Here is a 141238-nt window from a genome sequence, read left to right on the forward strand (position 1 = left end):
CTGGATGGATTCCAGGTCTCTGACTCCAGCGTCAAAAGGAGCTTTCCCCACAAAACCAGGGATTCCCCTGGTCAGTCCCCGGGCTAGAGGGCCAGAGTTGCCGACTGAATATTTATCAAGTGTTGGTCGTGTCTGGGATCTTACACTTCGATGAGCAGACTGTGGCGGTACCAACCTCTCCTTCCACCCAGCCAGGAAGAAGGCAGGACGGGAAGCCTGGAGGGTGAAGCCCTCACACTTAAGCTTCACAACAACAGAAGTGGTCCCTTGGAGGCCGCTCGACGAGCGCCACCTCTTCCCTCGGGCGGGGGAGGCACGGAGGGGCCCCAGCTCCTCCGAGGTCCCGACGCCCGTGGCAGCTTTGGTGCGAGGGTTCGGGTCGTGCGCCTCAGCAAACAGTAACTGCTTAGTAGTCCAGAGGAGAGTGCACAGCTGGGAACCCCAGGGGGCGCCCTCGCCGCGCCCACACCCGCACCCCTGGCCCCCAACCCCGGGACAGGGGCGGCGGCGGCGGCGAGCTGCGCCCCTCCGCCGGCGGCCCCTCCCTTCCCGCCCCCGGAAGTGACGCGCGGCGGCTCCGGCGTCGGGAGGGGGGGCCCGACGCAACCTGGGGGGTTTGAGAGTGGCGGCGGCCGCGGAGCGAGTGGCAGGCCCGGCCGCGGCGAGGAACGCCCCGAGCGCGCGCGCCCGGCGGGTAGCGGCCCCGACGACCCGCGGCGCCGCCGCCGCCGCGTGCGGGGGCGGGAGGGCGGGGCGCTAGGAGCCGCAGCGGGTGCGGCGGCGGCGGGAGATGCGGGCGGCTGCGGGCACCCGGCGGGCTCGGCTCGGCCGCCGCCGCCTTCTCTGGCTGCGCCGCTGGGGTCGCAGCGGCTGCCGCGCCGTCCTCGAATTCCCAGCGTGAGGACGTGGAGGGCGGAGAGGAGCATCGTGTTCGAGGCGGAGACCTGGAGAGAGCCCCGCGCGCGGCCTCGGTGAGCTGCGAGCCCCGCGCGCCCCGTCCACCCCGCGCCCCGTCGGGGTCTCACGGCCGCCACCCACAACGGCGGGGAGCGCGGGCGGGGACTCGGGGCACAACAGGAAGTGAGCGCGCGGGGGCGGGCGCGGGGGCTGCGGCCGCGCGCTCCCCTGGGGACCCGCCCCGCCCCGTCCCGCCTTGTCTGGCGGCCCCAGCCCCGAGGCGCGCAGGTGGACGCGGGAGCGCCCCGCTCCCCTCTCTTCGCCTCTTGTTTGGTCCCGCGAGGCCCCTGGGTCAAAAGGGGGTTGGGAGGTTTTTCTGGGTTTTTCGTTTAGTTTTGTATTTTGCCGGGGTGGCGGGGCTGCCGGGAGGGGAGCATTTCTGACTTTCTGTAGTGACAGGAAGTTGGAAAGTGAAAGTACAGTTTACCCAGGCCGAGTGAGGTTGCGGCTCTTCCCCCGGACTTTGATCTCCTCCGGGGCACACGGTCATCCGTGTCTCTTCCTCCCCCCCCCCCCCCGCCCCAGACTCGCTATTCATCCGGTGTCAAGTTTCATTTCTTTTTGTACTTCTCTCCAGCAAGCACCCTCCCCCCCTCCTTTACTTTCTGCTTAATGTACAGCTGCAGCGAGGCTGGTGGCTTCTTCATTCCTGGGAAGACCAATTGGAAACATCTTTTGGTGGCTGAATATTAACTGGCTTTGGCAGGAAATAAGGGGCATTGTTGACTGAAGTAGTCAAAAAATACACAGTTGGCTTTTTTCCAGGTTTTTGCTTTTTGAAGTTTAGGGTTTTAAAATTAAGATTCCGGAGTTTTACTCCTTATGGGAACGATTCACGCATGTCTGGTTGGTGGATCAGATCCTCCCTTCCCTTTTGCCGTCTCCTACTCACCACCCCACTGCGGAAAACCTGGTGCTTCGATACTCAAAACTGTCAGTGATGTTTTCGTTAAAATGTAGTGTGATTCAGTTTTACCCCCTCGGGAACTCTTTCCTCTTTGATTTTATTTAAACATTAAAACTGCGTAAATGGAATCCATTTAGGGAAGTGTTGTTTTTAAGTTTTATTGTAACAGCACACTTTCAATATTTCTGTTAGGATACTGTGTGGTTAGATACACTAGGTTACTTTTTGACAGCGAGGATGGTTTTAATTCAAAACTAGTCTTGATACATATCATAATTTGTTTTTGTTTTATTTAAGCAGCACTCTGAATTTGGAGGCTGGAATTTATTTTTTCGGGTCTAAATACTGTTTCTGAAAAATGGACTATGGGTCACCACAGCAACTGGACTATGTGTATTATAAACATGTTTAGGGTGGAAAAGGTTTTATTTAATAGACTTCCTTTCTCTAATGAGTTACTTCAGCATGTTCCCTCTTTCATTTTAGCACAGGGATTAATCCACTATCTTTGAAGCATTAAGGTAGAATCAATTATGTTTTCCACATTTAACCCCTCAAAAGTCAGATTCCTTCATTTGGATCAATTAAGTGTTTCCCTCCCTCCTTATAATGGTACTGAAAAACTTTTAAAACAGTAATTTTTGGGAAAAACTGTAATTGTAGAATCATTGAGATTTTTGTGAGACGTAAAACGAGAGTTTGGATTTTTTTGACTGATAGGTAACAAGAATAAAAGTAGTGATTTTTTTGGCTCTTTATTTTACCTTTGTAATTTTAAATAACTGTCTTTTGTAACTTTTTCCCTCTTAGTTCTCTTTTATGGTTGAGGAAATTATTGAATTTCATATTAATAGCACATTTTTGGGAACTAGAATGAAGAGGTTCAACTTTATATGTCCAGTTGTTCACCACCTGTTCAAAGAATAAACTGATACCAAAACTGAATGAGTAAAATATTCCTTTAAAGTGCCCACTGAGCATGTTTGTTTTATGTCTTCGTTATTTTTTTGCAGAAGAATTTTTTTTCCCCAGTATTTCAGTCCAAAACCACAGTGCCCTTTTTCTTTCACAACAACTTTCTATCCCAGAGGCCCTGTAAAGTGCTAGAGAAGCTTCAGTGTTTTCCGCAGAATTATGTTCTGCCCTGAAGTATCCACCAGCTCCACCAGCTTTTCGCCCAGTACAAGCTCTCCTCTAATAACCAAAGGGGGAGGTGCATGTTAAACCAACACCCCCTTGGGAACACCTCTCATTTGCTCAGGATGGCACGTGTATGCTCATTGTGGAGATGTCGGTGGTTCTGTCTTTTTGCATGTATGGCTTAGCTGTTATAAACCTGTAGGGCTCAAGCATTATCTACATGATAGACATTAAGACTCTAGGATTTGGTTTGGGGAATTTTTCCAAAAATAAATGGAATTATAGGTACCAACTTTGTAATAGTCCTGAGATTCCGGTTCTCTGCCTGTCTTTCTTCTTTCCTCCTCCCTCTCCTCCTTCCAGCATCATCATCATCACCGTCATTGTCATCATCTTTCTCACACATATACACTCTCCTATAAGCAGTCTTTTTTTTGGGGGGGTAGGTTTATTTGCTTATTCATAAAAATCATTTATCTATTTAATTTCTTTCTTCCAGAACCCAGGACCTCATGTGTGCTACACACACACTCTACCACTGAGCTGTACCCTCTCCCCTCCTATAAGCATTCTTGATATGAGGATGATATCTGAAAATGCAGAGACCGAATTCTTTGGTTAAGCTGAAATTTACTAGGGAGTAGCAGATTTATTAGACTATCAAATAAGTGTTTAAATGGAAAACATCTGTAGTTAAAAAGTAACTTGCCATGGGTAGGGATCATCAGAAGAAAAGCCTCTTTGGTAAATTCAGGAAATGGCAGGGCATCTTCCACCTCCCCACCCAGTACTTGGTGGATATAATAAACAAACCACCATTTAACTTTTAACAGCTCAGGTGAGGCTATAGGAAACTATGATTTCCAGTGGGCATGGTTATTTAGCGTTAAAGTAACACTTCATATTTGTAGATTATTGTCACAGTATCTAATAATGTAATACTTCTTTACAACCCACTGGTGATCTGAATGCTTTTACCATCTGGGGAAGTGGTTTCCCTAATGAACAGAGTACATGACTGTGATGAAAGAGACTTGGATTCATGGCCTCAGTTTCTCCATTAACTCTCATTATGGGAGGCATCTCCCCCTTTTTCTTCTTTATTATTTTCCCATCTCTATTTCTGGATGACAGTATCTCTGTACAACCAGCTTCACAGTGATAACTGGAGGACATTCTGAGTGTCTCAGAAAAGTTATAGAAATGCAGATGCTTTCCAGTACTGTTCCTTGTCTCAGCCCATTTTGGAAGCAGGCATAGTTGATCTTTAAGGATCCCATCCTCTCTGAGTTAAATATGGTTAGAGTTAGGTTTCTCAGCCCTAACTTTTGTATTGTTTGTACTGTTTCTTTTGATATCTTTATTGAGATATAATTCACATACCATAAAATTCACCTACTCAAAGCGTTCATCAGTTCAGTGGTTTTAGTATATTCACAGAGTTGTATACCACTGCCACAATCTAAATTTAGAATATTTTCATCACCCCCTTAGCAGTCACTCCCCATTCTTCTCCCCGCCTACCCTTCCCGAACCCCTGTTCCCAGCCCTAAGCAACCACTGATCTACGTTCTTTGCCTATTCTGGACCTTTCATACAAATGGAATCATACAACGTGTGGTCTTTTGTGGCTGGCTTCTTCCACTTAGCATAATTTCAAGATTCATCCATTAAAGGAGCCCACATCAGTACTTCATTCCTTTTTCTGGCTAATACTCCACTCTGTGGTTATACTACATTTTGCTTGTCCACAGTTGATGGCATTAAGGTGGTTTCTACTTTTTGGATGCTATGAATACCATCGTGAGCATACCACAAGAGCACACTTGTACAAGTGTCTGTGTCGACATACAGTTTCATTTCTCTAGGGCATATACCTAAGAATGGAATTACCGGGTCATTTGGTAACTCTGTTTAGTATTTGAGGAACTGTCAAACTGTTCTCCAAAGTGGCCACACCATTTTACATTCCCACCAGCAGCATATGAGGGTTTCACTTTCTCCACATTCTCGCCAACACATGTCATCTGTCTTTTTGATTATATCCATCCTAGTGGGTGTGAAGTGGTATCTTATGTGGTTTTGATTTTCATCTACCTAACAACTAATGATGTTGAGCATCTTTTCATGTGCTTATTGGCCATTTATATATCTTTTTGGAGAGATGTCTTTTCAAGTCCTTTGTCAATTTTCAATTTTTTCCTAGTCATAAGAATTCTTTACATAGTTTTGATAAGTCCCTTATTATTTGAAAATAATTTCTCCCATTCCAAGGATTATCTTCTCACGTGGTGGTATTATTTGTAGCACGAAAGTTTTAAATTTTGGTGTAGTCCAGTTTACCTGTTTTATAGTATTTTAATGGTTTTGGTTTGTCTTCAAGTCCTGTCCTGATCCATTGGGATCTAATTTGTAGATAAAGGAAGGTTTTTTGATTTTTTGTGTGTAAAGTTCCATTATAGACCTCTTAGGATGTCCTTGTATGTATTTGGCCGGAGTTTCTGTTCTACAGAACTATTCCTTATAAACAAGGTGTTTTGAAGTTTTTGTGAGGAAAATAACTGAGAACATTTCCTTGCTGCTTGCTCCATTGTCTAAACCAATGGTTATTAACTGAGATGATTTGTGCCCCAGGAGAACATTTGGCAACGTCTAGAGACATTTTGATTGTCAAATTGAGCAGGATGTGCTACTGGCATCTAATGGGTAGAGGCCAGAGGTGTGGTTAAAACTGCATACAGTGCACAAGGACAGCCTCTAGGAACAAAGAATTATCTGGCCCAAAATATCAATAGTGCTGAAGTTAAGAAACTCTGGCCTAAACAGGAAGATCCTAAAACTTGAACTGTTGGAAGATTTCTCAGTTCAGGTCTTGATAATCCCATAAAGGTTGCTATTCAAGCAAAAGGAAGGTCTACACAAATGGAATCCCTGTGGACAAAATGGTGACAGAATTGTAAAGTAGAGAACATTTTGCTGAATTTTCAGTGCTGCCAATTTATATGTAAATTCCGCTTATGATAATGGAAACCATGTGGAGGAGAAATACCAGCGGAGCAAAAGTAGATTGTTCCCTATACCTCCAGCCACCCTGAGACACACACATACATGTCCTGGCACAGAAACCAACTGGACTAACTTAGACAGATGCTGAGATGGTGGTCTTCTCAGGGAATGTGACAATGAGTTTTTAAGATAAAATTTAATAACAGTGATACTCTATTGATTGGCATTCATCAGTCTGCTCCTGTCATTTATGCAACTAGCTTTATCTCCCAGCAAGATTTTTTTCTTTTTTTGAAAAAAAATTTTACTTATCACTGTATTACTTAATTGTTTTTTATTGGAGAGGGGAGGTAACTAGGTTTATTTGTTTTTAGGAGGCACTGGGGATTGAACCCAGGACCTCTTGCATGCTAAGCATGTACTCTACCACTGAGCTATACCTCCCCTCAAGGTTTTTCTTAAGTGGCTTGTCATGCTTCAGTTTGGACTCTGGATCTAGATTGCCTGGGTTTCAATCTCAGCTCCACCGTTTACTTTTGTGACTTTGGACAGGTTACTTAACTCTTATGGATCAGTTTTTTCCCACAAGTAATGAGGCTGCAGTAGTATCTGTCTTAGAGAATGGTTGGGGGGACGAAATAAAGTAATACAGTTAGAGGACTTAAAACAGTGCCTGACATACAGTGTTATGTAAGTGTTGGCTGTTAATTGTGTATCTTATCTGATGCCTCTTTCAGCTCATTGCTATGGACAGTGCTATCACCCTGTGGCAGTTCCTCCTTCAGCTCCTGAAGGAGCCGCAGAACGATCACATGATCTGCTGGACCTCTAATAATGGGGAGTTCAAGCTTTTGCAGGCGGAAGAGGTGGCTCGTCTCTGGGGGATTCGAAAGAACAAGCCTAATATGAATTATGACAAACTCAGCCGCGCCCTCAGATACTATTATGTAAAGGTAATACACGTCCACTTCAAAGCAAGAATTTTTCCTTCTCTTCTGTTGATGTTAGCCGTACTAATGTCCTGGTTTATTTATTTATTAAAAGAAATTTTTTAAATTGAGGTATAATTGACATACAAGATTATATTTGTTTCCTGTATACAGTATAATGGTGCAATATTTGTATATATTTGTATACATTGTGAAATGATCACTGTTCTGGTTTATTTAATCCAATTTATTTTCTACCTTCAGCAGTTTGGAATTAGAATGAAAGATGTAAATGTTCTAGCTGTATTTCTGTAAATTCTTATTCAGTACCCCACTCCTACTGCATTTATTTCATTCCTAATTGTAATTGTCTTCAAAGAAGAAATGAGGATAGAGGTGGAATAAGGAAAAGGAAATTTGAGATTCTTAAGTATAAATAAATACTCTTGTTTCTGTCAATTTACTTTAAAAATTGTCTCATCTGGGGCATGGGTAATAGCTCAGTGGTAGAGCATATGCTTAGCATGCATGAGGTCCTGGGTTCAATCCTCTGTACCTCCATTAAAAAAAAAAAGTGAAAAAAATTTGTCACATAATTCTTTGTTTTTTAGCTTTACTTAATTTTTACTTTTTAGTTTAACCCAGAACACAAATTAAAACCTTAAAGAATAACTGTTAATACGTAGATTTGATTTCTTAGTTAAAATTTATTTTTTAAATTTCTTATTATTTTGAATACATTCTTGGGCCCTGAGGTAAAATAAATGGCTCAAATGGATAGAATTAGAATGAGAAGCTGGGATCGTAATTTCTTTCATCTGTAAGTGGTTGATACTATCAGCTTTCCTGTATGGAGATACGAGATAAGAAACAACTGGGGTTTCTGAAGGAAGTAGGGACCTTAGCAGAACTAATGTTCTAAATTCCTTTTGACTTACTCAGGATGTGAATGGCTTGTACCTTTGCAATTATTTGAGATTGCAGTTCAGCAATTTTTGACTTCACACAGATATTTGGTTGACAGTGTTTAGCAATTAAAATCTCTCAGCTTTTATGTAATGTATCAGTTCCATTGTTAATAAGACATTTAAATGTTTTAACTTTGACTCCATTATCGTAGGAACTGTGTTTGATATGACTAGATAAATTTGGATGCTTTTGAAGCTTTCAAGTGAACTACCTATCAAATAGAGAACCCCATTAGGTCAGCTTTTTCCTGAGCCGTTGTGGGGGGGTAAGTTTATAAGAAAGTGTAAGAATGCCTATTTTATTTATTTACAGAATATCATTAAAAAAGTGAATGGTCAGAAGTTTGTGTACAAGTTTGTCTCATACCCAGAGATTCTGAACATGGATCCAATGACAGTGGGCAGGGTTGAGGGAGACTGTGAAGCTTTAAGCATCAGCGAAGTCAGCAGCAGCAGTTCCAAAGATATGGAGAGTGTGGGGAAAGAGAAGCCTCCCCAGCCTGGTGCCAAGACCTCTAGCCGCAATGACTACATACACTCCGGCTTGTATTCTTCATTTACCCTCAACTCTTTGAACTCCTCCAACAGGAAGCTTTTCAAATCTATAAAGGTTGAGAATCCGGCTGAGAAATTGGCAGAGAAAAAATCTCAGGAGCCAGCACCATCTGTTATCAAATTTGTAACAACACCTTCCAAAAAGCCACCAGTTGAACCTCTTGCTGCCGCCATTTCAACTGGCCCAAGTATTTCTCCATCTTCAGAAGAAACTATCCAAGTGTTAGAAACCTTGGCTTCCCCCAAACTGCCTTCGCTGGAAGTCCCAGCTCCTGCATCCAGTGTAACTACGGCCTTTACCACCACCCCTCCTATTTCGTCCGTATCCCCTTTGCAGGAACCTCCTAGAACACCTTCACCACCGCTGAGTTCCAACCCAGACATGGACACAGACATGAAGTCAGTGGCTTCTCAGCCAATGGAACTTCCAGAGAACTTGTCACTGGAGCCTAAAGACCAGGATTCAGCTTTGCCAGAAAAGGACAAAACAAATAATTCATCAAGGTCCAAGAAACCCAAAGGGCTAGAGCTGGCCCCGACCCTCGTGATCACAGGCAGTGATCCAAGCCCACTGGGGATATTGAGCCCTTCTCTCCCTACAGCTTCTCTCACGCCAGCACTTTTTTCACAGGTAACACTCTTTCTTTTCAGTGTCACCATTGTTTGCTCTTACTCACCTTTTAAAACAAGTCCAGAATTTATTAACCTCAAGTTCTCATTCACTCTGTAGCTTTGTCTTAGGGAGGTTATGTATGGTTCCGTGAAGGTAACCCAATTCCTCACCTCATTAGGATTGTCAAAATAAAAGGTTTGGAATGTTGTGTTAAAAAATTCATTGTTCTACAAGTAAACAAATGTTTAGGTTTTTTCCACTTTCTCTTAAAGAGAATACTTTTTTTTTCTCTCCTTTTTGGTCTTATACCAAACAGCAGTAATCTCAAGTTAGAAAACAGACCCTGAGGACCTTAAGAAAAATGGTGTGATGTTGAGTACCAAATTTGTACAGTTACATGAGATATTTCTTAACTTGCTCATCTCATGTAACATTTAAATAGATTACTCCCAGACCTTCTTGTTATTAAAGCGAAACTGTGTATGACTCAGTTACCCATTATTTCTCTGCACCTGAATTCAGATTGGTTTTTCTGTTTAAAAAAGATCCTACAAAAACAGGTTAGAAAATATTTTGATCTTTATCTTTCCTGGGTTGTTAAAGTAAATTCTGAGGTTTTTTTTCATCATGGTAAAATTTCAGACTTGGAAATATTTGGAGTGGAGAATAAGACAATATTTGGGTTCAGGGTTATTTGTGTATCATTACGAGGGTAAAACACAATCCTGATAAGCCATTTAGTTCTATTTTTGTTCTGTGTATTGCAGACGCCCATCTTACTGACCCCGAGCCCCTTGCTCTCCAGTATCCACTTTTGGAGTACTCTCAGCCCTGTTGCTCCCCTAAGTCCAGCCAGACTGCAAGGTGCTAACACACTTTTTCAGGTAAATTGCATAAAAGTTTGTTGTCTTTTGTAACTGGGGCGTGGTAAATGAAGGAAGAGGTGAAAGGGCGGTATCCACTCTTCCGTTTAATCTCGGTAAAACTTCCACTTAATGAGTGTTCTTTAGATTTACTTTTGAATTTCTCACTGTTAACTTTCCGGCCAGCAAACAACTCACATAAATATTCACAGTAAAGTTTCCTTTGCATTATTTACTGTTTCATGCATTTGAATTAGACCAAGAATTGTTCAATACTGCAGTAGATTTTGAGCCCACCCAATTATTTTTTGTCATTTTAAATGCTAGAAATCCTCTTTTCTAGGGAAAAAAGCATATTTCTGTGTACGTATGTATTTTAGGGGGGGAACTCTGCACACAGGTTTCCCCTTTTAACTGAGGAGTGATGAAAAATAGAGAAAACTCTTGAGAAAAGTATTTCAAATACTCCCTTTTCCCCCTCACTCAGAATTGATACTCGTCAACATTTTAAATATATATATATTATACTATCTCTTAACCAGGATCTTAGGAAAGGCCTCACAGCTTTAAACCACCATTTTGCCCAAATCTAGACTTTATAACTTGCAGACTTTCTTGTAGTTGGTTCATTCACTTATTTGAGGGTGACTCCCTGGGAAATTTTCTTAGATTTTGTAATTTAACTTCTCATTTATTCTTTTGGAAATGAAGTGGTAAGGGGGGAAAAAAAGAACATTAAAAATCTTTTTACTTTGGCAGTTTTTTTCTTCTTTGCAAAAAGTTCTCAATTATTCATTTGAGAAAATGTTGAGAATTTTCCATATTTCATTTTTACATTTTTCTTTGCCTCTCACGGACAGATAATTGAGTTAAGAGAGAGATCTGTGACCTTCAGCAAAGTCACAGTGCTCGAGTAGCTTCAGCCTGACGTCCCCATAGAGACGTGGTCTCAGAATGCATGTTGGGAGCCCTTTTCCCTGATGAGCACCCTACATCTAAACATCTAGTTATACATCTAGTTACACACAGAGTGAGGAGACGGGCATCTCCTTCTGGACCTCTTATTGGCAGTCTGTGATTTGCTTTATAGCCGAATTATGCTCTGTAGTGCATGCTGTCATTCACTGGACTTTCTAAAACCTTCCTTTGAAGTTAAGTGTAAACCTGTGTTCCTTAGGATCTGAGAGAAGGTATAGGTTTGTTCTTTCTGTTCCATCAAGGTAGGCTGGAGAGTGTGTTAATATGTAACATATAAGACAAACAACTTTTTTCTTTCAAGTTTTTGTGTCATCATATTCTCCCATGATAAACAATGACTGCCTTTGTCCTGTGAGTCACTGCAGGTGGCTGTCACGTTCTGCCTCAGGGAATATAATAGTGAAATTTGGGGTTGTGTAATAGGATGATAATGTGTGTCATTTTCTTTCTCAGTTTCCTTCTGTGCTGAACAGTCATGGGCCGTTCACTCTTTCTGGCCTGGATGGACCCTCCACCCCTGGCCCATTTTCCCCAGACCTACAGAAAACATGACCTATGTGCTGTGGAGTGAGAGAACCAAGGAATAAGGAGACAGAGAGACTTTCACCGTGATCACATTCAGAGTGAGCGGTTGATAACTTCCACAGTGCTGATGATAGACTGTGGTGATTTTTGCCATTCTCCATTAAAACGCTTTTTTAGGATTCTCTTTGAAGAGGACTCAAGTCAGACTGTGTGTAAAAATGCCTTAATTGGAGTCCAAACTCCATTTCCCTCTTTTTCTTTCTTTTTTTAAAAATGTTTTGGATTTTGTGTTACATTTTTGGTGGGGTTTAGCAGCTAGCTATGCTTTGCAAGAGCAACTAAGAACAAAGTTACTCCTTCTGCCTTATTGGGACCCTTTACCCAGGAAAAAATTATGTTTTGAGTATATTATTTAAAGCAATGTAAGTTAAATGAAATTGGCCACATGCTTTGTTGAATGCTAAGAATGAGTTGTGCGTAAGTAGTGGAGGAAGAAGAGTCATTCCTATTCACACAAAGTAAAATTGGAGCAGGACTGTTGGGGAGGTTCTGTTTGGCTGTCAGCTGTAACACATGTAAGCACCTCCACAAAAAGGCGTCTTACTTACATTTATTCAGGCTGGGTCTCCTAGCCGTATGTGTGATGTTGTCTGAACCTGTCAGCAGAGCATGGAGCTGGTTTATTCCCACATAGGAAGACCTTTAAGCCTGAAGCTTAAGACAGTGTTTGGAACAATCAGTGAGAATAGGGGACCCCGTCTCTGGCACAGGAATGTCATCTGCTCTCTGGGTAGAGTGAGCACACACCTGTGGAATACAGCTTGCTACATGATGGGTTTTGAGGGGATGAACCTGGGTTTTGAAATTTTGAGGCATCTCTGAATCAAAGATTCAATTGAATAAAATAACTTGAAACAAGTGGGGCTTTTCCCAGTTATAAGGTACCCAGTGTGAAGGACCCTTTCTTCTGTTCATTTTATCCCGTTTTCTACTTTGTGTTTATCTTTTAAATTCAAGGTTGTTAGAGGTTGTGGTAGTTTTAACGATATAATTAGGAAGATGAAAAGCAAAGTGAAGCCTCCAAGTCTGTGGTGAGGTGAAGATACGCTTTTTTGAAAAAAAATTTGTTTTTAATTGGGAGCAGAATCCATTTGGAAACGCTCATACATAGGGATTGGATTATTTATTTTTGTAGTGAAAAACAGGCCTTCATCTCTACCAAATTTATAAAGTATTACCATAGGGTAATCAGTGCCAGGTCCAGGCAGATTTGTTGATCCCCCAAACTGAATTAATACCAACATCACAGTGGTGTCTTTTGAAAAATGAGGCTTTAAAATCCAGGATTAGATGGTATGCCGCACCACCAACCACTCTGCCCATTGAGCTAGTCTTTTAACCCTAGAAATAGTTCCTATAATTGAATCACCTGAACTAAATGGAAAGCGGGAGTGAGGATTTGAGGGCTTAACATGACACTGCTATAAACCAGCATCGTCCAGATGTATAATGTTCACTTTAGTTTGTTTATATACAGTGTAGAGGAACTCTAGTGTAAGACGTCAGTGCTAGTTGGTTAGTAGCAGAGGGACGGGATTCAGGGAGCTGCCTTTATATTTGTAGCGTTGGAGACCTGTTACTGGTTCATTTGTGGCCACCAGCGGAAGAGTTCTGTTCCTGAGATGTGCAATAGTGGTGTTGCCGGGGAGTGTCCAGTGGTGATGGGGAGCAGACGTCCGGGGTGTTGTCCCCGACATGGAATCATTTCGTTTGCATGCCTGTTTGAAATTAGACTGCTCGGCAGCACTTTGCAATAGTTTTATTAGGTTACTTAACATTTTGTACATTAAATAAGTAAATATTGATGGCTTAATGTAGAGATATTTTAAATTTTGAAAGCACAAAAGAGTATCTTTTTGAATCAAAGGAGAAAAGCCATTGGTTGGTTTTCACAGATGATATCTTTGATAATTAACCGTGTCAGCACAGGGGTGCCCGGGAAGCCAAGGGCACCTTGAAGACTCAGTCAAAGCAAGTTCCTAGGAACTAGTTTTAGTGAGTCCTCTGCCTCTGAGCCTCTCCCGGAAGTCTCTGAGAGGCCTGGGCCTTAGGGGGTAGATGGTCATCTGCTTATTACTCTTTGAGATCAGCTGTTCTGGGGAAGCTGGTGTGTGTGTTTGTGTGCGTGTGCTTGTGTGTTCGCTTTTTAAATGAAATGAAGCTACAGCCTTAGCGCAAGTATTTGAGGCAGATCATTCTATTTGTAAACTACCTCCTTCCTGGGAAAGTCTCTGTATTTTTTTGCGCATCCGCAGAGTTCTTAGCATTAAAAGGTGACATACCAACTTAAGATCAGCCTTCACTGGAGAGACTTACATTTGGTAGCTGTAGCTGGTGTCCATCACTAGTCACTTTGCCAGGATGAATGCTGGTGGGCAAAAGTGGCCCAAGTGAAGACGGGAGCATGTTGAATGAGTTTTTGAGACTAACACGGTGATCAACTTAGCTTTCCATTTGCCCTGGCCCTTACCTAGTCAGTCGGATGCTGGGCAACGTTTAGCAACCAGGCCCTCCTTAGGGGTAAAAAAGACCCTTAAATTGTAGCATTTGCTGATTTTCCATGATGTAAGTTATCCCCCCTGTGGCGGATTCTAAGTGGCCACCTTGGGGTTGAGAAGGGATGTACCGCTGGCTCAGAGCCACACGCTCAGCCAGCGAGCTGCTGCGTTCATTCCACGCTGAGGGCATTTTCACGTACTTTCTAAAATCACTGTTTTCTTTTTGGTTTGTCACACTTCTTTTGTGATGTAATACTCCTCGTGGCATATTTTGTGTGTTCAAAGGTGAAACTTCTATTGATTTGAAAAAATTTATACATAATGGAAGAATCTAGAAACCCTCAAAAGGTCAACCTTAAGCTTCTTAAGAGTTCAAATATAGGTTTACTTTTTTTACATTTTGGTGGTTAAAATACAGATACAGTGATTTTTCTTTAGATTTTGATGGGGAAAATAAGCCCAAGAGCCCAGATAGTAAAAGGGTACTAGACTGTTTTTCACACTGGATTTTTTCTTTTTTTACACTCAAAGAATTCCTTGAAGATTACATACTATATTAGAGATCAAAAAAGGCAAAACTGACTGTTGTATCTCTTTACATGGCATGGTTTCTGGCTTTCTCCCTACGATGTGTCACTTAAGACTTGGAGAGGACACCAAGTTAGAGGCTTGGGGTTCTGGAGCTGTCACTGCAGGCTGCTGATATGACCCCTTCAGTTCCATTCACACCTGGCACTGTGTCATGTCATCTGATGACACTGCTTCACCCTGGTCTCATCATTTGTGTTGTGATTCTAAAGTTCCCAAAGACAGTTTTGTATATTTCTAGTGAATTTATGCACATTAGAAACACTCAGTGGCATTTCAGAAAAGCAGTCTCTAACCTTTTGGAACACACACCTTAATCAGTAACAGGTTTTGAACACAGATTCCCCATTGCAAATTCATACACATATACATCAAGTTATATACTGCTGGACTGAAGTAGTATGTATGTTACAAGACACAAATACACAAAAACAGAAGTTAAGGAGGGCATAAAAATAAATCTTGAGTGGAAATTCTAGTATTTTCTTCCTGCACCCAGTAGACTGTCTTCTGCACCCCCCCCCCCCCCCCCGTGGCATGTACTCGACTTTGAAGACCCCTGAGTACTGTTTCTCAGTCTAATCTTGGGGGGGAAAATGTGGATGCCTTATTGTGATACATGGGAAAACCCTTTATGTATTTGATCTGATTTTTATGTAAAATCTCTAGAAGATACTAGGAATTTTTCAGAAGAGCTTGTCATCCTCTCTCCCAAGCTTCACATTAATTCTTTTTCATAAGTTGCCGAACAGCCCATTACCAGATGCTTTCCAGAGCTTCACACGTATTACTTTTGACAGCCCATGTCTCTTTCCTTTTCATCTTAGGTATCACTTTATAATTTACTTTTATTTTGTTAAGTGCTCACAAGCTTCTTTGGGCCTTTTTCATGTTTTATTTTACCAACAGTTTCAGAATCACTTCAAGTTGCTTTATGCTTAAATTGCCTAACAACCTCCGTTTTCTTGCTGCATTAGTGTTTTTGATTTTTTAAAAATTGGTGCCATTCTTGGCATCTGAAGATATACTTTCTTGATGGGTCTGTTCTGTCCGTCACTTCACTTGGTGTATATATTTTATGTACCCATGCTAGAAACCTAGAGCTGTGCTGAGGCGCCATCGCTAGGTGTGTAAATAAACACGGCAGCAAGTGCTAGGTCTTTGTGCAGAAGCCTGGCGCTCCGGAGGAAGGGCCACACCAGCAGGAGAGTTCGACTCCTCACCGGCACGCGCTCTGTGACCCGAGGGCGGGACAGACATGGAATGGGAGAAGCTGATTGGTCAGCTCGTAGTAGTGACGTGGAGGTCAGCCGTAACTGTCTTGAGCAGGTACTCTGACCAGAGAATTAGTTTGATGGAAAATGTTTTTTGTTAATTATTGTCTTGGTTTGGGGTCAACAAATAAATGTCTTGTTACTGTTTTTAGTGCTGCTGGCGTTGCCTGAAACAAGGTGCCCTGTTAGTCCCCTGTGTCATCAGAACCGTGCTTACTGAAGTTGAAGTTTTCATCTTAGAATCTGAATTCTTGTGGGTGGTGGTGTATTAAGCAAGAAAAGAGGGCGGTTTGATTTCATTTCTCGTACTCGGTGGAACCTGTTAGGATAAAAGTCCTGTTTTTACCTGTGAACAGGGCAGATCTGAAAGGTGAGTTGTTGATGTAGTATGAATGTTCCATTTGAAGCTGCCAGTTTCTTCACGCTACTTTTCTGTGGGAAAAATTGTGATAGATTGACAGCCTGCCAGGACATAGCAATTTCTAGGGCGCTGCCATCCACACTTAGCCATTGTGAAAATGGAAATGAGAGTGGTTTGTGTGAGAGGGAAAGTGTTGGCTCTGAGCTTTCTACAGAAACCAGGAAATGCAAGCTGTTGTTAGCATCATTTTAAATGAAACCTCTAACAAGAAAATTTGTGAGGGATACAATCAAACACAGTAAGTCTCTTGAATGCTAATCTTTTGAGTATAATGCACATCAGCAAGTTTTATGAGGTTGACATTTTTATTTTAAAATATTTAATTAGGAAACGAGAGCATTTCTTTCCAAGGCATTCTGATGTTTTGGCTGAGTGCATATGTGTGTGTGTGTTGTGTGTGTGTATATACTGATGTATTGACTGAATATACGTTTGTGTGTATAAATAAATCTATTTTTCGGAGGGATCATATATTCATCCTAGTCTAGGATGGTTCCTAGGCTATTTTATACTAAAACTTAAGGGAAAAATTTGGCTGCACTTTGCAGTTGCCACTTTTTAAAAATTAATGCCTTGCACATTTCAGTTTTTTTAAAATACTTAGAATCATAAGCCTTAAAGACTAATTGCTTGTCAACATTTTAGAAATACCGTACAGTGCTATGTGTGACATACGCTAAGCAAAGTCATCTTAAACTGTTCTCTTATGTTCATGTATTATTGAGCAAATAAGGATGTTCTTTTTTTAAATTTCTACATTTATTTTTGTGTAAAATCCTTGTTATGTTGGGTTCTAAGTTTCTCAGAGAGGAGCTGTATACTAGAAGTCGTGTTTCTAAAATACAGATCTGACCATGACTCATACGGTGGGGGAGGAATTCTGGCATCGTAGCCTAATCTGTCCTCATGAACTGTACATAGTAAGCATTAGCAGAAACCTCAGAGTATCTTGGGTTGAATGTTCTTCCAACTTTGCCTTGGTTCCCATCTCATAAGGGCCCGTTCTGGTTCTGAACCCCTCCAAGGATTATAAGCCACGCGAGGACAGGCCTGGGATCTTCTGGACGGGATGAGGGTGGGGAGGTGCCCTGTGGCTTAAGTTCCAGCCAGTGGAATCACTCAAAGTTGCCTAGAGTTTAGGGGTGGGAATGCCATGTACTGGTATGAAATCACTTGGCACTTTTGGGGGCACCATTATTAGCACTGTTTTATTTTTAATAACTGGAAGCGCTTAATGATTATTTTGTTAAATTTCAGCTTAAGGATATTGAGGGTCAGGGAAGTAAGGTTTATTTCTTGTTTATATTTTCTGGAACTTAAGACCTGTTTGGAGAAGGGATAAACGATAAATGACCCAATGAGCCATTCTAGGCTCTGTAAGGTATGCTCTTTTGGCTAGGATGTTCTAAAATAATTTACAAGCTTTTAATACTGTGCTTTGTAGAAATGTATGAGTTTTAATGATTTGTCGTTGGTGGGTCATACTCAGCTTTGTGAGCTCGCCAATTTTAAGTTTCTTTCCTATTTAATCATTGTTGCTAATTGTCTGTCATGCAGGGGACACAGTCCCTTCTAAGACATTTCATACTTTTAATTTTTGATGGCAGTATTACCAGTGGGCTTTATATGTACATTACATTCATTGTTTATGTGATAAAGTAGCATATTGTATGAAGTTCCCCGTTCTGTATTAGTGAAATTAACTGAGGTGCATATATATAAAGATAGAAATGAATACAATTAATGTTTGATTACTCAGGCCTGTTTATTTGGGTTGGCCATTCGATCTTTTCCCATCACAATCATAAGTGTTTCTTCACTTTTACCTTCTAGCAGTTTCATTTATCTTTGTGGGCAGGGGAGATTAAATATGAAACTCAATCCAGTCATTTTGCTGCTGGTTGGCTTTGGTTTGAGGCAAATACAATTTTTGACTAAAATTGGTTTTTCTTTTTAGAATTATGCCCTTTTCACCAGATAATCAAGTTGGCTTTTTTTTTTTTTTCTTTTAAAGTGTATAATGTTGTGTTTTGCAGAACAAACTAATAATTTTCTAAGAGCCCTACTGGATCTTCAAGTGGTGGACATCACTTGAAAATTAAATAATGTTAAATTTTTGATTTTCACTGAACCAGTCTGTGAGTCAGGAGGAAAGCATCTGTCTGCTGTGGCGTTGACACAGAGTTGCGTTCTTCTACGTCCGTGTCTGCAGTTTGGGCTCTGTGGTAATAAGAACTCGTCGGGGTGCTTTCCTCAAACCTCTGTCCATTCAGCTGAGGAGACAGTTACTTCATTGTTTATTTTCCCCCTTGTTTATCTTTTTTTAATTTTACTTTGAAATCTATCTCATAATATCTAATACCCACTACTTTGATATAAATAGAATACATATGATGCCATTGCACACTTACCCAAAAGACTGCATTACTGTTAAAGTGTCATTGATAACTTGTCTTGATTAATTTCAATGTAATTTACATTAGGGAGACCTTCAGAGTATTAAAATCACTTTTTTTTTCCCTAAAAATCAACTCAAATGATGGTAACTGCTAACATTAATACCATGTTAATTGATGCAACTGGAGAGAAACTGCCACATCTTCTAGCTAAGCAGTCTGACTTCACCTGTTGGGAAATGAAGGGATGTTGTTTTAGGGAGGTTAGGATGGCTGGAGCCAGAGCCTTGAACTATCCATGTGCCCGGCAAAGAAGCTTTACAGAGCTTGGGGTGGTGAGCAAGAGCATGCGCTAGCACTTTGAGGGCTTTATAATATGCTGCTTTTAAGAGGAAAAAGTGTAGTTGATAACTCAGTGCATCTCCAGACACAGGAAGGGGTTGCTCTGAATAGCCAATCAGGTGATCTTTTTTTTTCCTCTCGCTTCAAGTTTTATGCAAAAATTACTGTTAAATTCTGTAATGATGATACAAAGATGATACATTTAAAAAATTATTTTATGTAAGAACTGACAGAGGAATCTGCTTTGTATAATGGCAAGCTGGCTTTAAGAAAGCACTGTATCAAATTTACTAAAGTCCAAGATTATATCGATGTGTTAATAGATGTATGTGCAACTAGATATGGACAACAATTGTATTTTTTTAAATAAATATTTTTAACAAAATGACTTTCTGAATTGATTATTTCCTTCTTGCACATTGATTGAGGTAGTTTCTGTGTATTTTATTTTCATCTATGCTAAATGTGGGTAAGGTAAATTCAGCTTTCCCAAGGGTTATCATTAAAACCTGGCCTTCAGCTATCTGATGTGCGTCTACATTAAAATATTTAAAGCCTGTGTTGAGATAGGTAGTGAAAAGGGGAAATGTAAAAATGATTGTTAATATAAAAAGGAATTAAAAGATTATTGACTTGCTAGAAAAGTTATTTGCCATGTGAAATCTTTTTTATTTTAGTTTTTAAAATGTGTTTACGCTTTTAAAAAGTATTTAAAATTTTAATCAGATTCTTTTGTTTTAGCCCTTTGTAAGTAGCAGGCTTTGCTTATTTCTGCTTTAGGCACTGTTCCTTCATGTAGTTGTGGAGATTAGAAACTGGAGACTTCAGTTCATTTAGCAAATGAAATTAGGCCCGTTTAGAACTGGGTTGATAATATATACGTGGGGGCAAGTCGGGGTAAGAGGTAGCAGAATCGCATCAGAGGTCTGTTTCATACTCCACGTGAGAAGAAGTTGAGTAACAAATTGTCTCTGGGGACAAGAGTTCACTAGCCCTGGTGAGATGTCCTTCAGATGGTGGGCAGTGGGTGGTACACTTGTGAGGACTGCTGGGTTCTAGACCCAGGTTCTCAAAACGCACTGCCTGGAACAGTAGTCCCACAAGGGCAAGTAAGTTTGGGAAACTGGGTCTTCACCCCTTGAGAGTCAAGATGCATATTAGACCTATTAAAAGCTTGAAGAAGTCTTAGTGAAAAAGCCTGTTTAATTCACAATTTTCTAACCTTTCTGACTGTTGACACATCCTCTTTTGAGAGGCATGATGTCGATTTTGCAATTACTTTCTGTGTTTCATAAATGCATCTAATGATAAACCCTAATATTGAGTAATTTTCCAGGGTTGGCATTATTAGGTAGGAGATAATCATTAACAGTTGTTAGCTTTCACATTGATTGTCACTACAAAGCACTGCGCTTACTGGAATAAACCCTGGAACTGAAAGGCGTCCGTGAAGGTGACTTCATTTGGAACATTCTAAAATACGAGGACATTATATAATGAAAAATGAAACGATAGTTTCTAACCTCTGTGCAAGTTAGGTGGCAAGCATTGGCGTCAAGGAGGTTGCTGGGACATCGGAGTTGATTTTATGACTCGCATGTGTTTTGCAGGCACCACCATTCAAACACTCTCTAGTCAAGGTCCCCTTCCATCCTGCCAAATACAACGGCTGAGGTTCAGTCCACGGGGGACCTTGTGGCAGCACTGATTACTTCCTCCTACTTAAGATACGCCTCACATGCCTTCCAGGAAACCACATTCTCTCCTGAACTTCCTCCTGCTTCTCTGGTTGCTTCTCTTATTTGCTCTGCTGGATCCTGTTCTTTTTCTCCGACCTCTGGGTGTTGCAGCATCCCAGGGCTGCATCTCCCATCTCTCTCCACACTCACTCCCTAGACGATCTCATTCAATCCCGTGGCGTTAAACACTCTTTATACATTAAGTGACCACAGCATTTCCATCTCCAGGCTTGACTTTTCTTTGAAGCTCCGGATTTTATATCTGTCAGCTGCCTTGACATCCAAGATAGCATCGCAAAGTGAACGTGTCCGGAAAAAACTCGAGCGCCCCCATCACCTTCCAGTGGCCTTTTCATGTACCCACTACACAACTCAGATGCCTGGGTTTGTTCTTGATTCCCATTTTTCCCTCTCACCCCACACCTAATCTGTCAGCAAACGCTGTCCGTTTGACTTTCAAAATACACTTTAATCTGATCACTTTCACTACTTCCGGTGCTACCAGCGTTGTCCAAGCCACCATCATCCCTTAATGGTTTATTGCAATTATACCCTTCAGGTGTCCCTGATTTCATCCTTGCCCCACAGTCTATTCTTCAAACAACCAGAGTATTACTTTCGAACATGTGAATCAGATCATGTCCCTTGCATGCCCACAATGCCCCCAATAACCTCACATAACTTAAAAAAAAATTAAAAATCCACATTTCTACCATGGCTTAATGAGCTGGTCCCCAACTACCGCTCCAGTCTATTTCCTGCCGCTCTCCGCCTTCCTTCCTGCACTGAGCCGCCCTGGCCTGCTCGCTCGCTGTTCCCCAGAGGCTACAAGCATGTTCAGTCTAGGGCCTTTGCGCTGGTTGTGTCCCCTCCTGCTGGATAGGATCTTCCCCAGGTCCTCGGATGCTTGCTCCTGCCTCTCTTTTAGGTTTCTGCACAAATGGTACCTCTTTAGAAAGGCCTCCTGGAGTATCTCTTGACATTTCCTCTTCACATCCCTCTTCCCTGCTGTATGTTTCTTTGTGGCACTCAATCATCACTCACCCTGTGTAACAGTTATCTCTGTTAACTTTGTGAGGCAGGCACTTCTGTCTCATCTCTGCTGTATCGCACCTAGATCAGTGCCTTAAACTGAGCAGGTGATAGAGAAATCTTTTAAATGAATAAATGGATTCTCTAAAAGACCTCTACGTCACTGTGTCTTCCTTCGTGAATCTGGTGTACTGACGGGTTAAATTGCCACATCCAAGTAGCAGAGGGAAATCTGGGAACAGGGCAATTCCACAGGACTCTGAAATGTCGCAACCCTTCAAAGGAGGAGATCAGGAAAAAAGCCCTATTTGCTCTGTAACTGATTTTGAAGTGTGGCATAAAAACCTAGCTGCTTTCCCTTATTCTGATTATACATAAGAGGAAATAGTGGCTCGCAGTCCTGTCTCTGAGAGTTTTGTTTCTTCTAAAATATGTCATGTGAACCTACAGTATGAGGGACACCTGCTTTGGGGGAATATTTGGTCATTTGTTTCTTATGTAAAAGGAACAACTGTCCTTCATAATGGACAACACACTTACTAAATTTAAAATATTTTATTTTAGGAAAGGTACTCTTAGATTTGTTTCAATCTTGTTTTCTATATTCACAAATAAATCATGATCACCTTAGATACAGCCATGGATTCTTCTTGCTAAATCTGTATAAAAAGGATGTTGTCTTGAAAAATCACCAGAAAAATATAGCTGCTTGCTTTTTCCCCGGATCAGTCACTCACTATGGTTAGAGTGCACATTTAAGTTTGGCTGCGATCTAATACTTTTAAGTATTTACAGACACAGTTAAAACTATACCCCTAGACCACCAGCTTTCAAAAGAATTTGGATCTGTCTGATTTACAATAAATACGTACCAAACATATGAACGATTTCTCAGCTGCTAGCGAGGAGGTTTTAAAAATAAAAATTGCTAACAGTTATTAAGCAAATTTCTATGTCAGGCATATAAGAACTGCTTTACACAAATTCACTTAATTTTTTCAGAATTCCTTTGAGGTAGGGTAAGGTTATTTTAGAAATGTCACTTCACAGATAAAGGAAAGCAAGGCTGGAAGAGGTTCTGTGATCTGCCCAGGGCCACGCAGCTAAAGGGGAGGCCAGTGCCTGAACCAGGTCTCTCTCTGTAGCCAGACCCTCCTCGCTGCCCCACGCTGATGGCAGATGGAGCTGGCTTACATGACAATGCCTACGGTTCCAGGATAACGCTTTCAGTGTGGGGCATGTGAACCACATCACTTGGCCAGGTTCCTGAGAACCACGACCCACTTACTTTGTACATTTATACATGGACATTTGTATTTACACAAAGTTCAGGTAAACTAATACATGAACAGCGACTGTAATAAGCCATTGCGCTACTTATAGAAGTCCCAGCACTCTTAGCCCTCCGAGTCCAGTTTGCATTCTCTCTCTGTATGACTACAGGGTTTCATCAGGACAGGAGTGAGTGCTCCTGGACAGACACCCCCTTCAGCATACCACACAGCTTGAACTGTTCAGCGGCCCAGCTTTTTGTTAAAGAAAAGAACGTTGACATGGTGGAAAGAATTTTTTCCTCCCCCTAGAGGAGATGTAAAGTTTAAGTTAGATATTTTTGAGAAATTCATGCTGTTTCTATACCTTTTGTAAGCTATTCAATGTCAATGAGAAAAGCAGAGCCATCTACCCCATTCTCCCAGGCAACTTCTGGACCAGTCAGCATTGGTTATTAGCAGTGGTATGCTGGTAAATGTTGATCAAATGGATCTCGAGAGGGAAAATAAAGCCATGCTTTACACCACAGAAATTGGCAAGAGCTATAAACAGTCCCACCATGGCTGATCTCAAGCCACTCACGTGTTACCAATGAAAGTGGAGTTAGAAATACACAGAAGCACATCTTTATGTAGTATTTCTACCCTGCGGGTACAATAAATAACCTCAATAACACAGGTAGAAAAAAATTAGGAAGTGATGAGCTTTGAGTAGTTATAGTTAAATTACATTAAAAGCAAAGGTAGTAAGTTTATATAATTTAATTTTAAATAATGGCTGCATTTTAACGACCAGCTCTCAAAATGAAAACTCAACTGACTTCTATAAGCTGGCATGCGCGAGCCCAGCATACCACTGAGTTAGTGTCCCAAAGAGTCAACTTTTCCTTTTGCTGCTTTAGGTTATAGATGAACTACGACAGCAGCCACAGGGGTCGGAGGGGCTTCGGAGTATTAATAAGTAAAAGCACGTAAATCCTTTGAGCATGCCAGGGAATCGCTTGGGGTTTGTTTTGATTGATTTTTAAAAAATCTATCTACATAAAGCAATGATCATCATTGTGTCTAATTTCAACTTGTTTGTTCAAACTTCCAGTTAAGAGTGATCTTCAAACCCAGGCTGTGGTCCACGGAGGAGGCGGCCGATGGAGTGAAGCAGCTGTCTTCATCCTTCCCACAGGGTCTCCTGGCCCGCTCTCACCCAAAGTCTGAGCCAGGGAAGAGGAAGGTGACCTGAATACCCAGGTAAACTTCCAATGATCTGCCCAGGGTGGACTCAGTTACCAGAATTCAATTTAATTTCTTCCACCCAACCAAGGATTAGTGAAGGTTGGAACCGAGGCGTCGAGAGGTTGCCTCCATTGCCGCCCCAGCGCTCCCCTGCCCTTTGGCCGGACGTCTTCGCCTGTCTCACTCACCCAGTTTTACCTCTGGTAGCACTCAAGACTCTCCATCCCAAGTGCTTTGTCCTGGGTCGGAACTGCAACAGAAAAAAACAAAAAACAAAAAACAAAAAAAAACAGGTGTTTCAGCAACTCAGGTTAGTCACGGCCCTCACTCATTCTGAGCGCTTACCCAGGCTTTTTGTTTCTCTGCCATTTGGTGGCTCACGTTGGGGGAAAGGTCAGACCTGCGAAATCTGGCAAACTGCTGGGGGAGGCAGTCTGTTGAGACTAGTGTCCAGGGCTTGGGGAATATCTATTTCTTTTTGTCCCCTGTGAACAGGGAACTCATTATTATTCATTGGATGTTCAGCAAATCTCTCTGGATGGATGGCCTGACTGCCAAGTGCGGGGCTGGACAACACCTGGACCTGCTGCCTTGGACGCGAGGCTGGAGCGGGTGCTGACTGGGGGATCCCTGCACTGGTGCTTAAAGGGAGCATGTGTCCCTACAGCGAGAGAGGGCTGTGGATGCCTGTTCCTTTAGCCTTTCTGTGACCAGTATTTTGCCTTCTGCAAAGAGGATGAGGGTTCTGCCTGGGCACCTTTTCTTAAGAGCTACGTGCACAGCTGGTGCAGTTGCTGGGGCTCTGAGAGCTGTGGGCAGAAAGGCAGGTCAGGGCTCAGGGTCACGAGAACAGCCCTGGGACTCCCCCTGCCTCGGGTCTCCAGGAGCGGGACTGTTATTAGGAGATGTCCCTTCCAGGAAGGAGCTTTTCTTTGCTACTTGGCCTGAAGGATTTCTTTTTGAAAAAGAGATTTGGACTCGAGTCAAATCCCCAACTGCAAAGAGATGGCCAGTTAGGCTGCTGGGCCAAGTTCCAGCTAAGGAGGCAGGCTCTGCCTTTCAGGTCTCTGTACAGGCTGGAAAGGCATTCTTGGCCCCCGGTCCCACGGCAGGGTGGGATGTAGGAAGCCAGTTCACAGTGCGTGCCCCTCTCTGAATGGAGAAACCATGAGTCAGCCTGTCCCGTTCCCTCCTGCCCTGAGAGTGGAGCTCAGACAATTGCAGGACAAAGCAGGAAGAGGGGAAAAGGAAGCTGTAGAAAAATAAACATTTCCTTGCATTTTACTTGGAACAGAACATCGTTGGGGGCGTGCTAAGATCCAGAGCATCTCCCACATGCCCCCCCTACCCCCGCTCTGTTTTCCTCCTCTTGTGTAGAAACAGATTCTTTCCTTACCTGATGAGAGTCCAGAGTGCATCCTGTGGAAAAACAGGAGCAAGATATAGAAGGTGAAAGCCAGGCACCCAAAGATCACGCCGCAGACCAGGAAACTATAGCTGCCCCGAGCCTGGAAAACCTGCCAAGGGGGGAACACAGAGATACAGATCAGCAAAACCGCCCACGAAGATGTATGGGAGGCAGCGGCCTTCTCAGGCCTCGATGGGTTTTTCAGTCGAGTTGAGGCCCGTCACACCAATTGATAGAAACACAGGTAGGATGGACATCTTGGCCTCGTTTCAAGTTACGTTTCTGAAGGTGGCAGAAATCCTGCAGTAAGGGGGGGTGGGGTGGACCCAGTGACCCCTGTGGTCCCTTTAGCTCTGTGCCCTGGAACCTTCTAAAAATCTCCATGTCTTCCTTAAAACTCCAATCATATTAGGAGATTCTATACCCTCAAGGCCTGACCAGAACTGTCATGGAAGGTTGAAAACACGTGCCAAAGTAGCACATGGAATTTCCATGGACCCATCACCAACTTCAGAAACGAACACCGGTTTCCTCTGCCCCCTCCACCTCCCCCCTGCGCTGGGTTGCACCGAAGCAAGCCCCAGACATCACGTCATCTCAGCGCAGAGGGCACCATAAGGTGCAGCTCTTCCCCCTTGTCCAGCAGAGCGAAAGGAAAGGGGAGGAGAATCAAGGAATGGTTAGAGGGATCTTGGAGACTTGAAAAAACCTAGGATGGAATGTCATCTCTGTTGGTTATCAGAAGTGTGACCAAAGGCAAGTCGCTTAATTTCTCCGAGTTGCAACATCGTCCTTTGTAAAAAGGAGAACAGCAGTGTTTACATTCTAGTCTTCTGTCAAAAGCAGATGTATTTTTTCCTTCCTGGTGAACAGATGAAATGGGGGTATGTTTGAAGAGAACTGGGCAAGTCGGCCCTTGATCAGGGCCGGAGGTGGGCAGGAAAGCTGGGCCCTTTGTAGGGTGGCCAGAGGCGAGGAGAGGTGGGGCAGGGAGCGGTAGGTGGAGAGGGCTGGAAAGGAACTCTGCCTGCAGCCCAAGCCCAGCCCAGGCTCTGAGAGCTAAACGTTCCCGCGGGGCCTCTGGCCCTGCTCCCAGACAGGGCTTGTGTTTGCTTTGGATGGTACCACGTATCCTTTGCATCTCCAGGTCCCACATTTGGAGGCTCAGCTTTCAATGCTGACTCGGAAACGGAAACAGGTGACAGAGAGTGGAGCCCCGCTTGCTGTGTGGGAGGCTCAGGGAAGGGGGAGCGTGGGTTCAGAAGGGGGCTGGCCACGTCATCTCACCTGCCTGGAGGAGCACACCCCGACGACTCCCCCATCCCGCGTTGCCCCACGTACCGAACCGACTAGCATCTGGAGGACCATCTCGCCGATGCCTGCCCCGGTCACCAGCACCGTGGTCGCACAGCCTGACCAAAAGAGAAGGATTTGGCTTAGCAAAAGCCAGCTAAGGAGACAGAAGACTGCTGGCACAATCCAGGTTGTTTCGGGGAAGCCTCTGGAAAAACAGTGTGACTGCCTAAGAGGACTGTTTTGGATTCCTACGATTTCTTAGCCTTGAGCCCTTAACTTGGCTTTGGGAATTCTCAGGTCCTACTGTCACTATAATTCCTTCCTTATTCTGAAACCGTCCATTCCTCATGATTGTCTTCAGGGTAAATTCTGGCTTAGCCTGGCATTCAGGGACCTTCCCAATCTGACTGCCAACTACCTTTCCAGGAAGACTTCCTGATCTCCTCAGGCCAGCCCTCTGCTAAGCAGGCCAGTGTCCACACTGCCCTGGCACTGCACCGACCAGACACACCTCTGGTTAATCCCACGACATGGTATAGACCTTCAGAGCCAGACTTGGGTTCCAAGCTCACTGTCACCTACTAGTCAGGTGACTTTGGGCAAATCCTTTCCCTTCTCTCCAGGCCTTGGTTTCCTTCTGTAAAGCGCGCGTGACAACACCTCCTTCGCAGGGTTGCTGTGTAGACAACTCGGACGTGACACAAGCGAGTGCGTGGCATAGCGCTGACACACAGAAAACCCTCGAAACCAGGCCAGTTCTCTGTTTAAACCCTTCAACGCCGCTGTCAGGATCAAGTCCAAACACTTTAATGTAGTTTGCAGGGCCCTTTATAATGTGTCCGCATTGACAGCTCTACCTCCAGGAGAAGCTCTCTTCTGCCTCCTGACCCTGCACACGCTCTCCCCGCCAGCTTCTGACACACGCCTTCACTCCCTCCTGAACATTCCTCTTCCTCCTCCTCTTTGGCAAACTCCTGTTCATCTTGTAACAAGTCCAGGTTCAGATTTCCTTCATAATCCTCTCCCGCTCCTGCCGTCCCTGAACCTGGGTTTCTTGCTGCTCCTCTGTGCTCCCGCAGCCCTCCCCACCCCCTACTCTCACATCTCCACATCCGTGTCCCCAGATCTGTTTACCAGGCAGCCTTCCCTACAAGGCTGTAAGCCTAGGAGAGAGGACCTGGCCTTGACTTTCAGTTCAGTGGCACAGACCACTGCTGATTATTAGCACAGTGGCCAACGTATGGTCGTCACCTAGCTTTTTTTTTTTTTAATTTTTTTGAGGGGAAGTAATTAGGTTTATTTATTTATTTAATGGCGGCGGCACCGGGTATCGAATCCAGGCTCTCATGCATGCTAGGCACGCACTTTACCACTGAGCTGTAACCTCCCCACTTTTAATCAAACACAGATCATCACTGTCTACTCTGAGCTTCAAGTTCCTCGTTTATCTCACTTAAACGTTTCTACCTGTCTCTGTGTCTTTGCTCTCAGGCTGTTCACTGCCCCCGCCCCACCCTTTCCTGGAATGCCTTTCATTTTTCTTTCTGACTTTCCAAATCCTGGGCCAGCTCAAGTCTCATCTCTTCCATGAAACCCTCTCTAGATTCAACACTGGTCAGTGGCACCCCCTGTCTATTCCACTCATGCCTTCAAAAGCCTCTCAGTCCCTCTGGGCATCGGTACGGTGCTAAACACCGATGGAACCCAGATGAGTAATTAGAGTTACCATAGATACTAAGCACCTGTGAGCCAGGAATGCTGCCAAATCAAGAGCTTCACATTTTCTCAAATGCACAAAACAATCCTAATAGGAAGGTATTTGCATCCCAATTTTGCAGATAAGAAAACTGAGGCTCAGAAAGGGGAAAGGAATTGAACTGCACAAGGTCACAAAGCCAGAAGGTGTGGAGGCAGGACTGACATTCGGGTCTGCTGGTAACCTCCAAGCCCGTGCTCTCGCCCTTGTCCCTTGCTGGTGCCCACAGGGAGCATGCTGTCAAGGAGAGAATGCAGATAACATGGGTACAAAAGCCTGGAGGTGGGACAAACACAAGAGGCCAGTACAAAGGAGGGCGGCACACCCTCCCAGTGGGATCAGAGAAACTTCCCAGAGCGGGGAGGGACTTGAGGAGAAGACAAAAGGGTGGGAAGGGGTAAAGAGGGCATTCCAGGCAGAGGGGTCACTATGTGCCAAAGTGTGGGAATACAGAATAGTTTTCATGCCAGCAGGGAAGAACAAGTAATTCAACATGGCTAGAGTGTGGGCTCCGAGGGGAAGCAGAGAGTGAGAAGGAGGGAGAGAGAGTGAGAGCTCCACAGGGAGATATGAAGGCTGTGATCAGCTCTGGGTTTTAAAGCAAGCCCTCTGCAGCAGTGCAGAGGACGGCCCCGTAAGTGGTCCTCACCCTGGCTACACGTCAGAATCACCCAGCAGCTCAGGACCAGTTACATCAGACTTTATGCTGATGATGCCCACGCAGTGGGCTTTGTTACAAGGGCCCCAGGTGATTTAAATGTGGAACCAGCCTTGAGAACCGCTGACGGAGGCAAATCCAAAGGCGAGGAGGCAAGCCAGGACCTGCCAAGGCAGGGATGGAGATGATTAGAAATTACGAAAAGCTGGGCACAATTAACTATTCCAAGCAGGTAAGTGGAGATAAAGGCCTGAACTAGTGCAGGGATGCTGAGAAGAGAGGAGGACGGATTTGAGTGATCATTTGCAGGAGAGACAACCAACGTAACATTATTATTATTAAACTCTAACACTTGTTGATCACTTAAAACCCTGTGTGACATGTGATACCAACATCATTTCATTACTTTATTTTACTTGTTTGAGGGTTGGGGATTATCTTTATATTCCAAGGACTCCAGGTCTCAGGATCAACTCAGCGGATAATTGCTCTGATCTGGCCTTGCCCCAACCTCAACCCCACCAAACACCAATTTCCCCCATTCCTGCTCTAAAGAAATCACTCATCTTTAATGCTGGTTTTCCAACACCCTAGGGAGTCTCTGGTTACTCCTAAGAGTAACATTACATGTTCATAATTAACTTTTTTTATTTAACAAAAAGATATTTACTGTACAGACTTGGAAGACTACAGAAAAGGAAGATGCATTGACCGAATTAGAGGTTTCTGACATTAAGGAAGCTATGTCACAACCCCAGATCAGGTGTGGAATCTTTGTTCTAATCTGTTTCGAACAGTGTTCACAAGAACAACAAAGCAAGGAGGTTCTTTTAGTGATAAATTACGAAACTCCTTTCCAATGCCTCAACGTTTCCCCTGCAACTTTGCTTTTCTGTGAACTTGGACATTCCAGCACGTGCATGTTACACAAAATGCCAGCTGTGGGTCAGGAGCCACTACTATGGGGAGAAAGAAAATGGGAAAGAGATGCTTACTGTGTTTTCTCCGTGGTCTGAAGTCACATGATACAGGTATAATGTCGAGCGGAGGGAGCCACGTGGGTCAGAACAACCTTGTCAGTGAGCCTGTTCCCACGAGTCAGGGGGGAGCATTCGCTTCCATGAGGAAGTGGGGCAGGGAGCTTCTGGCTGGAGGACCCCAGGAAGCGGGGCCTGGTGGGGGGCAGCACCCAGCCTGAAGGAGGGCTTTGGCACTCTTCACGCCCCTCCCCACCCCAACTCACCTTTGTACTGCAGGATGTCCTCGGTGTAGGCCAGCAGGCTGGGGAAGGTGCTACTTAGGAACAGGCCCAGACTGGCTGTCCCCACGAACAGGAAGATGACGTTGTAGGAGAAAACAAGAAGCACCAGGAACGTCACCACCACGCCAATCTGGCACAGCAGAGATGGCGGCGATTAGAAATTTGAGGAAAGTTGGGTGGCCATTGAGATAGGAAAAACCAGTCTCCTAACTTGGAAAAGTGCCTCTCCAGCCCCAGGAGCAAGCACTGCGTGACCAGTGCGCTACCCTGTGGAGTCTGTGGGAACTGCACCTTCCCCTGCCGGGTGTTGGCCGAGGAAGCCCTGAGAATAGGAGGAAGGCGGGAGCCTAGGACCCCACCCAGACATCCCTGTCAATCCACTGCAAGTGCTTAACAAACGCTCAGCTCCTGCTCCCTTCCCGCCACCCGGCCACCGCACTTACAAATCAAGCCTTAAAGAGCCACCCTGAAAATCTCCAGACTGGGGAAGTTTTAAAAACCTCCAACTCTCCTATGTTAGCCGGGGTGACAGGAGACCGAGGAGGCCCAAAGTGAACTGGCAACTCTGCGTAGCCCCCTCCACAGTCTGGCTCTCAGTCTGCATCCCACCTGCCTTCCCGCTCCTCCTCTTCCGTGCCAGGCACACTCCCTCTCCCCGCCCACCTTCTTCCCGAGCCAGCTGTCAGCTCCCTGAAGGCAGAGACCTCATCTTACAGGGTCCTGCAGGGCCACCCTCACCACCCCCACCCCGGACCCCCGCACAGAGCGTCTGCTCATTAACCAGTAAGCGGTTGTTGAGATCCAGGAGCACTTCAAGAGTAGAGTGGCTGCTACTTTATCAATGAGCAGAATCTGGGAAGAAGGTGCAGTGAATGTGAGATGGCCCCTTGGCGGCTGCAGCACTGGGGAGCTTGCTCAGAGCAGTTCAGCTGCGGGCCCAACAGGCTGCCCACCGAAAACACATGAAAAGCTTTAAAACCATCCAGACACCCACGTTCCTCTCCACACACCCCTGAATCAGAATCTCTGGAGTATGGGCCCAGGCATCTTGTATCCCAAGTGCACCTCCAGTGGGCCTAATGTATTTGGAAATCACTTGCTCTAGAATAGTGTTGTCCCAAACTTGCTTGAGGACATGAACCCCCTGGGGTGCTTGTTGAATATATAGATTACTAGGCCCCCTTCCCTGAACATGCTTTATTTTTTTTAATGTGGGATTTTAAAATCTTTTTTAAAATGTTTGCTCATTTTATTCTATTTTTTTTAAATTTATTTTTAATGGAGGTACTGGCAATTGAACCCAGGACCTCATACATGCTAAGCACGTGCTCTTTCCACTGAGCTATACCCATCCCACTTCCCCTGGGCATTCTGATTCACAAAGTCTGAGTTGGACCCAGAAATCTGATTTTCCTTTTTAAAACCCAGCACCCCAGGTGAGTTTCTCATCAGTGCCTAACTCACGTGGTGGCTTCCAACTTTCTTCTTTCTCACACACCGAGTCACACCCAACTCTCCTCTCTAAGCAGCTGGCCTCATGTGCTACAGAGGCTGGCCACCACTGGCACCTGTTCCCTCACTCTTCCCCACCTCGTGGACCTGCGGCATCTTCCTGCCTACATCACGTCACCCCAGACCCAGAGAAAAGGAGCCCTCTTTCTACTGAACAACTACTTCCCCTCTGCCCTTCCCATCTCCCCTGTCCCAGGGCCTTCCCCACTCACCTCCTCTCTGACAATGGTATCCACACAGCACCCCCCCCCCCCCCCGCTTCCAGCCTTCCTCCCTTTCTCCTCTGCCTACAAACAGGCTCACACCACCCGACTCCTGTCAAACAAAACTCCCTTCAGCTCAGAAATATCTGCAATACTTAAACGTCTCCACTTCTCATCTCCTTCTCACCTTTAGCCTCTTGAGTTCGGCTTCTACCCTCCAGACCCCCCATCTGCACTGAATGGAAAATTCTTTTTTGAAGGTCATCAACTAGCACAAGGCCAAGTCCAAGGGCCTTTCTTGCAGCTCATGATCTTTGGCTTCTGTAGCCCCAGCATTATTCCCCAACCCACTCTCTGCTAGAGATTCAACCCAAGGAAGTACTTCCTGACAGTGGATTGGACTTTCTGGAAAGCTAGTGAGATTCCAGTCACTGGAGGTGTTTTAACAGACTCTGGACCCCTTGGAAGGGATATAATAGAGCTGATTCGAGCCCAGGTTGGAGATTGGGCTAGATGACCTCACAGGAATCTGTAATCTGGACCCCTCTGTCATAGATGGTGACATGGACACACATCAGGGCACAGGTCTTAACCCATCATCGCTCAGACCCAGACCTCCTGCTACCAGAGCAGACCAGTTCCTTGAAGGCCATCCTCCATGCCAGTCTGGCTATTTAAGAATCATCTGGGAGAGTCTTTAAGATGCAAATTCCCAGAGATGGTGATTCTGGAGGCTGGGGAATCCCTGGCCTCCGCTGGCCACAGGGCTCTGACCAGCTGGGCACCAAGGGGAACGAGGGAGGACCAAGGCCAGCACCTGCTTTGCTCCTGGCAGGCTGTCAGCTGGAATCTGCTCCAGACACAGTACTAATCACCTCCTGCAGCCCCTGTCTTCTCTGAGTACAAAATCAGAGGCCCAGAGAGAGGAAATAGCTTTTCCGAGATGGCAGAGGTAGGCTCCGCCCCTGGATTTCCATTCCTCCCCCACCAGCATGTCCCTTCCCTCCTCTCCTGCCTCTGCTCCTGCATGCCCACCCTGCTGGCATGTCCAGTGCAGGCAAACGTCCTGGGGCAGCGGGGGGCCAGGAGTGAATGGTTCTTCTGGGTCTCCAAGAAGTTAAAGGAGGCCACTTACCACATTGACGAAAACCATGGTGGCTGGCTTCACTCTTGAGGAGATGGGAATGGAGATGAGCCGACCCAGGGTGATGAAGCCCCAGAAGAGGCTGGGGAGGTAACCAGCCACCTTGTGTCCCACCGACAGCGGTTTCTCCACTGCATAGCTGTACACAAAGGCGGAGTACGCCCCCTGTGGGGAGACAGGCCCTGCTGAATACACCTGCAGCGCACGCTCACCAAGGAGGCCCGGCCGGGGCAGGTGTGGTGTGGGCTGGGAGGACTGGCTCTGCTCCTAGAGGCTCCCCTAGGGGTGGGCTTGGAGCGGAGACCACATGGCGCGTGCAGGCCCAAGCTGAGGGCGGAACCTGGGCGCCACAGCTGACGGATGGCACCTGCAGGGGCTGGAGGATCCAGGAAGGTGTTTCTGGGTCCCCAAAGGAGTCCTGAGGGGTCTGGGCACAAAGGCTCTGCTCCCCTCTTCAACCAGAGTAGAATTCCACTACATGTCTTACTTATGAGGATTCCGGAAAGTTTTTTTTAAATTTTTTTTTTGCTGAAGGAAGGGTACCACAGCTGAAAAAAAGTGTGTGTAGGCATCTCATTTTACGGATGAGAGGACAGAAAGAAGTGACTCGCTCAAGGTCACACTGAGTTGGAAGTCAACCAGTACTGTCACGAGTACTTTCCACCGGGTCATCTAGGTTTTTAGGGCCCTCTCCTCAGAAGGTCCCTCATATAGCAATCGGTTAATCAAACAGCCATTCAAAACTGTCCTAATCTAATCCTTAGAGATTTCTGGGAAAAGGCACTAAATAGGGTAACAGAGGTCACTAGTGAACTGAACACTGGGCCCAGATCCTGCCTGAAGCTTGTTTACTGTATGGCTTGAGAAGCCCAGGCTTGGAACACATTCCAGGAAGCAGAGCGCCCTTGAGTTTATATGGTATGACTTCTCCTTGGGTGAACAGGGCGTTGCCCCATTTTTAAAAAATGCGAGGAGCCTACACTCAGTGACAAACCAGAGAGTTCCCTTTTCACAGAGTTCATAAAAACAAAAACACCTGAACAAGCCAGGAGAGCACAGCTCCAAGGAGCTGTGGGTGATTCAGGAGAGGCTCGCCCCAAAACTTGTATTTGGGTTTAAGTGTTTGGATCAACTGTACTACAGGTGAGGTCTCTCAGAAACCTTGATGCTCCTCCTTTCTCTTATGATCCCCGGACTTGAGGTTCAGGGAGCCCAGGGGGTGCCCTCAGAGGGCAGGCTCACCGTCATCCCATCGGTCATGAACAGGACCAGGGCGGCTGTGATGTGGATGGCGAAGAAGGAGTAAGGGGCTCCTTTGAAGTTCCTTCTCTGGCAGCAGCTGAACAGGTCCTCGTGCCCTGGACGAGACACAAGGAGAGCAGGGATGAGGCTCAGCACCCTCTCCCCTCCCTCTGCACGTCGGCCAAAGTGGCTGGCAGCCAGGAGAGCCCTGGCAGAGCCTTCTCTAGCTTCCAACTGTCCAGAAGCAACAGCCCCTGTCTGTCTCACAGTGCTGTTGGAAGCAAGGCTTAGAGAGGTCAGGTAACCCGCCCACGGGCACACGGTGAGGGGTGAGGCAGAATGGAGGTGGGAGCCAGAAGCCTGCCTTCCTCATTCTCTTGGCCCATTTGCTCCATCTCCCACCTTGCGAGACCAGCAGCGCCAGGGTTTTTTTTCTAACCCTTATCACCTGTGATCTGCGCTCACCCTCTGGGCAGAAGGGCTTACCAAGGAAGCCTCGGGATGTGGCCATGAGCACGAAAGTTCATTAGGGCCCCCCACCTGCGTTTGGCTGAAACTTGGGGGGCAGCGAGGATGTGTCTTCCTTCTCAGGAGGCTGTGTCTCCAGGGCGAGCTCGTCTGCGGGCAGGAGCAGGGGACTCCTCTGCGGGCAGCAGGTCAGCAGCCGCTCTTTGGACAGCAGATACAGCACAGCCATGGGCACCGGGAGCTGGGGGCGGGCAGAGGATCAGGAGAGCCCCATTCCCGTCAGGCTCCCCACTTCCCATGCCTGGCCCACCGCATACACCTCCACATGATTGTGCGGCAGACGTCTGTCTGCACGGTCCGGGGAGAAGACAGCTCTCTCCTGGGGGCGCTGACCTAAGCACCATCCCCAGCTCATGCAACCAGGTGTCCTGACCTGGGACAGGCTTGGTGGAGTGGCTGGAGCACAGCCCCTCACACGCCTTCCTGCTGGTAGATCATGTGATACTTTACAAAGAAGTTCGGCTTTTGTTTATCACAGCTCTGGAACACATGCTAGGGGGAAATTATCACCCCCATTTTCCAGATGGGGCAACTGAGGCTCAAAGTTATCACTCAGTTGAAACCTGTTACAATGAGAAGAGACCTGAGAAGCATGAGTGCCAGTCCTACCGCTGACTTGGGGCAGAGCTAGACTGGAGCCCAGGCATCCTGATTCTGACCAGTGCCATCTCCAGGCCAGGGGTGTCTAGGTGTCATACCTTACGAAGATATAGAGGCTGTCCTCAGGGAGATCAGAGACACGGACATGGACTCCTTTAGAGTGAAAAATGCATGCTGGGAGCAACACGCACGCACAGCGCAATGCTGCATTCGCTGATACTCATATTGAGCCGCTTGGGTTTTATGAACTCCCCAGGGCAACGAGAAATGTCTCCTGCTCCTGAGGTTGCCTGGAGAAGCCTCCATCCCCTCCCTCAGGTGCCTTGCTGGTGTCTAACCACGCTCACCGCCAGGAAGCTCCTCGGCGAGTCTCATCTCTGCCCTTCCTGCTGCCGCCTCATCCCAGTTCCTTTTGCTTCAGAAAGAGAGGAAGCCCGGAGAGCTACCAAAGTGCCCAGGGGCTGATGGGCCCCTCTGGGCTCGCAGGTGAAGCTGGCCCAGCAGAGACGGACGTCAGGGGACTGCCAGCTCCTGCCTGGTGCTGCTATGGGGAAGCCGCCCCCTCGCCTGGAGGCAGGCTGGCTCACATGGTTTGGCAAGTTCCCAACTAACCGGAACGCCACCCCTGTGCTTACCTCCCTGTGGGCACCTTGGGAGCCTCCCTCCACTTATAAATAAGTCAGGCAGTCACACTGCAGCAGCATTAGAGTCACAAATCAGGCCTGAGTGGAGGAGACAGCCCCTGCCCTCAGGAGTCCCGGGTCTGACGGGGAAGGTGAAGCCCTCCCTCCAGTCCGATGGGGGAAACAGGAAGCCCACACGCAGAGGCCTGTGGTAGCAGAATGCCTGGGTGAAGGCCAAGGGGAAACAGCTGTAAATGAGGCGTGATCACTCAGACTGGACTTTCCAGGGAGGTGGGTGGTGGGAAGGACTTCACAGAGGATTGGCCGGCATTGCCAGCAGGAACACGCTGGATCTTTATAAGAAGCCGATTCAGGGAAGGCAGGCTCCACCCGAAAAGTCAGAGAAGGCCAGGTGTGCCGGCTTGTGTGTCTGCGGCACCTACATATATGCACCGCCCATTGCCTTCTCAGGCGGACTGTTTATCTTCAGACACAAACCAACGGAAAAAGTCCGGAAATCCTACAGCAAACAAAGTGCCTCCAGTCTGTGCTTTGTGGGGCAAGAGAAAACAGCCCTCATACTTAGCTAGGCGGACCTTCAGGCTTCCTGGTCCCAGAGTCCCTGACAGTGTACTGTCCCAGTACGGTCCCCGCATCGTACTGACAGTGCTCTTTCCCTTCGTAGGTCCCTCTTGGAGGGTACAAGCCCAAAGCTGCATTGTTTCAAAACAATGATGGGCAGTAAAGGGAAGGAGCAGAGGGAGAGGGGTGCATTTTCGAGAGTGCCAAGGGAAGAGTCTGGTACACGGAAAGTTACAAAAGAGAAGGGGAAATGAGCAGTTACCGTAGGGCAGCAGGTAGGGGCTTGTGCTGGGAGTCAAGGGCCCTATCAGGCCCTTGGGCCAGTGATGGTATGACACCCCTGCAGCAGCTCAGTGGGACTGGGGGACCTCAAAGGCCCCTCTCAATGCTATGTGCATGGCATCACTCTGAGGCCCAGCCTGCCTGCTTCCTGAGGGATGACAAGTCTGCCTAGAGCAAAGACGGGCTCCAAGTTGGGGTGACAAACTTCGTGGCACCTCCATCTCACAGCCAGGCGAATGGCCACCTGGAACACTCCCAACCCCCAGTGCACGCTCCTGGTTCTTCCCAAGCCAGAGAAGGGGAGAGGGGTGGGGAGGAGTACCCTCCCCTCTCCCTCTAGCCCCAGCCTGGGCTGACGGGGGTTCAGGGCACCAGAGGAGAGACCAGAGCCCAGCCCGAGACCAGAGTCAGTCCTGACTTAGCAGGGGAGGATGAGAGTTGGGGTGAGGAGTGGTCCTGGTATCTGACTGAGTCACAGTGAGGTGGTCTCTCTGCTCTGCTCCCCCCAGGGCAGCCTTGGCATGGAGGGTCCCTCAGAGTTCATCTTATCTATCCTCCAGACTCCACTGGAGCCCACAGCAGGCACTGGAAAACCCCACCAGTGACTGAGGACCCCAGGGAAGAGCCCAGCATGACCTGCAGTGCTCTGTCTCAGGGTCTACTTCATCTGGCCTTGGAGGAAAAGAGCTGGTTCTCTGAGGAGCCTCTGATGACTTGGAAGTTGACCCTGGTCTCACTGCACTAAACCGGCTCACTGTTGTACCTCCCTTGAGAATCGCAATCCCAGGATAGCGTAACTGAAGGACCTTAGAGATGATCTCATGCAACCCCCTCTGTGTTCAGTGACTCCCTGGGGGTCAGTTCTCCGATCTTCTTGCCTTCCTGAAGGCACACCTCAGCCCCAGCACACTTCTCAGAGACAGAAGGATCTGCACTGGGAGCTGGTAAGGACAGGTATGGGTGACGGTCCACTAGTCCCTACCCAGCCCTGCCCCAGTGGCACTCACATTGATCAGGGCCATGATCCAGAAGGCGTAGGACACGCGGGTCCCTGTCCCGTCCTGCGGGGGCATCCCAGGGAACGTCTGGTTGGACCAAGGCTGGGCCTCAGCGTGGCGGTGGCCCAGGACCCTGGCAATATGGAGCGGGTGGCTGTGGGTGGTGGCATTGGCTGTGCTATTAGCAGGCAAGCAGTTGGCCTCAGACAGGAAGGGGTCGGCGATAAGAGGGCTCAGCAGAGCACCAAAGCCCACAAAGAAATGGAGAACCTGGAGAGGGAGGAGAATTGGGATGGGTAGAAACGTGGCTCAGGCTTCAAACTCCACCCCCCGCCCCACCTTGTGCCTCATGTGGGGAGCCCCGGCCTGGGAGCAATAGGGAGTGGGAGGCAGGACTGGTGAGGAGTGGAGCTCCTTCATCACCTCCTCCCCGGGGGTAACTCCGTGACTGGCCACCCCCACCCTCACTCCTTTTTCCCAAATCTTAACCCCCCACTGGGGGCTGTTCCCATGTCAGCATCCACCATCTAACACCCCAAAGGGAAGGCGGCTTAATACAGGGAAGGGCTGGACTGGAATCCCGGGTACCTGGGAGGAGAAGGAAGGAAGAAGAAAGATGGAGAGAGAGGAGGAGACGAGAGGAAGCAGCAGGCCCTCCCAGCACGCCTCTTTCCAACCCACGAAGAATCTTCGCTCCCCAGCACTTAAACACCGCCTGCAGGCAGGGGTCCTCACCTCATTTTAGAGGTGAAGAGACCCAAGTGCAGAGATAACATCCCAGGACGGCCCTGCTGGAAGTGGTCACACTGAACTTGACTCTGGTGCTCTCTCTGAGTCACCGCCCTGGCCTCAGGGCAGAGATGCAGGCCCGGGGAGAGGGCTGAGGGAGCTCCCCTCCGCCCACCCCACCCTGCCCCACGCCTGCCTGTGGCTCACCTGGAGGAAGACAGCCGAGTCCTTCTGGTAGATCCTCACCAGCTGCATGTTGGCCACCGTGTCGATGCAGCCCATGGCCAGGCCCGCCAGCGCCATGACGGCGGCCAGCACCTTCACGTCGCGGCAGAAGGGGATGGCGGCGAACACCAGGGAGATGGCCAGAGAAGAGGTGAAGAGGGCCCATAGTGACTGGGCTAGGCTGCAGTGGCGGAGGGCTGAGGTCAGTGGGAGGAGCCGCAGCCCTTCCAATGAAGAGCCCCCCACAGCTGGCTGGGTGACCCCAGGACGCCAAGACATTTCCTCCCCTGCCCCCGCCCTCTGGGGGAAGGGGGAAGGGAGCTGGGGCAGAAGCTCGGTCACTTATTAGCTATGGGTCGTGGGCAGGGTGTTTGACAGTCTCCTCAGGTAGCAGGGTGGTTGTGGGAACTCAGGATACTCTGTTATGGACTCACCACAAAGCACAACTGCTATTATTGGACTTAAAAGTGATTATGTATGGTTTACTTGAAGTTATAATTGTTCACTTGTAAACAATTATATGCAAAGAGATTTCCATCTGTCTTCAGGAAGGTGTGAGAGGAATGGGCTTTGAGCACCTGGAGGGAACCTGCATGAGATGGGAGGTGGGGCCCAGGAAGGCCCCAGAGCTGGGCTGCAGTGTACCCCCCTCACACAGGAATGGAACACACCAGTCCCCTTACAGGCACCAGGCCTGGACCAAAGCCTACAGCTGAGGCATTTGGGTAATTTGGTGACCCCTCTATGGGCAGAGGTGTTGGGCTCTGTGCCTGGCCAGTGTCCAGGAGGAATTCCCTTGGCCGTCCCCACCGAGAGGTGTCTGAGTGATGGCCTTCCCCCAGAGGAGCCCACAGCAGACAGGCTGAGGGCTGCTCCCCTGCGAGTGAGTCAGTGGGTGAGCGAACACGTGGATGGAGGCCTCAAGTCTTCCGGGTACACTCTGCCCAATATCTGGAAAGCAAGGCAGCCTTGTATTTTCCGGGACCTGTCTGAAAGGCTAACGTGGGGGGAAAGAAGAGTGGGCAGCAGGAAGGTTCTGGAAGGGAGAGGTTGTAGAGGAACTTTCTCAGATTATGACAAATTGGAGTGCCCAGGCGCCTCTGCCTGGCTGCTGGGCCTGGAGAGGTGAGGGGAGGGCAGTGCCAGTGCTGACGTGCCTGGAAGACCAGAGTTTCCAGCTCACTGAGGAAGACGGAGGCCCAGGAGATCCCTCAGGCTGTCTTTTCCCAGAGGTTTTGGCTCTCAGCTTTTCATCTTGCCCCATCTTTGATTAAATCCTTTATCAGAAGGGCTCTGCTGATGGCAGCAGTTCGTTATTTTCTCATTTTCTTGTTTCCGGGCTGATCTGCTGGGGAGATGACCCATCATGACCCCTGCCTGTTCCCACCTCAGAGCTGTGTGAGGGGGCAGGGGGACTCACTTCACCGGGAAGAAACCGGGGGGTGGGGGTCGTGTTGTGGGGAGGCCTGTTCAAATTCCCCCAGCACTCCCCTTCCCATCCTCCAGCGTCCCTGCTTCGTGGGCACCCCCCCCCCCCCCCCGCCCAGCCCGGCCCGGCCCTGGCAGCCCAGGGTGCTCACTGAGCTCCATGTGTTCTTGCTGCCTTCTACCTGGTGGCCGGTTTCCCTGGTACCAGCCCAGAGGCGATGCCCACACCTCTGTGGGCTGATAAAAACAACAGGCCTGTCACAATAGCTCTCTTTCCCCTTCCTTTCCCTTTACAAGATTGACCTGGTTGCTTCCCGGATGGCCTGACTTCAGGGATAGCAAGAGGGTCCCCATTTCCCCCTTAAGTGTTCCCCTCACTGAGCCGGTGCAAGGCCCTGACCCTACCGCCACCTCACTTACCGCTGTGCAGTAAGGCACAGACTGCCCCAAGTACAAAAATGCGCTCCCGAAGAATGAACACATTATCATGATTGCCCGGAAAAACCTGGACGAGAGTGATTCATGCTCAGTCCTGTAGCATGATCCTGAGGGAACAGGACTCTGGGTCCATAACTGAGCTGGGCAGGAGGTGCGGGAAGGCGTGGGAACTAATATTGCAGTGTACATGGCAGCAACTAACATCTGTGTACAGTGTCTAAGCCATTTGGTGCATGTGGCAGTGCAGTGAGGTTGACCTTGCAGTTGTGCCTCGTGTGACCCCTGAGTAAACTGAGGCTGAGAAAGGCCAAGAAAGTAGCAGACAGATCCTGGACTCAAACCCAGGCCTTCTGACTTGCCATTCCCTATGCCATGCTGTCTTCCCATGCAGGAGCGTGTGCGTGTGGGTGTGAAAAGGCTGCTGTGGCCGGGCCACAGAGCCTGCCAGGCTGGAAACGGGAGCAGCCAGTAGGGAGCAGGAGGCCAGATTCTGCAAAGCCTCGGTCTTTGGAAGCAGCGGCAAACAGCTATCGTCGCCAGAACACGAGCCCCAGGGGACCCTCTGCTGGTGTTATGGGAGCTCCGGCTGCTTCATGGTAACTGCTGGCCCCATTGCCAGCTTCCCCAGGCGAGGGCTGCCTCCCGTTCACTGCGTGACCCCATGCCTGGACTGTGCTCGGCCCTGGGGTGCCTGATTCTGGGTTGTTGGAATGCTAGAGAAAGACATGTCTTTCTTGCCTGGAGAAAGGGATTGGAGATTGTTAGGAGGCTGATGTGGGATTATATGGGGATGACACAGAGAGAAAGAGAGAGAGTCAGAGACAGAGAAACAGGAGTAAAGAGATAAAGAATCAAGTCAGCCAGGTTGCCAGAGAGGTGCTGAGCGGAGTGGCAGGAGGCTCAGGAGACAGGGATGGGGCTGGGGAAGGTCTGGCGGCCAGGGGGCAGCCCTGTCCAGGCCTCTCCCTTCTCCAGTTTGTCCCCTCTCACCTTGTTGTTCTAGAGAAGGATATTTAATGTCTAAAGGGTTTTTTTTTTTTTTTTTTTGTTCCCAGGCCCAGCGACAGGCGGGAGGGAGGGATAAAAAGAGAACAGGCCAAAGGAGAGGCTGCAGGGAAACCAGCCTGGGAAGTCCCCTCCCTGCGGCTCCTGCCAGCCCCTGGGCTGTGGTTTGAGCTTACAGCCCGGCCAGGTGTGACTGAGGAGAGCTGAGCCTGTGCTGGGCCTGGGTTCCCCGGGTGCGGGGGTGGGGGTGGGGGTGGCATGGAAGCCTGTTCCCAGTACATGGGGACAGTGGCACCACAACCCACGCTGCTCGCCCTCCCCAGTTGTTTCAGCAGGGCTGTGTCTGGGCATTCTAAAAATCAGCCTGAACAAATTCCAACAAAGAGTACGTTGTTGCCAAGAAAAAAAGGGGTCCTAGATACATCCTAGAGCCAGACTGAAATACACAAATTGACTGGGTCACTTAATGATTTGGTCAATGGCCCCTTCCAGGAATGTGAGTAATTGAAAATTATGGAATAATAATGTCAAGGCAGCTTTGACAGCACGGATGTGGTACGACTTGTAATCAGAAGACTGGTCCTGGGCCCACCTCTCTCCCTTCCCAGCGGGCGGCTCAGGGCAAGCCACATGCACTTGGCCCTTCTGAGCCTCAGTTTCTCCGCTATTAAACGGGGACAGTAAGCACTGACTTGAGAGGCTGAAGCTGCCATCCTCCTCTATCACTCGCGGGCAGCTCCCCTCGGCCCCCTGCAGCTCACCCCCTCCCTGCAGGCCCTAGGCTGCCCTCAAAGTGGCACTGCCAGGGCCGAAGGAGCACGGTCAACAGAAGGAGTCAGAGAACCGAGGCCAGTTCCTGGATCCTCCTGCCAGGCCCTGCCTCTGTTCCTGCTGCCGTGCCCTCTGGGGTGATCCTGGGAGGCTGGCCCAGGATCTGCCCAGAGTGGCAGCGAGGATGGAAGAGTCCTACCCTCACCTTACAGAGCAGGAAGTGGGCCCAGGCCGGGAAGAGAGGGAGTAATACAGAGCCGGGACCACCCACGTTCTGGACCCCCCAACCCAGGAAAAGGCCACGTAGGGTCACTGATCATCCCTCCCCTGGCCCTAGGTTCAGAGGTTAATTCAGGCCAATGAGAGGAAGGGCCCCACTCCCCCGAGGCCTGGGAAGACCCAGGAACAGCCCAGGCAGTCTAGGAAGCCCTTCCTCAGGAAGCCTGAAAATGTCCGAGTTACTTATTAATGGCTCCACACTGAAGGTGACAACCGGGGAGGGGGAGCAGGGAGCCAGGTCCTCCCCAGCCTTGCAGTGGCTCTGCTGGAGGTGCCTGCCCTGCCACTTCGCCACTTCGCCGTGTGACCTTGCGCACGCTGCTGACCTTGTCAGCCCTGGTGCTCTGCCTTCCCCAGAGGGCATATGTGATCGCCTCGTCCTGCCCGCTCCTGGTTCTGTGATAGGAGGGGCTGCTTGGCTTTAAAAGCAGGTGTCGGGAGAGGCCTTGAGCAAACAAACAGTAAGATGTCAGCCTGCCGGCCTGCCCTCCACTCCCTAGATGGGGGTGGGGGGTGGGGTGGGGGGGTGGAGTTGGGGGTAGAGGGAAGAATGCTGCCTAGGGCCAGCTCCATGGCACTGGCAGAGTGAGTGACCCCAGGGTGGCACTGACATTCTCACATTTTTACCTCAGGGGATGCCCACATCCACCTTGGATAATCTCTTTCCCTGAAGGACCAGGGAAAGGGACAGAATACAGGACGAAGAGGAAGTCAGAGGCATCCCCAGCCCCTCTCTACCCCAAAAGGGGCAGGCAGCCCCCCAAGAGAAGAGTGGGGCTGGGACAGGAAACCAGGAGACAAGACACCCCCTGGGAGTGAAGGAAGGCTGGAGATGGCAGCTCAAGGCAGGGGGACAGGGAAGCGGTGTCTCAGACTGAGGGAGGGGCTGGGGGAAAGGGCCCCCTCTAAGTGGGTCACTCCCACACTGACAGCCTCGCTTGTTCACGGCTCTTTATTAAGGCTGGCAGGACCCAGAAGGAGGGGCAAGGAAGCCTGTCTTTGGGGGGATTCCAACCTAGGGCAGGACTGCCCTGTTAGACTCAGGTCAGGGCAGCACCCTCCCACGATGACGTGCTGGGCCCGCGGGGAGCACTCCCTCCACGCTGGATAGACTTGCAGTTGTGTCTGCCTGGAACGCCTCTCCCCCAGTGCTCTGCATGCATGGTTCTCTCCTGTCATTCAGATGCCAGCTCAGAGAGGCCTTCCCCAATCACACAGCTCAAGTAGCTTCCAGCTCTGTAACTCTCCATTCTAACCTTGCTTTATTCCCCTCATTTCAATAAAACGGTCCTCCAGAATGTCAGCTCCATTTAGAGCAGGGGCCTGCGTCATATTCACGCCTCAGACAGGGCCTGGCTCAAGAGATGTTTGTTGAATGAGTGAATTAAGGGATGGGATGAGTTCTGAGATTTTTTTAAATTAAAAAAAACTCAGATATAATTTACATACGATAAAATTAATCTATTCAAAGTGCACAATTTAATGGTTTTTAGTATATTCAGAGTTGCGAACCCATCACCACAATCTAAGTTTGGAGCACTTACATCACCCCAAAAAGAAATGCCATGCCCATTAGCAGTCACTCCCCATTCCTCTCCGCACCCCACACCCAGCCCGAGGAAACTACTCATCTACTTTCTGTCTCTATAGAGTTTCCTACTCTGGAGTTTCAGCCAAATGGAATCCTAACAGTATGTGGTCTTTTGAGATTGGCTTCTTTCACTTAGCATAATGTTTTCAGAGCTCACCCATGTGGCAGCATGAGTCAGTACTTGCTTCCTCTTTATGGCTGAATACTATTCCATTGTATAGACAGACCACATTTTGTTTGCCCATCCATTGTTGATGAACACTTGGTTTGTTTCCACTTTTTGGCAGTTATGAATAATGCTGCTTTGAACATTCATGTACAAGTTTTTGTGTGGACAGGGTTTCACTTCTTTGAGGTATGTACATACCTAGGAGTGGAGCTGCTTGGTCAGATGGTAACTCCCATGTAGAGATGGGTTTTTAAAGCAAGAACCCATGTCTGGTGCTAGTCCCCTAGGAGGCTTTCAGGCCAGGTTTGCCGCACGCTGAAAGGTGGACAAGCTGCTGGAGGGAGAGGCAGAGGCTTTCTAGATGGGAGACCAACAAGGATGCAGCTCAGAGAAGGGAACTGGCTTTTGTATTGTGTTCCCAGGACCACAGGGGCCAGCATCCTGGGGAAGCAGGTCAGAGAGTGGCCTGGGGAACCTTGCATGGAAGACTGGGTTTCATGCTCTGGGCAGGAGGGAGTCAGAGCTGGGTTTTGGGTAGGGCAGGACTTGCAGGAAGTTGAGAAAAAAAGAAATGTAGAGAAAGAGATAGTTAATACAGCAAAGAGAAGAACTCAAGCCTTCAGCTAAGAGCGTGCAGAGAAAAGGCCCAGGTGAGGTTAGGAAAAGGCTGGGGCAACTCTGAAAGCCATTTATCTACCCTGATGCCTTTGAGATAAAGGGGTTTCCCAAACTGCCCAGGGTGGTTAGACAGGTCCCCATGAAACCAGGAACCAAACCCTAACCTTTCGTCTAAATACCCCTCTTCTTTCCTGTCTGACACATACCTATACACCCTGCCAACCAGGTGGCTTTGGATTTTTTTCCTTCTGAAAAGTTCCTTGCTCTCAATAAGCAAGATTTTTCTAAGGAAGGTCTAGTCCAGATTCTTCTGGCCCTAACTGTATGCTTTTCCCTCTTGGCCTGCAAGTAGTGGCCTCCTTCAAGATCTCTGTCTGTGTTAGAAGAGACAGAGAGAGGGAGAGAGCTGGTCCCACCCTGGGCTGAGGACTCTTGCCCTCTTCTGCCCTCTAACATCCCAGGCTCTCCACACTCAGTCCCTCCAGTGTGTGTGTCCCCATGGAGGCATCCAGAAACCCTATTCAGCCCTGGTCCTCAGTCTGGGCTAAGGAGTAGGCGGGACTTACCAGGAATGCCAGAGAAAGAGGCGCTGCCCTGACTCTCCTCCTGTGTGTCATCCCGCACTCACCCCCGCTCCCCCGCAACAGCTGGCCCTTCTCTATTTGTTAAACCAATCCGCCACTCACAGTACCGGCCCAGCACTAATCACTTAAGCTGAAAAGCACTAGTAGGGGTATTAGCATTTTAACTTGCGGTGAGGCCCCAAGGAATCAAGCTTTAGAGCTGGTTTCAGAGCTGGTTTCAGGGCTGGTGGAGGTTCTGTTTGTCTGCGGAGATGGAGGATTGCGATGAGCTGTCCAGCCCTGGCTAGGTGGTGACTCTGTCTACACACAAGCCACCCCCGTAATGTCCCTCTATTTCCACTGAAGTCTACATTGCTCTTGATGGAAGGAAAGGGTTCTTTAACATACTTTGTCTTGGGGTGGGAGGACTGAGGTTCAGAATTTAAACCTGAACCACTGAAGGGACCTACTCCCCCTACTTTACCCTACCCTCACCCCTTGGATCCCATCAGGGAGCCCCAAAGGCCCACAGTTTCCTTCCCAGGAGTATCAGCTCAGGAATACTCAGCCCATGAGTACCCAGGGATACACACGCCATGCCTTTGCCTGGCGAGAATAGGGTTTAACTTGTACCCTGCAGAGATGAAGCTGACTACTATGAGTCAGCTTGCTTTTTCATGAAAAAGCAAAAGGCATTTCCAAAGTATCTGCTTCTAGACACAAATGTGTGGGTTCAAATCCTTGCTAGGCCTCTTAAGAGCTGTGTGACGGGGCCAAGTTTCTTAACCTCCCTGAACTTCAGTTTCTTTATGCACAAAATGCAGATAATACCACGATTCTACAAGGTGGTTGTGAAGGTTAAATGAGTTGATACAAGTGAGGTGCTAAGTACGAAAAGTGCCTGGCATCGTGTAAATGCTCCATAAAGTTAGTTATTATTGCTACCATCATCCTTCTTCTTTTCTTTGAGCCAGTTTCCTAAAGCAAGACCCTTTCTGCTGCCTGTTCAGAGCCCCTCATTGAGGGAGGCACAAAGCAGGTAAGGAAGAGCTGGCCCAGCTGGGTGTGTATCTCTGCTGTTTTCACAAAGCCTGGCACGCCAACCTGCCACTTAGAGTTATCCTCATCCCCCTTCCTGTTCTTTGCAATACACCTGTTCCTAAACTGTTTCAGGAAAGGGAGCTTTTGTTAAGTCAAAATACTTAAAAACAAAACCAGAAAAAAAAAAATACCGTGATAGATTTCTAATGAAACCTCTAGGCAGAATCAGAAAGGCTCTTGAGCTTTCTGTTAAGATTTTCTGAGTCCCCCATGCACCCAATCCTGTACAAAACCCACAGAGACACTAGTGTATACAAGAACACTTGCTTCTTAAGAGGATAATGCTTCAGTTTATAAGAGGATTTTGGCGGTGATGATAATCACTCCCTAGTTGATAGTTTTGTCAGTTGGATGGCTTAAGGTGGGGTCTTATATGCATGACACCTGTGTTCCTCTCCATCAGCTCTGGAAGTGAGTTGGAGAGGAAACCCCACCCTCACGGATACCTCTAGCAGTGAGCCAAAGGGCAGAGCCCTTGGTCCAGAATGGGCCCCCAGAGGCTTCTCTGGGATAAGTCAACTGTGGTTTTGTTCCCAGGCGTCTGCTTGCTTGAGTCCATGCAGTCCAGGAAACCACCCAGCCAGGAGCTGGGACTAGGGAAATATCCAGCAGCCTTCGACTTGCAAGTCATCTACCCCCTGCTTTGGGTCTGTTCTCCCCGCTGTACTAAGAGAGTGAATCCTGCTGCCTTTCCAAAGGACTCTGCGGAGGTGGCCCTGACGAATTTGTGCTGGGAGAATGAGGTTCTTCAATGGTGTCCAAACAGGGATCTCTGGGGGCCGTGCCAGGCAGAAACCAGAGCCATGCCCTGGGGCAGGGGCAGGGAGGAGTATCGCCGGGTGGGGGGAGCAGAGGGGGACCCTGGTACCTGAGATGGAGGGTCACCTCATTAAGTTACAAGTGAGTCACCCTGCACCTCCCCTGCATGGACCTAGCTCTGAGGTCCTGTGTGTCTCAGTGGCAGAAAGGCACTGCCTCCAGGCGCCAATGCAGGAACTCTGGCTCCCACACACAAGCACACAGGACCCACCAGCCCCGTGGCCACCCAGGGGAAGGTACACCCTGTGTCAGCTGATCTGGAGCTAAGGATCTGAGTGGAGCCCGCCCAAGGGCACTGTCCAGCCGCAGCCAGCTCTGGCACTCACACGGCCCCTGAGGTGACACTCTCTCTCCTGCCACCTCACTTCCAATTCCGCCCCCACCCCCGGCAGCAGGGGCTACAGATCTACCTCACACCGGCTGTGCAAGAGGGTGACCCTCCTACCCCTGCAAAATCCATCACCCCTCTCCCCAGGGGTTGCGGGTGGGAAAAGCGGGGTGAAAGCTGGGTTTATGCCCTCACAGGGGTGAGTGAAGGCAAATAAATAATCCAGAAGTCACCTTCAGTCTCCGGAGAGAGTTTTGCGGGGTGAGCTGGGGTGGGGGAGGGAGGGAGCCCTCCAGCAAAGGCGCGGCACGGCTGGCGGAGCCAGGAGGGGTGGCTGCCGCCTGCCAGAAGGCGGGGACAGCTGGTGGCCCGAGCCCCGCGGGGGGCAGAGATGAGGGCGGCGGGAAGGGTCGGGAAGGGTCGTGGGGGGGGGCAGGCTCAGGGGGCCGCGGCGCGCGGGCCCGGCACTCACGTCCTCTTGAAGACGCCCCCGAGGGCGCTGCCCAGCAGGAGGCAGAGCTGCTGCGAGAAGAAGACCCAGGAGATCTGGGGCAGCGAGCTGTGCGTCTGGCAGCGCAGGTCCAGCAGCGTGGGCCCCAGGAAGGCGATGCACAGGCCGAAGCTGAAGAAGACGCTCCAGTAGGTGAGCGTGGGCTGCAGGTTGCGGCGGAGCAGCCCCGACACGCGGACGTCGCAGCCCATGGCCCCGGCCGGCGGGCTCGCGGCGGCTGGTCCCGGCGCGCGCCGGTGCCCGAGTGCCGCTTCGCCCGCGGGAGGGCCAGCCGGGCTGGGGAGGCCGGGGCTGGGGGAGGGGCGGGGAGGGGCGGGGAGGGGCCGCCCGGCGAGGGGCCCCGCCCTCGGGCCCGGGGGGAGCCGGGGGAGCCGGGGGAGCCTCGGCCGCCCGTGGGCACCGTGGCCCAGCCCGCGCCTTCCTCGTGCGGTGCCAGGCGCCAGCCTCCCCTTCCTTCCCGAACTCGCGTTTTCACCCTCCCCCGGCTTCGGGAGACCAACCGGGAGCCGCTCTTCCCCCCAACCCCCTCTCCCACCCAGCTCCCCATCCCCGCTGCCTCCTTATCCAGCCCCCTAAGGGCAGAGGGGCCTGGGCGCCCGTTTTAGAGCTGGGCAAACTGAGAGCCTAAGACGTCCGGTACGTACACCGGGAGACGAGGGAGCAGGATCTCGACCAGCGCTGCGCCTGGGCTCGGGGGACCGGCTGGCCCTCCCCAGACACCAATCCGGCCGGTGCTTTGGCGGTGGAAGAACCCGGAGCCCTCCCTCTTAAACCTAGAAGCTTCACAGATGAACTTCAGGGCTCTGACAGCACCCCATCTTCCCCTGAAGTAGAAGACAAAATCTCCTACATGCAGTTTGTCTTGGGAGACTATCCACAGCTTTCATCAGAAAGGTAATAACCCCATGCTTTGCAGAAGGGCCTGAGAGCCGGTCTTCACCTGCCACATTTCATCCATACAGGTGCCGGATAGAGGAAGGTGCAGCCGTCCTTCCAGTCTCCATCTCTCTCCATCTCTCTCTCTCCATCTCTCTCTCTCTCTCTCTCTCCCTCTCTCCCAATCTCTCTCTCTCTCTCTCTCTCTCTCTCTCTCTCTCCCTCTCTCCCAATCTCTCTCTCTCTCTCTCTCTCTCCCAATCTCTCTCTCTCTCTCTCTCTCTCTCTCTCTCTCTCTCTCTCTCTCTCTCTCTCTCTCTCTCTCTCTCTCTCTCTCTCTCTCTCGTCTTCCTAGTTGGGGGAGGGGGTGAGGAGAGGGCGGGAAGGGAAGGGCAGTGACTTGGAGGAATCTCTGGAGGAATTCTGAAATAATCCTCTAGGGAAAAAATAAAAAGAGTTCTGAGGAAAATTGCTTTTTTTGCTGGAAAAAGCTGGATGGGGGTGGAGTAGGAGGGTGTTAGCCTCCAGACTGGGAGTCCTTCCAGGAGCCTGCAGCTGACACAGACTGCTGCTCCCCATGGTGGCCACAGGGCTGTTGGGTCCTGTGTGGTCCTGTTCATGAAGGCAGCCAGACACCTCTCCTGCACTGGCTCCTGGAGGCAGAGCAGAAAGGCCCTACAGGGTCGTCTCTGCCCAGGTGTTCTAGTAGTGGCAGGAGCCATGACATCATGACCACTTGCCCACCATGGGGACCAGTGCTGAAAGGGCTGAGGAGATAGGTGGGTAGGTGTCCCCACGACAGCTTGGCATGTGGTGGGGGCAACAAACTTCTCTTGCGGGTACTGGCCCGACCTCACAGTGGCACACCGACATCTGCTCCATCCCCACCTAGGCTGTGAGCACCAGGGAGGGAAGCCCCAGGGTCCCTCTGGCTCAGTTGGTCTGTAGGTGATGACAAGTACTTATTTGGCAATGATAATGATGGGCCTGTGCAGTGCTTGCAATTAAGTAAAGTTATCCTGCAGGGGGAAGAAACAAAAACAAATCATAAATTCAAATGTTTAATTGAGTCCTCTCTTCCACCCTCAAAGAATTCCAGAACCACAAGAAGCTCAGAGTTGGAAGGCGCCATCTTCAGTTGAGTCCCCTACCCGCACCCCATCATTGCTGATAAATGCTGGTCAGTACTGTTCTTGTCTGCTGCCTCTTACTGACGGGGACCTCAATTATCCTTGCCTGGGGGTCTGCTTCCCATGTGGGTCAGCTCTGGTGGTAGGAGGGGTTTTCTGCAGAACTACCCGCTGGACAAGTCTCATTGCTTTCTTTGTGCATGTTAGTGCTTCACACAGATGAAGCCCTCACCCCAGCACGTGGCTTCTGCAGCCCAAATGCCTGAAATTCTTTCATAATTTTCTTAGATGGTACTCCGTAGTTACATCATCCTACTGGTTCGGCTCCTCTGGCCGCAGTGGCAGTGACTCTGGTGTGGTGAGGCAGCCCACAGTGTTTGCAGTGCTAGAAGCATTCTATAACTTGATCTGGTTGGTGGTTACACAGCTGTAAACATGTAAGTATTTATTGGGTTGTATGCTTAGATTTGTGCCTTTCACTGTGTGGAAGTTACACTTCAATAAAATAGTGAAAAAAAAAAAAAAAAGTAGAGAGGAGGGTATAGCTCAGTGGTAGAGTATGTGCTTAGCATCCCCAAGGTCTTGGGTTCAATCCTCACTACCTCCATTAAAATAAATAAATAAACCTAATTACCTCCCCCCCAATCTTTTTTTTTTAAATAGTAAAAAGTAAACATAAGTAAACAAAACCAAAGTGAGACACCCCACCATGAATGCGGTACCCAGCCCCTTACAGTCAAAGGCCTTTCCTCTGTCTTTCCTTCCTTCCTGCCTTCCTTCCTTTGGTACGGGGCCCTTGAGCTGAGACAAGCAGGTAAGTTAACAGGTACAGCAATAAGGTACATTCTAGAAAAGGCATGCTTTGCAAGCCTAGGGTGGTGGAGGGTTAGGGGAGCAATGTCTAATTCCACCTGTCTATCTGGGAAGGCTTCATGGAAGAGGTGATTACTGAACTGGCTCTGGAAAGGCAAGTATGTAAAAAAGGTTTTGCTTATTCAGTCGTTCTTCTCTTTATCTCCTGTGGTTTCCAGCATCATCACCTTGTCCACCTTCTCCAGGAAGCTTTCCCAGAAAAATTCTATTCAGCCCTTAAATTCCAGCAGCCCCATCCACTCCTTTCGCAGTACTTCATAGTGTGGGCCATTATGTTCCACCAAGTATCAGCTTCCTGTTCCTGCCACCCTGCCTCTCCTGCAGCCAGTTAAACTGTGAGTTCTTAAGGGCTGGGACCATATTTACCTATATTTCTAACTCTCCCCACCCCTACCCATTGCCTCACAGAATGCCTTGCAGATAGCAAGTCCTGGATAAATAGCTGGGGAATTATTTGCATAACATCTTTATGATTATTTTTTAATTTTCCTTTTCATATCTCCTGGTGATAACAAGTTTATCTATATTTCCTTTGTGCTATGTAGTCAAATGTCTAGCTCTAGCTAGGCACCCTGTGGTCATTCTTAAATTTGAAAGAAAACCTTGAGTAGTCCCTTAGCCACTCTTTGATTTGATTTCCCATCTTGTAAATTGGAAGGAAATTATTCCTGTCTTTCACAAGCTCTGAAAAGCAGTTTGAGACCCTAAACTATGGAAAGACTGAAAAGATTGGCAGAAAAGATCTGAAGGAGGAAAGGAGGGAAGTGCTTACTCTTGCCTGAAATCTATTCCTTTGCCTCAAGGGTCACCTCCTCCAGGAAGCTTTCTCTGACCTTCCTAGGGCCCCTCCTTGGGGCTCCTTAAACCATTGCTAACGACCTGTTTACTACTGCTCTTAAAGGCAAGGGCCATGGGGTTTGTTCTTTACTGGGTGCAGGGATTGACTCCTTAGTAAGAAGTGTTACACAACACTGACTCCTGCTTACACCTGGAAGTTTATAAGCAATAAATCAACTGCACATCTTGGACTACGGATAGACCATCTACATCCTGCAAACACTCAAGGAGAAAGCAAACACGATAATGTAACACAGAGCAAAATACGAGCGAGATACTCTTATCCCAGTTCTTTTACACGCAGCACAGCTGCCCAGATTCCTTAGTGTATAAACCCACGGTTTGTTTTGTGCAAAGACAAAATACATTTTGTTTTTGTTACTGTTAGAATTGAAAAGCTTAAATATTTTTTTAAAAATGTGCAAAGAGAAAAGCTCTGATTGTAGCATCCTAGAGGGGAGTCACTGGAACTTGCGCCTGCTTTCATGCTTGGCAGCATCCTCTAAGTGACCAAAGGCCTGCCCTCGGTCCCCAGAGCCCTCTGGTCTCTGCTTCCCAGGCTCTCAGGAAGCCAGGCAGGAACAGTAGAGTAAAGCCTCCAGTTCAAGATCATTAAGCACATCCTGCAGTTCCTCTGACCGTTCTGGGGCGTGTGGCTGCCCCTCCCCCACCTCCAGATTTTTGTCTTCTCCTCCACGTCATTGCCTGGCTGGCCAGACTGCAGAGAGTGGATTGGCAGCTCTGTCTGAGGTTGGCCTGGTGCTCTTGCTTAAAATAAATTCATTTGCTTCACGGGTCACCTCTTTCTTTGAGGTGGCAGACAGCTTGGTGTCAGGGACTGCACCCGAATGACCCAGCCACCCTACGCCATATGAACTCCAACAGCAGAGATGGGTGTGTGTACAAAGAACCTTCTTTACCAAATATTCAGATGAACTGAGTGCTCAGTCTGCATGGAGGGTGAAGGGGGTGGTCACTCTAGGTGCCAAGAAGGATAAGAGGAACAGGCATAGGTGATATGGCCCAGAAGCATCTTAAGAGTTAGCCCAGTGGCCACATACATCCTGGAGAGAATGTTACATAGCACCTGGCATTTAGTTGGCGCTGAATGTGTGTGTGCTTAAAAGTGCTAGTTGAAGCTAGTCTAACTTTGAGAGTTGGAAGGACTCTGAAATTATCTAGTGCAATCTCCCACTCAGAAATCGAATTCTATTTACAGCATCCCTGCAGGTAGCCACTCAGCCTCAGCTTCAGCCTGCTCAGGTCTGGAGTCAGAAGAAGCTTGTCTAAGCTGTGAAACCTATGAAAAACTGAGCCTCAGTCTTCTCCTCTCTAAAATGGGAAGAAGAATACCTCTCTTACTGAGAGAAAGTGTAGACAGAGTGTATAACAGAGGAGCTGGTACATCAGTTTCTAAATAAGTTATTATTACTATTACTATTACAATCAACGACATCACAAACTGATCTGGTCAGGTACACTAGGACAGTAGCTAGTGAAATCAAGATCCCCCTAAAATCCAGTCCCCCTTCTGAGTTTAACCACTCTATCCAAAATTTTATTCCCTGTCTTGTCCCTTCTGACCTCAATCCTGGGCTAACTGAACACTAACACTTAGAGTCAGAGGACTAACCTTGCTGTTGTAGATAACATCGCTAACGTACAGAGTCAAGCTGTTTCTCCAGGGCAAGGTGAGGTAACAGACCCCTGGGTCATGGACCATCAGACCAGAGACTCGTAAACTTTAGGCATCCTGACTCCCAGAATTATGGTTAAGAAATGTCACAAGATGATGATTAATTCCAGTTTCCTTTTCTTCCCGTTTAACAACTCATGACTCAAAGAGTAAGTGGGACTGGATTGGATGCTTCTCTCCCTCTCCCTTGCTTGGAGTTCTGCAATAAAGCCTTACTTTGCTGCAAACACCTGTTGTCAGAGTTTGGCTTTCTGTGTGTCTGGCACATGAGCCTTTTTGCTAGGTTACGATTTGGCGACCATGAAGGGACTTCTCAAGTTCCCCTGAAGTTTGTGCCAGTGGCCTGCTGGCTCTTTATCAGTGAGGAACTTCCCTGAGCAGATCCAGCAGCTGCCCTGACTCTTTTGGCCTGGGGATCAATCTGAAGAATTCCCTTTTTGACCAAATATTAGCAACCCTAGGCAATATTCCAGGCTTGCAGTAAAGGGATGGTTTTTGGATTGGAAGACATCTATTGGTAAGCAACCAGTATGACGGTGTGAGCCAAGGACTTTTTTATGTTTGTATATTGATGTCCTCCTAGACACCCATTCCATTGCCAAGTATTGGGGGAGGGTTTGGGTTTGATAAAAGTAAGAGCCTAAGGTTGCTTTTGGAATTGGTTTGACTTTTGTCTCTCTGTGTGTGTGTGTGTGTGTGAGAGAGAGAGAGTGTGTATGTTTGTGCTAAAAAAGGTGCAGTATGTTAATTGGCAGACATGGGAAACAAAAGTTCAGTTTCTAAAAATAGCCTTTTAGGCTACATCTCCTGCAAAATCAGACCACATTTAGCTATGGTTCCATGACTAAAGCAAAAATTACTTATTTATATTATATATATATGTGTGTGTGTGTGTGTGTGTGTGTGTGTGTAATTCCACGTGGCCACAATGTTCTTTACACTCTGGGGAAAAATGCCTAAAATGGAACTCATTTGATATCCCCAAACTGGGCTGCCAACTTAATAAAACACCTTTTCAGAATTCTTACCCTCAGGAAACAAGTCCTTCTGAGAGGAACCTGCTTTCCTCTCCCTGTGCCTTTGAGATGTAAACATTCCACCAGGGCTCTCGGGAGCTTTTATGTCACTCTTGTCTAGACCGTGTCCAATTCCTGAGACTGAGGGAATAAAGGGAAAGGAGGCCTTTTTAAACTTAATCTATTCCAACTCTTATTTGTAAACTAGTGAGTTTTACATTGTAATACCTGATACACGGCAAGTTTTAAAATAAAGCTATGAGTTCTCTGGTTGTGTCTGTGTGTACATTACAAATATGTGTCTTTACCTTTGGATGATATTATCAAAATTAATTTGTAAATGAGCTCTATTTAATTGGCTTAAAGAAAATTAAGCACTTATATAAATTCTCAGAAATATAAAAGAAACTAACCCAAATTTCATGTTCATGTGATCTGCAAAATATTCACCATTACATTAATATCTGGTATTGAAGTTAGTTTAAGCTTGTTGGTTTAATTCATATAGACATGTCTTTAGAGTCATCAACATTAAGTATAATACTTTTATTGTACCTAAGTTTACTGAAAGTCAAATAAGATCTTATCTTTCTTTCTGTTTTTTTTTTTTTTTTATTGAGGTCTAATTTACAATATAATGTAAGTTTCAGGTTTACCACATAGTGATTAACAGTTTTAAGGGTTATACTCCACTTATAGTTATTATAAAATATTGGCTATATTCCCTGTATTGTACAACATGTCCTTGTAGCTTATTTATTTTATACATAGTACTTTGTACTTCTTAACTCCTTACCCCTATCTTGCTACTCCCCCCTTCCCTCTCCCCAGTGGTAATCAGTAGTTTGTTCTCTGTATCTGTGAGGAGTTTTATTATTTCTGTTACAAAAATTTGTCAGCAAGAAAAATAACTTGGTAGGATGAACTTTTTATAAGTAAATTAAATGTCAATGAAATGAGAGCTTTCAGGTAAACTCTTTAGGAATAATTCTGTTTTAGGAATATCTACTTAAAAATAATCTCTCCAGATTTTTGGTAACTTGAAACTTTAGAGTTTTGCTAAATTAAGTTACATGAAGGAAGTTTATTAAACATCTAGGTCATTCCCAAATAAAATAAGATACTAGAACATTAATTACTGGATGTAGGCTTCCATTTACAGGAAAACTAAAAATATTTAGGACCATTAATAAATATTTTTGGGGCCACACTGAGACATTTTCTGTAAGAAAGCATGTATTTTTTTGAAACCATAAACTGTATTTATAAGTTTGCCAGTCTACAGAATGGTAATGTAAAGACAGTTCATTATTGCTTACTTTTTAATTTTCACTAGAAACAAAGGTTTTTAAAGGTTAAGAATTCTAATCAATATATGTAATTAAAATGACTAAAAATTAATAAGGGAAACATCTTTGTATGCAAGGAAAAAGAAAGTATAAGTAATGGAAATGCATTTTGTTAGGGAAAATAAAGTAATGTTGTCCTAAAGCTGATTATTTCTAAATGAGAAAGAAAATAAGAGACAAATTAATATGGATGGAGAAAGTTGTAGAAGGTTTATGAGAAAAAAAGAGTCTATAGAAGGGAATTCTATATGTGGTCAGGACTGACTAAGATTAGAATACATTTAATTGATTAAATGAATTTTAATATTAAAGATAAGGTGGTGTACAAACAGAATTTGTTTCCCCTATGTTAAGAGGACAAAGTTTTCTTAGAATACTGAGCTATTTTTGATAACAGACTGTAAATTTCTTTACCTTTTAGGTGATCTGTTGTAGCTTTCTCTATTTGCCTTTGAAATCTTTTCTATCACGTTGGTTAAGTGAGTAAGTGTTGTTTCACAGTGATCCATGATTCTACTTGACCAAATGTTTTAAACTTTTTAAATATTTTTGACAGACTTCCCAAATATAAAATTCTAATTGAAGTTCCTTTGACTTTCAGCTAACTTTGGGATGATTCAGAAGACCCCTGAGACATCTCAGAGAGAGAGAGATGTTAAACTAATTTGGGACTATTTAGTATGTTAAGTTATAAGAGAAACATTGTCAAATGAGTGGTGATAAACCTTCTTAGGTTATATTGTATAGGTAAAATGTCATTAATATAAATGTTCTAGAAATTATATGAAATTTCTAAGATTTGAATATATCTGGTATAATATTGTATTATTTTAATATTGTCACAAAAATAATCAAATTTCTTTGTTAATTGCAATTTAATCAGATCTTTAAACGTGACTTTTTAAGTCTTTTGTCATTCATGGACAGTTACTGTTTTACTTTAATGCTTTTGCAGAAGTGCTTCATCTTCAAGAAGATTCATCGAAAGGACTTTTTGACAAGTAAGTACAGATTGCTGATAACTTTCAGATCATACCACTGAACTGGGTAAGACATTAAAGAATTCTAATAGAAAACCTGATGTCTTCATAAAACTATTACCAAAAGGATTAGTTACACAGGGCTGAGTGATCTGATGAATATGGTTATAATTTTTTATGTTTTTGGTCAGAAATGTTGCTGGCTTTTAATCTGTGTTTTCCAGAGATAAGGAAACCTTTCCCCTAAACTAATTATGACTTACCGCAATTTGGTAAGTTACAACTTTGTAAGCAGAATTGAATCATTTTATCTTTTCTCTCTGCCTGATTGCTCTAGAAACTGGAAACTCTTAGATTCCCAACAGCTTTATCGGGTGAATGAGGAAGACCACTTCCTGACTGGTACAGGAATCTCAAGATATCTTAGGGAACTTGAGAAGGGCAGAATTCACCCATACCTCTAGATATCGCAGGTAGAATCTGATGGCAAGCCCTTGGCATGGATTTCCTGGCCTTGAGAGGCTTTTTTGAAAGTTTAATCTGAGATTCCTTATGAAAAATTCTAGCACAGGTAATTTAAAAGAGTCTATGTGATCAATTACATGTATGCAAATAATCAGGTCCATTTTGAAACCAGACTTATGTTGCAAACAACTTAGTCTTAATTTGACTATGTTTGGTAGAAATGAGGATACTTTTAAAGAAAAAGATTATGTTTCAGTGTATATTAAATTCTAGTTTTGTTAATTGAGGTCTGTGTTTACTGCCTCGGATTCACTTCCCAGATAGCTCCTTACTGGTATGTGACGTATTTGTGAAGTTTTACTGAATTATTAAAAGGGCACTGTAAGCTTGTTTCTGAATCTTATCACAGAAATCTATCTTTGGATGACGATCAGCTGCCCCATGACCTGCAACCAGGAGATTATGCAGATGGGAAAGGGCTATCTCCAACCAAGAAAAAAGATTCCTTAATAGGTAGTCTTAAGTAGCTCAAACTCAATAAAACCAAAGGGAATTGACTCTTCCCTTCATATTTTCCATTTACGAAAGGCCTCTGCCCTGGACAGGTCTATAGAATGGACTGATGACCCCAAATGACATCAGCACAAGAAGATGACAACAGCAGTGGTGGACAGCTGGCCCAAGAATCCAGATCAGGCCTGTAAGACCCATCCTACTAGTTCAATTCAACTGTTACCCAAATGTTATATTTCTATCAAAATTGAAAGTTATTCTTTTACTTCTAATGATACTGTTGCCCCCAGTGTTCAGGACAGGAAGAAAATGCTTTAGTGAAGTTGTCACAGAGGATGACTACTCATGACATACCTCACTGCTTGCTTTAAGTCTCCTGCTGAAAGCACATGTACAATGTTTGTGTGACAATTCAGTATAGTTGATAAAATGTATGTTTCCCTACTAGCATACTTCTGAGTTTGTTCCCTGTGTCGGATTAGTTTTGTCTCTAAGTAGATCACTAGGTAAATATATGTAAACAAACAGGAGGCCCAGCACCGAGTGACATCATGGACCTAGCGCAAGCAGCAACCAGCCTGGCATTGAGGGACAAGTTTCTTTTTTTCTTCCTTTTTTTTTTTTAATTGAAGTATAGTCAGTTTACAATGTTGTGTCAATTTCTGGTGTACAACATAATGTTTCAGTCATACATATATATACATACATTCCTTTTCATGTTATTTTCCATTATAGGTTACTGCAAGATATTGAATATAGTTCCCTATGCTCTACAGTGTAAACTTGTTGTTTATTTTATATATAGTAGTTAGTATCTGAAAATCTTGAACTCCCAATTTATCCCTTCCCACCCCAGGTAACCATGTTTGTTTTCTATGGGGACAAGTATTTTTGATAGTCGGTGCTTTCTGTTGAAAGATTTACAAACAAAAGGGGAAATGATAGAAGAAAATTTCACATATTGAGGAATGGAGAAGTCATTCTGGCTTATACGTGATTTAACTTAAACGTTATGCTAACTAGACCTGCCTGTTTTGTGGACTATCAAACATGCATTATACATCTGCTTTAACCATTAAAAAAAAAAAGAATGCATTTTGAAATAAAAAATAGAGTGACACTGGTTCAGGCATCCAAAATAAGGCTGGGTGGCCATTGTGGACATGGTTTCAGACACATTCCTGTATTACTGAGAATTTAAATTTTCTGAACTATATCAGACTCAAGGACATCACCAACCATTCTCAAAAAAAGTATCTGCTAGCAGCTGCCAACTGCAACCTTGTGGTCTCAAGGTCTCTTCTTATAACTATTAAATTTCTCTCTTACTTTGGGAATAGTGACAAATGAGACAGCTCAAGTCACAGCCTCCCAGCAGAAGGCACTAGGTTCTTAAGCCAGAATAGCACTAGACAATGAAAATTGCTTTTGGTTAGATTTTAGCAGAAAAATTCCTGTGTGTAGTGGCCAATAGCTCCTATTATTTGTGTATTAATACCACATCTGAAGCTAAAACCTACTTAGATAAAATTAGGCAGCTGGCTACAAGAATTCCCCCGAGAAGTGCCAGGTCCAGGCTGGCTTTCAGGCTTATTTTTCTGAATGCTTCAGGGAGTGAGATCTATTTCCCAATGTCTGTTAAAGTTTGAGTTGTCACTCTTCCTCCTAGTTCTAATTGAGCACTTGGGTATAAAATGTGCTATAAACTCTTGCACCAAAGCAGGTGGACCAAGGGACTAAGAATTTAATCATGCTACACTTGGATCCAAAACCTGGAATTCAGGAGTATGTCCACCTTGAGGTACAGTGTTTCCATGTCCCACGCTGAGGCAGGACTACGCCCCCTTTCAGCAGGAAGTAACCAGAGCCGTCATTGCCTGGTTCACTCAAAGATTTGGGGAAAGTTAAAACAGGAGTGGGGATTGAAACCGAGTCCCCTAAAACCAAGTTCCCCTGCTGAATTTATGATTAACCTCTCTTCAAAAGTTTATTCCCTGTCCTATCCCTTCTGACCTCAATCCTGTGCTAACGAACACTGATCACCCAGAGTCAGGACTAAAATTGCTGTTGCTGATAACATCATTAATGTACAGAGTCAGGTTATTTCTCCAGCGCAACAGACCCCTGGGTCATGGGCCACCAGACCAGAGACTGGTAAACCTTAGGCGTCCTGACTCCCCAAATTATGATTAAGAAATGTCACAAGATGATGACTAACCCCAGCTTCTTTTTCTTCCCCTTTAACAACCCATAACTCAAAGATTAAGTGGGAGTGGATGGGAGGTTCGTCTCCCACTTCCTGGCCTGGGGCCCTGCAATAAACACTTTCTTTGCTGCAAACACCTGCTGTCAGAGTTTGGCTTTCTGCCCAACAGACACACAAGCCCTTTTGTTCAGTTACACCAGCAAAATGTGTCCCTGCACCAGCAGCAGCAGCATGGCCTGGGAACTTTTAGAAATGCAGATTCTTGGTCTTGTCCCAGACCTGCTGAATCAGCAAGTCTGGGGGTGCGTCTCAGTAATCTGTTTTAACAAGCACTTCAGGGGGTTCAGATGCAGCTGCTGTGTGAGAATCACTACTCCAGAGCCACAAAGGAAAAGTCTGACTCCCATTCTACAGAGAGCCTTTCACTGTTTGAAGACATTCCTCTTGTTCTTCCTGAGTTTTGTTGTTCTCAGTGTGCTCTCTGCTTCCTTCAGTCATTCCTCATTTACCGTGTATTCCAGACCCCTTGCCATCCTTATCTCCCCATCACATCATGCTCTGATTGTCAGTTGCCCTCTTAAAAGGGGGGGCTCCCAGCACTATGCCCAGGGGTCCCAAGTGTCTAAGCAGCACACAGTGCAATGAGGTTTGCTGGCCTCGTCTTCTCTAGAAACTTTGACAGCTACTCATTGAATGCTTACTCTGTGCCAAGAAATGATATACAGTAACTTTTTGTTTACTTTCTTATTGAGGTTAAACTTACATCCAGTAAAGTGCACAAGTCTCAAGTGAACACGTTGAATTTTTACGTGTTTTTACATACCCAGCTGGCACCACCGAGATCAAGATGTAGAAAACTTCTAGCACCCATCCCAGAAACAGTAGGGTTCTTGTTCAGTGTCATGTCTATGAGAGCAGTAGTTCATTATTCTTCGTTGCTGGGTAAGAGTCCTTTATATGCATACACCCCAATTTATTTATCCCATCTACTATTGATAAACATTCTGGTTGTGTCCAGTTTGGAGCCATTATCAATAAAGCTCCTGTGAACATTCATGTCATTGTCTTTTGGTGGACATAAGCTCTCGTTCTACTGAGATTACACTTGGAAGTGAAACTGATAGATCGTGGGACTGATTTAGCTTTAGTAGACGCTGCCAGTCCCCCAAAGTGATTGTACTATTGTACACACCTACTTGAGTTCCAGTTGTTCCACATCCTTGTCAACACTTGGCATTGCCAGCCTTGTCAATTTTAGTCATCATGTTGGGAGTACATGAGTATCTCAGTGGTTTAATTTGCATTTCCCTCATAACAAATACTATTCAGCATCTTATATGCTTGCTGGCCACTTGCATATCCTCTTTTGTGAAACGCCCCTTCAAGTCTTCTGCCTACTTTAAAAATTGGATTGTCTGTTTTAAAAATGTATTTTGGAGTTCTCTGTATATTCTGGATATGAGTCCTTTCCCAGTTACATGAATTATAAATACCTGCTTCTTGTCTGTATCTTTAATCTTCACAATGATCCTGATATGAATGCCAATGATAGGCATTATTATCTTGATTTTGTGGATAAGAAAACTGAGGCTCAGGGATGCACAGTAACTTGCCCAAAGTCACACAGCTAATAACTATCGAAGCTGAATGCTGAGCTCAGGTCTCCTGACTTCAAAGTCTGGATCCTTCCCATGACACCTTCTGCCTCTCACATTCATCTCCTACTTACACACCTAAGACCTGTGCTCGAGCTTATAGCTGTTACCATCTTCCTCCACAGGGACCACTATTGAATCAAGTCTTCCTGTCTCGTCTATGAGAAGCTGATGTATTGAATCCAAGTATAAACCTTGCTATATATAGAATAATGGGAAGAATCCACATGATATCACTCATATGTGGAATCTAAAATAAATAAATTAATTAAAAAGAGGACACTAACGAGCTCATCTACAAAACAGAAACAGACTTGCAGATATAGTAAACAATTTCATGGTTACCAGGGGAAAGGGGGTAGGAAGGGATAAATCTGGGAGCTTGAGATTTGCAAATGCTAAACTCTCTCTGTAAAAATAGATAAAAAAACAAATTTCTTCTGTATAGCACAGAGAACTATATTCAATATCTTGTAATAACCTTTAATGAAAAAGAATATGAAAACAAATATATGCATGTATATGCATGACTGGGACACTGTGCTGTGCACCAGAAAATGACACATTGTAACTGACTAGGCTTCAACTAAAAAAAAAAAAAAAAGAATCTGGACCTGGGCGCGGAACAGACCTGGACTAGGGTCTGGCCTCACATTTGGCTGTGTCTGCTCAGGCTTGACATTATGAGAAAGAGAATTTCAACTGTAAAATGTCAAGTTCTTCCAGAGCAGTGGTGAGGTGAAATGAAGCACGTGCCAGGCCTCTGTTTGGACACCCTGTGGTGCTGCTCATGCTTGTTTGCCTTCCCCTGTTCTCGAGTCTCGTTTAGTTTTGATTTGGGTCCCTCTGCCCTGCCAGGTCCCAGTTCAGCCACGCAGCAGAAGGACTACTCCTCCAGTCGTCCGAAGGAAGGATGGCATGTCACATTCGTAATATATGTTTACTAATACAATTGACCCTTGGACAACATGGGTTTGAAATGCGTGAGTCCACTTATACACAGGGCTTTTTTTCAGTAAATACAGTTCTACATGATCCATGGTTGGTAGAATCCTCAGATGCGGAACCTGGGATACGGAGGGCTTTCTGTGGGACTCGAACATCCACAGATTTTGGTATCCATGGTGGGTCTTGAAACCAGTCTCCCATGATACCAAGGGGTGACTGTACTCATCCAGATCATTGAGAAAAACATTGAACACCCTCCTGCCTCCTGATTAACCTTTCCTTCGGGGCTCAGATGAGCTATTCATTCTCCTGGGGGCTCCCCACCCACTCAGAGCTACCTCAGGTGCCTGCCTTGTGTTCCCTCCATCTCCTCACTTACCACTCTTTCTTGTGGTCACTAGCTGGGGTGTCCATAATGTGAGTCAACTTGCAACAACTTGGGGGTGGAGGTTGGGTCACACATTAATCCTTTTATCTCAAGGGCGCAGTACAGCACCTGCCTGGCACAAAGCAGGCCTTCAGAAAATACGAACTCTGCAAATATGTGTTTAACTACCACAACCTTGAACATATGAAAAACTGAGGCAAGAAATAATATTCAGAGAGGATTTCATGAGTGATGTACAATTCATCTATTTAATCAGTAGTTCTCAGACTTGGCTATACAGATTCTGCTTGACTTATGATGGAGTTTCGTCCCCATAATCCCATTGTAATTTGAAAACATCATAAATTAAAAATGCATTTTATGCACTTAACCTACTGAACATCATAGCTTAGGTTAGCCTACCTTAAACGTGTTCAGAATATTTACATTAGTCTATAGCTGGGCAAAATCATCTAACGCAAATTCTCTCTCATAATAAAGTGTTAAATATCTCATGTAATTGATTGAATGTTGTACCAAAAGTGAAAAACAGGATGATTGTTTGGGTAGAGAATGGTTGTAAGTGTACTTGTTGTTTATGCCTGTGGCTGACTGGGAGCTTGGGCTCACTGCCACTGCCCAGCATCCCGGAGAGTATTGTACTGTATCTCGATAGCCCAGGAAAAGATCAAAATTGAAAATTCCAAATATGAGGGGGAGGGTATAGCTTAAGTGGTAGAGTGCATGCTTAACATGAAAGCTAAAAGTCCTGGGTTCAATCCCCGGTATCTTCTCTAAAAATAAATAAACCTGAGGGGAAGGTACAGAGATTTCCCATATACCCCCTGGCCCCACACATACATGATCCACCCCTGTTATCAGCATCCCTCATCAGAGTGCATATTTGCTATGACTGATGACCTATGTTGACATGTCACGTCATAAGTCTCCCAGTGTCCATAGCTGACACTATGGTTAACTGTTGGTTATTCACCCCTCCCCTTATATTTCTTTCTTTTTGTTTAAACATTCAAGTTAATAAATGATTTTGTTAAAGAGATTTACACTACCTCTTGGAACTAGACACAGTTCTGTATGTGTTCCCTTTGTTGCATGACAATATTCAAGACAGCTTTGTAAATAGGCAGAGACAAGTTTTTAAAATAACATCTAGTCTTTCTAGATGCATAGAGTCTCACAAAGTATAATTTTGTAAATAATTCATTGTAAAATTTCGTGGTTTCTTTGTTTTCCTCAAATGTTAGCAATGAAATTCATATGGTTCTAGATTTCTTGAGCTAATCATAGTTGGGATCTGTTTATTGAGTTGCTACTGGAAAGCAAAAGGTAAAAAGGTATTTCCTCATTTAAAATAAAGTTTTACATTTAAAAAAATTAAAAAAAATAATAAATAAAAATAAATAAACCTAATTACTTCCCCCCGCCAAAAGAAAAAATTCCAAATTTGGTTCCCACTGAATGCATATCGCTTTCACACCATTGTAAAGTCAAAGTATCAGAAGTTGAAACATCATAAGCTGGGGATCATATGTATGTTAGAATCACCTGGAAGCTCAAAAAAGTCAGACTTTCTGGTTTATGGAGTCTTGTGTTTGTATTTTGCAAAAGCTCCCTGGAGCTTCCTAATGCACAGCCAAGGCTGGAAACAACTGCCCCAGACAATGAACATTTTATCAACAGGAACTGCTTGCATATCTTACACCATTTAGGCCCCTCATTAAAGTGTCTTTATTGACTCATCCTTGGGTTTCATGCTTAGTTTGAGCAACTCTAAGATACATGACTGGAGTTATGGTAGGGATGTTGCCAATGACCCCTGAAGTGGGTAAGAAGACACACAGGAGCGATTTCTATTGGCATCTGCACCAGGAAAAGCTGTGATTCTCCTGATGAACCAGTTCATGTTTATCTTACGGGTGCTGGAAATCATTTAATGAACACTGTTTTCCAAGCTTGTACTAGCTGCCAGAATGCTCCTGGTCAGAGTCGTGATCCACCTTTATCACCTGGATAGCATTTTATGGTACATGTGTTGTGCCCTGACCTGATTCCTCTTTATTTTCTGTCCTTTTCTCTCCACCCTCCTTTCCTCATTTTTTCCCATAATGCTTTTCAATCAATATAATTCACACACTATAAAACTTCCTCTTCTAAAGTGTACAATTTGGTGGTTTTTAGTGTATTCACATCACCACTACATAATTCCAGAACATTTTCATCATCCCCAGAAGAGACTCTTTGCCCATTAACAGTCACTCCTCATTCCTGCCCTCCCCTTTGGCAACCAACAGTCTACTTTCTGCCTAAGGATTTGCCTATTCTGGAGATTTCATATAAACAGGATCATATAATTACGTGGCCCTTTATTTCCAGCTTCATTTATTTAGCATAATATTTTCAAGTTTCCCTCATGTTGTAGTACGTATCAATACTTTATTCACTTTTTAATGACTGAGTAATATTCCATTGCATAGATGTACCACCATTTTGTTTTTCCATGCACATTTGGGTTTCCAACTTTTGGCTATCATGAATAATGCTGCTACAGACATTCATTTACAAGTTTTTATGTGAACATGTCTCAGTTCCCTTGGGTATATACCTACAAGAGGATTTGCTGAATCATATGGTACCTCTATGTTTAACTTTTTGAGGATCTTTTCTCATTAAAAACCTTTTTTTTTTTTTTTTTTTTTTTTATCTTATGTATTGTCTGTGTCTTTGCCAGCTGCTACAAATTCTTCTTTTTGGAAGGAGGCAGAGTATAAATAAATAAATAAATCACAAAGCACTCCCAAGCCATCTGTTTTAATAATCTGTGCTAGAATTTTGCCAAGATTCTATATCAAGCCATTTGGTCTATAGTTTCCAGAAATACCTTCTGTCTCTTTGTGAAAATCAGAACATTTTTTTATCTTCAACGTTCTCATCATTTATCCAGGTTGTTTTTCAGTCCTACATGCAAGGTATTTCATGACTCTGTGTCTAATTCATCTGACTCTGGTCCCAGAATTCATTTGCAGCCACGTAAGCTCTCATCTATCTTGTGATGTACTTAAATTTTCATATCCAAGGAATTCATGTACATGGTTAAAAATAAAGTAGAACAGAAGAGCCGACAATGAACAGTCCCACCCTCATTTCTTCTCCCTCTAGTCCTGCTCCTTGAGGCAACTGCTTCTAAGTCTTTTAGCTCTTTATTCTGGGAGTGATTTCTGTATCTTTAAATAATGTGCTTATGCTGCTGTTTCTGTATTTCTCAATTTTAAATATCCTTTATTGATTTATAACTATGAAAGATGAGGATTTAATTCATATAGATCATCCAACCAACCTCCCCCACCCTACTCCCAATATGGTTATACTGCAGTTTTTATTTAGTTCCTCTAAATAAAATAAAAATAAATCTGTTGATTACCCATGTTGCTTTAAGTAACATTTATGTTTTTATTTCTCATTCCATCAGCTATTGATAGTAGTTTTGACTCACTGTTTTGTAGGATATGGTTATCACTCCTACCTCTCCCTTTTGGCTCCCCTTCCCAGCTTCTGTCTTCTGAACATTTACTTTATATTTTTATTTTATATTATATTATATTTATATTATTATTATATTATATATTATATTTAAATTATATTAAATTTTATTTTTATTTTATCCTTTTTAAAAAATTTGTTGAGGGGGCAATAATTAGGCTCATTTATTATTTTTTAATGGAGGTATTAGGGATTGTGCATGCTAGGCATGCACTCTACAACTGAGCTATACCCTCCCATCTTGAACACTTATTTTAAATGCTCAGTGTCGATGATCTGTATATTTTAATTTTCTAACCATAATTAAATCTTCTGTGCTTGGCCTATTAGTTGGTTCTAGAAGGTCAAAACCAATAAATAATGCTTTTATTTATAACAATGTAAATATTACTTATTACAGAGCCAGCAACATCCTATAATTATGTTTCTTTTATCTAGTTTCAGACTGCCTTTCTGCTTCCCCTCCCCCTTCTCTTCTTCTCTTTACTGGCCATGATCATTTCCTCAAGTTTGTTTCCAACTTTTCAGCTTATCGAGTATTCTATTTCTGAGATCCCTCTTTTTCTAAAGGACCTCTCACACAGAGCCCTCTCTCTCTTTCTTTTTTTCAAAAATTGAAGTGTCGTCAGTGACAATGCATCAGTTTCTGGTGTGCAGCACAATGTCCCAGCCATGCATATGCATACATATATTCGTTTTCATATTCTTTTTCATTAAAGGTTATTACAAGATATTGAATATTGTTCCCTGCGCTACTCTCTTATGCTCTGATTTGGGCGTGTTGCTTTTCTGTTACACAGCTGTTGGCTGGGGATGTCTTCTTTTCACTGATGCCCTAGGCTGGCCCCACTGTTTTCTCCTTTCCTTCCTTCCTCCCTTCCTTCCTTCCTTCCCTCCATCCTTTCTCCCTCCCTTTGTATGTATGTATGTATGTATGTATGTATGTATGTATGTATGTATGTATGCATGTATGTATGTCTTTTAATGGAGGTACTGGGGATTGAACCTAGGACCTTCTGCCTGCTAGGCACGAGCTCCACTATGGAGTTACACCCCTCCCTCCCTTTTTTGTCTTTGCCTTTGTTTGTTTTTTTGGTCTAGGCTATCATTTTGCTGCGCCACATCTCAGGTAATTTCTTAAGAAGGGGTATGTGATATGTCATAGACTCCCCAAGTCCCTAGCTTCTCAAAGTGTTATAGCTCCACTCTCACACTTGAATGATAATTTGGATGGATATAGATTTCTTCACTGAAAATTGCTTTTTTCACAGAATGTTGAGGGCACCATTCTAGCCTTTGCTCATGAAAGCCCTGAGGCCAGTCTGCAAACTTTTCTGTTCCACTAGGGAAGTTTTTAGGATCTTGTCTTTATCATTGCTATTCTAAAATTTCACCTTGATGGTGCTCATATGTGGGTGCCTTATTCACTCGTTGTGCTGGAATCTTGGCATCCCCTGTACAAGCCGTCCTTCAGCTTTGGCGAATTATTTTGTTTTCTTATTTGAGAATTTCTTCCCTTCTGTTTTATCTTTTTTTTTCCTGGATATTTCTCTTATCCAGACATTAGGCAAATTTCTAATTCTCTTACCTCCCAACACGTTCTACTGAAATTTTAATTTCCATAATCCTATTTTAATTTCCAGTAGCTCACACTTATTTTCTGGCCCCCCTTTCACAGCATCCTGTACTTATTTCTATTCTCCCTCATTACCTATTCATTTTTGAAAACTCCTTCGGTCTTCTATTTCCTACATTATTTCTCTTTATTATGAAGCATCCTCCCCACCCCCATTTATCTTTATCTTTTTTTTTTAATGCCAGAGGCTTTTTTTCAAATGTCTGATGTTCTATGTCTTTTCATATTTAAGAGCAAGGCTGGGCTGGTCAGGTGGCAGATTTCTTTTCATTTGGGCAGTAAGCCTGCCTCACGTGGGGGTTCCAAGTAAAAGAGGCAGAAGTCCCTTCTTTGGGGCCACTGAATTGAACCCTCTGACGGGATGGATCCCTGGCTGCCCCGTGTGTTGCTTGGGAGTTGACTGCTCCAGGTACCGTTGGTCAATCCTCACTTCAGCTGTGGCTGTGTCTCCTGCCTCCTCTGCACTGTCCAACCTCATATCATCTCGGGATAATGGGATAATATGCGGCTGTCTCAGCTGCATCCTCCCGAGTCACTGTGCTCCACCCGCTTCATCAGTGGCCGCTCTTTTCTCCATTTCTCAGCTCCTGTATTTTGCCGAGAATGTTTATCTGCTAGTGGCCTCCCTCCTGGTCTCTTTGCCATTGAGAGAGTAAATTTTTCCTCATTACTTTATAATCATTTTAGTGGGATCACAGAAAGGGAAGTGGCAAACCCAGGTGGCCAGTAACCTACCTTTAAAGGGAAATCTTCAGTTCCCTCTTAATGTGTCTGTTTTACCTTTTGCAGAGTGTAGGTCATTTTCCTTGATATGGGAATGAAGCAAAGTAAGAATTTTACCATTATAATCAATATCTCTACACTGTGGGAAACAGGGTTCCAGGGGTCTCCCCCTTTTCTGTTTGGCTGCTTTTGTTTTACCTCTTTTTCTTTCAGATGCCGTTTCCACACCTCTCCAGTCACCCTGTCAGAGACCTCTGCACCCTCACATCCAAATGCCAATTTTTTTTTAAACTGCAGTATAGTCAGTTACAATGTGTCAATTTCTGGTGTAACGCATAATGTCCCAGTCATGCATAGATATGAATATATTCATTTTCATATTTTTAATTAAAGGCTATTACAAGACATTGAACATAGTTCCCTGTGCTATATAGAGGAAAAATTTTTACCTATTTTTATATATAGTGGTTAACATTTGCAAATCTTGAACTCCCAAATTTATCCCTTCCCATACCCTTTCCTCGGTAACCATAAGATTTTTTTTACTATGTCTGAGAGACTGTTTCTTTTGTAAATAAATTCATTAGTGTTCTCTTTTTTCTTTTCTTTCTTTTTAAGATTCCACTTATGAATGATATCATATGGTATTTTTCTTTCTCTTTTGGGCTTACTTCACTTAGAATGACAATCTCTAGGTCCATCCACGTTGCTGCAAATGGCATTATTTTATTCTTTTTTATCACTGAGTAGTATTCCATTGTATAAATATAACACAACTTCTTTATCCAGTCATCTATTGATGGACATTTAGGTCGTTTCCATGTTTTGGCTATGGTACATAGTGCTCTTATGAACATTGGGGTATATGTATCTTTTCGAATTAGCGTTCCCTCTGGATGTATGCCCAGGGGTAGGATTGCTGGATCATGGTAAGTCTATTTTTAGTTTTTTGAGGAATCTCCATACTGCTTTCAATAATGGCTGCACCAAACGACATTTCCACCAACAGTGTGGGAGGGTTCCCTTTTCTCCACACCCTCTCTTTATGGTTTGTGGATTTTTAAATTATGGCCATTCTGACTAGTGTGAGGTGATACCTCATTGTAGTTTTGATTTGCATTTCTCTGATAATTAGTGATATTGAGCATTTTTTCATGTGCATATTGGCCACCAAATGCCAATTTGTGTCTCTGTCCTGTCAGTTCTAAGTCCAGCACGTTTTTGAATTCACATCTCCAGATCCTTTGCCAGTGGTCCCGACACACAGCTCAGTTCCAGACGGGTCTCTCCTGTACTATTGCTGCAGCCTCCTAACTGGTCCCTGCCTGCCCACCTCTAATCCAGCCTCCTTACACTCTAAATTCAGACCTGATTTCATCTCTCATTTACATCAAAAGAGGGACATTTTAAAGCAGTTAGTATCGCCTCTACAAAGGGCTGTTTGACGATATCCATCAAAATGGTAACTGTACCTGCCCCTTGACCTGTAATTGCACTTCTTGCAAGTTACCCTGCATGCAGGGGTGTACTTGTACAAGATGACTTATACACAGAGCTGTTCATTGCAGCACTGTTTATAAACACAAACAATCATAGACAACCCAAATGACTATTAGTAGAGTCTTGCTAAATACTTTAGAATACATTCATATGATGGAATATTATATAGCTATAAAAAATGAGAAAAATTTTATGTATTCATAGGAAGTGGTATCTAAGATATATTAATTAAAAACTGAAGGATGCAGAAAAAGTGACTAACACTTGTGTAACATTTGTGTAAATTGGGGACAAAGTAATATGTGTTTATCTTCTTGCCTATGCATAGAATTCCTGGAAGGTTACAACATTTACTGAGTCCAAGGAGGGGAGCTAGATCGTAGTGGATGGGGTGAAAGGGACATTTTCACTATATACCCTCTTGTGCCTTTTGAATTATGGAGCACACAAATGTGTTGTCTATTAAAAATAAATAAAAATTAACCTTTCCCTTTATAGCATCTCAATTTAGTTTTTTTATCCATTAAAATTTGTTTTTAATTTTTCTGATGGGGGGAAGTAATTGGGTTTATTTATTTATTTATTTAAATAGAGGGACTGGGGTTTGAACCCAGGACCTCATGCATGCTAAGCATGTGCTCTACCACTGAGCTGTACCCTCTACCCTACTTGTGTATTTTTAAAAAGCACCTTATTATACTAAATTATTATAAAATAATTTGTAGGTTTATCTATATATTCTCTGAATTCAGAATATGTTCTAATATGAAATATGCATTTTGCTACATTAATAAGCCTATTTATCACATATTGTAGCTATCATACTTGCACTCATTTTAAAGATCTCTTTACAAGAAAGAATCTGAAAGGAAAACATTAAAATGTTACCAGTAGTTATTTCTGGGTAGTTGGCATATCAGCGACTTTAATTTTCTTCTTTATACTTTTTTCTGTTTCTCTGGTTTTTATGCCAAAGGTATATTGTTTCCAATAATCATAAAAAATTATATATGTTCCCCACTCGCCTCTGCCCACAGGATAAAGCTCAGTGCCTTCAATGTACCTGCCGACGTCCCACCTACATGTCCATTGTCACCTGTCATCCTTCCCCCTACCCCCGCCCCCAGCCCGGGAGGGTTTGTGACCTCTGAACAAGGTCCTTTGACTGTTCTCTCCTGTCCTGCAGAAATGTGACCGAGCCTTCAGTGTCCAGCTCAAATGTCCCTCCTCCCAGATAGAATCAGTGGGGCCCTCCTCTGTGCTCAGGTGACCCACTGTCTCGACTGGGGTCCTCATGTGTGTGGCCCTTGTCTTACGAGGCCCTGAAGCTCCAGGTGCAGCCCAGGTGCTGACTCAGCATGAACGCAGGGCAAGTGTGGGCCCGAGGGCTCCCTCGTGCTTCCTCCAGCTTCTGTGAGATGGAGATACTCAGAGAGTGACTGCTGGCGGCAGTGCTTCCTTCACTTTGGTGTCTCCTTCCTGCTTGTGAGTTTCTGGGGTGTGATCTTGGTGCTCTGCTCGACCTGGCTGCAGCCCTTGGTCCCATCCTGGTGGGGCCCTCTGCCTAGTGGCCTTCTTCAGATGGAGCTGCATCTTCCAAGCCAGTGATGGGCACGGATCAACCCCCAGTGGTCCCGCCTGATGGGAAAGGACTCTCCCAGGGTGGCTGGTCTGCCTGAGGGAGAGGGGACGGGGAAGAGCTGCTTTTCTCATGTTCGTTGGGGAAAGTGGGGCTGGGAGATAAGGTGACGTTTGCCCCAGAGACTTCCAGTCCCCTCCAGAAGCCTTCTGAGTCTTCCTGCCTGCCCTTATCCAGAGGGAAATTGTCCAGAGGCCAGAGAGATTGGAGCAGGAGGAGCGACTGAACAGGCCCCATCATCCATCCCCTTTCTTGGAGGATTTGCGTCTGTTCTTTGCCTTTTTGCAGACACACAGACTGGTACAGGAGAACAAAGCTCTCAGAGAATCCCACTCCTTCCTGGTGTCTCAGAGCGCAGACACCCAGTGATTCACAAGCTGCCCCCACTCCCATCTCACCAAGCCCTGCCCCAGTTCACAGGCACTGAACTTAAAGGACCTGGCAGAGAGGAGCAGATGTCAAATTCCTTTCATGTCCATGTCTGCTTTCCCTTAAGCCCTGGCTTAAGAGATACTAATAGAGACTCTCCCTTAATCCAGCCACTGTCGCTCGCTTCCTCATCCTTATTTCCGAGAAGATTTACCAAGAGGATGAACCCAGCCTGAGAACACGGACACTTGGCGCCGTTCACAGCAACCCTTCTAGATGAGGGCAGCCAGGGCTACGCTTGGACGTGCCAGACACATGGCCCTGGATGGACACAGGCAGTTAACCTATGAAATCCAGACTATTAAAAGTCTCCTCCGGGAGAGGGTTTAGCTTAGTGATAGAGTGTGTGCTGAGCATGCAGGAGGTCCTGGGTTCAACCCATTAAAAAAAAGAGTAGGAAAAAAATCTAAAAAAAAAAAAAAAAAAAAAAAAAAGGCTCCCCCACGTCCCAAATCTTTCCATTAGTAAGCAATAATGACTAATAGTTACTGAATACCTAATATGTGCCAGACGGGTTCTGAGTGCTTTCCCTGTGTTAAAAAAGTGGATACGTTTGTTATGTCTCTGTTTTATATGTAAGGAAACTAAGGCATATACAGGTGAAGCAGGTGGCCTAAGGGCTGTCAATGAATGAATGGTCTAGCCAGGATTTGAACCCTTTGTCTCCAGAGCGTGTGCCCTTGGCCTGAAGGCTATACTGCCAGGGGAGATGCACGCTTCAGGTCCTCCTGTCTGTCTTTCTTGCAGCTGCTTGTAAAGTGCACCTGTTCCGGGGAGGGCTTCCGTTTGCCTAGTCCGCCTGCTGGCTATGAACTGGTTTATCAGATCCTTTTCCCTGGAGGGAGTTGGTACTTGGCCTGATGATGGCCCCTGGGCTTGCTGAGATGGGGAGGGAAAAAAGAGCCTCTAAGGAGGGCATGAGTGTCAAGGAAGAGGGGATAGGGGTCCTTGGAGGCACTCAAGGGAGGTGCGGAGGAGGGTCCTCCAGCTCAACAGAGACAACTCCAGGGAAACAAGACTGAGTAACAGTGAGGGTCGTATGGGAAGCTGACCCCTCAGGGCCCGTGCTTTTGGTGTGATTCTTGGGGTGAAGTTGAGGGTCTTGGGAGTGGACGGACAGGGGAGTGGAGTGATGGAAACAGCCCTTTGCACATGACTTGGGCTTCAGGGTCCTTCAGGCTACAGCCCGACCTCTGACCCTCTGAGGGTGCCCCAGGCCACTCCATCAGGGTCCACAGTCATGATTCTGAATTCTAACCCCCACTGCCCAACCCAGCCCTTGGCTCTCCAACAGAATGAAGTGGGTCTGTGCCGGCTCGACGCTGCTGGGAGCCCTCTGTCGGCATTGCATGAACGTAGAATCAGTTTCCACTGCACACCTGCTGCCGTCCACGCAGTGCCCACTGCGTGCTCATCAGGTCTTCACAGCCATGCAGAGAGGTGGACCAGATTATCCTCATTTGGCCCATGAGGAACTAGGCCGAGGGAGGTTGTCATTTGTCCAGGAGTGCAGACTGGCCTGGCCAGGATTCAAACCCAGAGTTCCACACACTAAGCGTGGCACTCTTTTCACCAGTCCACAGCCGCGCCCCAGGGGTTCCCACCTGGGCTGTAGCCTGGGGGCCCTATCGGGCTCCTTAACCTCAGGAGTTCCTTTCCATCCCAGACCTGCTGGGCACCAGTTCGCAAACCTCTATTTGCTTCCGAATTGTCCGGGGAGCACACTTAAAACAAAACGCAGATTCCTGGAGTTCATCCCCCCAGGGATTCTGGCTAAGAAGGTCTGGGGTCGGGCCCAGGACTCTGCATTCTTAGCAACCTCCCCCAGCCCCAGGTAACCCTGGAGCAGGTGGTTCCTGATGCATCCAGGTCTGAGATACCTGCTTTACTCGCATCAGAGAATCTCAGAGGAGCATCCCATGGCCGTGGTCCATAAACGTCGGATGGGTAAACGAGAGCCCCTTTACTCTGAACTTGTTGCTCAGGCCACACAGAGAAAGATGTTGTAAAGCGAGACTTTTCTGGGCTGCAGGTGGGTTCCCCTTGTCTTTTGGGGCTCCAGGCTGCTTCTCCTGGGTTTCATACACAGGCAGGGGCAAGTGAGGGGACAGGGCCACTTCCAGAGGCTTCAGCAGGGGCCTGGGGCTGGGCCTATGTTTTCATTTATGTATGTATTTAAAGTATTTTTATTTATTTTTGGGGGGGAGGGTAATTAGGTTTATTTATCTTAATGGAGGTATCAGGGATTGAACCCAGGACCTCGTGCATCCTGAGCTACCACTGAGCTATTACTCACCAGGATGCTGCTCTCTTGGATGAAGTCACAAAACGGAGCGTAGCCCCCAAGGCAGTGTTGCTCAACCTGTGGCTTCAGAATCCCCTGTGTTGTTTGGCAAAAATGCAGATTTCTGCCCCGCGCTGATTTATTGACTTAGAATGAGGGAGAGTGCAGGGCCCAGAAATCTGCATTCTTAACCAGCACCCCAGTCAACTCTTATGCAAGTGAATGTTTGAGATATCCTGTTGTAGATCGTGGACTTTGGAGTGTCACAGACCTGGGTTCAAATCCCAGCTCTGCCACAAAGCAGCTGTGTGGGCTGGAACGAATTCCTAACCTCTGTGAGTCTCAGTTTTCTCATCTATAAGAAATGGGGCATTATACCTGCTTATTGGTCTTGCCATGAGAATTCAACCAAACCATGAGAAAACCAAAGCAATGCACTGGGCATCCAGGACGCACTCTGGAGGCACACCCAGCCTAGCGGTAACGAGAGGGATGCTTGAAGAAATGCCTCCCCTGGGAGGGAAGAGCTACGAGTTAAGAACACTGAGCATTACTCACCCCACAGCAAACACAGAGCAGCTTTAAAATAATTCTGACCTTGTGTTTCCTCTGGGGTGAGCTCAGTGAAACTTTTCAAGGTGACCAGGTCCTTTCCCACCCTCAGGTGTGAGCCATCCCAAGTTGGGGTCAGGTGTTGGCAAACCTCTTGGGTCTGCCAAGGTCCCTGGGACCTTTAGCCTCAGGGCTGGCTGCCAGGAATGGGGAATCACCAAGTCTCCAACGGGCGGGGCCAAAGAAATGCCAAAGCTTGTAAAAAGCTTCAGCCATTCATAATGGGTCAGTTCCCTCCGGAAATGTTCTCCAGCTCTGCTGAAAGCTTGCCAGGCGACTTGGTGACGTGCTGCTCTCAGCCCACACAATGGGCACGGGCAGAACAATGCGGAGTAAGAAAAACATCCCGCCTGTCCATAGGCTCACATCCTCCTGGGACCCCCTGCCCCACCCCTCAGCTCCCAGAGTTGGGGGGTGGGGGGTGGCTGGGAGAGAGGCAAGAGGATGCCAGAGCAGCTGTGGGAGAGGGGAAGGGGAGTGGAAGCAGAACCAAATTTCCCCGTTTGGCTGCATTCTGAACCAGCTGGACAAGTCAGATTAGAAGTTAAATCTGCTTATTCTGGCTCCCCTGTCAGTCCCGGGCCCACGGCTCCACAGCCCTGACGCTAGCACAGATTAAAATCTGACCTGGCAAACAGAGCCGTGCAGAAGGCAGTGAGGCAGGTAGGCAGACGTGGTGGTGGGGTCTTGCTTTGTCACTTAATGAACTATGTGCCAGGTGTTAAACCTCCCAGGGCCTCAGTTTCCACATCCATGGAATGGGGTAATTGTACATGCCATGTCTACCACACAGGGTGTTTTCAGAGCAAAATGGGCTTCCATGCATGAAAGCACCTCAGTAACTCTAAATACGTTACTTGGTCACCAACTGGTGTCATTATCCTCACAAAGCAGTTGGAGAGTGGGGTGACCTGTCTGGGGGAGGTCACACTCAAGAGGCCCTCTTCAACCCAGGCAGCTTGCAGCTGGAACCCCAGGAGGAGGCCTAACAGCTGTTGGAAACCTGGATACAGGAGCGCAGAATACAGGCTGTGGGAACTTCTAGACAGTCGGGCTTTAGGGTAGGACGGCGGGGAGGTGGGGGTGTGTGCAGAAACTTACCTGGAGGTCACATTTCCATACTAAGCTGCCTGTTTTCCCCGTAGGTTGTGTATATTTGGGTGGCCTCTTGGGAAATGAAGGCTATGAGGGGGTAAGGACCTGATGAAGCCCTGGCATCAGCATTGGTGTAGGTCTACTTGGTGCCAACAGAACTGAGCGCATGGTGCTCAAGGGGTTGATCAGGGAAGGCTTCCTGGAGGAGAGTTGGAGGCATGCTTGAAGGGAGGAGGGAAATGGCTCCCACAAAACCCTGAAGTGGGAACAGACAGGTGGATATGAAAGCGGGAGCAGGGAGGACACTGAGGGCATCTGCCCTCCCCCACCCCCGTCATCGTAGGGACAGGAGCACTGAGTCCCAGCAAGGGGAGGGCGCCTGCCCAAGGCCCGGAGTCTGACTGAGCTGGAGCTGCTGAGGGAGGTGGCAGGGAAGTCCAGGCAGGCGGTCCTCGGCCTGCCAGCAGGAGTGTGGAGTGTGCAGTGGGTGCTCAGACACCGGACTGGAGGGCCAGGGCTGAGACACAGAGGGGCTAGGCCACCTGGCCGGGGATGGGCACAGCCCCTGAGAGATGGCAGCGGGACGGCCACAGGCTGTTGTGATGCCTCCTGTAGCTCCTCTGCATCCCAGGGCCACGTTCTTCTGAGCATCCTGAGGGCGGTACTGGGGGTGAGAGGACTAGAGAACGGAAACGTCTAGAAATAAAACTGGCTTCACTAAAGGGCACCGTGTCCACAGAGGTCTGAGCTCGAAGCAGAGGGTAGCCTGGGGGCGCTCACTGATGCAGGCAAGGGCAGGAAGGGACGGGGCAAAGGTGGGTTCCAGCAGGTTCCCAATGTGCCAGGTGTTTCATTTCTATGTGAATTTATTTCCATTCACAACTATGATCTATATGAGGCCTAGAGATTCAACTTACTTTCTGGGGCTTGCAAGACCGATAGGTACCTGGAGGTTGAGGGAGGGGAGCGGTGGCAGACATGAGTGACAAGCCCCCTGGGCAGGCTGCCCACACCCTCTGGGATCATCTGCATCTGTGACATGCAGCTAACAGCCCACTTGGAAGCCATCATTGTTATTATATCTGCAATCAGCTTCTCTCTCCCTGGCCAGCCTGTGAGGTCCTTGAAGGAGACAGCTCTGTTTACTTAACTCTGAATCTTTAATGTTTCAGAGTGGTTTGGACCAAGGAGATTTTTAATAAATGTCTGTTAAATTAAAAAAAAATTTTAAATTTACATAATGTTTGTTAAGATCACAGTACCTTGTCAAATGCATATATCTATTAGGATAAGGGACATCAGAATTCTAAAACGCTGGTGGCAGTGCGGGAGGATGGGTGGCTGCCCACGGGCAGAGGGGCTTTTACTCACTCCTGTGCCCTCTTCCACCCTTCCACCCTCTAGAGAGTGACGCCTGCTTCCACCCTAGGGGACAGATGACATAACACCCAATACATGATGCTTTTCTATGTGGCCAGTAAGTTCTGAGTGCTTTCTATGTATTAACTTGTTTAATCTCAACACTTATCCTACGATCTCCCCATTCTACAAATGGGAAAATTGAGGCACAGAGAAGCCATGTTATGTGATCGCATGACTAGGAAATGATGGAGCCAGCATTGGTGCCGCTGCAGCCTGACACGAGAGCTCTGCTCTTGACTGCACTGTCTCTGCTGCTTGGGAATCCCATCCTTCCCCCTCCCCTGGCACCCTGAAGCTGGGCAGTCGGTTCCATTACTAAGTGGAACACAGTTGGCCAAAGGTGTAGAATCACAGGTGGTTGAGGCTAACTGTGCAAGTCATCCATGCAAGGCAGGAAAAGTACTGGGTCATGACCCCAGGGCGCCTCCCCCTGGTCCAAGGCAGCCTTCCCACACCCCAGGGTCAGTTCCAGGTCTTGTAAGGCCAAGGTGGTCTGGCCTCAAAACAAGTGGTCCTACTGGATGCTCTAGGCATACTGGAATCCAGGTGGAAGGGTCTTCGCAAGCCCACAACCATGATTTGCCACATTCCTCAAGGCATCCCTGAGAAATGCTTCTTACCTGTGGGCTATATCTTGCTGCCCTGCTTAGCAAAGCAGAGACCCAAGGAACGAGATCAGACCAGGGGCCGATCTGGCTGGCCCCAAGACAACCTCTTCCTCTGCAATCTGATAAGACTTACCAGAGACACTGCATGCCCCTGGAATTCCCAGCAAGTGGCCTCCCAGCCCTTGCTTGAATGCTTCTAGGGACAGAGAGCTCACTGCTCCAGAAAGCAGCTGATCTGCTGAGTGATACCCGTGACCCAAAGCTTTTTATCGTAAACAGTTTTCCAGTGTTTACTTCCCTAGCTCCATTTAAAGGTCTGTGGAGACAAAACTCTGGGCTGAGGTAATTTTAAAGCCTTGCAAATTTGTTCAGGTAGAATGTGCTTAATACATTCTTGCTAATTGAGATCTTATCAAGGGTGAAGAATGTGAGAAAGGAAAAAGTATGATCCAATTTAAATGCCAGGACTGGGATCCCTGGGGGAGGGAGCAAGCCGGAATTTCTGCTGGTGGAGAAAGGGCTGGGCCTGTGCAGAGTGACAGTCACACTTCCGCTCACGGAGCACGTGGATGGGGATTCTCCCATGATTCCTTACAACCCCGTGGAAAAGATGTTGTCAGCATCTCTGTTTTACAGAGAAGGAAACAGACACAGACGTTTAGTAACATGCCCAAGGTGACACAGCTTGTAAACAGCAGAGCTGGGATTTGGATCCAGGTTCATGTATTTTGGAGCTGTGGAAGTGCAAGTCTCCTCCCCAGGAACCAGGGACCCAGGTGATCCCTCCTCCAGGGAAAACATGGATGGCATAAAAAATCTTTGTTGTGTCTGAAACAAGAAAACAAACAAACAAACAAACACCCTTGGCAAATTTGAAAAGAATAACTAATGGACAACCGCCCTCCCCCACATAACCGAGACCTCAGGAGAGGAAGCAAAGACCACATCCTAACTGACACTGAGACTCTGAGCTCCTACAAGTAGGGTCTAAGTCAGGGTCAAGTTTGTATCCCCGATACTGGAAACAGAGCCTGGTGTGTATTCAGATGAATGATGAGTGAATGTGGGAGGGAGGAGCTTGGGAGGCGACAGGAAGATGAGGAGCTGGGAAAGAAGCTTTGAGCAGGGAGGAGGGCTGACTGCATCCTGGAGGGCCGAGCCACGTGTCTGCCACTCTGGCTGAACCCCGCCATGCACACACAACCGCTGCCACAGCGCCACTGCCTTGTGTTGACATCACTCGGATGAAATGGATGAAGGTGCAAGAGAAAGGGATGACTTGGCATCAGGAGAACTTCTTAGGGGTTTGGGCTTGGGGTGAACAGCAGGGAGAGGCTTCCTTAAGGAAGAGGCCCAGTCAGATGATTGATCTCTGGGTTTGTGCTACTCAGAGCCATCCCAGGAAGAGGGAGGGGCAGGGGAGGGGCAGAGAGAGGGGCGAAAAGGGGGAGAGAGAGAGACAGAGGAGAGAGAAGTGGCCCAGTGGCATCTGCGATCCCATCTGAGCCGCCTGCCTGCCCGCCTCCATCCTGTCTGAGAGAGTTGGCGCTCTCTCACTGGAGCTGGGCACCAGCCTTCAGAAAGGATGCCGGTCGTCATGGGGGTGGGGGTATAGCTCAGTTGGTAGAGCGCATGCTGAGCATGCATGAGGTACTGGGTTCAATTCCCAGTACCACCATTTAAAAAAGGGAAAAAAACAAACAAACCAAAATGAGAAAGGACACTGATCACAGCACTGGAGCAGGAATTGGGGCCCCCAGTGCCCAACACTGCCCTTTGAGTTGGTGGATACTGGGGAGATCCAGAGGGTCCTGAGGAGGAGCTGGGTGATGGCAGGGGGACATGTGGTGGGATTGGGCGCAGTGACTTCTGGCTAATACTCTGGGGGTCTACCTGCTGCCTGTCAGCCATGCTAGTAGGTGACGGGGTTTGAGGGGAGGTGCTGCTCCAAGTCCCAGCAGACAAGTGAGGCGGAGCCTCCTAGCCCAGCCGCCCACCCCAGCCTGGGGAGCAGGCGGTGCGGTGTGAGCACTGTGCTGCTCAGGCAGGCAGACCTGGGTTCGAATTCTGACAACACATTGCCCTTTCTCTTTGTGGCCAGGCAAGTTATGTCGTCTAGAGCCTCAGGCGCCTCACCGTCCCTGGGATGACAGCCCCCATCTCAGGGCACCTCTCTCGAGAGGCGGCTCCTCCTCCCCTCCTGTGATCCTAGTGCCTGTGTGTGTGTGTAGGGAGTCCTTCCCCCTCCCGTCCCACAGCACCCTCCTCGTGGGGACTGACATCTCCTATTAGCCTCTCTGAGCCCTTCTAAAACAGAGGTCAGTGGTTTCCCAACTCAGAATGGAATCCAGAGTCCTTCCCGTGCCCACAAGACCCCGTATGTGCCGTTCTCCACCCTGGCTACACACTGGGGTCATCAGGGGAGTTTTTAAAAATTAATGATGCCTGGTTCCACTGCTGGAAAATCGGAGTGAGTCAGTCCAAGCCGGAGCCGCGCATCACTACTTCCTGGGTGCTCTCCGGTGGATCTCCTGTGCAGAACCACCACTCCACGGGAGCGAGGCGGTCCTCCTGCCACCCCGCCGGCCACTGTGCTCTGGCCCAGCTGCCACCTTGTTTGTCTCTGAGGACCCCCCTCAGCACCTTTGCTGGACTACTCTGTCCTTGGGGGTCCACATGGCTCTCCCGTTACGAGTCACTGCTCCCCTCAGTCTTATCAGAGAGGCCCCGCCCACACTATATGTCCGCCCCTCCCCCACCGCCATTGCATCTCCCCGACCCTGCTTGATGGGGCTTCATCGCACCTGACCCTTTGATGTGCCATGTGTTTATCTGGGCGATGTGTCCTCCCTCACTGGAATGTAAGCTCTCTGAGAGCAGGGACAGTGTAATGGAGCTCGCTGCCCCAACCTCAGTGCCCAGCACCGTGCTTGACACACAGTGCGTACTTGATAAAAATCTGCTGAGAGACAGGCCATCACCGCCAGTAGGTTTGAGCTCTCAGAAGGTGAGCGTGGAGTCTTGTACCTTGGTGTCCCAGCACCTAGCAGGGGGATAGCCTGTGACCAAGTCATGCTGCTGGTGATTTGCTCTGGAGACAGGGCATGGGGGAGCTATGGAGTGTCCAGACTGGAAGTGGCGGTCTGAGCAAAGATGAAGGTGGAAAGATGGGTAGAAAGGGGCTGAGCAGCTTTGAGGAGGAAAGAAAGTAGGTTTGGCAACAGTGTCCGACACCTGGATGGCCCAGATGGCCTAGCAGGGCAAAGAGGGCAGTGGCCCGTGGGGCATCAGCCTTGACTGCTGGACCCAGGATGGGAAAGGATGACTGAGAGCCCACAGGAAGGGTGGGGCAAGGAGATCCAGCCGCAGGTCCCACCAGGGTGTGAGCTGATGTGGGGCAGAGCCCAGCAGGAGAGCTGCTCTCACTCTCAGCTGCAGCAGGAATGCCCCTACTGAGCAGGCAGGTGAAAGGAAAGGCCCGTCGTCGGGGCGCCAAGCACTCCTGACCCATCCCAGGAGCAGAAGTGAGGCCAGAGGGGGAAATGACTGGCTGATGGGGGTTTGGGGTCAGGGACTCCAGCGTAAAGGGCAGGCTGCTGTTTGTGAGAGCCAAAGGCATATGGGAATGATGGTGGGGAGACCAGGAAACAGGGTGCGTGCGCCCGGTGGGGTGGCCTGGGGGCAACCCTGGAAGCCCTTCTGCCCCAGTAGTTCATGACCAGAGTGACGTGCCCCTCCAGCTTCCTTCCCCAGAACCATCATTTTTCCCTGAGCACTAACTGCACGAAAGACCTGGTATAAGCCTGTCCAGCTGAGTGCTCCCCCTGCCCCCTGGCCCCACCCCACCAAGCTTTCTAGGGCAGAAGCTGAGTGCCTTGATGCCTCCACACAGACCTCCGAAGTACCCCTACCCTCGTGAGCCTCCACAACAGGATCAGCTGCGCCCCCCCCCCCTTAAAGGGGCAGGAGCCTCTGTAAACCTTCGGGCTGCTGCTGCCCGTGATACAGTGGTGGTCTCTGGTCTCGAGAGGTGCTCCAGCAAAGCAATGTCTGCCCCGGGGCCTTCCCTTTCATGTCTTTCCCTGGCTCCTGGGGCTCCATCCTGTCTACACCTCCCTTCTTCTCCACTCTTTCCCCTCCAAGGGCCGGGGTGGGAGACAGACTGGGATTCTAATTTGCTCTGTGACCCCAGGTAAGTCATTTAACCCCTGGGAACCTTACTGTCCTCACCTGCAATATGGGGAGAAATGGAGCTGCTGTGAGGATTAAATGAGAGGCTTTGCATAGCAGGGGGCTAACAAACCTTAGGGCTCTTCTAGTCCCCTCCCAAATGCAACTTAAAAGACTCTGATTCCCACCAATGTGTTTCCTGGCCCCTGCCCTCCGGTCAAGCACTCACTGGCCTCCAGTTTGGTGACTGGCTGCCTTTAAGAGGTGAGGAGGTCTAGGCTGGTGGAACAGGTGTTGAGAACCAAGCCCTGACCCACCCTTTACTTCCATGACCTTGGGTGACATCGCCCAGCCTCTCAACATTAGCTTCCTCCTCTGGGAAGCAGCCTCCACTCTTTGAGTGTGCAGGCAAACTGGAAAGTTCTCATGGCCAGACACGAGGCCACTAGACAGGTAAGGTGGGGAGGTGTGGTTTGGGGCCTGACATTCTCAGGGTGGCTTGTGGAGAACAAATCTGGACACTGAATTGGAAAACAGAGCAGGATGCTGAGAACTTTGAGAGATGTGTGTCAAAGAAGGTGTGGACAGACCCAAAGTAAGAGGCCGTCTGGGCAGCAGAAGGGGGAGTCAGGTCTGAACCAGAATTATCATGAGGCTTGTACCCTGGCTCTGCTGCCCTGGCCTTCCTTGGTCATCCACCATGTCAACCCTCTCTTGAACCTCCCTCCCTGCCTCCCCTAAAGTCAGAAAGCCACTTGGTTGCGGGAGCACACGGGTCAGCTACAGCAGCCAGAACCCCAGGACTTTTTCCGGGACTACTGGCTGGCCCCAACCTTCAGGCACCAACTTGGGCCAAGGCTGGGACCCAGAGCATGGAGTCCCAGGGCTCCTCTGCTCCCACCCCATGACACCCAGAGTTGACTTCCAGCCGTGAATACAGCAGGGAGGGTGCAGGGCACCATGCCCATGGCCCAGGGTGGGTTCAGAGATACACACAAACCAAACTCTCTCTCCACTTTATATATATATATATGCACAAGCAAGCCCCACTTGCACGCAGGAGGCCCTGAGAAGGGCCTTCTGTCCTCCATCTTTGGCATCAATCTGTCAAAATCAGCTTTTCTGCATGAGACTGTCACTCTTTTCTGTACATGAATTAAATATATTATCTGTTTTTGTGCTGAGTCACAGGACATTCACAGTACAGTCAGGGAGGAGAGGGACTTGTGGGGAAGCCAAGACCCTCCAGGGCTGCTCCTTAAGTTGAGGGGGGTGGGCTGGGGGCCTGGCCTCCCCTTGGCCTTGCCATCTAAGACTTAGTCAAGTGTTGAAACCTTGGGTATACAGTAGGCATGCTCCATAGGGGCAGTGGTGGTGCCTTCTTTGGGGGTCATGGCCCCTCATACTCCCACCCCCGTGGGGCGGGGGTCTCAGGATCAAAGCCTGTCCTATCCTGTCCCCTCTTCCTGTACCTCAGACTGTGGCACTGACTCTCCCTCTGGGAAGGCCAGGAGCACTGGGAGGCTGGTGCCCAGATACTGCGGAGCAAGGACAGGGCCACAGGGGCTGGGAAGGAGGGGGCGGGGGAGGAGGGGACAAGGGAGGCTGCGCCAGCCCCAAGGGGCTGCGGCCGGCCTGGCCCCAGTGTCAAGGTGACCCTGCATATCTGGGTGCCAGCCATCCTCGGGACCCTGGCACAGGGCTGGCTTATCAGTGCTCAGGGGTGATAAGCAGGAGCCACTGTCGGGAAAGGGTGGACAGGTAGGAGCGTGGGTCAGAGCTCCAAGGACAGTGAGTTCTCCACCACCTGCCAATTTAAGGCAATCCCATTCAGACTGGGGAGATGGGCGGGGGCGGCTGAGGTGGCGGGAGTGCGGCTGGCGGGGCCAGGCCACCTCTGGACTCAACTGGGCATCCAGCAGCATTCCGGGCCCCTGGCGAGGAGTGGGGAGTGGGGCATGGTGGGAAAGGGGCGGGCTACGATTCCCTCTGTTGCTCTGGGGACACCCACCCTTCAGGTAGGGGGTAGGCTTTGGAACACATGTTGGCACCCAGGATTCCAGGGTCCCTGACAAGGTGCCACGTTGCTTCCTGCTCTCAGAGGGGAAAAGGGGAAAGATGTGTGGGCTCCAAAGAGCCCAAAAGGGACTCGATCAAACTGGTGAGGCAGGTGGGGCATGGTGGTGCCCACATACAAGGCATAGCGCTCAGCCTGGCCTCCAGATTCTCCGGTCCACGTGGGTCCCACGCTGGTGCCCGAGCACTTCAGGGTGGGGAAGTGTCTGAGGCCGCCCTCTGCCCCCTCACCTCCTCCCAGAGAAGCAGCTCCTGCCCCGCCCCAGGGCAGGAGATGGAGGGGGTTGGTGTCCAGGCCAAGGCCACCAGGGAGGCATGTGGGAAGCAGGGAGAGGAAACAGCCGTGGCCAGCAGGGCTGCCGAGAAGTCTTCTGGGCCCGCCATTAGCCCTCATTCCTCTGTCCTCCGAGGCCACACGGGCCCCATCCTGCTGCATTTGTGATCAATGTGACCTGTCATCCCTTGGGCCTCAGTAGTGCAGTCACAGCTCAGAAGATGCTCTGCCGCCGGCTCTTCCCTCGCCCTGGAGAATGGAGGGGAAGATGTGGGACTGCAGGGAGAAGGCTGGGCCAAAGGTCACCCGCCATCAGGAGGGATGGGCATCCTCCACAGTTCCTCTGATAGAGCCAGCAAGAGCATGTGCTCGGGAGCTGGTCAGTCCTGGTTCAAATGCCACCTCTGCTACTTACTAGCTACATGAAATTGCAACTTAGCCTCCCAAAGCCCGTTTCATTTAGTTTGAAATGGGGAGCACTAACTCACAGTATCAACTTTAAGCGGTGTTTTAGGATGAAATGAGATAATACATGGAAAGCACTTGTCACGTCTGAGGCCACGAGCTAGTCTAGAAAACATACAGTTCTCCCAGGATGGAGGCTAGAGAGCTCCAAGGCTGCAGAGAGAATGCACCAGAGAAAGCGTGCACCTTCGTCAGGGCTACTGTCAGATGCAGCGCTCTGTCTGGGGTGGGGATGGAGGAAGGAGACACTGAAGGAGGAAGCCTGGGCAGAAGACAGGGAAACCAGCCCCTCCCCTGCTCCCCACAGGAAGGGAGGCCAATGAGGGGAGGCCATGCTGATTTCCATGGAAGGAGCCTGCTTCTGGGCCCTGTCTCTGTCCCTCGAGAGGGCAGAGTAGCCTGCCCTGGTCTTCTCTAATAAGGAGGGGAGGAGGAGGAGGAGGAGGAGGAGGAACAAGCCCCTACCTGGCTGATGAAAGGCCAGGCCCCGGTAGCCTGGGTCCTTCTGGAGCTGGATCTCCTTCAGGGAGAAAATGGAGGCAGCTGTGGTGGGAGGGGAAAGGCAGGGAGAGAGCTGAGTGGAGCCAGCAGTCCCCATGCCCACTGAGCACAGGAGCTGAGAGTACCCCCTTCAGGCAGGACCAGCCCAGGAGCACCCCACTGGGCCTTTCAGGCGGCACCTCAGATCGCCAGGGTTTGACCCCTTCGTTACAAATGAGAACCCAAGGAGGGGAAGCCAGGCTGCTCAGCCAGACCCGGGGCCTCTGGCCTCTTTGTTCCGGCTCCTCCGTCCACGTTGGCTGCCCTCCTTCCCTGGCCCTGGGGTGGCCCTGCCCCCTCCCCCCAGCCTCCCCGACACACTCACTGTCTTCTAGCTGGTGCACACGCTCCCCCAGAGACCGGAAGTATGGGTGCTTCAGGGCCGCCTCTGCCGACACACGACTCTTTGATTCGTACTGAAAAGCAGAGGGTGGGCAGTTTGGCCCCAGCTAGGGGACTGCAGGGACCCCTCTGGGTAATGCAACTGCTATACTAAGTTACATGGCCAAGATGGGAGGCACCAGAGTCCGACCTGAGAAGCCCCCGGGGTCAGCTGCCCACCCAACCCAAGGCAGTCTCAAAGCTCAGGGTCCCAGGTCTCCAGCCACCAGGAGAAAACCAGAAATGGGACCATCGGAGAATGACTTCCTCTTGGGATGGAAATTACAGATGCTAAAGCATCCAAGGTCATAACTTCAATGCCAGTCATATTCATATGTAATACTAACAACTACCCTTTATCGTGTCATTATTCAAGACAGGCACCCTTCTAAAGTGTGTTCCATAACCTCAGTTTATCCTCACGACCAGCTTACAAAATGTGCATTATTAATTCTATTTGCATTTGAGGAAACTGAGGCACAGAAAAGCTCTGTAACTTGCCCAAAGCTACACAGCCAGGGTTTGAACTGGGGTTTGCGTTCGGAGCGCGCCCACTCTGAAGTCTGAGACCTTGCGGGTGGAGGGCACAGGGGGACACGGCTCAGGCTTGTGAGTCCGTGAGCACACACGTGGGTTGGGACTGAGGGCTGGGTGGGGTCCTGGGGCTTCAGCTCTCTGACTGCCTGTCCCTGGCCAGGGCGGAGCACACTCACCAGGAGGAGGCTGGTCAGGAGGTTGATGCCATCAGTGTCCAACCTGCAGGAGGAAGGAGCTGGCACAGGCCTGGCCTGGCGGGGGGTGGGGGAGGAGGGGGCCCGCGTGGGCTGGATGGAGCTTGTGGCCACCTCCAGAGGGACAGCCAGAACCACAGGCAGAAGAGGAGGCGTGGGGAGGAAGGGCTACCTGGGAGCATGGCTGATGAGCGGCTGGGGGAGGTACCGGGGGAAGCTGTAGGCTCGAAACTCCGAGAGGGCCATTACACCAGGCCACGTCTCTTCCGTGGGGGTCCCTGGGGAGATGAGAAGAGGTGGGGAGGGGTGAGAAGCCAGGGCCAAGGGTGACTTGAAGGGGTACAAGGTAGAAGGTGGGGACAAAGAATAGCTGAGGGGTCCCCGCCCTTTGGAGATCAGGCCGAAGCTGCTTCTCGCATTCCCATTATGCGCCTGGGCTGGACAGAGTTCTCGCGCCCCCTCGTGGTGAGAGGGAGGGAGCGCAGGACACTGACCGAGGAGTCTGAAGATGAGGTGCAGCTCCTCCTTGACCGTGGAGCCGGGGAAGAGGGGCCTCCCCGTGGCCATCTCGTAGTGGATGCAGCCCACGCCCCTACAGAGAGCAATGGGCAGGGGCGGCGTCAGGCTGGGCCTCCTTGCACCCGCGCTTCCCAGCGCTGCTCCACCACGATGCCTCGGTGGCTCGAATGGGTCACGGCACTGGGGTGGGTGGCCCACGGCTGCAGAGGCTCATAGTAACAGCACAGCCCCCCACTACAGCCTCCCTCTGGGAGCTTCTCTGGGCTCTAGGGCGCTTTGACCTCTCCCCTTTCACTCTGGATGGTTAGGGTCTGCATAGCCAGCACCCACATGGCAGTTCTTCAAACTGCGTTGTCTCAAACTTTTTCCATCGTGTGCCTCCACTGGAAGAGAGAAGCCCACAGTCCAGTCTCCAAGGAAGCCCCTGGCAGAGGGCACGGTGGCCATTCGTTGGAAACCTGTGTTTTAGCTTTAAAATTAGGCTCACTTTTCATTCTACACCTAATCGTGTGTGTGTTAATTTTAACACAAAAATAATGTACCCCTTCTGAATTTTTCAGTAGCACTGATACTTGGGCAAGATTCATCATATTTACAGTGGGGGCCTTCCTGTACCTTCTGGTAAGCTGTTATGTACTCTTGAGGGGGATATTTCAGAAGCACGGCCTTGGAGGGTCTATTTAGAGCCAGGGAAACCCAAATGTAGCTCAGACTTAATTCTTTAACGTTCAGTTCAACAGGATGCCACATGGCTTTTACTCAAAAGAGGTTCGACAGTACTTCGCAGGGGCCCTTGGGACAGCAAAAAGCGAGCCTGGAGTTGTGGAGGGCCCCCTCCCCTCGGCCCCAGGGCACTCACCACATATCGATGGGGGTGGAGTACTCTGTGGAGCCCAGCAGCACATCGGGGGGCCTATACCACAGGGTCACCACCTCATTGGAGTAGGTCTTCGTGGGCACTGACTTGGCCCGGGCCAGTCCTGGGGACAGACCTGTCATTGAACCTCCCCGCTACGGCACCCACATCCCAAGAAGACCGTGTCAGACCCCCCTTCCCCAAGCCCTGCGGGCTCGGGCCTCACCGAAGTCGGCCAGCTTCAGCTCCCCTCTCTCATTGATGAGCAAGTTCTGGGGCTTCAGGTCGCGGTGCAGGATCTTGCGGCGGTGGCAGTAGGCAAGGCCCCGGAGCAGCTGGAACATGAAAATCTGGGGGAGGGAAAAGAAGGGTGAACAGGGGATGGTGGGAGCATGTCCCATCAGGGTGACCCTCTGCCTCTGCCCCATGGCTGGGACAGGGATGGGGACAAAGACTGGGCGGAGGTGAGGAACCTGCCCGGACTGCCCACCCTGGGCCCCAGCTGCCCCAGGGAATCCCATCCAGACGAGGGGCACCAGGTGTACGGAGGAGCTAGGATGGTGGGGGAGGAGAGAGTTCTTCAACCGAGGAGCCAAGAGGGGCCACAGGTGGGGATGTGTGCACACAGAAGAGGTCTTTCATCCCTCTCAGCGTCCCTGGAAGCCTCTTCATCCTGGCAGGTGCTCCAATTTGACAGACAGGGAAACTGATGCTCAGAGTTGGTGGGCAGGGTTGGGGGGGGGGTCCATGACACGGAGGCTCCTACCTTGACATTGTGCATGCTCATGAGGTTCCCACAGTGGTCCAGATACTGCTTCAGGTCACTGTCCTGGAACACAGGGCCTGGCTCAGCCCCGCTCGACCCAACCCCTGGCCAGGAACCCTTCCATGGGCAAGGCCCAAGCCCAGGAGTGGGCCAGGCCCCTGGCACTGAGCTGCCCCTAGACCTGGGCTAATCCTGCCCTCTGCCCCCTTCCCCCCCAACTCACCAGGTACTCAAACACCAGGGTGAGGGAGCGCTCCGTGTGGATGAGGTCATGCAGGGTCACAATGTTGGCATGTTTCAGGTTCCTCAGCAGAGACACTACGGGACAGGAACCGTGTCTTTTTCTCCACTGTACTTGCGTGTCCACTACACTCAGGTTCCCTGAGGCCCCACGTGCCCCTCATACCCTCCCTTCCGGGGATCAGCCCCAGGAGTCCCCACGCCACCAGGGCTCAGGCCAATGAACTCTCCTCCCAGGAGCCCCGAGACCGCAGGACTCTATGCTGCTGTACCCTCTCGGATGGCAGTGCAGGGTGCCCCCTCCTCATGCTCCAGCCGGATCTCCTTCAGGGCCACGAGGTTCTCTGTCAGTTTGCTGCGCCCTTTGAAGACTGTGGCATAGGTGCCCTGGGAACAAGAACTCCAGCAGCCCAGCCACACTCAGGCCCAGCTCTCCTCTGTCCAATGGCCCCCCTCTTTATGCCTCTGCTTGGGCTGTGACTTTGGCTGGAGGGTCCTTCCCCCATCTGCTTTCACTGAAATTCTGTTTCCTCCAAAGCTCACTTCTCTGTAAAGCTGTCCCTGACTCCTGCCCCTTCAGAAGAAAACGACCTTCCTCTAAGCCCCCAGCAGGCGAGGGGCCCCTCTATTATAACACCGCTTTTGTTCTTCCTTAAAATTATGTTGATGTTTACATGTAGGTCTACCCTGGGTTCCTGGAGGGAAAGGGCGGTGCCCACCTCCTCTCTGTAAACTATCCCCCACCCCCAGCCTGCAGCACAAAGGGCCGGTGGTGTAGTGATAATGGAAACAGCTAACAGTCACACAGCACAAAAGCTTACTATACCCTCACGTCCCATGTCGCAGAGCAATTACGGTCTCCCTTTGACAGAGGAAGTAACCAAGGCACAGAGGGACGTGGCATAACTGGCCCCAGGCCTCAGAGCTAGTAACTGTGGACTTGGGATTTGATCCCAGACAAGAAGTACTTGCAGGGAAAAAAAAAAGGGACTGGCTTCTGCCCCAGAGCCCATCAGCCACTCCATCCTCATGCCCTCCTCCAGGACACGGGACAAGGGCTGGGCCAGATCGCACAGCCAAGGTCGCGCACCTCTGTGGAGCAGGGGCAGTGTGAACACAGATCAGGGAGGGCGGGGTAAGACCCTGGTCCTCCTCCTGGCCATCCTGCCTGACGGCCCCAAGAAAACTGAACCCAACCTCTTACCTCCCCCAGTTTGTCCAGTTTCACGTATGTTTCCAGTTTCCCAAAGCCGATATCTGACTGAGAGGGAGAGACACAGGGTCCTGTGAGCTTGAAGGCCCCGGTAGCCCCACATACTACACCTCCCCATCCCCAGCCTCCTGGTGGGAAGGGAGTGAGACCCCCATGGGGGGGAGGGGATGACCGAGGCTGGCAGTGGGAGGGGGGCCCCAAATCCTCCCTCTCCACCTCTCCCCTCTAGCCCTGCGATAAAGGAAAGAGCCCTGGACGTGTGAGCTTCTTCCTCCCATGGCAGTGGGGGGTACAGAGTCCAGGGCTCTAGTCCTGGGATTGCCACACGCCTTTATCACCTGTCTGTCTCCATCTTGGTCAGACTACTAGCCCCTGGAGGACAGGAACTGTGTCTTTTTCTCCACTGGACCTTGTGTGTCCAGTTCAGAGCCCACCTCCCTGCAGCCTCTCTCATCGGCACACTTCCTCTAGCTCAGTAGTTCCCAACCCTTAACAATACGGATTCCTGGGCCCCACCACCCAGAGTCGGGTTCTGTGGGTACCTGGAGTGGAAACCAGAATCTACGTTTTGTAAGATGCTCCCAAGGAAATTTGATAAGCAGTCAGGACTTGGGAACGTGTGCCAATTGGTCTATTGGTCTCACCTGGTGAAGACTCGAGCCCAGAAAGGGCTTGGAGCTCAGCTCCAGCCCTGTTAGGACCCAACTAGGGAACAGAAACTGACCAAGGAGAACCCGCTATAGGAATCCTCTCCGGCCAGCAGGTGGCGCCAGAGGCACAGAAACGCCCCTGGAAAGCACTGCCGGCCTCAGCTGGGACAGGGAAAACCAGGCCTGATGTGTCTTGTAGGGGACAGTGTCTACCCTGGTGACCTCTGACATTCTTGGGACTCACCAGGGAGGCGCGGCGGGACATTCGGCTGAGTGGTTTGGGCAGGTCTGGGCTCTCCAGCTGCAGCTTCTGCAGGAATTCCTGGGGCAGGCGGATGTCCATGGGCAGAGAAAGCCTCTTACTGATGTCCTGCAATGGCCAGGATGAGATGCGGATGCCAGTGTCCGCTCCAGGGAGAGAGGGCTGCGGGACCCTCGCCTCTCACCCTGGGCCTGGCTTTCCATGTGAGCAACCCCAGCAGGACCGAACCACGGGCTGTGACACCAGGCTCACAGCTGCTTCAAAGATGTGCTCAAGACACACATGAACGTCCAGGGGTTGCTGTGTGATATTAGGAGATCCTTTCCCCTCTCTGGGCCTCAGAATCTGTGGATGAGATTCCTGCACTGCTTGTCTGTGAGCATATTTTTTTATACACTTGGGCACACATATATGGGTCGTAAAAACAGTCAAATTGTCTCGCTGGTGCTATGTACCAGGAATGCTCTGAGCACTCAGCATACGTTAACTCATTTAATCTTGAGGACGATTTTAACGCAGGAAGACTGTAGCACACAGTAGCTGAGTAACTTGCTCAAGGTCACAGAGCTGATCGATGGTAGAGCTGGGATTTGAACCCACGAAGTCTGGCTTCAAGGCAACCACCCTCCTTGGTGCACCCACAGCGTAGAGCCCACAGCCCCTCACCTCCATGGAGAAGCGGCGCTGGTTCTGCCGCCGGTACCGCATGCCAGGCGACGTCTGCCCAGGGTCCTCCCCACTGTCTGTGGGGGAGAAGGTGCTGGACTCTGGCTGGGGGTCTCTGCCAAGAGGACCAAGCTGTAGGTCTGAGAGGGAGAGGCATCAGCTGCCCTCCCTGCCTCTCTGCCCCGAACTGGGGTGGGGCGGGGAGTCTACCCCAGATCTCTGTCCTTCCCCCACCAAGGCGGCAGTGAAGATGTGTCAGGGAGGGGGCTCTGCGGGAACAGGGACGAGGGAGGGGCTGGGGAAGGGCCCCAGACCCCTCACCCTCATTGCGCCGGTTGTGGAGCTGGTTGAACTGCTCTGTGATCTCGGCCAAGGACTCCTCGATGGTCTCGGTGCGGGGCACTGACAGGGAGAAGCGACGCTTAAAGTTCTTCATCTTGTTCATGATCAGCAGGGATCAGGCAGCCGGGTCCTTAGGCAGAAGTGAGAAGAGAAGTGACAACAGGGCGACAGGGTCTGGTCGACACCAAATGTGAATTCTGGGTCATGGTCTCTTGTCTTCCCATCAAGCTGTCACCCTGCACCCACGGGCCAGGGTTGCACCTTCCCCAGTAAACTTCAAGCTCTCGGAGAGGCAGTCGTCCTAACCCTCTTCCTCCCTGTGAATCTCATCCCCTCAAGGATTCCCTGTCCCTGGGGAGATAGTAATAATGTGTACCAAGCAGCCCAGCAAAGTACTGCTCATAATAATAGCATGAAGTGCCAATAGGTTCCTGCAGATCTCCCCAGGGCCAGGCAGGAACCTTTAAGCTGCTGGAGGTCTAGAGAATTCTGGAAGGAGGCACCAGAACCCGGTGGCCCTCAGGCCAGCAGCTCTTTACCAACTTGCATGGAAAAGCCTGAATTTGTCAACAGCCAGTAAGTCTTACAGATTGATGCCTGTAAGCTGAACATCAGCTTAGCCTACCGCCTTGTGACACAGTCTGGTCCAAATCCCATTTCATCCTGATATTGACACTTGGAGGTCCCTCTCTGGCTTGTCCTGGGTCCCCAGGAGTCAGAAAAAGAGAGGAAAGGGATGAGGGAGGGAACGTATGCATCTCAGCTGACCCAGCTCCATCTCTCCAGCTGAAATAAGGGAGGTCAGGAGCAGCTGAATGTCTCAAGGGAAACACAGAAGTTTACCGGAAATAGGCAGGGCCCCAGGGAGGGGAGGCTGAGCACGGCTGGCCCCTCCAGTGCCACAGCAGGCAGCGTGTCCCTGCAGGCAACACGATGGGGGGAGGGGGCAGGCTGCTCTGCTCACCCCCAGGTCCCCCGCCCCCGCCAGAAGGGGCGGCCCCCAGCAGCTCCTCAGCTCTCTTGTCCTCTGAGTGAGGGGACACCCGGCCGGCCTGCCAGGGAGCCTTATGCAACTGCTCCTTCCCGCAGATCCTTCCCCCTCTGATCTGCCCTGAAAACCCAGAGCGGGGGCTGTCACGCCTCCCCGCCCCTCCCCTCCATGGTTTCATAAGCTCCCAGCGTGGCCGCCCCCACATTCTGCTCTGCCCACTTCTCCCTCAGTTACAGTGCGGCTGGGACCAAAAGGCCTCACGAGGACCCCCACCCACGCCTGCCACGAAGCCATCAGACCAGCCCTGTGACAGGAGGGGGCCACCTTGCACGCTCTCCCAGCTCAGCCCATTCCCAGAGGATGCTCTCAGCACTGTCACTGGCCAGTGCTCAGTTGCCAAGGCAACCAGGCCCCTCCTGAATCCTCCTGGTTTAAGGGATTATGGGTCAGTAACATGTTTACTTTGCTTAATGATCACATCCTTCTGCCTCTTCACCCAGCCTGGAAAGCATTCTTTCCGTGGGCCTGCTGGTTCCTGGCTGCCCCCAAATGCATCTAAGTTGTGGTCCTCCAGCTTCCCTGTGCCCAGAGACTGGGTATGGCCAGGCCCTCCTTCCTCAGGTTGGCACCTCTCAGTTCAGGCCCCGGGTCTGCACAGCCAGCCCAGTCTACCTTTGTCAGTGGGTCCTGAAGTCTCCCTCAGCTCAGCTCAACCAGCGATCACTGAGTACCGACGCCACGCCAGGCTCTGCGCTAGCCACTGGGGTTACAGTGGTGAGTAAAGCCTGGTGCCTCTTCTCCAGGAACCCGGGGGCTGTGAGGCCACCCTTGATGAGAAGGTAGCCAAGAGCCCTTCTTCCAGCTTCCTTGCCAAGCCTGCCAGTCTGGGGCTTTCCTCCTTCTCCATCCTGGAGCTCATCCCTTCCAGACAATCTCAGCTGCTCCTCCTGGCTCCATGAGATGTCCTGGGCCAACCGTCTGCAGGATTCTCACAGACAGGACGTTCCCAGAGGGCTGCCACCCACCTCACACTCTTGTGTGCAGTCTGCAGGGGCCCCATGATGGGGCCTTTGTGGTGGTGGTGGCGGCGGCCTGTGGGTTCCAATGACAAGAGGACCTAGACACGCCCTGCCTGGTGACTCCCATTTCCCACACGACACGACAGTGGAGGTGCCTGCATTGCACGGATCAACTGTTTACAGGTTGGCTGAACATCAGAATCACCAGGGAGTGTTGGAAAAAATCAACTCCTGGGTGCATGGAGGACCCAAGGTCAAGAGCTATCCCCCAACCCCCAACCCCCAACCCCGGTCTCGAATGAGAAACAGAAAGCCCCAAAAAAGAGCAGGGAATGGCCCCAGGCACCCAGGCCCGGGCGCCCTGTTTGCCCATCCTTTTCTGCATGGATTCGAAGCCTTCAGAGCTTATCTGAAGCCACAGGGAAAATGGAAAATTCACCGTCCATCATTTCCAGAAAGAGCAATCTACGGCTTTGTTCTTTTCTTAAGCTCCCAATTTGGCTTCATATTATATCTCATGTGGGCTTTTATTCCTGAATCTTCGCTAAACTCCTTAGGCTTAACCTATTGGCCTCAAAAATATTGGGCAGTTGCACTGCCCGTGTACCTCCTCGTTACTATAGTAATTGGTTATTTACTCTTACTTGGAGTAAACGTGGTGAGTACCTCTCCACTCAGTCCCGATCCTACAGTCACAGATAACTGTGCTAAAGTCCACAGCAGAAGAGATACCAAGAGGCCATCCCAGCACTGAGAGGTGCTCCCTTAGTAAAAGTAACCCAAATGCTCTTTCTTGCAGCTGAAGAACTGTACACCAAAACCTGAGCTGTATATAGACTAACACCAAACATTCATTCTACGTTTTTGACTTAAAAATTTTGACCATAATTATTTTGACCATCTTTCTAATGAATATCCAGTATTGAAATGTTAAAAAAAAAAAAAGGAAATTGAACTTCTCTTTAGTTTGTTCCATTAACAGTATAGATATTCTCAGATAGCACTTATTAACAGACAGAATAAGCAAAATACTGCAGTACAATTAAAAAATTCAGACTTCTGGGTCTCTCTTCAGTTTCTGGAACTGAAGCTCTGAGGATGGTGCCTGGAAAATGCATTTATCTTTTTTTTTTTTTTTTTTTTTTTAGTTGACGTAGAGTTGATGTACAAATTACATGTTACAGGTACACAACAGAGTGAGTCAAAATTTCTAAAGGTTATACTCCATTTGTAGTTATTACAAAATGTTAGCTGTATTCCCTGTGTTGTACAATACATCCTCGTAGCTTGTTTATTTTAGACATAATAGCCTGCACCTCTTAATTCCCCTCCCCCACTTTCCCCCTCCTCCCTTCCCTCTCCCCACTGGTAATCACTAGTTTGTTTTCTGTATCTGTGAGTCTTTTTCTTTTTTGTTGCATTCACTAGTTTGTTTTATTTTTTAGATTCCACACATAAGTGATGTCATACGCTATTTCTATTTCTCTGACTTATTTCACTTAGCATTAATACCTTCCAAGTCCATCCACATTGTTGCAAATGGCAAAATTTCATTTCTTTTTTTTTAATGGCTAGGTAGTATACCATTGTGTATGTATATATACACACACACCACATCTTCTTTATCCATTCATCTGTTGATGGACACAGGTTGCTTCCATATCTTGGCAACTACATATAATGTTGCTGTGAACATTGCGGGTACACGTATCTTTTCAAATTAGTGTTTTCATTTTTCTCAGATATATATACATACCCAGGAGTGGAACTGCTGGGTCATGTGGTGGTTCTATTTTTAGTTTTCTGAGAAACCTCCAAACTGTTTTCCACAGTGGCTGCACCAACTTACATTCCCACCGGCAGTGTAGGAGGGTTTCCCTTTCTCCACATCCTCACCAACATTTGTTATTTGGGTTCTTTTTCATAATAGCCATTCTGACAGGTATGAGGTGATTTCTACTGTGGTTTAAATTTGCATTTCTCTGATGATTAATGATGTTGAGCAAGAAAATGATTTTTAAAAAGCATCCCCAATGATCTGAACATTGAAGCCACAGCTGGGGAGCATCTAAGGTCCAGGTAAGGGATGGTTACCTGCCCAGGATTCCAGATTGCCCTACTGTGCTGAGATGGGGACTCTTCGGAGCTGGGAGGCACAGGAAGGTGGAGGCAATGCAGGAGGACCACCCCCTCTCCCCGGAAGGGGAGAAAATGTTTGGCCTGCACAGACTGATGCCCTGGGCTGTCATGGTCATGCAGGGGGTAGGGGCACCAGGCACTTGGTTCCCTGAGGTCTGCGGGCCAGTCATGCCCTCTTCTAAAAACAGGGCTCCCTGTAAAGCCGTCCTGCAGTCTGGGCTTATGGGATGGCGCGTTGGCTTTGTGGCTCAGGAATCCACCAGTAGCTGCCGTAAATCTCCCGTCTTTGTGCCTGCCTGCAGGGGAGGGGTGGGGAGCACATCAAAAGTCGCCTGGGAGGGAAGCCCTCAATTTCTACAAGACAAAGGAGAACCTGCCTGAATTGCACCCGCCCTCCTCATGGTTCAGTTAGGAGCAAAGAGCCACCAGTGGGGCCAGGAAGCCCGGGTGAAACTGGGGACGGCTGACTTGAGCAGGAATGTGGGGCCAAGTGAAATGATGGGGACCAGCTGTTCCCCACCCAGCCTGAGAAGAGACCAAGAGGAAGTGGCTGTCACTGGAGCAGGAGCAACGGTGGTCAGATGTAGAGATGGATTTCCTGATGGCAGGGGAGCAGGCAGCAGCAGTGGACGCCATGCTCTGATGGGGACAATCGGGGCATTGGGCCCGGCAGGGTCTGGGTGTGACAGGGCAGATGGGGCGGTGAATGGTCTGTTGTTCCCTAGGTCAGGACACAAGATGCCTCTGTCACTTCCTTCTTGGGAGAGTCAGCTCCTCAGATTTGGGGGTCAAGGGGGAAGGGAGACAGGAAAAAGGCTTGTTACCTTGGTGCTGTCTGCCCCTCACCCCTATCTGGGGACAGAAGGGCTCAGTGTCACCCAGCCTGAGGCCAGCCCAGGGCCTGGACACAGTGTGGCCTTTGTCCCCAGGGCCAGGGAGCCATCTGGGGCTGTCCCCGTGCAACTGGTGCCAGGGGAAGAGGGAGACAGCGTTCGAGGAGGCTGGCCTGGCCAGGTGGGATAGGGGGACGCTGGAGGAGCAGCACCCCTCTGGAGTGGCGGGGGTGGGCAGACAGACCCCCAGCCGGGCCTTCCCTCCTGCACAGGTGAGTCCATACAGTTCTCAGCCCACCTTCCATCACTTCCTCCTGGGTACACACCAGCCAGCCCAGCACTTCCTGCCGGTGCCAGAGAGCGGGTGGCACAGGAGTAAGGAGGAGCCAGGCTGGGAGGAAACTGACACTTGCCAGGAGGCCACCGTGCGCCCAGCGAGAAGGGGCTGGACTCCTGGAGAGAGCACTTACAGAGCCACCATTCTAATCCCTCACCATCCTGGGGAGGACAATGCGGCTCCGAGAGGGGAACTGACTTGCTGAGAATCAGGCAGCAATTTCCTGGTTGTTGCCAAGCACGCAAACTCAGTGATCACGTTGCTCCTTTCTTCTCCTAACTGGAACTCCCCCAACCCCGGCCCTTCCTGTGGCTTAGGCTGTCAGTGCTGTTTCTACCTTCCAGGTCTCCTCCAACCCCACCCTGAATTAAAGCCAGACAACCCAGGTTCAAATCCTGGTGCTACCACTAGCAGGATGATGGTGGTGATTAAGTGACACCTTCACAGGTGGCTTTGGCTCGAGTCTTTCTTTGGACAGTTATTTACTGAACAGATCCTACATGTCAGACACTGTTTCTGACCCTGAGAATCCACTTGTGAACAAAACACACATTAATCCTGCCCTCATGGTACTGACATTCTAATGGGGATGGGGAGAGGCAACACAGACAACAAAATAACTAAGTAAAAAACACAGTATGTTCGATGGTGACAAGTGCAATGGAGAAAAATAAAACAGGAAAGAGGGGTGGGGTGTGAGAGGTGGGGTGTTGCCATTTTAAATGGGGGTCGTCAGGAAGTCCTCCCTGAGAAGGTGACATCTTCTAGGAAAAATTCTGAGTAGGCACAGGGGAGGAAGCTAGTCATACAGAATCTGGCAGAAGCAGGTCAGCAAGGGAACAGCAGGTGCAAAGATCCTGAGGCAGAAGTGAGTGTGGTTATGGTCTGGGAACAGCAGTGTGGCTGGAGAGGAGGTCACAGGGGAACAAGCAGAGCAGATCATGTTGGGGTCCCTTGGGATTTGGCTGCAGCAAGGGGGCAGCAGGGAGCCAAGTCAGGAGGTGGCGGCTGGGGCCAGCATGGAGCAGTGGAGGTGGGGCCAAAAGGATTTGTAGACAGATTCTATAGGGGGTGTGAGAAAGGAGTCCAGCACGACACTGAAGGGTTTGGCCCAAGGAACTGGAATGATGGGTGACCACTGTGGGGATGAGGGATGTCAGGCAAGGAGGTTGGGGTGGGAAGACTGGGAATGGGGTTTGGGCACCAGTGTGACGTCCAATGGATGTCTGAGTAGGGATGCTGAGGGAGCTGATACAAGGCAGACACCCAGAAAATGTTAGCTCTCTTTTCTCCTTTTATTCTCGCAACTTCCTGCACAGACGTAAAAATGTGCCAGAAAAGAGGCCCATATAAAGCTCAGCAAACACCTCCCTCACAGACTTCCCCACAGCCCAACAGGCGCTCTGAGACCCTGGGATGAAGAGGAACAGGAAGCAGGGAGCATGGTCGGCAATCGGCAGGCCTGAGCCACCAGACTAAGAGGGAAAGGCCAGGCAGGAGGGGGCGCCCCACTCAGACTGACAAAACTCGGCAGGGCCACGTGGGGCAGGGGACCTCAGCCTCCTGGCTGACCACTCTCATCCACGGGGCAGGCCAGCAAGGCGCCAGAGACAGCCTGCTGCCCCCGCCCCCAGGACAACCTCTGCCAGGCCCCGTAACTGACACCAGCCTGCTGGGATACCTGGGTGGCCCAGATCAGGAGACCACAGAGGCAGAGGAGGAGGCTGGCAGAGCGCCCCCCGCACAGAAGTCTGGCTGCAGCCTGGTGCAGAGGGCGGGGGGGCGGCTTCGCTTCTTAACCTCCAGGGAGCCAGGCTCTGAGACTCCTCAGGAAACCCTGATGAGGAGCCCCTTTGCCTTCCTCCTGAAAAAAGCCCCAATTCACAGCCTGCACGCAAGGTCCTTCCAGATCTGCCCCTTTCCTCTCTGGCTCTGCTCTCCCCACTCCCCCGCCACACCTGCATGCAGTTCAGGTCCCGGGTCTTCAGAAGCTTCCCAGACCCCCCAGGACCACGGGGTGCCCCTCTGACGGGCACACTCCGTGAATGTGCATAATCCGATGGGACCACAGGGAGGACTTTTTTGTGTCTCCCTCACCAGGGGCACTTTGATCCCCAGTGCTGGTGACACACAGCAGGCCTGGCTGTCTAGTTCACCAGACATGGAGCACTGACCGTGTTCCAGGCACACGTGAGATGCTTTTCTAAGTCCCTCTTCTTGTTTTGCTTTGTTTTCTTTTCCGACTCAGTCTCTGTGAGCCCAGGGACAGGGGATGAAGGATGTAACTTCCAGATGCCCACTTTCTGAAGCCCAGAATCGGACCCTTGGTCCCAAAGGCTGACCACCAGCTAGGATCCTTATGACACTCTGGGCTGCCCACTTCCCACCCCCACCTCAGTCCCTCAGTCACTTTGGGCCTTTGGGCAGGTTTCAAAAGAACTAGAGGCCATGGCTGACCAAGTCTGCAGACGTCAGGAGCTAAGGCATCAGACACGCCCTCCTCCCAGTAGAACTGTGCCTGCAGGGAGCTGGCAGATACCATCTCTTCCTTCATCCTCTCACTGACCCTGCCACGCACCCGCTTGAGGCTTTAGTTTCCCGAGCTTGCGACAAATCTCGGGGGAGGCCAGTCACCCCACGGCTGCCTGGAGCTGAGAGGCAGCGGCAGCGGCAGAAGCCCGCCAGCCCTCATCGCCCGCCTCACTCCGCAAGCTCCGGCCTGGATGACAGAGGCTGTCAGCCTCTGGGTGGCCAGAATCGAGGGGACAGGTAGGCCTGCAGTCACCCTGCCAATGAACAGATGCTCTGGACACAGGGACAGAGCTCAGAGAAGACTCCCACAGCCTCTGTTTGGAAAGCAGGAAGCAGGCAGGGGAGGCCTTCCAGGAGCCAGCTGGACTAACCTGCAGGAGGCGAAGTGTCTGGGGCTCAGGGTCGCCCCATCCTTGGACAATCGCACCACTAGCCCCCACAGTGTCCTACCTGATGCAAACATCCCCCGGTGAGGGCCACGTGCTGTCCAGGCCTGCTCTCCAAAATTCTCTGCAGTTTGGAGTCATGGAAGAAACCCCAGCTCTCCCACCTACTAGCACTGGGACCTGGGAAGACACCCACGCCTCGGTTTCCTTGTCTGCTAAATGGGCAGAATACCTAGCCTCCTATCCAATTGCCACCAAGGCTGCGGGACCTAACTTTCTCAGCTGCTTTCTGATGACATCACTCCCCTCTTTAAAATCCTTCAATATTAACACCACCCTCAGGAAAAAGTCCAAACTCCAGAGGCCAGTAGACTAGGCCTCTTGTGTTCTGACCCCTGTCTCCTGGTCTCAGCTCCACCTCTCCCTGGAGGGCTGTTCCATGGAACGAACTTAGCATTCTCGGAGTAAACCACACGCACGTCGCAAGCGAATGTTCGCTTGGCCTGGGACACCCTTCCTCATGTTTTCCTCGGCAAATCTGCTTCCAAACTCAAGTCAAGCGTTGCTTCCCCTGGGAAGCCGCACATGGCCGCCCCTCCGTCCTACAGGTGAAATGAGCTGCGTGGTAACTAGAGTGTGATGTCCTTCAGGGCAAGACGTGGTCTCAGGCAGCTTCGCCCAGCGCCTCACCTGGTGGGAGGAACCTCCCAGGTGCTCAGTCAGTGTTGGTGGGATGACTGACTTAAGCTGCTTTTTTCTACAGATATTTAAACATTAGGCCCACTGAAGTCAAGGACCTTTCAGCACCTTGAATCTCCAGGACACTGTTTGTCCATCTGTCTGTCTCTTCCTCCCACTCTCGGCAGGCCAAGGACCTGTTTCTAGGTTTATCTTCTCCTTGTCAGGCCGGCCCCACTCTCAGCAGGAGGGACCTGAGCCCACGGAGGTGGCCTGGCCCTGTCCTCTTTCTGGGCACACTAGAGCAAGTCCGGGGGTCAGTCAACCAGCCCCGGGACCCAGACTCCCTGGGACATTTTTCTCCTCGGTTCTCCTGGCTCTTAGTGGGAACTGGAACCCAGGGATCCGTGGGCGAGGGACATGGGGAAAGCCAGTGAAGTGTCCGCATCTTCAAGGCTCAAGTCCAGCACAACCCCCCTCCTCACATCCTCTCTCACCTGACACCCCCCTGGCCCAGCCAGGTTGGGGGCCCTCGTCTGTGCTCCCTGGCATTCTGGATGTCCTAGGCAGCTCACCTGGCTCCCTGCACTGTGACTGCTCGCTTGCCTGTTTCCCTAATTTGCCTGTGAGCTTGTTAAGGGCAAGGACTGGGTCTGACTCATCCCTGCACCCCCAGTGCCTGACACCGAGCAAATCCTCAAATGATCAATGAGTGAATCTACGAAAGCTGAGAAGTCTTGGTTCCGGGAGCTGTTTGGAGGCAGAAGGGCTGCCAGGAGACTGTCGGTACCCACTAGACTCCAAGCCTCAGCTGTAACCTAGCCCTCCTTCTCCAGCCAACTCTTCACGGATAGGAGTGGGAGGCGGGGGGGGGGGGCAGAAGGGTGGTCCTGCCCCACAGCAACTCCCCCAGTGAGGTCTGCGGAGGTCTCGGGTTGGCAGGTGCCACACCACAGTGAGGGATGGATCAGGGATAGAAATGACCCTAATGAGAGGTTCCAACTGAACATACATTGAGCTGGGGACTCCAGGGCTTGTGTGCAGCATTTGGCAGGCCCTCAGGGCCTCCCATCTCTCAGGGGCAGATTCCCAGGGCTTCCCAGTCAGGCTCAGACTTTGGCCTCGACCCCTACAGATGACCCCTCCTGACCCCTGACCGCCCCATCGTGTGGGCCCCACATCGGCTCTGCTGAAACTCTGCTGCTTTTTGGCTTCCTGAGCCTCAAGGAAGGAAGCCACATGTATCATCTTCTGTTAGTTTCTTTTTCGCCTTTTTTTGGAGACCCGGCTAAGGCTGGCTTGCAATCTTTAGGGAGGCTCTGGATTTCCAAGTGACAAGAGGGGACAATGCACCCTCTGTCAGCTCCGGTCCTGGCCGTGCAGAACATCCCAGACCAGAGGCTGGAGGAAGGGGTCGGAGCAGGCAAGACCTGTCTGTCACATCTGCTTGCAGACGAGGCCCGCCTCACCTCCGAGACAGAGGGGACCCCTTGCAGCAGCATCCTTAGTAGACCTTTAAGGAAGGTCCCTCACCTACCACCCAGTGTTTTTAAAATTCCATAGTCTGAAACCTTTTTTTAGGTCTTCCTTAAATCACTAAGAAATAGCTCACAGCTGTTTCCTCTCTGTTTGCTTAAAGACAGACGCTGAGGCCCACCATCCTCTACACAATCAGTAAAAGGAGAAACAGAGCATCAAGTTCACCTCTCCTTTAGCCTTCCCTAGTCCAGATTTAAGAACCTGTCATGGAATCTTTGTTAACATCTCTTTGGTCTCCTCGTCATGCCCAACTTTAGCAACAGAACTGCAGGGGCCTTCAGGCGCTGGCATCCCGGGGGACCTCTCAGTCTCATGAGCGGAAGGGCAGGAGGGGAGGGTTTCCCAGCATCTCCAGACCACATTCCTATTTATACTCCACTCCCAGCCCCCACCGCTGCCATTTGGCCCAGCGACACCGTGCCCACATTCCGAGGGAACACTGGGCCAACATTCTCCAACCTTTAGGGCAAGCTGGCCTCCTCACACTCAGCCTGGCCTGCCTCCCACCAGGCAGGGCCCAGGCAGCTGCCTCAGCCTGGACCACCTCCTTGCTCCTCCTTATCTCCAAGGCCCACTCTGGGAAGCCTCTAGACGCCCCACTGGGGGCACCCACCACCCAGAGTTCGGGGGAGGTGCTGCTTTCTCCCTGTCCCTCTCTTGTGTTCCAGGCACCAGGCACTGTCCCAGGCTCTTGCCTCGTCCTCTCCTCCTCTGGCCTCCTGGTTCTTCTGCTTCTTTCTCCCTCCCATGTCTGGTAGCTTCACTTCCCCTACCTGTCCCTGTGTCCCTGAATGTCGGCACTCCGGAGAGTTCCCTCTTTGGCCCTTTGTCCTTCCCCTCTCTACACTCTTCCTGGTGACCTCATGCTCTCCTGCAGTGGAAACCACCACCCACGTGCTGATGACTCCCAGATCCACAGCTCTGGCCCCACCAAGCCCCGGAGCCTCACACTCACAGGCCCGACTGCCTGCTGGGCACCTCAGTCTGGATGTCCCCCCAGGGTCTGAGATACTAGAACAACCCCACTGGGCTGAGGACAGTCCTGGGATAGTAAATAGTTTGGGATGTATTTTTATTTTATTTTATTTGGGGGGGGTAATTAGGTTAATTTATTTATTTTTAGAGGAGGTACTGGGGATTGAACCCAGGACCTGTGTATGCTAAGCATGTGCTCTACCACTTGAGCTACACCCTCCCACCTTGAGATGTGTTTTTAAAGAAAAGGGCATTTGTGTACAACTTGTAAAAGCTGCATGACTACTAGGTACACACGTGCCCTAAGTGTACATTATATAAATACACGTGAAGACAAGCACTGTATATAATCCAGAAGGATATAACACTATATATATATATATTATATATATATATACACACACAATATATATAATCCAGATGGATCTAAGTTAAAATGCAAACTGTAGTTATACAACAGGGTGGCAGAATTATGGGTGATTTTAATACCTTCTTCTTGCTTATTTGCAACTTTTAATACTTCCATAATGAACAATCATTGCGTGTGGTAAAGGAAGATGTAACGCTTCTTTTTAAATGAAAAGAAAGTATTTTTAGATTGCGATTCCAGAACTGTTCAGTGCGAGTCTTTGGGAGAACTATGATTATCTTGAGCAGGCTGGGCAAACATTTTCTGTAAAAGGCCAGACAGGCAATATTCTCGGCTTTGTGGGCCACACAGTGCCCGCTGCGGTCACACAGCTCTGCCCTGGTACACAGCACCCAGGACAAGATGGAAACACACGTGTGGCTGCGTTCCAGTAAACCTTCACTCGTGGACACTAAAGGTCGTATTTTATATAATTTTCCAGTGTCACACAATATTACTTTCATCTTTTGAATTTTTCCCAACCACTTAAAACTATAAAAATCACTCTTAGCTCACGGGTAAGACTAATATACGCTGGTTTTGGCTCAGGGACACCCCTCACCGAGCCTCGCCCTCGGGCATCCAGTACCTGTATGGTGTTTGAGTCCGACACCCACTCCTTTGGAAAGTAATTTTTCTCCTCCTGTTGGACAAGGAGGAGGCCCTCCAGGGCCTCCTCATCCATCTGAGCTGTGGCAGGGACCAGCTGCCCAGGCCTCAGCTGGGCAAAGGCCCTGTGCTCCAGAGTTTGGGGTAACAGAGGCAGAGTCCCTCCTGGGGTCTCAAAGCACCATTCATCTTGTCAGCAGGAACCAGAAACCAGCTGTCTTGGATGGGGCTCTAGAAATCTCCAGGTGCGTGCCCGCGGTCTTTAGGTGAAGAAGGGAAGACTCAGAAAGGGGGGCGACCTGCCCAAGGCCACTCGACAGATGAGGCAGAGCTGAGGCTAGAACTAAGTGCTTGTGACTCTGAGTTCAGAGCCCTTTCTGCTCCCCTGGGGTCAGAAGGGACGGCAAGGGCCTGGCCAGAGATGACATTCCCTGTGCCGGGCACCGTTATCAGGAAATCAGCAGCCCACTGGAGGGCTGCCTGGCCAGGGAAGGAGCCGGCCAGGTCTGGCAGCCGCCCAGAGCAGGGCACCCGGCCCAGCAGTGGCAGGGGGTGCTGCCAGCTGGGCTCTGGGCCAGGAACAGGGAGGGGTTGGGGCCCCTTTCCCAGCCTCAGCCTATGCCCTGCTGGCGGAGAGGGTTTGGAGACCCAGCACTGCTGATGTCATGAGTGATGCCCTCCAGCACAGGACCTATTGCCTACCTGCTTCCGGGCACTGGATCCTGCCAGAATGTGCGGAAGGTCAGCTCTGTCCCCTCCCGCGTCTGGTTGCCCAGCAAGGGTGGGTGGCTAGGGCCAGAGGAGAGAAGCAGTCCTGGTTCCTGAGAGGACCTCCAAAGGCAGGAAGTGGGTGACTTCTTTAGGGAAGCAAGTTGTGTGGACAGAAATCATTCTGGGGCTTTGTCAGAGCTTCCCACGACAATGATAAAATGGAGAGGGTGCTTGGGGTATGGAGGAGAGTAGAAATCTTTTAAGAACAGAATTTCCTTCCCAATTTGAGGCCTGAGCCCTGGTTTCTATAGGGAGCAGAGGCCGGGCTACTGAGAACTGCCAAATGTGGTCCCCTAATTCCGCCTGCCACCACCCCTCCATAATGACACCAGGTAAGGCAAAAAGCGAGGAGTATCGTGGACAGGATCTCACTGGCATTCTAACAACCACGTGACGGAATATTACTCTCTACATTTTCTAAGTGAGGAAACTGAAACTTGGGTGAGCAAGTCCCTTCACCTAAGGCCACCACTTACTGACTGGCAGGGGAAGGATTTAAACTGACGCCGAAGTCCGTACCTCGCCCACTCCCATGGTGGGCAGGAGATGCACGCTCCACGCACAAAAATGAATGAACTCACCAGCTAGCCATTATCAGGTCATCCTGTCTAAACCGACCCCTCCATTTCCAGGAAAGACTTTACTGAATGTTGGAAGGGTGGGATGGGAGCACGGTGGGAGAAAGAGGGTCTCACCACTGTCCCTTCAAAAGTTAGGACCAATGTCTCTAAGACCAGGGTGTCCTGTCTCATTAGAGTCACTCACGCAGTCAGGAAGCCTCAAGACCCTTTTCAGTTCACAGGCAATTCTCACACTCGCCTTCCTATCCCTCCTCCTCTGAAGATGGAACCGGGGAGATTTCAAGGGCAGATGGGCTCTCCTTCAGACAGGAGGTCTGGCTGAGATGTGCCTACAGCTTTCCCTCTTCCTGACCTGCTGCTACGCCACTGGCCAGCTCCTGCCAAGCCCAGCCACTGGCTGTCATGATCCTGGGTCCCACACCCTCTGCCTGAGCTTTAAGAGTCCAGCCTTAGAGCTGGCTTCTGTGTGTGTACGTGCGCATGCGCCACGGGGACCAGGACAAGACCAGACCTTGGTCTGCTCCCACCCCCTGGAGATAGGAAAGTGCCTACTCAGCAGCTAATGCCAGGAGGGCAAAGGGTCCAGGGTGGAGGACAGAGGGGTTATGGCGGGACACAGGGCAGGAGAAAAGAAATGTGACTCGTTCCCAAAGGGATGAAGCTAATCAGGTAAGTCTGGATCCAGGCCAGCCACTCCCTCACGGACAACAGAGCAGAACAGGCACTACAATTAAGTAAGTACTGAGGGAGGGTCCTCTTACCTCCAGGGAAAGGAGGCCCTGCCAGAGGGCTCTGGGAACAAGGGGCTGTAGGTTTTCCAGCTCCCAGTACCTACCTCACTCATCCTGGACACTGGGGTGGGGCGGGGGATGGAGAGTCCCACAGCACAGACTCCTGGTTCCCTCCTGGCAGGTTTTCATCCAACTGGTACCCCACCCCTACACTCATTCTCTTCCAGAGCGCCCTCCTCCCCAACCTGGAGGAACAGGAAAGATACTAAGGGCCCGATGGGATTAGAAAAGATTGTCTTGGTCTCTACTCAAAGTCAGGCACCATGTGATGACTAGGAATTCCTTTCCAAATAAATACAGCTACTGTGTATTCTGTCATGTGCCAGGCACCATACATTACTTCATTTAATACCTGGAACAACCCTCCCTGTTATGATGCCCATTTCACAGACGAGGAAACTAAAGGTGGGAGAAGCTCAGGAGTTTGCTGGGGAGAGAGGAGTCACATAGCCCGTACTTGTTAGAGCTGGATTCCAACAGAGTCCTGGAGTGGCCCTCTCCTTTAGGTCTCAAACTCAGGGAAGGAAAGAGGGAGTCTGGGGGAGGGATAGATGGAGATGCTGGACAGAAGTCCAAAACAGGGTGACCCCAGACAGCAGCGGCATGGTTGGGGCAGAAGCTGTGAAGAGCCAGGTCAGGCTCTGCACTACAGCACAGGGCCTGTTTGCCTGGACACAGGAAGGCCAAGTCGGCAGAGGACAGTCCAGGTCTGTAGAGAAAACAAATGCAGCCAGAAAGGCAGCTCCATCTCCTCCAGGCCCGAGGGGGAGGCTTCCCGGGCAGGAAGACCAATCCCGTGAGATCTCAGACCAAGAACCTACTTGTTCCTCAGACCTGGTGCCCTCTCTCCTGCGACCCACGAAGAAGGCGCAGGACAAGTGGGAGCCTTATTACTCAGAGTACCTGCCTCCCCGCCCCACCATCATTCCTTCTCCTGGGACTGAAGTAGAACCAGACAGCTCCAGAGTGGGCTGGGATCTCGCGTGATGGGGCAGGGACTGAGAGCCAGGGGGGCTGAGGTCAGGTGAAGAGGGCTAGATCCCACCTATGTGGACTTCGGGAATGTTGGTATCTCAAAGTCTGTTTCCTCACCATAAAATGGGGATAATAATACCTACTTCGTGAAGCTGTGTGACACACTGCTTGGTACCCGGTAGGTATTCAGAAATCAGATGTAACTGACTGAAATCTACTCTGGCTCTGGAAACCCCAATAAGTTCGGGAAGAATGAAGGCTCCTAGTGGAGAGTGGGGCAGCCGCTGGGGAGAATCCCAGGACCCCAGTGGGCAATGAGGTTGCAGGGCCAGGGGAGGTCACTCTCACAGGCTTACCAGCTGCCCAGGAGGTGACTGGGGCAGGGTAACCTAAGACAATAGCTCTGCTGTGTGGCAAGGTGACCCTCCCTCTAGAACACCTTCAGGATTCAGATCCAAATCCAGGAGCCAATGTTGTCTGGGTCCACCCTTGCCTTCCCTCAACCCTAAGCAAGGTGGTCCCCGTCCCCCTCCTCTGCCAAGGCCAGAGAAAAGGTAGGGGATCTCTGAGGACGTGTCTGGCAGCCAGACATTCCAGGCGTCCTCATCCTGAGGATTCTGCTCCCACGGGCCAGCGTCCAGGAATGTTCAGTGTGCCCATGCCCAGTGGAAAACGCCACACCAACATGCCGAATCTCACAGGGTGCTGACACAGGAGGTGTGAGCCGGTGGTGTCAGTGAGTCACAGCGCCCAGGCCACAGCTGGGGAACTGCGGAGGGCTGGGCTGGGGTGGCGATGAGGTTCTGGGGAGCTGACCCCCACTTCTCATAGCCCCAACTCTCCCACCCTTGCTGTCGGGAAGGGGTTCAGAGAGAATTAGAAAGAGTCCACTGGTGCCTAGCAGAGTGTCGATCCCAAGCATGGAAAATCAGTCACTGTCTCAACAGCAGGACTCCCACCGCAGGGCCTGCAAGCAGCCCCAGGAACCCCTGCCCCCAACAGGGCGAGAACAGAGGCCTCCAGCTCAAAGCTGACTAGAGATTCCTGATCAGCTCCCCCCTCCCACCCCAGACAGCAGAATCCTCAAGCCACATCTCCCAGCAGGCCACCCACCCTTTCCCACGGCTGCATTAACCCTTCGCCCGCTGCTGCTGGGTGGGGAGGTGGCACTGCCCCTTTGGGCTCACGGGTGGGCAGAGAGAGAAGACGCACAGCAGTCCCCGGAGGCCCCCCACTCCACGCAGCCCAGCGCTAGAACCTGCCAGGGCTTCACGTGTCCTTGCACCTTCACCCCAGGGCCCTGCCTCCCACCCCCCAGCTGCAGGTCTGGAAAGTTCACCGGAGCCCGGAAAGCCCTTCAAGGCGGCAATCTGGTCCCACACTCGCGAGTTCTCCCGTTACCAGAGACTCTTGACCCTTGCCCTTCCCAGAAGGAAGGAGCTTTAGAAAGCACCGGGTTCGCGACCGGGTGGAAAACTTTGCTTCCTCGGAGCCCGGGGGCCAAAGTGAGTCCCGCTGGAGACACTAGAGGGAAAGTGGGGGGCAAAGGGTGTCTGAGAACGCAAACAACCCTCCCGCCTAAGCACCTGGAGCCTGAGAGTGGCCTTTACAGGGCGTCGGCCACCCCCAACACACTTGCCCACACGCCTCGCGATCTGAGACCTCCCCACGTAGCCCCGGCATTTCCCTCCAACCTCTCGCCCCAGGGCAAAACCAGGACGGCGCCTTTAAGAGCCGCTCCGCTTACCTTTGCTCCGTTTACCCGCCGCCGTGGTGCCCCTTCCTCCGACCTCCCCTTCCTCCCCGCCGGCGCGCCGCCCGCCCGCCCGCCCGGCCGGCCGGACACAGCGCGCCGCCCGCGGGACTCACCGCGCGCGTCCCGGGGGCCGCGGCGCGCCGGCTCCCGCCCGCGACGGCCGGGGAGCCGCGGGGCTGGCCGCCGTGCCCTGCGCCCGGCCGGGGTCCCTGTCCGGGCTCCGTGCAGCCTCCCCTGCTCGGCAAAGGTGAGCGGCTCCTCAGAGAAGCTGCAACCTGAGCTGGAGGAGGAGGAGGAGGAGGAGGAGACGAGGAGGGAAAGGGAGGGGGTGGAGGAAGGTGGGGAAGAGGAGGGAGGAGGAGGAGGAGGAGGAGGAGGTGGAGGAAGGGAAGAGCGCGGCCCCCGCCAGACTTTTTCACACGTACAAGTTGACTCCTCCCCGTCCCTCCCGCCCTGCCCACTGCCGCTGCCAATCCCCAGGGCTCCCTCTGCCCGGGTGCCCACCCCTTTCTCCCACTCTGAGAACCAGGGTCCAAGTGCCTCTTCCGGTTTCATTCCTAGGCCTGGCCTCTGCCAGTCTTCTGGGGCTGGCCCTGAGGGCCTCGACTAGGGGATGAGCCCATCTGGACTGGAGCACCCAGGACTGGGGCCAGGGCACGGAGTGATTCACTGAGAGTGTCCACCTCTAAGTGTAGCTCTCCCACCTTCTGAGTCTGACCCTGGATCCCAGCACCTGGCACCCCAGGAGCTAATGTGCCCTGACAGATCCTGTTGGTCATTTTTCACTTTTAGAGTTCTTGACAATAGTCCTGGCAGGGCTGTCCCTCTGCCCTGTCCAGTGGGATTTGTCACTTACCTTTAGGGACAAAGCTGCCACCTGGTTGGCCCCACCTTTCCCGGGCCTGCATGAAACCTCATGTCTAGCCATTACTCCCTCTTCCTATCCTGAAGAGTAATTCAGTTTGTCCTTTTGGAATTAAACCCCACAGGCCAACCAAGAATCATCCAAGAAGCCTCACAGAAGAGAGAGTGCTAGTCCAGCTTTCATTTTAGAGAAGGGGAAACTGAGTCCCAGAAAGGAGATTGGTCTGGCCCAGAGTCCCACAAGGAGTTAGTGGCAAGCCACAAATAGGACCCAAGCCAATGGCCACTCCACCCCAACCATCAGACTTTAGAGATCAGAGGAAAGGTGGGGTGGCATGAAGTGACCCAATCTGGGCCCCTGCCAGCCCGGCTTCCTCCTGAAAGCTGTGAGGAGAGGGGTTGGTGCCACAGACTTGATGGTCACCAAATCAAGGAGGTCTGTGTCCTCTGCCCTGCCAGTGGACATGGCCTCTGCAGTCTGAGGGCCCTGGCAGGGATCTCTTGAGGAAGGGTAGTCCACGGTGAACCCTTTCTGATGATTGATCTGAAGTGACTGCTGCTCCTTAAGTCCTAGGCTTTGAGCCTGGGGCCTTTCCCCAGGAAGAATGAGTTGCTGAGAAAAGGAAAACTTCCTTTCTGGAAGACACGAGCCTGAGGTCTGCCCTCCACCATCAGCCTGCACCCAGCCTGCAGCACAAGATCTCTCGGGACTCCACGGGGCTTGGACTTGGGAGGTGGAAGGAAGACACTGGGCCCATCAGGAGGGTACCTTCTGGGTAGTTAGCAGGGGCCCCTCACAAAGGGCCTCCCAACTCTTTGCTGCCTCTGTTTGCTCTGTCAGAGGATGCAGATTTCCTAGGCACATGCACTTTATGAGAAAAAAACTGCCGCGTGTTAAAGGGGTGCAGAGTGGATGGATCTGGAGCCTCCAGGCTTTGGGGAAAAGAAGCAACCTGCCTGGCTCCATAATCCACATGTGTGATAAGAATACTGGGCGTGCAGGGAGGAGGCCATGCCGAGGCAGGAAGGGCGCTATGGCTAAGGAACTATGTGCTAGGGGATTAGAGAGAGTGGGGCCAAAGGAACCAGGGGGATGGATGAGGTCAAGCGGTTTCAACAAAAGTTTGCTGAACATCTCTTATATGCCAAATAATAGCCAAGAGGGCACAAAAGGTGAGTGAAATGCAGTCCCGACCCTCAGGGAGCTCAGTCTCATGGAGCAGGTGAGTGAACAGTCCCTGGGCTGTAGGGCCGAGGGCCGGGCTGTGGCTGCCTGGAGGCGTTGCTCTGCTGACTGAGCTGAGGGTAATGGGGTGAGAAGACACTGGAGGGAAGGAAGCGGTTTTCTGTTTTTCCAGGAGGGATAAGACCACGTGCAAAGTGCAGAGGTGAGAGAATATGGCCGTACAATTCTGTGAGGCCAGAGCTTAGAGCTGGGGCTGGAGATGACTTTGTAAAGGGAGGCAGGTGCTGGGTTCTGAAGACCCTTCCACATAAGCCACGGCTAACGAGCCAGGACCCTCTGCTGACAATACGGGCAACCTGGAGCGTTTCAGAGGAAAGAGGTACCACCAGGGCTGTGATATAGGATGATCTCTCTGGCAGTCAAGTGGAGGATTGATGGTGGGGAAAAATCTGGAGATGCGAGCCCCAATTTGGAGGCTGAGTCTGGCGAAAGATTGTGCAGGCTTAGGCTGGAGCAGTGGCAGCAGGGGGGAGAGGAGGATACGGAACTTTGTGGATATTTGAGTCTAGAAAATATGGGAGCAAAGAGCGTCAGGGTTAAAACCACTGGTGTGAAAGGCCAAGCTGGGAGCTTCTTAGGGATGCTTTGATTCCCAGAACCTCCTTGTATGCACAGTCATGTGCCCGTGGGCAAGTGCCTTAAGCTTTCTGAGCCCAGTTTTGCAGTCTGTAAACAACGGTACTAAAATTGATCTGTGTGGTTGTTGTGCATATTAAAGATAATGTATGCCCAGGCACAGGGCTTGGCTCATAACAGGAACTCAGTATATAGTAGCTGTAATTACTATTGTTTGTTCATTCAACAAACATTTATTGAGCACCTGCTATGTGCCAGGGTCTGTACTGGATCCTCGGGATTTAAGTCTCAATCCTTATTCTCATGTGTCAGCATCCAGGGGGAGAGAGACCTGCGCAGGAAGGCCAACATAGCAAGGCAATATGGGCTGGGGCCGAGGAGGAGCCTTTTAACTGTGCCCAAGAGAACCAGGGACAACTTCACAGAGCAGAGGTGACAGCTTAAATGATGTAGGCTCAGCTACTTGCTCAAGGACTATCACAACAACCCCCCAATCCCCTAACGTGGGATTACATCTCAGAATCCTTGAGATCTTCAGTTTGAAGACAATGCCTTGCCCCTTGGGGTTGGGGAAGGAGATGGGCTGCAGGTGGGTGTCTGTATAGAGTCTACATAGCAGGTGGAACCCTGGCAGCCCCAGGGAAGGGCATGAGCAGATGGGCAGGTAGAAGAGGGGAACCAGGTAGGAGTGACCGTGGGCATGTGGGTGGAGCTTACTAGCTGGATAAAGAGCCCACGTGTGAGTGTGTGTGTGTGTGTGTGTGTGTGTGTGCTGTTTGGGTCATCCTAATTTTTCTGCTCCCTCTCTCTGCCCTTCTGAAAACTTCCTTCAGATCCTGAGGCATCCTCCACCCTTCTCCGATGCCAATTTTCTTTCCATATATCTCTCAACAAGCCCAGCTTAGTAGAAGCAGCATGACCTGGGCCCTCTACTAAGGGGGGGCTCCCACCCTGCTGCCCCCACAAGCAGGACCTTCTGCTTGAAAGCCACAGAGCCTGTGTGACCTTGGGGGCAGTTACTTACATCCCTGGTCTGCCAGTCTGGACCGTGGAGATGGTAACAGTCCCTCTCTCCTGGGGCTGTGGTGAGGTTTCAGTGACATGTAAGCTTGGCGCCCGATCAATGCTTGCTTCCCTTCTCTGCAGCCCGATACTGCTTCCTTGCAGAGGGTCAGACAAGACCCTCTCAGCTGGGGGTTTCCCCTGGCACCCCGGCTCCTGAGGCCTCTTCCCTGCAGGCCCTCTCCCCTTTGCTAGCAGAGAAGGTCTGTGGCATTCCTGGGCAGCCCTAGGTGGCCCTAGTGTGGCATGCTGGCAGGCCTGGGCAGCATGACAATGCATCCCCCCCTCACCCCTGGGAGCAGCCCAGCCCACTCCTCGCTCTGATCCTGTCTTTCCTCCCCACCCACAGCCAGCGACACGCGCTGCTCTACGGAGAGGACAGGCGTCCCTGGGTGCCTGAGGGCTGAGTGGGGAGGCTGGAAACAGCTCTCCCTCTCAGACTGTGTGGGCAGCGCATTCGAATAGCATCTGAAAAACCAAAGTTCAAGCCCGCCCCACTTTCCGCCGAGGAGGCACAGCATCCAGACAGGGAGAGTTCAGCAAGGGGAGAATCTCCTTCCTGCGACACTGCCACAGGCTTTCCTTTCTGGCCCTGCCTGCAGCCACGCAGGCACAGGCTCAGAAGCCCTGCAGGAGCCTTGGGGAGGCCCAGAGACCCGACTCTACCCCTAAGGTGCAGGAGTCATTTCCTTTATATGGGCCTCAGTTTTCCTCCTCTGCAAAATGGGAGGATTACATGCGGGTGTGAATGTGAAAGTGCTTTGTAAACTGTGAAAAGATCTGCATGTGTGTGACATCATTAGTGTTTGTCCAAAGGGCCCTTCTTAGGGTTCTAGGAGACAAGGGAAAATGAGAGATGGGAAACTAAGAAAGAACAGAGAGAAACTCTCCTCGAGGGTGTGTATGTCCTTGGCAGGGAGGAGGGAGGGTGGCAGAAGAGAGAGACTTCAGCCCATGGACTGACCCCCTAGTGGCCTAGCTCCTTAGGGTGTACTCGCCAATTGGGAAAGCAGGACTTGGCTGGACTCAGCCAATTCTTACTCCTCCTCTGAATAAACCCAGGATATTGTTTTCCAGTGATTTATGGAGGGTGGGGATGAGTAGGAGAAAAATGTCATTTACCTGATTCCATTGTGATTCCAGCAGAGATCCTGGGAGTTTCTACTTTCTCACTGCACCAAGCATCACATCCTCTCCTCTCTCTTTGTGCCAAATGTACAGGCACGTGTGTAGTTGTGCATGTGCATGTGCGCGCACACACATACTCACTCACACACTCAACGCGTGACCACTCCAGACTTCAGATGGGGCAACAGCTGCATCCCCAGAGGGTTCTGGGACGGGGTGGGCACATACACGGAGTCAGCCAATCACAGCCCAGTTGACCCTAGCAACCATTAAACCAATTAGAACCCCACCCCTGTATCCAGCAATGCCTCCCAAACATACCAGGTACACACACACAACCATCAGGTTGCCGCATTGCCATGGCAACGAAACCACCACACAGAGCTGAGAAAATGGGAAGTGGCCCTCAGCAACGAGACTGGACCAGTCATTGGGGTGAGGACACAGGCAACACTGGCTGGGGTTAGGTCACTGAGTAGTGTCCCCATGCGGGATGGGGGAGAAGAGACAGAGCTGGTTCACCTGGGCCTTCTAAGTCCATTTCTAAGTCCTGAGCCTCAGTTTGTTCCTACTTGTATTATAATATATGCTCGGAGCATGTAATTACTTTTCAACTAATAAATAAGGATGGGAACTATATACTTTCTTTTCAGGAAACCTGAAGAATTTTTAGATTTTTGAGTAAAAAGAGAGTGCACTGGTCCCCAGAAAGACCTAAAGATATCAAACCCTAAAATCCAGCTCATGAGTTCATTGTCAAATTGGAACTGAGTTCAACCTGAAAACATTTATTTGGTGTCTGCTGCTTGCCTGGAACAGATGCTGACTTTAGCTGTGGCCAGGTGGACTTCGAGGGGCCTGCAGAGCACGTTGGTGGAGACGTCTGGAAATATCCAGCAGACTCATAGGGCGGGCCTGGAGGCAGGTGCCGGTAGGGGTGGCAGACTGCCTTAGGAAGACTCTGCTCGGGGCAGGAGAGCTGAGCCTTGGACCCTGTGCACCCCACTGCTGAATTGCCTTCTCCCTTCTGTACCTCAGAATCCTCCCATCAGTCAGCTACCCGAGGGATCTTAATTAAAAATGAAAAATCTGGCAATGGGCTCCTCTGCCCAGCTGCATCTGATAGCTTTCCACAGTGGGCCTTTGGATCCCCAAGGACTCCTTCAGAATCTGACAAAAGCTGGGGAACTCCCTTCCTAGAATCAAAAGCACATACGCGCAGCACTCTCCACTCATTTGGGGGAGCTCTGGGGCTCTTCATCAAACTTCTCTTGCACGCCTGCTGTATTTCACTGCTTCATGGCTTTGCATATGTTGTTCTCACCAACTAAGAGGCTTCCTCCTTTACCGTATCTAGTCAACTCCTATTCATTCTTCAAAGCCCAGCTCAGGAGTCACCACCTCCTTGACAGGCTGAATCACTCTGCAGTCTGAAGCCTGTCTGTTCCATCTATACACTTCTCTCATTGAGTGTCTCATGATACACAGGGGTTCCGTGTCTGTCTTCTTTTCGGGGCTATGGGCTTCCTGAAGCTGGAGACCACATCATTAGCCTCCGTATTCCCAGGACCTAGCATATAATAGATCTGGAGAACCACAGTGGCAGAACTGAACTGGCAGAGGGAACAGAGTTGATGAAGGAGAAAGAGCCAGGAGCCAGAAGCAGAGAGGATGTCAAGAAGGAAAGAGGTGTCCGGAGGAGCCTACAGGTCAAGATGGTTCAGGCGTCATTGAATCTGGCAACTGAGAAGCCAATGGTCTCAGTTTTCCTGGGATTCTTCTAGTTCTAGAGTGAAAAGTCCTGGGCAGATGGAGATGGTCAGTCACTGACCAACACTGGTGACCTTGACCAGGGCAGTTCTGGAGGTGGGGGTAGGTGGAAGCCTGATGTGGGGGGCTGAGGGGTGACTGGAGGGGAAGGGAGATTGGGGGTACAGGTGACAGCTGAGCTGTTAGGCTATGCTGAGCTCTTCTGGCCCCCCGACTCCACAGAGAAAGCAAGCAAAGCAGGTGTCAGGAACACTGTGGGCATCTGGGGGACTTGTTACAGAAGGGCTCCAAGCCTGCCACCTCTGTCACTCAGCTGGTCCTCCACCACCCCGATCCCCACAGCACCAGCAGCCTCTCATCCTCTGCGCCTGTGTATTTTGTCCAGGGAGCATGGTGGACCCCGCTTGGACTTGAGGCTGAGCACTCTTCTTTTGAGTTGTTATTTTAGAATCTTCTTTTAGTTTGTGTATCTTGTCCAACTAGTTAGATCCTAAACTTCTTGAAGGCAGGGCTCACGTCCTCCCTCCCTGCCTCCCTCGCCTCCCCCTCTCCTTCCTCCTGTCAGCACTAATTAAAAAGTGCTGTCTATCCGGTGGTCAAGATGTTGGGTACAGGTCCTGCCCCCAGGTATCTCACAGTCTGCTTCAGGTCTCCGGAATGTGAGGGACTTTGCACCCTGGAGCAGCGGAGGGCTTCAGTGAGTCTGCGAACATGCATACGTGCCAACATTGACTCTGTGTGTGAGAGAGAGGGAGAGACAAGAGATGGAGATCGCACGTTTCTAAAGAGAGAGACTCTACAAATGAACATATTTAAGTGGAGTCAATCTGCTGGATTCAAGCAGTATCTGTGCAATCTGGCAAATTATTCTCCACTCTGTGCCTCAATTTCCTAATCTGTGAAATGGGGATAATATAGTGTCTTTCCCATAGGGTCATGGTGAAGGTTAAACGAAGCATGTTTGTAAATAACTTAGCACAGTGGTTGGGACGTATTAAGAGGACAATTAGTGTTAGCTATTATTCTTGGAGAGAGAGGGAGAGAGAGGAGCTTTTGTGAGACTCTGAAAGGGCTCTGTGATCCAGAAAAGACTAAAAGCCACTGGTCCAGTGGTGAGACTGACCTGAGTGACCGTGGGGCACGCCGTGACAGGTGCCAAAGAGGCGTTAGTCTGAGGGGCAGTCAGGGCACCTTGAACTTTCTCTCTCCGTCTCTCAAGTGGCTCAGGATCCTGCTCCAAACAGTGGCTCAGAAGTGAAGACTTTGAATGGACCGCCCCCTGCCACTGAGTAGCGTGTCCAGGTTGAAACAACATGCTGGGAGAGAACAGAAACTCCATTTCTCCCAGTTGGATGGATTAAAGGGGGAAAAAAAGGTCTGTGCTCCTGATCGCATTAAAAAGCAGTGGCTTCCACAGCAATTAGGCCCCCGTAAATTAGAGCCTGCCTCTGTCAGCCGGCCGGGCACTGGCTTGTTAGCCAGGTGCCAGAGATGCTGCACGCCCTGCCGGAGCCGCCTCACTGCCAAGCACCTGCTCCATAATTAAACACAAAGCCCCGTCTCCTCAAGGCGCCCGGCTGCCCCTCCTGGGGGACAGGGAGGCAGCAGGCAGGGGCAGGGCCAGGGCGAGGCCGGTGATGGGCCCCTGATGGGGGAAAGGGAAACTGGAGGGGTGTGCGTTGTGAGTGGCGAGTCCCAGGCCCTCCCATGACCTTGGGAGGAGATTTGGGAAGTCCTCAGGGAAAGGAAGTGAAAGGGCATGGGGCAAAGGGAGGGACCCCACCTTCTCCCCACCTGGACACCCAGGACCTAGAGCAAACAGGCCACACTGGCTTCCCAGACATTCTGAGTTGGACTTTAGGAGAGAGGGGAGTTGTGAAGGCTTTGCTCCAGGTTTGTCTGAGAACATCTAAGCATCCCACCCACTCACCACGCACACATACACACCCCACACACACACACCCCATTGGTTCACAATCAAATGGGGGCTCATGGGGATGGGTGCTGGGGCAGGGGGAGGACTCAGGGGAAGAGAAAAGATGGCCCAGAGGGACTCTTGAGGCCAGAACTGGAGTAAAGGCTGGGCCAGCAGGCAGGTGCACAGGATGAAAATATAACAAGATGTGTGTAGGAGAAATCATTTGACAAGCCTCTTAGGGCAGAGCTGAGCTCCCCTCGTGGTCAAGAACGCGCCAGTGACAAGACGGTGGGGTTAGCTCTACCAAGTGGGGAGCACAGACCGACCGCAAAGGCAAGAGGGGTAGAGGCTGGCCCAGCGGTCCCTCTCTGCCTGCCCACAAAGCTCTTGGCCTCTCTTCTGAAGCCACTTTGAACAATCCATGAGGTGTCCTCACTTAGAGGTGCCAGGTGATGGGCCTGCTCTAGACACCCTCGTGTCTCCAGCTGAGCATGACCGCAGCTGAAGGTGGGAGAGGACGCTTCAGGGCTTCTTCCCACTGCTGCTCCCCAGGCCCAGGTGAGGATGCGGCTGGAGAGAGGAGACTGGAGAGAAGGCAGCTGTCTGGGGCCTGGGCTGGGGAGCTCCACGCCCCCCTCCAGAGTTCTCTTGTGTGTCCCCCCTCCCCCAACCTGGGCGGCCTGGGCCTGGCTGATGGGCGCTCCAAGGTCCAGCTCGGGCAGCTGGATCCTGATGGAGAAGGACAGCGCTGCAGAGGAAACATGCAGCACAGGCGGGAAGGTGGGTTCACTGGGACCAGAGATGGGGAGACCCTGAGGCCAGGGCCGCTGACACTGGGGCCTGGATAGATGCGGATGCCATTACATGGGCAAGGTGTTTTCCGTTAAACTGGGCAGCTGGACTGCTGGCCAGCGCCCAGCAAGAGCCCAGGGAACTAACTCTGCTGAGAGTCAGAAGAGAAACCCTGGCCCTGCCCCTCCATCCATGGTTATCCTGGCTCTGATTGGCCCCAGGCCAACACCACTGCCCCTCCAGCCTCCCCCAGTCTGGGGAGGAAGGGAGGGGTGAGGACAGCCTTGCAGTGGTGACTCATGGTGCTGGCCTCTGAGGTTGGCACAGCCCGAGAAATGCCCAGGCAGGCCATTCCCCTCTCATCCCCTCTCAGAATCCCAGCCCATCAGCCGCCCTGGGCCAGGCTTGGGGCAGGTGCCCAGGGCAGAGGAAAAGCCACTGTCTCATTTCCACTTCAGCCTGGAGGAGCCAGTTCCTGAGCCCAGCCTATCCTGCCAGGACCAGCAGGGAGCCCTTTGTCACCACATCTTGTGAACCCAGCCTGGGGACCCTTGTTCCCTGGAATCATAGCTCATTTTCCTGGGGGTTCCTCCCAGGCCAGCTTCCCCTTTTCCTGGAGCCTGGGAGCGGCTGGGGCTCCAGAGCAGCCAGGTGTGGCCTGAGGGATGGGAGTGGGGCCAGGCAGAGGGGAGAGGTCAGGAAGCAGAAGCCATCTGGACAGGCCCAGAGTTGGGGGCACGTCTGCAGAGGGAGGAAGTAGAGGGTTACACTCACAGTCCCTTTTTCTCTGGGCTGAGCCCCTGACCAGAATGGTGTGGGTTACCAGGGCCTCCCAGGGACACGCCCTATCTGACTGATGGGGCAGACCCCAGGACTGCTCGGCTCGGATATACCTGAATGATCAGCTAGGCCTGGGCCCCTCCAGGTGAGTGAACAAGCAGGTCCAATCAAAATACGTCCAATTGTCAGGTACTACCAGGTGAGCGCGCACCTGAGTGGCTACGCAGCGGGGGTAAGTCTCCCCAAGTGAGCAGGTGTGGCCAAGTACACGGCCTGAATACACACAGCCACCCCAGATCAGACCTGAATGCCAGACGGCCTGGCAGGAAAGACCTCTTCCAGCAGACCAGCTACTCCGGGTGACAGCCCGGCCTCACAGGTTGGTGCCTGGCAGTGCCTGGTGTAGCCAGGGGAAGGGACTGTGAGCAGTCTGGCCCCATAGGCCTGTTGTTTGCCCCAGGGAGTTTGCCCCTGGTCCCTCGGGGGCATTAATACCACTCAGGATTTCTTCCCCAGGATTCCAGCCACTTATGGACTAATGACTACGCTCTTAGCTAAACAGCTGGTGACTGAAGCTGATCCAATATTTACTCCTGGAGAGAGGGCAAAGGGGCAGGCGCCACCCCAGGCAGCCTGAAGCTGCAGCTGGCTGGGTTCTGGCGGAGGGGAGGGGAGCGGAAGGGACGATGTGCCCTCTCTTCTCGGGTACCAGAGCGTTTCTCAGACCGCAGGTGCCCCTCCACGCAGCCATCTCCCTCCTCTTCTTGGCATGGGCCTGGAGGGACTAGAAGGGGACTTTGTCCCCAGGGAACTGTCCCCGAGAGGGGTGAAAGTCAAATAGGTGAGGGACCTCACCCAGGAGCTGTCAGAAACCTCTCCCTCGTGATAAGAAGGCCCCCAGGTCCTGCCCGGGCCAGGCGCCCAGGGCAAGGCGGCCTCTCTGCAGGAAGCAGTTAGCCTGCTTTTCCCTGAAAGGGGACAAGGAGGAGGAAAGTGGGGGGCTGGGGTGAGACCCCACTGAAGAGTGAGAGCAGGTGGCCCCTGAGCAACAGGGCTGGCGGCTGCTGCCCCAGAAAGGAGTCAGACCCACGACGGCTCTGTAAGAATCCAGAAACCTGACGGGGAGGGTGGAACTCAGTGGTAGAGGGCATGCTTAGCACACATAAGGTCCTGGGTTCAACCCCCAGTACCTCCATTAAATAGCAGTAAACAAACAAACAAGCCAATGACCCCCAGCCATCCCCCTACAAAACAAAAACAACAACAAAAGGCATCCAGAAACTTGCTAATTCCCCCACATTAGGCATCAGTATTCTCTTTGGCGTGATTCAGTTAAACCTTGAAACCCAGTGCGCCCTGCCAGGTTCTTTAAGGGCGAGGCAGCTGGGAAATCTCCCTCGCCAGCCAGGCCTGGAGTGAGTTTAGTTTGCTTCAAAGAAGGGCAGTGGGGGGTGGGGAAAGGGTGGGGGCTTGCAGAACAAAGAAAATGTAGGGGCAGGGTGGGGGGAGGGGGGCGGTGGCAGCTGATGTGTTTTCCTGATGAAGATTTACTTTACTGGGTGTCTGCTTTGAGTCAGGCACCTTATACAGATATGGTTACTCCTCACGATAACATGAAGTAGCCACTGCTGTCCATTTCACAGATGAGGAAACTGAGGCTTCTGAGCTGTCAAGTGAATTTCCCAGTCCCCTAGTGAGAGGCAAAGGTGAATACAAATCCAGGTTTGAATCCAGAGCAGCTGTGCTTTCTGCAAAGCCTGGATGCTCAAGCCAGGCTCCAGGCCCCCTCCAGCCATCACAGCCCAGCACAGGACAGGCAGGCCGGGGGGGTGGGGGGAAGGAGTGTCTGTCACAACCTCAGAGTGCCCACACTCAGACGCAGTGATCCTGGCCGCCCCCTAGAGACTGCACATCAGAGGCAGCACCACTCAAGAGAAGAACACAGCTTCTGGCCTCAGAAAAATCTGGATTCAGATACCACTCACTAGCCTGTGTGAGCTTGGGCCAGGAGTTTAACTTCTCTGAGCCTAAATTTGCTAAATCCATACAGGACCTAATCATGCCTGCCTCATAACATTATTTGAGAACTAAATGAGGGCATCTAGCACATAGTAGGTGCTTAATAAATCATAGTCCCTGGCAGGGCTGGCCTCATGGGCATGTGACCATGAGTTGTCGCACAGGGCCCTGTGCTCAGAAGGGCCCCACACTCAGGAGGCTCCACTCTTGGTCTAACGCTTTATTGTTGCCTTCTTGAGATTGTTAAATGCTTTTTGAACAAGGGGCCCAGTATTTTCATGTTGTGTTGGGTCCCCAAAATTATCTAGCCAATCCCGCTAACTGGTCTGGGTTCAGTTCCCTGAATCACACACTCTAGAACAAGCTGCCATTTCATCATTTCATGCTTTTCTAGGCCCAGGTTAAGTTTCTCTGCCCACCCTCCCTGCCCCTTGCTGTTGCTCATGAGAAATCAGAGAAAGCAGAGAGAACCACATCTCACTTTGGCCTCCAGCACATCCAGGGGGCAGGAGGTCTCCCACTCCTTGATCTGGGGAGAACCGTGAGCCCGGGCTCCGGGCGGTCAGCGCCGTCTCCCTGATGCCAGCAGCCCCTGCCCCCCAGTTAGGATTAAAGCTCTGAGAGTTCGGCAGCTTGCAATTCCCCTGGTCCCCTTCTTCCACTGGGTCCCCGGGTGTCGTGGCCCCCTCTCCACTCCTGGGGTAAGTGTTGCAGGCCAGGACACAGACTGAGATCTGAGCAGTAAGACTGGAAATGATGGCCAGGGCAGGCAGGTCCCAGCATTGGAACCCGAGGCGGAGCCAGAGGCCACCCTCCCTCAGTGCCGGCTGTTCTGCTCCGAGGCGTCTGACCTCCATCGCCATCTGCCCCTTAGCTGTTTTTAGACTCCGGTTCCCAGGGGCACAGCCGTTTGCTAAACTGGCAGTCTGGGCCCACCTACTGAACCCTGAGAAGCACCCTGCAGGGGAAAGGGAAACTGATAGGCTGGGAGGCTGTCTGTCTTCTCTCGTCTGCTCTCAAAAGAAGACTTACCCCATTTCTAGGTCTAAGAGCCTTTTACAAGGAGCTGGAGTCGGGTGAGGGAGGATGAGGGAGAAGACAGTAAAAGGGGAGTCTGGGGTGCAGTTGCAGGACCAGGGAGAGGAATCATAAGCCCAACCAAAGTCCATGAAATATCAGAGCCAGAAGGAACTTTTGAGAAACTGAGGTCAGAGAGGGAAGGTAAGTCACCCAAAGTCACACAGCCAGGACTGGAACCTGGGTGTCCTAATGCCCAGCCCAGGGATCTTTCCATCAGGATCAGAGACAAACTAGGGTGGTCAGGGAAAGAGACAGCCTGCCCTTCCTCCTGCTTCTGTACACACACACACAGACACACACACACACAGACACACACACACATTATTTCCTTCTGGAAACTGATAAAGGGAGGTGCTGGACACTGGTCAGGTAAACGGGGAATTAGGGTAGGGAGCCATGTGCCCTCTGACCCTACCATCGACATGGCCTCTGGAATCTGAGGCTCTTGGGGTGGCATGATGTGCTGAGCTTCTGCCAGGACCCTTCTCCCAGTGGCTGATCTGACATGGCTGTTACCTTTCTGAGTTCTCAGGCTGAGATCTTGAGGCCTCTTCGTGGGAAGGAGGAACTTGGGAAGTTTCCCACACAGTGTGGGTTTTAAAGATAGTAACATTAATTGCTAATATTTATTAAGTACTTTCCATACACCACCACTGTTCTACCAGCTTTTCATGTATCAATTCATCTAATACTTACACAGTCCTATGGAGATAGACGCTATCATTGTTCCTATTTTAAAGTTGAAGAAATTGAAACACAGAGAGGTTAAGTACCTTGCCCAGGGTCACACAGCTAGTAAACATTAGAATTGGGATTTGAACCTAGGCAGCCTGGGAATGGGTAGTGTGTGCTCCTCCATCACTCCCCAGATTAGTGCTACCCTTGGGTTCCTGGTTCACTGCTCTTGACAATGTAACACCTGCTTGATCCCCATCCAGTATGGTTTTAGTTGGAAAAAGCTATGTATATTTCTACTTACATAAACATATACCCTCTGATTCAGCTCCCCTCTCCTCCCACCCACACCTGGGTACCAGGCACTGTTGCTCAACCAGGAGGTAAATCTAAAGTTGGAACGGCCTATTTCTCTTTCCAGAGCTCCTCTGTCCCGGTCCTCAGGACACCCCCTGAGTGGCCTATGCTGCCACCTTCTGGCCACAGAAGGTTAAGACAGGCCCTGTGGGTGTCTCAGGATCATCATCTCTCAGGGCTTTGTGACTATCTAAATGCTGTTGATTCCCAAATGTATATATATTTTGTTAATCTAGATTTTTCCAGATTTATTGAGCTGTAACTGACATATAACATTGTGTAAGTTTAAGGCGTAAGGCACACAATGTGATTTGATAGACACATATATTGTGAGATGATTACCACAGTACATTTAGTTAACACACCCATCACCTCACACAGTTAACTTTTTTTTTTTTTTTTTTGGTGCCGAGAACCCTCTCTGTCCAAATCTGTCTTTTCTGGGATCCAGGTCTGTGTATCCTGATGCATATGGCTCTGCACCCCAATACCCTGTAACTCCCCTAAGTTCAGAGCTGCAGCTAGAACCCAGGAGTCTTGTCTACTGACTCGGTTCTCAAGTCACAGCATCACACTGCTTCTTCAACACTGCAGCAGAAAACATGGGCAAAATGAGGGCCTGGAGAAGGACAAGATAAAGCTCACATGCTGGCTGGTGCCAGAGTCAGGACTCAGACCCCCCATCAGAGCAGCAGCAGTATCAGTGGGCTGTCTGGAGCATGCCGGGTCATTGCTGGGTGTTTGGAGAAGGGAACAGCCTTCTAAAACATACAGGTCAGGAAGTGCAAGGCAAGCTAAAAGGCTGGTGAGCCATCTGGGGTGGCCAGACAAAGGCCTTATGGCTGAAGAGAGGTGGGAAGAGGGTGGATGTTGGGACTCCCTGCACTACACTCAGGAGGCAGCAAGAATGAGGGTCCATGGGGAGAGGAGAACAGAGAGCTGGGGGTGGGCTCCTGGGTCTTGGTGTCACTGAGGGATCGGAAGGAGAAATAGATAGAACAATGGACAAAGAAAGAGCAGTCAGATGGAGGAGTTGAAGCCTGGATGCTGTAGAGACAGACTCTTACATCTTAGAGCAAGGGCAGGGATGTCAAGGCCCTGACACTTGTTTTTGTACTGCCTGCAAGCTAAGAATGTTTTGTTTTGTTTACATTTTTAAAGAGTTGAAAGAACTCAGAAGAAGAATAAGACTTCATGACACCTGAAAATCACATGAAATTCAAACCTCAGTGTCTATAGATGAGGTTTTCTTGGAACACTGCCATGCATCATTCACTTACACGTCATCTGTGGCTGCTTCCTGCCACGACAGCAGAGTGGGTTGCAACAGAGACCATACGGCCCATGAGGCTTCAAATATCTACTCCTTGGCCCTTTACAGAAAAGTCTGTGGACGCTTACCTTAGAGGAAAAGGGGCCCTAGGCCACAGGATCCACCTCCATGTTGGAGGGGAAGCTGCCTGGGGGAAGTTCAGGCTGCAGACAGAGGGGTGACCAAGAAGCATAAGGAGGCGATGGGCTCTCAGGAGGACTTTGCAGAGCCAGCTGCCCCGATTATCCCAGGATAAAACCTACATCTTCCCAGCCCCTAGCCAGCTCCTCCCCAGGGGAGGGTCTTAGAGGGTCCCAGACCTCTCCATGTACCCTCTAGCCCGAGAATCCCAGCTCCACTGTGATGAATGGTGTGGGCTTGTGCAATTCCATAACCTCTAAGCTTTAGGACCTCCATCTGTAAGATGAGGATGATGAGGCAGGTCTTGAAGGGCTATTGAGAATTCTATAAGACAAGTTTCCTAGCACGGTGCGCAGTGGCTCTCTGTAGCTGTTAAGAGTAGACAGCTCTGCCTGCAGCTGGACTGCAGAAGTGGGTGCACCTCCTAACTGTGTCCACTAGAGGGCAGGAAGGCTCTGCTGGCGCCCAGGAGGGTGTCAGATGGAGTTGGTCTGCAGGTTTCCTGCCTGGGAAGAGAGGTGCCCGCCCTGCTGTTTACAACCCTGGCCTTTGATCTGCTCCTGTTCTCCCCACAGCCTGCTGAGGGCCAGACTGGTGCAGAGCATCTAGCTGGGGGCAGGCCAGGCTTCCTTCTAGCCCTTTCTATGTCCCCCAGAGGCAGGTCAGACTAAGGCCAGGTCACCGGGTAAACACCCCTTCTCCAGTCTATTGTACGTCACCTCATGTCATCCTCCAATGACCCTGGATGCAGACAGAGCCTTGGAATAATGCCCCTCATCCCAGTGATGGAACAGAGAGGGATCAGAGAGGTTAAGTGACTTGCCCGAGTTCCCACAGCTGGTTAGCAGGCTGGCTGAGATTATAGCCCATGTTGTATCTTCTGGTGCCAGGAGTGGCTCTCTCCTGGTCAGCAGGCTGTCCTTAACGACCACACTCTCTCTGAGGCTCCATCTTCTGCAGCTTCTTCCTGTATCCCTGCCCCTGCCCTTCAGGCTACTGAAACACCAAACCACAGCTCCACCTGACAGCACTCGGAATGTTCCAAGTGCTTCCACAAACAGAACTCATTTCTACCCAGACTCGGCTCTCCCAGGGGATCTGAGGGCAGCAGTGACTGTTCGGTCCAGGGGCTTTGATGCACTTGGGAACAGAATGGCAGACAGGCATATACACACTTAGATGTGTGTCGTGGCTGCAGACAGTGACAGAGAGGTTGCAGGGCAGAACCAGTCAGGGAGAGCTGCTGGGAGGGCGGCCTTTGGGAAGCTACAGGAGAAAGTGAAGAGGCAGGAGCACTCATGGTCTTTCAGGGTAAGCACTGAACGAGACGGGGTGTGTGACATACAGCAGTGTGGAGGGCAAAGTGGAAGCCCAGCAAGTTAGAGGAGGCTGCTTCACAAGGAGCCTTGAATGCCAGGCTCAGGGAGGTGGATTTGGTCACGTGGGCAATGGGGAGCTATAGAAGGCTTTTGAGGGAGGGTATGATAAGAAGCAACTGTGCTTCAGGACGGCTGATATGAAAGTGATAAGGAGACTGGGTGCCTTGGGAAGGAAGCAGAGGAGGGTGTTTCTATGGTCCAGGCTTAAGGTGACCGTAGACACAGTGGAGAGGCCCTGGGTTCCAGAACAGCTTGATGTGATGTGGGAGGATGAAGGAGAGGGACCAGCCCAAGATGGGAGTAACCAGAGAGTCAAGGTGTGTATGTGTGAGGCGGGTGAGGGTAGGGAAAGGATGTTTAATTCTTTTTCTGTAAGGACGAATTCAAGGATGTCAAGTAGACATGCCCTGTGAGAGGGAGCACGGGGGCCTGGGGAGCAGCTGGCGAGAGGCTGAGGCAGCGGGGCAGGGAGAGGACCGGGCAGAGGAGGCCCGGGGAAGAGTGTGTGCTGGGGCCGTCCCCTATCCCAGCCCAGAGGCTCCTGATGGAGCACATGACACCCCTCTAGCAACCATGATTGGGGCGGGGGGGAACATTGTCTTAAGTCAGGCCAGTCAGAGGATTACAACACTTCTGATGGACGTGATGGGCAAAGAAGCTCTTTCCATCAGTATATGAACAAGGAGGCAGGTTCTAGGTCCCCAAGGGGAGACAGCCTTTTAGGCTGAAGAAGACAGAGGCAGGGATGGAAAGAAACATACCCCTTGGTGACATCCCTGAGTTGCTCCATCAATCCCTGCCTGAACCACTGGTGGATAAATAACTCTCTTTTGGTCTTTAAGCCTGTTAGGTTGAGGTTTCTGTTCCCTGCAAATGGAAGATTCCTAACTGACGCCGAGGCAGGAGGAGGACCTGGAGATTGTCATTTTTTTGGTAATTGAGGGAGGAGAAGGTTTCAAAATGGAGAAGTGAATAGTATCAAATGCTGAGAGTGTCGGGTCAGAGATGTTTTATGGAGCAAAAATTGTGTGACAGAAGAGGAAACAGCAGATCAGAGAGGTTCCCATAGTCAGACCCACACCTAGGACTTGGGATTCACAGTCAGATTCATTGTCCATGAGGGAAAGGGGAAATACGTCTTGGAGAGCTATTCCTGGGGGTCTTCCTCGCCCATGGCTTTGGTGTAGTACCCCCAGCTCCCACTCAACTCCTTTCCAGAAAGTTCTGGAGGTTTAATGGCCATCTCCCTGCCTTCATGCCAAACCTCCACTCATCTAACTTCTACCTTAGACAAGAAAATATCTCATATTTTTAAAAACTCTCTTTCAACAAAGAGGGACCACATGGCTCCTAACTCAACAGCCCTAACACTGGGACAGTTCTTCTTAGAGTCTAACTCAATTCTTTTCAGTTGAGAAGGACCTGTCAGCCCTCCCCTGACCAGGGCTTGTTGGTGCGCCCGTGGGGCATCTGAAAGTGACTCACTGGGCAGGGGAGCAGGGAGGGAGGCGGGGAGGAGTGTCCCTGACACACCCCCAGGCTACCGCGGCAGCGCTAGGCTTTTCCTGAGCGGATTACCTTTGCGGTCTAAGCGCTGCCGAGAACGCTATTGTAGCGAGAGGCTTACCGAAACGCGGACACCCAGCCCCGGCGTGTCCCGACACCCAGACGGGAAAGTAAGCAGAATAAGCTCCCAGCTAAGCAGCTGCATTGTCCTGCTTGTTGCTAAAACACCTTTGCTGAGCTTTCTGCCCTCGCCCAGCCCCCTCCAGAACTGCACCTGGGGGCGGAGGGCTGCCTCCCTCTACAGGTGGGAGAGGCAGCCCTTGGGGAGCATTACAGAGGAGCCCCGGGCATGTCGCCCAAGGTCACATGGCAGGTCTGTAGCAGGGCCAGGATTAGCATCTAGGTCTCGTGATCCGCAGTGAGCGGTCACTCCTGTGCACCTTGGGGTCCTCCGGTCCCTGTCACTGCCCGTCACACTCACTTCTCCCCCATCTCCCAGCGCAGACCGGGGACTGCCCTCTGGGAACACCCTGCTGGGCAGACTGGCAGCTCCCGGTGCGGACTGGCATGGGTCTTCCTCAATCAGGAGCTGGTTTGCTCAGGGCGAGGAGTCACAGGCCACGGTCCAGTCCCACGGAAAGAGTTAGGGGAACCCAGGGTGAAAAAGTCCCACCCCACGGTGGAGGGGGGGCGCCGGAAATGGCGGAGGGTCTGCGCTGCCCCATCCACGGGAGGCCACGCCACCGCAGGGAAGGAGCCCTGGGAACCGTGGGGCCCTGGGAGTCCAGGGTAAGCACAGGGGCTTTCCAAGAAGCCGGTGGCTCTGGGCGGTTGTGGAAGGTAGGGGGGGACAGTGGTTCGGGGTGGGTGGGAGGAAGTGGGGCCTGGGGGGCGGAGGGGCTCTGGGGCTCTTATGTAACTGCTGTATATCTTCCCCTGGGTGTCCCACGGGCACCTCAAAGGTAACACGTCCCAGCCTGACCTGGCACCTGACAACCTTTCTTCTGGGCTGTATCCCGCGGGTGAAGCCCCACCCCAAGCCCCCTAGCCCGAAATCAGAAAGTCCCCTTGGCACGCTCATTTTCCAGTTGTTCACTTCCTGCCAGTGACCATGTTCTGCCAAGGTTACCTTCTCAGTTTTTCTCAAAACCATCCTCTGCTCTCCAGCCAGCCCCCTTTGCCCTCTTCTCGCCTGGTCCAAGTAGGTCTCCTAAGAGCTCTCTCTGCCTTAACCCTAAAATTCATCCTCCATGTGGCCTCCAGGCTCATCCCCCTAACGGGCCAGTCTGAGCAGCTCTCCCATTGAAGTCTCCAGGGTCTCCCCCTCCCTTGAGGGGTCATCTTGTCTCTTTAGTGTGACCAAAAGGGCGTAGATGTTTTGACCCCGTCTTGCCTAAGCAGTGCAGTGTGATCAGAAACATAGCTGCCAGAGCCAGACTTCCTGGGTTCAAATCCTGCCCGCTACTTTCTAGCTGTGTGACTAAGGGCAAGTTCCTAAAACCTCTCTGTGCCACTGTTTCATTATCTAGGAAATCAGAATGTTAAGAGTACCTGCCTCATAGACTTCAATGAGTTTTTCTGAGCAAAGCAGTTAGAATTGTTGTGGGAGAATAGGTTCTTGCCTCGCACGGGAAAGAACTCAAGAGCAAAGCATGGTAAAGGGAAAGCAAGTTTATTCAGAGAGAGACACACTCCACAGACAGAGTGGGGTCTGTCTCACTCAGAAGGGAGAGAGGCTTAGGAGATACACACTCCATAGACAGAATGTGGGCATCTCAGAAAGGGGAGAGGGAGAGCGACTGAGAGGTGTGGGGTGTTTAGTTTAAAGTAAAAGTAGATGCACACTCTATAGACAGAGTGCGGGCCGTCTCAGAAGGCGAGAGAGAGAGAGTGACCACGAGGTGCAGAGCTGTTAGGTTTTATGGACTCAGTAACTTCATATGCTAACGAGTAGGAGGATTGTTCCAGCTACTTTGGGGAAGGGGCGAGGATTTCCAGGAAATGCCTCCTGCCCACTTTTTGACCTTTTATGATCAGCCTAGGAACTGTCATGGCACCTGCGGGTGCACAGTGAGGCTCAAGGTCTACTGGAGGTTGAGCCTTCCGCCATCTTGGTTCTGACCAGCTTGTCCTGTCCTCAGTGGCTGTGTCATGCCATCAGTGGTTGTGCCCTGCCCCAGAACTGGGATTGTTACTGCCCCCTCCTTCAGTCTCCTCTCTTGCCCCTCTGCTTCAGCGGCTGGGCTCTTCTTGTAGAATTAGAAGAATTACAAGAATCCTGCTGGCAAATTGTGCTACTTCTCATCGCAGTGTCTGGGCCCCTCAAAGAGGTAGCTTCCTCTTCCCCTTCTCAGTGCGCCCACCGTGCCAGGTGCTTATCTTGCTGGCTCGTTTGACTGATTTGTCTGTCTCTCCAGCTAGCCTGAGAGCCCCTTAATGGCAGGCCTGGGTCCCAGGTGCCTAGAACTCTGCCTGGTACACAGCGTGCCCTCAATAAATGTGTTAACTGACTGACTGAATGAAATGTTTGCCCTGAGAGTGCTGGGTTGGGGTCTTCATCGCAGTGGGCGTGCTGGTGTAGGAGGATTTTGTCACTGTGGTCCCAGAGATGCATATCAATATTCGTGTCCCTCCCCCAGGCGCATGTCTAGACTGAGGCAGGGAAAGGGATGGGAGCCTTCTGGGGTCTACGGATGCCTTGCTGGAGGGGACCATCCCCGGGCAGGGGAGGCAAAGAGGAAGGATAATGGGGCCCAGGGAGGTGAGAAGTTTGCTGTCCCCCAACGTTCCTTGGGTCTTTAGAAATTCTTGTGGCTGTGGACACTTGCTCCTATTGTGACCCAACGAAGTTCCCTTGCTTGGAGTCAGACCAAGGATTTGGTCCTGTAGCTCTGCCAGGCCACTTCCCTAAGCCCCATAAAATGGGGATAATAATATCTACTCCACTTTCCCAGGGTAGTTGTAAGGCTCAAACTCATCCACTTACCTATTATTCACCCATCATCCATTCTTTCAATAACTTTAATAAGCATCTTCCGTGCCAGGCATGGCGTTGTTTGCAGGGGGCACGGCCTTGGCTAAGACCTGCACAGCTCCTGCTCCAGCTCCTGGGGAACATTATGAAACAGACAGACAATGAAACCACGAAGTTGAAGTGTGATGAGTTATGACCGAGAACGTATAGAGTGTAATATAAATGAATTAAATAAAGGGGGAACAGGCCACATAGGGGCTCCCAGGCTGCCCTCCATATGCGGTGGTAACAGGTGCCAAAGACACGGGGTCTTGTGGTCACAGATTCCTGGCACCATGATCCTGCTGCCTCCCTGCCCTCCTGTGCCGAGGACGCACACCGCTGCCCTTCAGCTCATGAAAGAGCTTTGGCCGTTTAGGACTTAATAGTGTGAAGCTGGAAGCCCATCCCAGCCCCTTGTGTGTAGACCCAAGTTTAAGGTAGTTCAAGGTGTCTGGGAAGAGAAGGTGGACACCCAGCAATTCCTCGTGACCCCTCCAGGCAGCTGTGCTGCCCCGGCCCCTGTGTTTCTCCCTTTTGTACTCATCCAGAAGCAATCTAGCATCGTTTAAAAGCTCCACTCTAGAGCTAGATGACCTAAACTTGAATCTATCTTCACCCCTTTTACTACAAGCTGGGTGACCTTGAACAAGTTACTTAACTTCTCTGAGCCTCAGCTGCTATATTTGTAATATCCACACTATGGGGCTGTTGTGAGACTATGTGACTTAATGTATGGAAAGTGCTTAAAACAGTAGTCACACAAAAACAGTGACTGCTCATGGTAAACGCTGTGTTTTATGAGCACTAACCTCGCTTTTCACTGTGACATATCACGTGATATTTGTCTGCTTCTCCTGAAGTCTTAGAGGGCGGGGACCCTCCGACATCCTCATTCATCTTGGTATCCCCAGGACCTGGCGCAGTGCCTGGCTCAGAGTAGACAGGCCAAAAATATTTATTGAGTGATGACTGACTAAATGGTCAGTAGGAGCGCTGGGATGGGCTGGGGAGATGCTGCCTGGAAGTGGCGGGGCTCTCTGTTTGGGGAGGAGTTTGAGGGAAGTTGTCAGAGTCACAGGAGGCAACGTCAGAGGATGCCTGGAACAGGTTCCATGCTTCTATTCCTGCTCACAGCTCCCAAGGGTGTTTGGCCATCTACCAGGGGTGGAACGAGCAGGTTCCCAGGGAGGTAGAGTCTGGAGATAGCCTAGAGGATTTACTCCTCTGCCTCTGAGCTCCTGGCCCAGGACAGCGAGAAGGAGAGTCCGTGGTGCCCTGCAGAATGGATGGGGCATCTGCCCAGCCACCCCTGCAACCGCCAAGGGTGGGAGGAAAGAGGGGGTGGTCCTGGTGGCCACCAAGAGGGAAGGGAGAGCTGTCCCATGTCAGACAGGAACAGAATACCAGCGGATGCCCAGCCCCTCACTGACCACACTGCAGGGAAACTGGGGCCTGCTCCACGCCTCCAGGGGTCAGCGCAGGGCCAGGGCTCACACTCAGGTCCCCGGTGCGCTTCCCACCCACGGCGCAGCCTCGCAGAACGCGCGTGGCCGCTTGGACCTTAGCCCTCGAAGCCCAGCAGTTGAGTGTGACGATGAGTCACAGATCATCGGAAGCACATTCTAATGGGGATTATGTTCTAAATCGATTAAGAACTGTTTATTGCTAATGGACAAGAAAAGGTCTGGAATTATGGATGGATATTCCAATAAAGGTTGGATTATGGGTGAGGGGCATCCCTCTGTGCTCTAAATCTGCTCAGGGTTGGGCTCCTTTTTCTCCTTTTAGCCCTCCACCCCTATAGATGGGACCAGGCAAGCGATCAATAGCTGAGAGTGCTCGCCAAGCCCCTGCTTGGGTGGGGACATCCTGAGGAAGTGACAGTGATCTGCTGTAAAGACCCCAGTGGGCAGAGACTCCAATAGGGGGGCTTCATGGCTCAGAGGGAGACACAAAGGGGGCTGGGTGGGAGCTGGTTGGCTCTAAGATAGGAGGTGGCTCCCGCTGCTCCGAGACGTCCCTCTCAACCTCTGATGGTTCTGTCATTGACTCCTATGCTGTGACCACGCATGCACACACAGGTACACACCCATAAACACCCCATGTTCAGTCACACACGCACACACCTCCTCTCACGTACACAGACACACACGCACACACACCCCTTTCCCACCCTCACCATCTCATCACCACACACATACACCACTCTGCCCCCTTCACACGCTAAGACAATTTCAGGCAGGCCTGTGAGATTTGAGTCTGTTTCCAGTGGGGAGCGAGGTGACGGCTGAGGACACGCTTGAGGGGCTGGTGGTTGTGGTTCAGTTTAAAGTTGTTTGTGTGTGTGACTATTATCCAGCCTGTGTTTCCGTTTGTTTTCCATTCATTTAGTCATTCAATATGTGTTTCCATACTGACCAAATGCCTACTATGTGCTAAGCACAATTCTAGGTTCTGGGGATCTTAGTTTGGGTTTCCCAAGACGGGGGATCTTGAGATAAGGGCTTTAAAAAAAATAAAAAAGCTTTATTGAGATATCATTAACATAACACAATAGCTCACAGCAAAAATGAATGTGACAATGAATATATGTATGTTCATGTATAACTAAAAAATTTTGCTCTGCACTGGAAATTGACACTACATTGTAAACTGACTATAACTCAATAAAAAATAAAATAAAGTAAAATCTCTAAAAAAAACCCCCACAAAATTCACCCATTTATAATTTGTTGATTTTTAGTCTGTTCACAGAGTTATGCTACCATCACTACAATTGACTTTATTTTATTTAATTTTTAAATATATTTTTATTGAAGTATAGTCAGTTTACAGGTGGATTGTGAATTTCTGGTGTACAGCACAATATTTCAGTCACATAGGAACATACATATATTCGTTTTCATGCTCTTTTTAACCATAAGTTACTATAAGATACTGAATATAGTTCCCTGTGCTATACAGTATAAACTTGTTGATTATCTATTTTATATATAGCAGTTAGTATCTGCAAATCTTGAACTCCTAATTTATCCCTTCCCACCCCTTTTCTCCCCTGGTAACCATAAGTTTGTTTTCTATGTCTGTGAGTCAACTTCTGTTTTGTAAATAAGTTTGTTTGTCTTTTTTGTTTTTAGATTCCACATATAAGTGACATCATATGGTATTTTTCTTTCTCTTTCTGGCTTACGTCACTTAGAATGACATTCTCCAGGTCCATCTATGTTGCTGCAAATGGCATTATTTTATTATTTTTAATGGCTGAATAGTATTCCATTGTATAAATACACCACAACTTCTTTATTCAGGCATCTGTCGATGGACATTTAGGTTTTTTCCATGCACAATTGACTTTAGAACATTTTTATCACTCTGTAAAGAAACCCTATACCCATTAGCAGTCACTCCCCATTCTTCTCTTCCCCTGAGCCCTGGCAACCATGAATCTACTTTTTGTCTATAGACTTACCTATTCTGGATATTTCATATAAATGGAATCATACAGCACGTAGTCCTTTGAGACTGGTTTCTTTCACTTAGCATGTTTTCAAGGTTCACCCATGTTATAGCATATGTCAGTATTTCATTCTTTTTTATGGCTGAATACTATTCCATTGTATAGATACACCACATATCACTTGTCCATTCATCAGCTGATGGATATTTAGGTTGTTTCCACTTTTTGGCTATTCTAAATTATGCTGCTATGAACATTTGTGTAGAGTTTTTGTGTGGACATATGTTTTCAGTTCTTTTAAGTACATACCTAGGAGTGGAATTGCTGGGTCATATGGTAACTCCATGTTTAACATCTTGAGAAACTGCCAAACTGATTTCTAAAGCAGCCATACCATTTTACATCCCCACCAGCAATGCACAAGCATTCCAACATGAGATAAGATTTTATTTGGAAAGTGATCCTGGGAAACACCAGTAGGAAAACAGGGAAGGGAGAGAGAGAAGGGAAGGCAGCCAATAAAGGATTGTTATCAAGCAAATTACCACTGAGAGTAATTAAGACTTAAGTCCATTTCAAGTAACTCCAGGAGCCAGTACAGAACTAGAACTTCAGAGTCATCCCACCAGAGGCGCAAGGGGGCAGGGGTATGTATACACCACCTCCCAACAGCTTTGTGTGTGTCAATTTCCTGTCAATTCCCTTTTGTTTGATGCAGAACCAAGCAAAGCAAGTACAGCAGGAGAAAGCTGTTGGCAAAGAAATTCAGATGCTGGAAGCTGGGGCTGAGTCTGCCAGTGCCCTGGCTGCTGTAGGGAAGAGGAGGTGAGCCTGGGCACCAACAGTGCCTGCTACATTCAGTGCAGCCAAGTTCCTGCCCTCACAGAGCTTACCCCTCAATGAGAGAGATTAAAACAAACATATGTAGTACATAGTCAGGTAGCACATAAGGAGAATAAAGCAGGGTAAGGGGATGGAAGGAGATGAGGAAAGCTGTGTCCACTCAGGTGTTCAGGGCAGGCACCACAGAGGAGATAAGATTTCAGCTGAGACCTGAATGAAGTGAGGGACAGGCTATCTGAAGGCCAGTTGAATGTCTGATGGAAACGGCATTGAATCTGGGCTGTGGGATTTAATTCAGTGCTAAGACCCTGACTGGGGAATGACCTCGGGGTGCTGGAGGAACTGCAAGGGATTCAGAGTGGCCTCAGCCGGGTGAATGAAGCAGAAAGCAGTAGGAAAGAGTAGAAATACAGCCAGGGGCCAAGCTGGGAAATAATCTAGGATTTTGTTGTAAGGGTAACAGAAACCACTGGGTGGGTGAAAGCAGGGGAATTTCCAATCTAATTTATACTTCTGTTTTTTTCTGTCAAAGCCATTGGGTTCCAGAAGTACTGAGACTCCCTAACATTTAGTGAGCCTGTTAGGCCCCCAAAGGAGCTAACACCTTGCTGCTGGGCATCCAAACACAGCCCCCAGACATTCATTCATTTCACTTATTAGTTGCAGGCGCTGGTCTCGGGGCTGACTGTGCCGCAGTGAACACATAAGCCCTGCCCTCACGAAGTATGCATTCTAATACGAAGGGACAAGTAAATAGAATAAATGCGTGTGATAAGTTATGAATAATAACTCATTAGAAAATGATCAGTGCTTTAGACTACAGAAAAACGAAGTGGACACGAGGACTACAGGGTGCTGGGAGGCTTAGATATTTCAAATAGAAGGGTCAGGATGGCATCTCAAAGGAGCTGATAACACAGAGACAGCACATCTCAGCCTGGCTGAGTCCCCCCCTCCCCTCTCCAGGGAAGGTATCCCGGGATCCTGCAGGGAGGAAGGGCATGGCTGGATCTCCAAGGAGGAGGCAGAGGGACCCCAGAATGGAGGGCTGGGGTGTTCTCATCAGCTGGTCCGGCACAGAGCCTGGGAGGAGAACTAGGAGCCAGGTTGGGGGCAGGGGAGGGAGGGGGCTGAGTCTGCCAAGCCACAGGGGAATATTGATGAGTATTCTGGCAAGAAGTGACGGAGCTGGTGGGGATGGTGTAATGAAGACAGATGATCCCAGGCCAGCTCTGCTCATCTTCCTGCTGGAGGAGGGAGAGTCACAACCAGGCAGTGGGGGGAGGGGGGGCGGGAGGGCTTGCCAAGTGCCCGGGTGCCCTCTGCTCTCGTGCTGTGGCTCTCCAGCTGCCCCAGGCACCCGCCTCCTCTCCTCCCCTGCCATCCGCACCCCCCAACCCCTGCCCTGCTCTCACCGGAGTCCTTCCTCTCCTTCCTGCCCTGCTTTCTCTTGGGACGAGTCCCTTTCCCCTTTCTCCACTTTTCTTTCCTCTCTCTTCCCCATTTTTCCCTTTGCCCACCTCTCCACAGATCTCCCTTCTCCCTTCTCTTTCTTTGACCCCCACCACCCCCAGCCTCCCTGTGGCCTCCAGAGCAGCTTGCAGTCCTCTCTCTGGGGGTTTCCGGTCCCCCAGCAACTCTAAACATCCCCTCTCTTTATTCAATCAACAATATACTGAGTGACCACTATGTGCTGGCACTGACCATGCCAGCCTGCAGGCCGTGGCTACAGCAGTTCCAGGAAAGAAAGGGAATGGATTTTTTTCTTTTTTGCCTGCTTGCTTGCTTGCTTGCTTGCTTTCTCTCTTTCTTTCTTTCTTTCCTTCTTACCTTCTCTCTTTCTTTCTTTCCTTCTCTCTTTCTTTCCTTCTCTCTCTCTTTTCCTTCCTTTGTCTCTTTCTTCATGTCATAAAATAGACATAACATAAAAATTTATCATTAGAGACATTTAGTACTTACACAAGATTATGCAACATCACCACTATTTGGTTACAGAATATTTCATCACCCCGAAAATATACCCCATACTCATTAACAGTCTCTTCCCCCTCCTCCCAGCCCCTGGCAATGATTAATTTGCTTTCTGTGTCTATAGATTTGCTATTCTGGACATTTCAAATAGATGGAATCACACAACGTGTGGTTTTTGTGTCTGGCTTCTTTCACTTAGCATGCTTTCAAGGTTCATCCATGTGGTAGCAGGTACCAGTACATCATTCTTTTTTTCTGGCTGAGTAATGGTCCACTGTATGGTTATACCACATTTTGTTTATCTGTTCATCAGCTGATGGACATTTGGGTTGTTTAGGTACTGAATTTTGAAACAGAAGCCCTCACCCTGAGTCCCACAGCATTCCTACTTGTGTGGCCTTAAGCAGTCATGCAATGTCCTTGAGCTCTGACAATTTCACCTGTAAAATGGAACTGTCAAATTTTAAATCTCTTGTGCCCTTTCAGAGAGAAAGAAAAATGAGTTACAGTCCTCTAGCTTGACCAATTGGAAACCACCTCTCACTTCTCTCTTCCTGTACCCTTTTCCCATTTGCTATTGAATTTAGAATAAATGTTCAGTAAAAAGATCCAGGGGGGAGGGTGTAGCTCAGTGGTAGAGTGCGTGCTCAGCATGCATGAAGTCCTGGGTTCAACCCCTAGTACCTCCATTAAAACAAACAAACAAATAAAATGGGGACGGTATAGCTCAGTGGCAGAGTGCATGCTTAGCATGCATGAGGTCCTGGGTTCAATCCCCAGTATCTCCATTATAAATAAAATAAGTAAATAAACCTAATTACCTCCTCTCCACAAAAATTTTTAAATAAATAAAACAAATCTATTATCTCCCCCCAAAAAAAGATCCATATGCCTAAGCTGGATGGACTGACGTATACTGTTTTGTTCTCTGTCATTCATACCATTTCACTGGTTTTAACACGCATTACTTTTCAGATTTTATTATCTTTCAGGTCGACACTCACCATGCAACCATTGGTTGCCTAATAATTGGCAATGCCCTTTATTTTCTTAGTGGTTTGTAACATAATTGTGTTTATTACAATCAATGGTCCAAGGTTTGTGTAGTATGCTAGGCAGAGGTTAGTAAATATCACCATGAACAGTAAGAAAAGTAAAAACTGACTCCCTAATGACATATTTTTGATGGTGAGATCAGGTGAGTTAATCCTGATATGTGAACTCCCTGCTAAATGAGCTGGTTGAGCTGGAAATACTGATTTACTCAACTGACCTAATGTCAACATCATTATAAAAATATGTGGGTGCAGGTTGCTGGCACAAACAGTTCTAAAATGCACGGCCACAGTGATAGGGGGATGGAGTGGATGAGAAAAATATACATGCACGGGCCGTATGAACCAAGACGCTTGATGGAAGTGTGAGGTGGGGTTCTCACTTTCTTTTCCTCCCAAAGAACTGCCTTCCCGCCCTGCCCCCTCCAGCCCTCTGCAACACAGGGGAAGCCATATACAAATACTGAATATGTTTGCCTTCATTAAAACAGGCCAGAAATTGTAATTATGTCCCAGGGAGCGAAGGGCTCCATCTGAAGGGAAGAGGTGGAGGCGGATGAAAGTCAATTAGACACGCAGAATTCCTAAGTGCAGCTAGCTGAGCACCTCCACGGTGGAACATAACTTCCCTGCTTAGGGAAGAAAACTGTGTCTGGTTGTCCTCGCCCCACTCAAACCTTGCCTCCTCTAAACTCTCACAGCACAGACCTCAGCACTGGGGACGTCTTTACCCAGCAGGACTGTGGACTATTTGAGGATGGTGCAGTTCGTCTTTTTTTTTTTTTTTTTTTTTTTTTTTTTTTTTTTTTTACAGCAGCTTCATTTGTCATAGGCAGTAACTGGAAACTACACAAACGCCCACGAACAGGAAACTAGAAAAGCAAATTGGGGTGTATTCACACCAAGGAATATCACTCAGCAATAAAAAATGATGAACCACTGACACAAAGAGCAACATGTGTGACTCAAAATAATGGTGCCAAGAGAAAGAAAACAGACAAAAACAGTATATACAGTATGATTTCACTTATAGAAAGTTTTAGAAAATGTAAATCAATCTATATTGACAGAAAGAAGGTTAGTGGCTGCCTGGGGAGTGGGGTGGAATTTTGCGGAGGAGAACAGCAGGTTGGATTACAAAGGGGGATGAGGAAACTTTTGGAGGGGAAGGACATGCTTACTGTCTTGATTGTGATTATGGTTCCATGGCTTTATACGTATGTCAAAATTCGTCAAAATGTATAATTTAAATACGTACAGTTTAAAGAGGATGGTGCATTTTGTAAGAGTCCGTGGTTTCTCCGTGGGTCTCAGTATATGGTAAGAACACAGAGAGGAGTCATGAATCAGAGCAGGGATTCTCACAGTGTCCACCCAGCCTACCTGCAGGGGCTATCACCTGCTGGGGCTGGTTACAAATGACACTCCCAGGTAGCCACCAA

The 141238-nt window shown here is 49.6% G+C and overlaps 3 protein-coding genes, 1 long non-coding RNA gene and 1 pseudogene across 13 annotated transcripts; 3 read left to right on the plus strand and 2 right to left on the minus strand.

Moving 5' to 3' along the window:
• Nucleotides 1-741: 741 nt before the first annotated feature.
• ELK4 (ETS transcription factor ELK4) lies at nucleotides 742-19408 on the plus strand. Its single transcript, XM_074351959.1, has 5 exons — nucleotides 742-971; nucleotides 6748-6963; nucleotides 8221-9093; nucleotides 9843-9959; nucleotides 11370-19408. Exons 2-5 carry the CDS (start codon nucleotides 6757-6759, stop codon nucleotides 11466-11468), a joined length of 1296 nt encoding a protein of 431 aa, XP_074208060.1. The 5' UTR covers nucleotides 742-971; nucleotides 6748-6756; the 3' UTR covers nucleotides 11469-19408.
• Nucleotides 19409-22331: 2923 nt separating this feature from the next.
• Nucleotides 22332-49244, minus strand: MFSD4A (major facilitator superfamily domain containing 4A). Of its 2 annotated transcripts, none has more exons than XM_010963279.3 (11): nucleotides 48922-49244; nucleotides 39322-39520; nucleotides 38395-38655; nucleotides 35313-35481; nucleotides 34773-34888; nucleotides 33522-33695; nucleotides 30654-30801; nucleotides 27042-27112; nucleotides 25689-25809; nucleotides 24481-24542; nucleotides 22332-24270 (listed from the first exon to the last, which is right to left on the minus strand). In XM_010963279.3, exons 1-10 carry the CDS (start codon nucleotides 49149-49151, stop codon nucleotides 24487-24489), a joined length of 1545 nt encoding a protein of 514 aa, XP_010961581.2. In that variant the 5' UTR covers nucleotides 49152-49244; the 3' UTR covers nucleotides 22332-24270; nucleotides 24481-24486. The 2 variants fall into 2 exon arrangements, with proteins under 2 accessions (XP_010961581.2, XP_045378800.2); XM_045522844.2 differs by adding an exon at nucleotides 40497-40684 and having other exon boundaries at nucleotides 22332-24542; nucleotides 48922-49062.
• On the plus strand, nucleotides 48955-72438 carry LOC105075445 (uncharacterized). Of its 5 annotated transcripts, none has more exons than XR_835893.3 (6): nucleotides 48955-49092; nucleotides 49738-49854; nucleotides 50928-51016; nucleotides 51255-51403; nucleotides 57693-57738; nucleotides 58771-59142. It is a non-coding gene; the product is annotated as an uncharacterized LOC105075445 (long non-coding RNA). The 5 variants fall into 5 exon arrangements; XR_006727757.2 differs by having other exon boundaries at nucleotides 48956-49092; nucleotides 49500-49854; XR_012501890.1 differs by lacking the exon at nucleotides 48955-49092 and adding an exon at nucleotides 70002-72438 and having other exon boundaries at nucleotides 49321-49854; nucleotides 58771-58882.
• A 12111-nt stretch (nucleotides 72439-84549) lies between these two features.
• CDK18 (cyclin dependent kinase 18) lies at nucleotides 84550-111204 on the minus strand. 5 transcript variants are annotated; one of them, XM_074351960.1, is made up of 16 exons: nucleotides 110963-111204; nucleotides 93508-93658; nucleotides 93187-93326; nucleotides 92503-92628; nucleotides 91600-91656; nucleotides 90668-90782; nucleotides 90379-90473; nucleotides 90156-90218; nucleotides 89616-89739; nucleotides 89393-89513; nucleotides 88509-88606; nucleotides 88187-88292; nucleotides 87997-88039; nucleotides 87228-87318; nucleotides 86828-86882; nucleotides 84550-86146 (listed from the first exon to the last, which is right to left on the minus strand). In XM_074351960.1, exons 2-16 carry the CDS (start codon nucleotides 93629-93631, stop codon nucleotides 86014-86016), a joined length of 1491 nt encoding a protein of 496 aa, XP_074208061.1. In that variant the 5' UTR covers nucleotides 93632-93658; nucleotides 110963-111204; the 3' UTR covers nucleotides 84550-86013. The 5 variants fall into 5 exon arrangements, with proteins under 5 accessions (XP_074208061.1, XP_074208063.1, XP_045378763.1 ...); XM_074351962.1 differs by having other exon boundaries at nucleotides 86828-86905; nucleotides 110963-111202; XM_045522807.2 differs by lacking the exon at nucleotides 110963-111204 and adding an exon at nucleotides 110841-110961.
• LOC123619226 (phosphatidylinositol N-acetylglucosaminyltransferase subunit P-like) lies at nucleotides 94076-96363 on the plus strand (annotated as a pseudogene).
• Nucleotides 111205-141238: the final 30034 nt, after the last annotated feature.

The sequence above is a fragment of the Camelus bactrianus genome, chromosome 23 (genome assembly GCF_048773025.1).
Source record: "Camelus bactrianus isolate YW-2024 breed Bactrian camel chromosome 23, ASM4877302v1, whole genome shotgun sequence".
NCBI classification, from domain to species: Eukaryota; Metazoa; Chordata; class Mammalia; order Artiodactyla; family Camelidae; genus Camelus; species Camelus bactrianus.

Coding starts and splice junctions, on each gene's coding strand:
- CDK18 (XM_074351960.1), bottom strand. CDS start 93,631: ATGAACAAGATGAAGAACTTTAAGCGTCGCTTCTCCCTGTCAGTGCCC. Junction 93,327..93,507: donor CCACAACCGGCGCAATGAGG/GTGAGGGGTCTG, acceptor TCTCCCTCTCAG/ACCTACAGCTTGGTCCTCTT. Junction 88,293..88,508: donor CCTCATCTTCAGACTCCTCG/GTCAGTGTCCTG, acceptor TCATCTCCCCAG/GGACCCCCACGGAAGAGACG.
- MFSD4A (XM_010963279.3), bottom strand. CDS start 49,151: ATGGGCTGCGACGTCCGCGTGTCGGGGCTGCTCCGCCGCAACCTGCAG. Junction 39,521..48,921: donor GGGGGCGTCTTCAAGAGGAC/GTGAGTGCCGGG, acceptor CCGCCACTGCAG/CCTAGCCCAGTCACTATGGG. Junction 27,113..30,653: donor GGACATCCTGCAGTACAAAG/GTGAGTTGGGGT, acceptor TCTTTTGGTCAG/GCTGTGCGACCACGGTGCTG.
- ELK4 (XM_074351959.1), top strand. CDS start 6,757: ATGGACAGTGCTATCACCCTGTGGCAGTTCCTCCTTCAGCTCCTGAAG. Junction 6,964..8,220: donor TCAGATACTATTATGTAAAG/GTAATACACGTC, acceptor ATTTATTTACAG/AATATCATTAAAAAAGTGAA. Junction 9,094..9,842: donor CGCCAGCACTTTTTTCACAG/GTAACACTCTTT, acceptor TGTGTATTGCAG/ACGCCCATCTTACTGACCCC.